Source organism: Vicugna pacos, chromosome 29 (genome assembly GCF_048564905.1).
Source record: "Vicugna pacos chromosome 29, VicPac4, whole genome shotgun sequence".
Lineage (NCBI taxonomy): Eukaryota > Metazoa > Chordata > Mammalia > Artiodactyla > Camelidae > Vicugna > Vicugna pacos.
The window spans coordinates 13,294,640-13,438,818 of NC_133015.1; the positions used below are offsets into that span (position 1 = coordinate 13,294,640).

The window sequence follows — 144,179 nt, forward strand, 5'->3', positions numbered from 1 at the left end:
GTGGTCTTCAGGCCACAAACCACATCTTTCTTTCTTGTTTCTCCAGCATCTAAGCCTAAAGGGTCTTCAGCAAATGTTAATTGAATGAATGTATCATTTAAAATAGAAGATTAATGTTTATCTGTGCATTCATTTCAATACTTTATTTCAATGTGTATGTTGAAATTTATTTTAAATGTTGTTAGATGTAAAAGAAAACTGGGGTATGTATCTTGATGTTTCCAACAGAAGTGAAGCGATGTTTAAGGAAAGCAGGTGATGATGTTCACCTTGACTCTCAATTTGGTCTTTACTAGAGATTCACTGGTTATCTTCCTTCGGTCTGTGCATGGAATCTCCTGATGAGAGTGAGACACAATTTGTTCAATGTTAAACCTAACTTGTATCGATTTCATAACTTACTGAGCAAGAACTTAATTTTCGCTTGTTTCATTTTCTTTAGCCACAATACAAACACAGGAAATTTATATCTGTAAGGATTTGCTCTTGGGCAGGCAATCTGTCTGGAAGTATTTGTTGAGCGTAGTCAGGATGAATCAGACTACCAAATCTCAATGTTTACAGATGAAGAAAACAATGACATGAGTAGAGCAATGGCGGGAGTAGGTGAGGCAACTTGATGATGCATGGAGATTATTAAATGTTAGAGCTGGTAACCAAAGAGGTTAGGGAATCTCTATTCCTAACAGTCCTTAAGAGTTATATAAGTTGACTTTGGGAAAGTCACTCTATCACTCTAAGCCTCAGCTTCCTCATTTGTAAAACAGGAAAAATAAAGGACCTACTTTCATAAATCATCATGAGAATTCAATGGGATAATAAATGCAAAGCACTTAAATGAGATAATAAGTATGCAATCTGGCTCATTGTGATCAGTAATAAATGTTAGCCATCAATACAGCAAACACTGTCCAGTAATTACACTAAGTATCTTGGTGACTCTGGAATAAAAAGGAAGCACAAGAATTATTTCCCTTTCATTAGAGTGACTCAATTAAAAAACTTACTCTATAGTCATTTCCTCAATGGTGTATCTTATTCCCAAGAACCACAATAAAGCACCTTTGATCTTAGAAGAGTCCAGAAGAGTCCAAGATTTAATGTTTCTCCACCTGAGAGGTTCATAATGCTCTGCCTTGTACTCTGCTCCTAATGCTTTCTCCTATTACTGAAATGATCATCAGCATCAAAAATCAACATTTTGTAATGCTGCTTGTAAAACTCAGATGACTGTGCTATACAGTACTTCATAGTTTAATGAGCATTTTCTCATACACTGTCTGATTTGTTTCTAACATAACCCCAGTGGGGCTGGTTTTACCATTTTCATTAAGTGCATAAGAGATCAGAAGTTCAGAGAAATTAAATGACTGACCCAAGGCTACAAAATTGCCAGATGGCATGTTGGGAATCAAACCTTGGTCTTACTCAAATTCCACGTCATTGCATGACCTTTTGATCCCCTAGCCTGGAAAGACTGGTTTAGCAGAGCACTTATGAACTCTTCTATGGGGACATGGTATTTCGGCTATGAGTTTGCTAATTTCCTACTGGGGCCATGGACCAACTCTTATAGTATTCTCTATATTGGTCTTTACTTTCTAATATGAAATTATCATATTTATTCCATCCCTGGTGAGTCCACTGAGAAACAAAATCAAAACAACCAAATGTGAAACACAGGTTACTTCCTTTTGTTTTTTCCTTTGTAATAATTCACCATAAGTTTAAAATAAATGCAGATCATTCTCCACTTAAGCTTTTGAGTTCCCCATAGAATATATGGTGGAAAATGTACACCATTTCCATTTTTAAGGGGATCAATGATTGTATAACCAAATATATTTAGCGGGTGAATTTCTACATCACTTTTTCTTAAATTGGAGTATAGCTGATTTACAATGTTGTGTTAGTTTCTGGTGTATAGCATACTGATTCAGTTATGCATATATGTATTTATATATTCTTTTACATATTCTTTTTCATTATAGGTTATTACAAGGTATTGAATGTAGTTCCCTGTGCTATACATTAGTATACTGTTGTTTATTTTGCATCACCTTAATTTCTTTGAGATTTTATTCCAGATAATGCAGTATTGCATTTTAATTTTGAGAGGTTATTTTCTTAGCAAAATCACAATCTTTTATTCTACCAATTCCAGTTTTGCTAATTTTCTACAAGCTATTCTGTACCCTTAGGAGAGTCTGTATTGCATATGAAATGTCTGTTATTAAAATCTTTACCTTTGATTACTAAATAATAGCTAAAGAACATTATCGTTTAATACAAGGGTTTGAAAAAATCTTTTTTTTTCCGCACAGCTTGAAATTTTGTTGTCATAAATTCCGCAAGTCATCACTTGCTTATAACATGATTTGCTATCATTTTGATATTGAACTTTAAAAAATATTATTGCCAATTGCAACAGTCAGCATGATATTTTAGTAATAATAGTCATGTGCATTATCATCGTCAAATTCTCAACAAATTTAGGCAGAGGTCAACATCTTCCATATGGAAACATATTAGGGTGGGAGCTCCAGTAGTTCTAAACTAGAGATAATTTTTTTTTCTTATGTTCAAAGCATAATCAGATTTATTTTAAACTTTGTTCGGTATCATTATGCTAAACATCTGTAGCTGAATTATTGAAACACTAGAGTAAGCTATACTATTATTTACCATAAAAATGTGGTCTTATTATTTTCAAAGTTATTAAAAATGTTTCCTATTAATCAGCAATAGATTTAAATCCTCATACTGCTCTTAGCAAGGTCACCAGTGAGACTCTAGTTTTCATATTAAAAGGATACTTTTTAGTCCTCACTTTCTTTATCGTTTTGCAGTTTCTGCAAAGTTAAATTTTTCTACCATCTTGAAGCTCTCTCATCTCATCACCTTCTGAGTGATAGAAGCTTTTTTTCCGCCCTCCTTTCTGAACACACCGAACACACCCTACTTTTTTCCTCCTGCTCTCTTTCCCAGAAAATCAGAAACCTTGAAGTCATTCTAGACTCTACTTTCACTCATCTCACCCTCAAATTGTCCTCCCACTTCCGTAGTGTCTGTGTCACAGAGTTCTGATAAATCCTAGCCCTCTCCTTATTGCCCCTCCGTGGTTCAGGGATTCCTCCTTTCTGGCTTTACAACGACTGTGCCATCCTTATTGATTTTCATGACCCTACTCTGGCCTGCTTGTTTCATCCCCTACAATGTTGCTAGAGAGATCTGAAAAAAAACATAGAGTTTAAGACCCTACAACATGGACAACCTCATTACAAGAGCATCTATGGTCCTTCATGCTCTCCTTTCCTTCTAACCCCTCGTGAGAACCCATGTTCTTGCAATTCCTTAATTTCACCATCCTCTCACTTCCGTGATTTGCACATGCTCTTCCTTCTATCTACCATGATCTTGCTCATGTGCATCTTCCTTCACCACCGCAATTTTCTCCCGGTTTGCTATTACTCATCAAATAAGAAAAGCTTTGCTTCCTTCAGAGAGCCCTCCCTGACCAACCTCCCACCCACAGCACCTCCAAAAGGACCATCAACAAACACGCTTCCTCTTCCTCTTAGGGACTACATCTCTCAGCCTCCCTTGCGGTTATTATGGTTATGTGACCTCAAATGGGCCTGGCTCAAAACAATGTACCTAGAGTTTCTTCTTGTTTTTCCTCTTCCGTGGCTTCATGCAAATAAACAAGGTAACATGGGAAGGTGCAAGATGAAGATGGCGAAGTCACTATGTAGCAACATCCCTGGTCTTTGAACCATGATTTTAAGAGACGTTTCTGGCTGTTTAGGAATACCTGTTTTGGACTTTGCGTGATCAAGGTACCAACTCTCATTCCCGCAGTTACCCTGTGCTGACACACTCTGTACACTCTGGTGCCAATGTCTACTTCTCTGTCTCGTTAAGCTCACAGCAATTTGGAAGATCCTAATATATCACCTATACCAGTGTATAATTATTGCTCAATAAATGTTTCTGAATTAGTAACTGAATGAGAGAATAAAAATGCACTGGGACAGAAAACAGAGGACACATAAGATGGGGCATCTCCAAACAAGCTGTCATATTTGATGTCCAAAGCTAGCCTAACTTAAAAAACATCACAGCTTTCACAAAGTATCTTGGTTAATTACTTTCTTTATAAATTTATTTTTCTTCAAATCATATCTATGGTAGACCCAGATATACATTTATGATATGAGGCATTTGTCATATTTCATTTTGGATAATTTTCTCTTGGACTTCTCTTCAATTTACTGGTGTGTAACAAATTTTAATACATAAATGACAATGCTGCAATCCTTTATTTACTTCTCTTGGTGACGCCTTTCATTCAATAGAAGGGTAATAATTAGCTTCCTGTAGAAGTTAGATAATTTCCCTAAGGCTACCACTTGTAACTATTTTGATTTGTGACATTACATTATAAGAGGCCATAGTAAGTGAGATAAACTTATCAGCAATAATTAAATTAGGTGACTCCTTTTCAGTAGCCAGTAATCAAGTTTCAAAGCTCAAATTATAAAAACTTAGTGTTAGCTCATCATTTATATAAGGGAGTCTAATAAAAAGGCATAATATTGACTCCTAGAATGAACCACCCCTTGTATAATTATATGGGACTATAAAAGTGGGTGCAATCTGTTGACTGTGTGAGAAAAGGGACATCTCTCTACTTGGATGTTTATGCCTGTGTAACATCAGAAACAGGATGTCAATTTCCATGAATAAAGGTAAGTATAGTTTTTATTCAATATCTTGTAACTTTCGTATCTTTAAAGGACAATGCATATATTTCAGATGTGAGATGAGCCAAGGTTTCTGATAGGAGGAATTAACAGAATAGTAATACCAAATATAAATCTGAAAGGCTAGTTTGGGGTTCAACTGTAAGGAATACAAGTTCTCATTTTATATTTGGTGTTATTTACTTTCAGTCTTGCCCAGTTCCTATCATGAACTGGATGAAATAAAAACCTTATTTTTACATATAAATTCCAGCCCTTTCTGCACAGTCATAAGAGACTGATTCTGGGGAACAGAAGACGCAACTAAATAGATACACCAAACACAAAATGAGCAGACAGGGATTACTCAACACGTGCACAGCAGTTGTTTGAGCTATGGTTGTCCAGAATTCACTGAGAGGCTCAAGACTTGGGAACCTAAAAAGTTTTTCTCTTCACAGTCTAGGATAAGTATATACCCCTGAAACCATAAAGCAAGAATATCTCTGTATACTAAAGACAGACTTTGAACTACAGATATTATTTGTCTCAGCTACTTAAGATAAATCAATAAAGTGTTTTAATTTATTAATTTAAAATATCCTTGTGCTCAAATAGCTCCATGTATAATAAAGTTATTAAGGGAAGTAACTGAAGCGCTTAAGAAGAGAAGAGCCTTCTTTTCTACACTTACTGAGTCTAAAATGATCTGGGTGTAAGTTAATTAAGAGTAATAGCAGGTGAAGTTGCACCACAGAGGCTTTTTATAATCAGCAGGTAGCTTCGATTGTATTTTCAAGTCACATAAAGTAATATTACTACTACAAGAGACCTGCAATTCTCTCTCATTCCCTGGCAGATATCATGGAAATGTATTTTAAATTTTGGCTGCTGCTTCAGGTTAAATAGTTAGAAATAAAAATTTATAACATAAAGATTAATTCTACCATCTGATTAAGTTATAGAATGTTTTAAAAAGTTGAATAGAAACCAAGTAAATTTATATGCCTTTCTTTTTCTAAAATTTGAAATCCTATTTGCCATGACACAACTGACTCTTAGCAAGGTTTTCTTTGTCTAGGGGGCCAACTTAATTAGCCTTTTTTAATAGCTCACATTTGAAATAACCTTATCAGATTTGCATTTTTATTAACTGTTCCAATAATCCCTCTAGACCACGGTTGCCAAGGGCCCTGGAACGGGGCTGGTCTGGGTAATCTATGTATATCCGCTGATCTGGGAAGCAGACAGGGAAGAATCTGCTTCAGGTTTCTCTGCACCAAAGCACAATGAGTTTCTCTGAATCCCCGGTAGAAAAGAGCATTTCGTAGGTGTCCACAGTAATATGTGTGTGTGTGTGTGTGTGTGTGTGTGTGTGTGTGTGTGTGTGTGTGTGTGTGTGTGTGTGTGTGTGTGTGTGTGTGTGTAATTTATCTATTTATCTGTTTTAAGCAGAAATTTCCATCAGGGACTCAGCTGCCACTAAACTAACAACTTAGCCTAGCGAGAAGCAGAATCTCGTGAAGGTTATTCTCCTCCCTTCCTCTCAGACCCAACCCTTTTCTAATGTAGCTTAATTATTTCAAGATACGCTATACGAAAAAAGTCTTCCTTTCCATACAAGTTGGCAGAAACAGGATAGATTTTTTTTAATTTCATAGGAAATAAGACAAAGCAACTGGATTAAGACAGTTGTCTGAGCACATGTCTACCTTCCCATCTGAAAGTCTATGAAATAACAAAAATAGTTTTTAATAGAGTTAAATCCAAACCAATGTAGGAAACAAAATCCAATGCGACCAACAGTTTAAAAATATTAAAGAATTCTGGAAAGATGGGAGGTGGACCAGACCAGATCTATAGAGATGTAAATAAAGGAAAACATAAGGTAAACATGGGCAAAAAATAATGTGATGGGAAGAATGATGGGGGAGCCAGTGCCCACAGGGATACAGAGGTGGTCTTTAAGCATCCCTCACAGTGGTTATGAACTGGGGAGACACAGTCAGAGTGAGGCTGGTTGGCACCTCTCTTCTCTCTGATTGGTAGTAAGTAGCAGGCAGCAATGGTGTTTGCCCATTGGCTAAAGCAGAGAGTAGGGACTGGACTCTTGAGGCAGGCAGTGCTCCAGGAGGACCGGAGCCACTGTACCCAGGAGGGAAACTGAGGCACACTGCACAGCCCTCCCAGCAGCATCCGGCCCCTCTTGTATAGTCACCAGGGACTGACTCGAGGGAACAGAAGATGCAAGTGAACAGAGATATCAAACAAACAAATGAGTAGACAGGGATTATTCAGTATGTAAAGGAAACTAACACTCTTATAAAGGGGGAAATGAGGTTAACAGGACAAGCACATCAGGACTTTAGAATGAAATAAAATTAAAATATGAGAGTGTATTATATTTCCCAGAGACTTAACCTTAGATTTTGGAATAAAAAATCTCTTAATGAAATTAAAATACTTGATAGATGGGCATAACTGAAGAACAAAATAGTGAACTGGAAGATCAAGCATAGACTTTTCTCATAATATGGTGTTAAAGAAAAAAAGTAAAAATATATATAAATATGATGGCAAGCTTAAGATGCAAGGAAATGGGTTAAGAAATTTTCATATGTACCCAGAAAAATCAAAGGGAAAGAAGGTATATAAACATCTATACATCCAGATGGAAATAGACGCTCAACATCAATTTCTCTTTTTTTAGCCAAAAGTACTTCAAATTCTCTCAGGGTGATGGAAAATATCCTTCCCTCCCCCCAAGTCCGTGCAATTTGGGCAAAGCTGTCCTCCTGTGGAGGGCATGTAACTCACATCTGGATAATCAGATCACAGTTCTCCTGCCCATGCTGACTGATTAAAAGACTGAATTCATTGTTCAACTAGAGCTAATGGTACATCATGAAATTTCATAGAGCTGGTAGAAAATGCAGTGATCATACCAATGGTCGTAAACTTGGAAGATTTCAGCCATGTGCTGCTGTAGGTGAGCCTTCAAAAAAGTAGAGTTTCATCTCTTTCTTGATGAAAAAAGAGATAGAAGGAAAGAGAGAACACTAAGTCCCAGATTAACCTGTCTTACACTAGTGCTACATTGTCACAGGACTTTTTGGTTCTTGAGCCAATCAATTCCACTATTGATTAAACCAGTTTTGGCTGCATCTTTCTATTGTTTGCCAGGAAAAGCTGCCTAACCTTGTAGAAATAAATGATGATACTAAATAAAATGGGAGAAAATTTCCCTGAGCCAAAGATAATCACTAGAAGTAACCACAGAGTACAGAACAAGATAAACAGTAGAAATCCCCTTTGGGTTGCATAATGGTAAAATTTCATAACACCCAGAATAAGATAAAAATCCTAAAAGATTCCAGAGAGAAAATAAAATCAATTACCAAGAAATGAATAAGATATACATTGATGTAAGACACTTTACCTGTAAAAATGGATGATGAAAGGGAATAATAAAGTCTTCATATTTCTAAGGGATAATGACTTTGAAAGAGTTTTGTATCTATTTAAACTATCATCTAATAGGAAACCAAAATAAGGACATTTTTGGGCCTGCAAGGACCTAGAAGTGTTACCACCAACTTCTCTTTAACAAATTCTTCTCTAGAAGAATTACTTATGTATGGAATCCAGAAAAATTCCTATAAATCTAAGAAAAAGAATGATAAAGATTGTGACAGACAGCAACAATACAATGTATAATTGTCTAAATATTTTTATAAAGTTTAATTTTTAAAAATCTGAAACTAAAATACTGAATATATTAATACAGATGAAAGGCACACTTAGGAATACAGAAATGTAAACATGCTAAGCTTATATTGTAAGTGGGAAGATATAGACAATCATTAATCTTTGATATCGACAAAAATCTTAAGTGAGGAACAACAGTAAGATATTTTGAGGACTTCCCATCATAAGAAAGAGAGGTCAGAAGGCAGTGTAATAACATTCAAAGGGCTTTAAAAAACAACAAAAGTATTTTTAATATTTTTTTCAAGCAGAATTGTCTTACAAGAAATTCTAAAGGAAGGCCTTTTGATTGAAAGGAAATGATACCAGACAATAACTCAAATCTACAAGAAGAAATGATGAGTACTGGATATGGTAAGTATTGTAACACTATATTTTGAAGAGTATAACATACACAGACATAGTATATATGCATAAATGTATTACATATGACAATAATAGTATAAAGGAGGGGGAGAAAGTAGGGGTGTATTGCAGCAAAGCTGTTATAGCTTACTGGAATTAAATAAGTACTAACCTGAAATAGACTGAACGAAGATGAACATTATAACCACTACATTAAGAAAATAACTTATTAAAAATGTACCAATGAATTAAAAATGGTTCGCTAAAAGAATTGTTGAACATAAAAGAAGTCAGGGATTGAGAAATAGAATGGCAGAAAAAGATATGAGATGTAGAAAATAAATATCAAAATGGCAGTACCATAGCAACAATTACATTAAATATCAATGACTAAACATTGTAATTAAAAGGCAGAGACCTGGGGAGGATATAGCTCAGTGGCAGAGTGTATGCTTAGCTAGCACGAGATCTTGGATTCAATCTCCAGTACTTCCATTAAAATAAATAAGTAAATAAAGAAATCTAATTACCCCCCCCAAAAAAGGCAGAGACTATCGAGTTGGATAAAAAAGCAAGATCTAACTCTATGTTGTGTATAAGAAATACTTTAAAGACACAAATAGGTTAAAAGTAAAAGAATGGAAAAAGTTCTACCATGTAAACAACAAACATAATTGATCTGGAGTAGCTATCTCAGACAAAATAGATTTTAACACAAGAAATATTACTTAAAACAATGACATACATTTCATAATAATAAGAGGGAAAGTATGACAGAATAGCAATAATTACAAATATGTGTACACCAAAGAACAGACATCCACTCAAAATGAAGTAAATCCTGAGCAAAACTGAGAGAATAAATCGACAACTTAGCAGTTATCATTGGAGATTTTAATACTCTTCTCTCAGCAACTGATAGAAGGCTAGATAGAAAATCATTAAGAATATAGAAGAGTTGAACACTATTAACCAACTGGACCTAATAAAATATACAGAACTTTACCACACAACAGTAGTATACACTTTCTTTTCAAGTGTACCTGAAACAATTTCCAGGAGAGACCACATGCCAGCCATAAAACAAGTTTCAGTAAGTTTACACTTGAATTTAGATTGATTGAAATCATACCAAGTATGTTCTCTGACCACAACCGATTGTCAACAACAAAGGAAAGGAATTTGGGGAAACCTCAAATATTAGAAGTTAAACACACACTTCTTACAAAAAATAACTTGTGAATTAAAGAACAAACCACAAATGTAAACAATGAAACAAAATCTATGGGATGCAGCTAACACAGTGTTTAGAAAGTATTCTGTAGCTTTAAATGCTTATATTAGTAGGAAAACAAGACCTAAAATCAATAACTTTCAGGTTACATATGAGGGAAGTAGAGAAAGAAGAGCAGATCAAACCCAAAGTGATTAGAAAGAAAAACCAAAGAGAAAAAAAAAATAGAGATTGTCAATAAAATTAAAAGTTGGTTCCTTGAAAAGATCCAGAAAATTGATGAACTTCTTCTAGAAAAGACAGATGACACAAGTGACTAAAATCAGGAAGGGGAGATATTATTACATACCTTCCCCAAAATTAAAAGGATTATAAGAGAATTTTATAAACAAATTTATGGTAATGAATAGACAACATAGATGGCCAAATTTCTCAAATCATTTGAAAGACACAAATCACTGAAGTTTACTCAAGTGAAAATATAAAATCAAAAAAAGATCTATAAAGGATAAGAAAAGTGAATTAGCAATTAAATACGTTCCCAAAAAGAAAACAAAAAATGCCCAGAAAGACCCAAAAGGCTGTGCTGGTGAATTTTATCAAACATGAGAGAAATAATGTCAATAATATACAAACTACTTAGAAGGGAGAAGGGCACATTTCTCAATTCCTTCAGTGAGGCCACTATTACACCAATACCAAAGCCATACATAGACATCACACAAACACAAAAAACTACAGACCCATATTCTTCATAAACATAACATTAAATTCTTTAACAAACTATTAGTAAATTGAATCCAGCAATATATAAAAGGTTGATTTAATATTAGAAAATCAATTAATATAAAATAATAGAATAAAGAGAAAAAGTACATAATCATCTCAACTAGTAGAGAAAGTATCAGACAAAATTGAACACTCACTTATAAAAAGATCTCAACAAAGTAGGTATAAAGTAGATGTTCCTCAACCTGATGATAAACAATCAAGAGAATACTATTATTAACATCATACTTAATGGTGAAAAAGAATGCTTTCCCCCTAAGATTGGGAACAAGACAAGGATGTCCATTCTCTGGATTTCTATTCAACAGTGTCCTGGAGCTTCTAACCAGTGCACTAAAATGGAAAAAGAAAAGCTGAAGACATATAGTTAGGAAAGAAAGAAGCAACTGTCTTCATAGCGTAAGACATGATCTTATATGTATACATTTCTAAGGAACCTATAAAAAAACTATTAAAGTTAATAAGCAAGATTAGCAAGGTTAGCTCTTGTGGGAACAAGAGCAATATAAAAAATCAACTGTATTTCTATATATTAGCAATAGACAATCTGAAAGTGAAATTAGGAAAACAATTCCATTCAAAATATCTTAAAAGTAATAAAATACCTAGGAATACAGTTTACAAGAAAGATGTGCGACCTGTACATTAAAAACTAAAAAATACTGCTGACAGAAATCAAGAAAGATCTGTATAAATGGAAAAAAAGTACCATATTTATGGATTAGAAGACTTACTATTAAGATGGCACTTCTCACCAAACTGATCTATAGACTCAATGCAATTCCTATCAAAATCCTAGCATGCTTTTCCATGGAAATTGACAAGTTGATCCTAAAATTTATAGAACAAGAGACTCAGAATAGCTAAAACAATTTAGAAAAAAAAAGAACAAATTTGGAGGACTTAAATGATCTGAGTTCAAAATTTATCATGAAGCTACAAAATCAAGATGGTATGGTATTGGCTTAAACTCAGATATATCTATCAATAAAACAGAATAAGGAGTCTAGAAACAAACCCATGTATTTCTGGTCAATTGAGTTTTGACAGTGGTTCCAAGGCAATTCAACGAAGAAAGTGTAGTTTTTTTCAACAAGTGGTAATAACTGGATAACCATATGAACTTAGAACCCTACCTCACACTATATGCAAAAATTAACTCAAAATAAATCTTTGTAAAAGCTAACACCATAAACCTTCTGGAAGAAAATATTGAAGAGAATCTTTTTAATCTTAGCAGGCAAACATTTTTATATATGACACACACAGCACAATCCCTAAAAATGAACAAATTAGATTTTTATAAAATTTTTTTAAAAATGGCTTTTCAATACACCATTAAGAAAAAAAGAGAAGCCACAGAGTCTAAGACAATATTTGCAAGTCACTTATCTGATAAGTCTTGTATCCAGAATAAAGAGCTCTTACAGCTCAATAATAAGACAAATAATTGAATTTAAAAAGAGGTAAATAATTTAATAAACATCTCATTAAAAAGACTTATGAATGGCTAATAAGGAATGGAAAGCTTGGACAATATCATTAGTCATTAGGGAAATGCTAATTAAAACCAGGATGAGATAACACTATAAATCCACTAGAATGCCTATAATCAAAAAGACTGCTGATACAAGTTTTGGTGAGAAAATGGAGAAACTGGAATTCTCATATGGTGCTGGTGGGCATGTAATATGGCACAGCCACTTTGGAAAACAGTTTGGCAGTTTCATACAAAGCTAAACACATGTGTAGCATATGACTCAGCAATTCACTACTAGGCATTTAACCAAGAGAAATGAAAATATATGTCCACAAAAAGATGTGTATGAAAAAGTTATAGCATTATTTATGATAGACAAAAATTAGAAATAATCCAAATGTCCATCAACTGGTAAATGAATGAAGAAAATAAGCTATAGTCATTCCTCGGTATCTGCAGAAGACTGGCTCCAGGATCCCCACAGATATCAAAATCCACAGATGCTCAAGTCCCTTACATAAAATGAGACAGTATTTTTACATAACCAACAAACATCCTCCAACATACTTTAAATCATCTCTAGATTATTTATAATAGCTAATATGAAGTAAATGCTATGTACATAGTTGTAAATATGATGTTAGTGTTACGTGAAGAGTTGCCAGTGCACAGCAAATTCAAGTTTTTCTTTTTGGAACTTTCTGGAATTGTTTTTTAAAAATTATTTTGATCTGGGGTTGGTTGAATCTGGGGATGCTGAGTGCACAGATATAGAATGCTGTGCATTCATATAACAGAATACTACTGAACAATAAAAAGGAAGGAACTACTGATTCACACTCCAACATGGATTATTCTCAAGTGTTATGCTAAGCAAGAAATCAGACACAAAAGACTGTATACTGTATGACTCCAAATATCTGAAATTTCTAGAAAAGACAAAATTATACAAAGAACAAATTAAAGGTTGCTTGGGGCTGAGGGTAGAAGAAGGGATTGACTGCATTTGGGCATAAGTAAAGTTTTTGAATTGATGGAAGTTTTCCAAAACTAGATTGTGGAGATAGTTGTAAAATTGTATAAATGTACTAAAAATCATCAAACCATACCCTTACCATGAGTGAATTTTATGATATGATTTTTAAAAGATGCAACACAATTTTTCTGCTCCTTAGTGGGTCTATTGGATCCCTTTTCATCATATTATTGAGTTACACACTTTTGGTAAAGTAACCAGTTCTGCCTTCCGTTATAGGTTCTACTACTAATATATTTGGAATTAATTATGTATTTTTCTCAGATGTACTTTATTTTCTTGTATATATGTTTTTTTAAATTGTAGTATAGTCAATTTACAATGCTGTGTCAATTTCTGGTGAACAGCATAATACTTCAGTCATACATAAACATATATTTGTTTTTATATTCTTTATCACTGTAAGTTACTACAAGATATTGAATATAGTTCCTTGTGCTATACAGTCTGAACTTATTTATCATAAGCCAGTGGTGGGAGGGGAATTCATGATGCTTTTAAAAAATGTTTTGTAATTATTTGTGAACAAATACTCAGAAACAATGTTTAAATGTAAGAAGATAACTAAAGATACGTTTTGATAATCCAGATTTCTTTGTAAAAAGTTACTGAGCTGATATATGTATATAACTATATTTATTTTCCCTGAGAATTTAAATAAAATCCTCTTTGTAATTATTTTTCATTGTTTTAAAGTCCTGTGTAATATCAAAAGGTAATTTGATAATAAAAATTACCTTTGGAAATTTCCACTAAAGATTATTTTCTCTAATGAGTATCCCTATTTTGAAATTAAAGTTGGTATAAAAATATTGCATTTTATTACCATCCATCGATAATTAAACTTCAAAGGGAATGAGATATTGATTGTAAATCACTAGATACCATCTTATTCCTGTCTACACTATGCATTTTAAAGTGAGTTGCAGTCATTTTTAAAAGGAAGTCCTGAGAAAAAGATGCTTTTGATGGGTAGGAAATAATTTAACTATTAATAAGGAACACTGATGGGAATTCCTGAGAGGTCACAGGAGGCTACTGCCTGAAAAGTGCCTGACATGGACAAGTCCAGACAAAGATAAAAGGAAAAATTAAATAATATTTCAATCTCTTTGCTTTCATAAGTAGAAAGTGTGTGTGTGTGGTGGGGGGATACCTCTAATACCAGCCGTCTCTATTTTTCAGTCTTAAAACACGAGAGGACAAATTAAAAAGAATACATGATTTGGGGGATGAAAATGGGGCACAGAAGCAAGAATGCAGAGGGTATCATTCTGGAGAGATGCTGGGCTGGCAGCCAAAGCCAGTGACTAATACTAAGGAGGAGAGTTGCCTTCCTGTGACCCTCCTGCCAGCACCCCCACTAATGCTGGAGATCCCTGGGCCCACATTCCCCGCTAAGGCCAGCACAGCCAACTGATGCTTACCACCATGACATGCCCTCTGCCCAGCTTCCAAAATGACCCCTGAAACAGACTCCTCTTTATTTTATTTTTTTTGTCTTAGTGACCCCTTCCATCTAAGAGGAGAAAAGCAATTGATTGATGAAATTGACAACTATAAATGAAAAGTCTTACTAGTCCTATGAGGCATTTCTTTTTTAAAATGAAGGCCTGATGTATGTAAAATGCCAAGCAGACAGCAGTGACTCAAGGTTATGCTCTTTTCCCTTCCTCTGATTTTTGTCTTTATTGGTTTTCCCAAATGCATTACATACTTCAGCCAAATAACAACAAGGTGTAAAACTGATCCCTGTTCTGTACTCCCTGAATACAGACGCTGATGGGAAAACTGTGCAGGTGTTGAAGTTGAATACTACGTCCCTTCACCAGTCTCTCAAAAGTCCACATTCACAGGTTGATGACCAGTGATAACTTCCTTAATAGTATCCTTCCAAAGAATTCCATTCAAAGGGTAGAACCGATGGCAGCCTGCCGTTAACTATTGGAAGATTTAGAGGGAAACTTCCCATAGTTCCACAATATCATCGTGCTACTTTACACGTCCTGAAGCCCAGTGTAGGGCAGGCAGTCCACAAACCTCTACTTAGTGCCTGCTCTCTGCAGGGTCCTGGACCCACGCAGCTCTTGTGGCGGATGCTGGGGACCACCAGGTGACTATGACAATGCAGGGTCTTAGAGCAGCACACAGAGTGTTCAAACAAAAGGCTGTCAAAGCTAAATTCTAGCCTGTGCAAAGAGTAATCAGCTTTGGAAGGAAGTTTTTTTTTGCTTTCTAACCTTGTGGGGGAATCTTAGTGGGAACAGCTTCAGAGGCTCCATCGTCTGGTAAATGTGGAACTAGCCTCTCTCGTGGAGAGATACGTATATCGTCCACTCCACAACTTACACCTATGTTGCTGATGAATAAACTCAATGCAGGCCCCTGAGGATAAGCTCTTCAAACAAAGCCAAGGGTAAACAAGTGGACACCAGCGGTTATGACTTTTGTTTGACCTAACAGTCATTTTATTAGCCATTCTGAAATGCCAGCCCCCTGAGGGGATTAGTATTGTAATGCACAGGAAATGAGACCAGAGGTTCAAAGGGATTTCATCTAATCACTCAACCAAGTGCTAGGATTTAATCATTCTCCCTTTTCTTTTGGAAAGAGAAGTTTTTCTAAAGAGCTTATTTCCAAACCAAAGAGCCTTCTACAATGATGCGGACATGGTAAACTGAGGCACGGTGGCTATTAGTTAGAAAAAATACATTTTTTAAGTAAAAATCTTGCCAGTGTACCCAGGTATTCTCTCCCTTTCCCTCGCCATCCTACCCACCCGTTCCCTTTCTCTCTGATTGTGGGGCAGGGTGGAGGCTCTTGGGATTTTTATTATAAAATATTCCAGATTCACTGGACCCACCCTGACCGGACCCCTCCTCAACTGACAGCACAACTCAGGTGACCTAGGGGACTCGAGCGTGCGCTGCTGCAAGTGCAGCCAGGACTGCCAAGCCGCGCTTTCGGCCCAAAGGGGCGAGCCGGGTTGTAGACGCGGCGCCACCGCCCCCTGGCCGTCCGTGGACACGATGTCCGCGTCCCCACCCCTCCCTGTGCCCCTCCTGTTTCCCGCGCTGCAAGTAGCCTGTTGGGGGAGAACTCCCGTCAGAAATCCTCCCGGGCTCACGCCAAGCAAGCTTTTCTTATCACGAGGACAGCCGGGCGCGGAAGAGCCCGGAGTTTTGGGGCGTAAACGCGGACTCCGACCCGGACCCCGGCGACACGCGCGACCCCACGGCGCCCCGCGCGCCCAGCGCCCGCTCACCGCTGCCCGCGCTCTCTCGCCCCAGGTGCCCGCGCCCGCGGGGAGCAGCTGCCACAGGTGGCGTCCGGGGTGTGGTCAATGAAGCGCAGCCTGAGGAAGATGCTGCGCCCGGGGGAGAAGAAGGAGCCCCAGGGCGTCGTCTACCAGGGAGTGGAGGACGACATGGACGACTCCAAGGACTCTTTTAAGGTACCCGGGCCATCGGTGGTCGGGACGGGCTCCGAAGTCCAGGCGGGGGGTCGGCTCTTCATAACTTTGCCCTCCTCGAGTCGAGGTTTCCTAGCGGGCAGCCCCGGGCTGGGAAGCCCGGGCTGCTTGCTTCCGGGTGTGTGTGTGGTCCAAGACCGGCCCCGCTCAGGATGCGGGGAGCTCGAGCGACCGCGTTATTAAGGTGCCCACCCGGTGCCTGCTTCGTCCCTTCTTTCTGCTTGCTTGCTGTCAACCAGTTCTCGCTCGTGATGGGCAGCTGCAGTCTGGGGACACATACCCCCAAACGACCCTTGGCGTTTGGCAGAATCAGGCAACTACCTAAAATCAGGCCAGTTTCGGAGCGTGCGCCTTTTCGCTTGACCTTTTCCCAGATGTTATTTAGAACCAAACAACGAGATGCTGTATCTAGTAGTCGGATAGCTATTCAAGAGGTGTTTGGGGGCTTCAGAAGCATACTTGTCTCTTGAGACGAACAGAGAAACCAGCACCTGCCAGGGAAGCGTTTCAGGGAATGGCTGGACAGGCGGATTCCTACAGAGGGTGAGGGAGTCAGGAGGGACTGTGGGGGAGGAAACCTCCGAGGCTGGGTAGGTGGTCTGCAGGAGGTCCTAAGGGCTAAGATGGGGCTTCTGTTTCTTCTGCGGTTCCGGGTCACTCTGACTGAAAGGCAGCACCAGCTCTCCCTGCCGCCTGATAGCGCAGTCTGAGGGCAGAGGTCGTCATATGCTCAGAAAACTTGCCACTGGATTTCCACGCATTGTCAATAGAAGGATCTCTTTCTAAACGTTAAAATAGAATTAAAAGTGTCTCTCTAATTCCCGCCACAAATCTCTTAAGGCGGTGGAACCACGTTAACATTTCCTTATGTGTTTTCCAGGAGGGAAAAAGTGCTTATACAAATACACACACGTTGATACATCTTTTTAGTTAACAAAGTATGACATTTGCACAGGGATTTACTCATGAATATATTTTAGAATACTTTTTAAATCAGCACCTGGAGATACACCTCACTCTTTTTAGCAGCTTTATAGTATTCCCTTGTATAAATGTGTCATGCTTTATTTAACCAGTCCTGCAACCTGGACACTTAGGTGGTGTTTATTTTGTTTTGTTTTGCTATTACACATGCGACTGAGTGTCTCTGAATGTAGATGTGGCTTCGTCTGTCTGTCCACTGGTGCCTTAGTGAGTATGTATGTATGTTAAAGTCTTAGCAGGATCAAGAGTAGAATTTGCCAAGTTGCCCTCTAAACAGGTCGCATAGATTGACACTGTTTTCAATCATGTGTGAGTCAGGCGTGAGTAGTAATCACATACAGCAACAAACCCGGCCTCCCAAGGCGAGTGTACCTGCACATCCAAATTAAACATTGACTTTTTTCTCCTCCTTAATATTAGTATATTAACCATGGTCTTTTGACTTAATAAAAAGAACTGAGGTCATAAGAGAACATCAAGCACTAGGATAGTGTCTTTGAATTAATATTAAGTGACAGGAAGAAATTTTTAAATTTCGAAAATCACGCCAGAACTACTTCCTTGTTTCCTGATGCGGTTTTTGTTTTCTAGAGATATTAGTGAGGGGTTTCTGCAGCACAAAGTCTCAAACTTATTTTTCTTCATATTTTTGTTTAATTGTTTCTATTTAGTTTTACTGCCTAAGTCAAGTGGAAGTGCTTATGTTACTTAAGGCTTTTAAAAGCTATGGTAGAGCTTGTAGATGGAAGGATTTATACATTTTATCTTATTACCGAATTCTAAGGGTTTCCTAGTTAAGAAGACATGGAGTATAATATTTTCTCCAGCACACACACACTGACTCAGGAATACGGACAGAATTGAAGGATAGCAGAAACCTTACGAGATGAGAAATGTGGAAGAAGAACCATCTAACCGATGCCTTTAACCTTTTCCAATGACTTTCTTTCAAGAGACTTAATACTTTAGCATTTGATCTTTCATTTGCTATAATTCCTCATAGTTATAATCTCTCTTTGTTATTTCTCTCATTGTATTTCTGTCTTTTTGCCCCATTGCTGCTTGTATGTATTTCACTAAGGCAACCTAAAACAGACGTATTTGATAGCTCCATTTTAAAGGGCTTAGTCAGAATTAGCTTCTTTAAACGTGATCTACCAAATATCAGAATACCTGATTTGATGCCATTTCTGGGGTCTCTGAACTGGTATGTGATCAATGATACCATCACAGCTAAACAATGTAAAAATGTTAGGAATAAAATGAGTCATTCATATTTATTGATAATACCTAAATATTCATTTTAAAATATAGGCAAGAATTCTAGAAGCAATTTTGGATAAAAATCTTGTCAATCAGTTGAAGTATAATTAAATATGACTATATTGATTTTGAAAATTCTTAATTTTCTGTATGGAAATGGATATTTAGAATTTTCAAGTAGTTGAATAGGGAACTAGGTTGTCAGTTAATATAGATATTAAGAGAGGATGCATTATTAATTTTAGGGAGACCAGAATATACTTTTGATCCAAAACATATATTAAAATTTAAATAATAATGAAAGGCAGGATAATGGAAGAAAGTTTATGACCTGAAGGCTTTTGTGAAGTTTTGGTTGCTATAGTAACATGAATAACCTTAAATAAAATGATTTTTAAAGATTTGTTTAATTTTTGGCAAGTTTATTCTATTTAGGCCATGAGGTTTTCAAGAAAAAGTTCTATTTGGGAAGGTTTCATATCTTGTAAGAATGAATCAAAATCAGAATGTCAATAGTCACCTCAGAATTTCACAAGGAAGAAACCTGATGTCATCCATGACAAATCAACTTCAGTGCAGTCATAATAAAGAATATAAAAAGCCTGAAGGAAAAGTGTTAGAGAAAAATAAGATATTCTAGAAAGTTCTTGCTCCTCCTGACATCAGTGGAAATGAACATCTGTTTGGAATTACACTTTTACAGGCCAATGACAGCTGTCAACTATGCCCAGAACTTACTGAGTCTGCTCTTCAAAGTCAGTTCTTATGCTTTAGTATCTTCCTGTATCACACAGTTCATTCTAGGGTGGTGATTTTGACCTCAGCTTCAGTTTCTGCTGTAGGCTGGTTTTTGACATTCATCAGTCAGCCAAAATCCGTATTCCATGCACCTGCTATTCAAAGTCTAACTCTGCCCCTTACTGTGTGCCTTTGGGCAAATGATGTAACCTCTGTGTCCTGATCTCTGGCACTAAGTGCACAATAATACTAGCCCTTCCTGCGTGCAGAGAACGATGAGGAAGTGAACCTGTCCTGCCCTGGCCTGGTGTAGGATCCCAGTAGGCAAAAGAGGAGGAATTGTTCATTCCCAGAGGAGAGTAGGCAGCTGTTCTAGATTACTGACCAAGTGAGTTACATGCTGATCCTTCAATATGGTTCTAGCTCCATTATCTAAGGACACAAGGGATGGGAACTGGCCATCAACTAGAAGGCCACAGTAATTTAGATTCCTGCACTTAATCCTTGCATGCATGAAAATCTTTTTATCTAACTAAAATCCCTCATGCTGTAGTTTCCGGACAGTTTTCATCTGGCAGAGAAAATTCCTCTATGTTTTCATTAGACTTCATTTTTCCCAGCTCACATCCCTTACTCTCACTTTAAAACTCTTTTCAAGGCTTTTATTTCTACAACCTGTACAGGTTTATGATCAGAAAATCCAGTCATTTATTTAATGTCCTTAACAATGTTTCAGCATCTGCTAGCACCTTCTATATGTCTAAACATTTTATGGTTTTCAAAAAAAATTTATTGTGAGCATGATAACTAGTTTTAGTTGATAATCTCTTAATGGGTAACTTATATTAGTAAGTTTTACATATGCTTATTTAAGGTAGCAATTTTTAAAATACACTTTTAGGTGGTTTTTGAGGAAAATGCATGTGGTTTACAAAACTTCATGAAGAAGCAAAACAGATTGAAAAAATACAATGATACGAATGCCTCCCCTTTGCATCACGCTGCGGAGGAAGGTGAAGTGGAGCTGATGGAGATGATCGTCAGTGACTCCTCTTGTGAAGGTAACAGAATGTTACGACACGTGCTCCCTAAATCCATTGTCCCATTCGGTTCACTAGGAAGTGGGATGAAGGGGTTCCGAAGGGTAGATTCATCCCAGATTATCAAGGGCATGAATCTCTCACTCAGGAGGGTGGCTTTCCGTGCAGGCCGTGCTCCTCAGTGCTTTCTACTGAGAAACTGCAGGGGATAATGCAGAGACCTGGGACAGCCCACTGCAAACACAGACTTTCTAATGACCTATTATAAAAATTCATATGCATTTTATGTATTATTCTATACTATTTCCGCTGAGGTCATTCTACACTTAAACTGCTTATCATTGAATAAAAATGAGACCCCCCAGAGGATGTAACACCCTCCCCAGCTGTGTATACCCAGCCTTGTTTGAGAAGCTCAACTGTAGTCAAATGAGGAAGGGGGGTGCCCCAGAGATTTAAGCAGTGAGGTGCTGTGACAAGACCTTTATTAGTTAAGATAATTCTGTCAATATTACGGCAGGTGGATTGGAAGTGGAATGTTAATTAAAAGGCTATTTTAGAATACAGAGAAATGAGAGTCCCCCAAGGTTTTGAGGTTGGAACAGGGAGACAGGGAGAGACTCAGGAGCTATTCTGCATGTAGAGTGAACAGTGCTTGACAAAGACTGAAGGTGAGGGGTGAGTGGCAAGGGGTTGAACTGACTTTGAGATTCCCAATTTGGAATGAGGTTAATGGTATAACTTCCCAGAAAAGAAAGCAAGTAAGAAAACACAAGAAAAGTGAGCGTGAGGGTAAAAGGCCCAGGAGACACTGACTTGGAAATATTCAGTAGACTCGTAGCCTAATATCTAGTGTCCAGTGGATGAGAAATTTAGAAGGAAAGGAGTCACACCACAGGGGCATTGTTGTATAGGAAGTAGCTCAAACTGTGGAAATGCATGAAAATCCTTTAGGAGACCAAAAAATTGCCAACAGAGTTAGCCAAGGGTAGATCACCAACGTTCAGGGTTGGAGGACAGAAGAAAAGCCAGAAAAAGGATGGTGAAGACAGTGATGAATAAGAGATGATGAACACAAGCCAAAGGAGAAGTAAGTCACTGAGAGAGAGGAGTTCAAAAGGTCGGGTGCCATGAAGAGATTGAATAGGAAGAAGATCACAATAACCTTGACGTTGGAAGGCCTCCACGACCTCTGTACAAATGATTTCCGAAAAGTGCTGGAGATAAAAGCCAAATTCAAGTTATTTAATTAGTGAATGGGAGTTTGTTAAGTTTAGGCCCAAGTTTAATTAGGCTGGGTGCTGAATGCAATGACAGATGGAGTGCTTTGTCTTGATCGGACAGAATGGTCAAGGGATGTGTGTGAGGATACGGGTGTGTGAGGCTATGAGTGTGTGTGTGCCTGTGTTGCTGAGAGTGAGGCACTTGGATGAATGAAAGGAGGTAGTAGAAGGATGCATTTTTAACGGGAGAGAAATGGGAAATGTGGGTGCAGCACAGTCCTAGGTGTTGTAGATGGTCCCTAAGTCCTATTTCTAAATGGGCATGTTTCCCCCTCTTCAGACATAAAAATGTACTGCCACGAATTAAATGGTTGTTAAAATTGATAGTCATATCTGTTTTAGAATAGGTATAAAAAACTGCAGTATCAAACAGCACATCTTCTGCTGAGCTCACAGGGTAAGTAGTATAGTATATTGTGCTGTAGAAACATGTGCAAACCATGGGTGGCATCAAGGGCCCGAGCTCCAAGTCCAGTCCTGTGGTTTATTAGTGGTGTGTCTTTTTTTTTTCATTAACATTTTTTTGAACCATTGCAATGGGCCAAACACTCCACTAAGATCTTTGAAGACATTATGGGACAGTCGTCTCCTAACATTGCACGGTATACGTATCTTTTTCCCTCCTTCCCTCTTCCCCTTCTTTCTTTAGTTTCTTCCTTCCTTCCACCAAATTTGAATATGAGAAAACTGAGGTTCAAAGAGGTACGTCAACTTACAGAACTCCTTACTATCCATGTAATGTTGGCAGGATTTTGAACCTCCTTAGGTCTCATCTTTCCTGATTTTTTTGAAAAATGGTCATGGTTCTCTGTAGGCTGTTGGAAGCTGAATGAAATGAGGGTTGTGCAGAGCTTAGTAGAGTGCCTGGCATACAGCTATTACTTTTATATTAGCTCTATGCTTTGTAGCAATCCCCAAATTCATACCACAGATAAAAACATGCAGCACTAGGAGGGTCAGTTTCTTAAGGATGCTTGTAGCTCAATATCTAACTCATTCGACAAAGTCAGTGCCATACTTATGTGCATCCCCAAGGGTGTCCATTAGATATTTCTTGAGAACTGAAGCTATATTTTATTTTTCATAGAGAAGGTGAAGCCAGCTGCAGGGGCACTGAGCTCTGAAGTGACTAGGCATGCAGTAGGAGTTGAATATGGTCCAAACAAAGTCTAACCCAGATTTTGGTGTCTTTTTCTAGAACTGAATGTTACGGATGATTATGGAAATACCCCTCTGCACTGGGCTGCAGAAAAGAACCAGGTTGAAAGTGTTAAGTTTCTCCTTCTCCAAGGAGCCAACCCAAACCTCCGGAACTACAACCTGATGGCTCCGCTGCACGTGGCTGCGCAGGGCCTGCACAACGAGGTGCTGAAGGTAAGGCTGCCGATGGCTCCCCAGGCACCAACCCTCGTAGCTCGAGCCAGGACCCATGTCCAGTGGTGTCCTCTGGGGCCAGGATGGCCAACCAAGCCACCAGGGCTTTTCAACATGTAATGATTTCAACGTGGGCTTTTCTTCTGATGGACTGATGACGATGGTGATGATGACGATGCCAATGAGAATAACAACAGTCTCATCTTGATCGACCAGTTCCTACGTACCAGTGTTTTTCTAAGAGCTTTCTATGTTTTCATTTTTCACATCCTCATTTTTAAAAAAATCTATAAAGTAAGACTGTTGTTATCCCCATTTCATAGCTGAGGAAACTGAGGCAGAGAGAAAATGGAGTAACCTGCCTAATTATCACATGAGAATTAGGTGATGGAAGCAAGAATTAGGAATGTTGTTCCCATCTTTATGTTTGCAAGTCCAGGCTTTACTGCTTTCACCTGACCGATTTCATGGTTCAGGGAAGAAAGTGATGAGTGCCTCAGTGGAGACAGAGAAAGTAATTATGATTTACTGTTTTTGTTAGTGTGGATGACACACCTTAGTGGATGGCATGTCTTGGCAGAAGACAGAATACTACTACTGGGAAATTTCTTATTTTTTTCCAAGGGAGTGAGTTTGGTCAAACAGAAGAAACTTTGGTAAATGCCTAAAGCATTTAGGCCATGGCTTTTAAACTACATCACAGAATCTCACAGACACACTAGAAAATACCCATCCTGACTTAAAGAGAAATGCAATTTACAAATGGCTCATGTTCCAGAAATTCATTTCTAAGGCAGGCGATTTGGAACTTATAGTAAGTTGTCCTGTAGAAACAATAGTGCAGGTAACTTGGCTATTGGAGAAGCACCTGTCTTAGCCAGTTTGGGCTACTATAACAGAGTACCGTGGACTGGGTAGCTTAAGCCACACACAGGTATTTCTCACACTTCTGGAGGCTGGGTTGTCCAAGGTCAAAGTACTGGCAGGTCTGGCAGGGCAGGGCTCCGCTCTCATGACCTAAGCTCCTCCTAAATGCCCCACGTCCCACTACCACCACGCTGGGAACTGGAATTTCAATATAGGAACTTTGAGGGACAAAAATATTCAGTTCATCATTCCACACCCAAACCTATTTTGTCTATAAATCACCAAAGAGATCTCAGGGATGTCCATGAGTTCCATGCTTTCTTTCGTCCAAACACTTTTCTCTCAGTGTCTAAGAAGAGGAGTCAGGGCAGCCCCCATTTGGAAGTTATTGGGAAATCCTCTGGCAATAGGCTGTCTGTTTTTCTCACTGTCTGCATTATTCATGAGCCAGGTGCTGCTTCTGTACCGTCTGGGCTGGGCCACCAGTGACTGCAGGGCCCCCCAGAGATGCCATCTGTTTCCCCAAAGAACTCTCAGGCTTCCTCCGAAGGCTCTTTTCAGAAACAAATGCCCATTGACTTCATTAATCTTTGCTCTGAAAGTGTGATTTGGGAATTCAAAGGCAGGTAACAGTTGAAAGGCTACTGTTAATTAGAAATCAGAAATCTTTAGACTAGTAAGCCAGAACAAGAAAGAAAAATACCACATGAGATCACTTACATGTGGAGTCTAAAAAAATGACACAAATGAACTTATTTACAAAACAGAAACAGACGCACAGACATAGAAAACCAACTTATGGTTACCAGAGGAGAAAGGACTGAGGGGTTGGAGGCATAAATTGCAAGTTTGGGATTTGTGGATACTAACTACAATATATAAAACAGATAAACAACAAGGTCCTACTGTATAGCACAGAGAACTATATTCAATACCTTGTAATAGTCTATAATGAAAAAGAAGGTGAAAAAGAATATATAGTGTATATAGTGTGTGTGTATATATATAAGAATATATATATATAATATCCATACATATATAACTGAATCACTATACTGTACACCAGAAATTAACGCAACATTGTAAACTGACTATATTTCAATAAAAAAAGGAAATCTTCAGACTAACAAATACAGAAAGGTAGGTATCACATAGAAATAGAAAGTTTAGAAATAAACCCATAACTATTTTATAAACTAGAAGGTGGATATAACAAAAATTTTCCTAAGTGACACCAGAACAAGATAAAATTAGGGTTACAAGAGAATTGAAATTAGTTGTCTCTCCTTTGCGTGGTCTTACCAGCCACAATTTCATCTAAAAATATTTTCGAGCCCCTCTGCTTCACCAGAGATGAAGAGAATAGAAGAGGAGGAGGGAACTTGGAGGAGGGTCGGTCTGTGCGCTGGCCAATAGCAGTCCCAGGGGCCTGCCTCTCCCAGTTACGCCCAGGGGTCAGGTGTAACCCACCAGCTCTTGCCAATTTCAAATGTTGCTCCATTGTCCAGCCTTTCCCCAGACCTTCCACCACTACCTTGTGTTTGCAAAGGAAAAAATAGCTAGCCCTATGTCAGCTCAAGTTCTTGCCCAGATACACCGTGTGCCCCGGGGCATGCTGGCTCTGGGGTTGGGGGCTGGCCTCACTTCTTAGTAGCCTGCAGGCCTGCAGGTGTTCTTGGGGCTTAACCTCAAAGTGTCCAGTGGTTTGACCCTCCCGTGAGGCTTCCGGGATTCTCATGACAGGGACCTCCGGAGGCCTCACCTGCGAGCCTCCAGACTTGCCTGGTCGTGACTGAATTTGAAATGGGCGCAGAGTTTTGTTGCTCTGTCTGGGCCCCTGCCTTATCCAATTTAACACAGCTTTAGGAAAGATTGTGCTTACGGCTGTGAGCAGTCATACCTAATAGATGCTCCAAATCTATGATGCAAGATTCTAAGAAGTCAGAGAGAGCAAACCCCTCCTTATAGACTTGGGTGAGTTACTTCGCACGTGAATCCAGAGTTTGTGAAGAACAGCACATGAACGTGCCTCACATCCATAGACTGAATCGTGTGTTCTCACTGTCCTTCGATAATCTCCCTGTTTGTACTTAGGACCTAAACTTTCAGTGTAATTTCCTTTTATGAGCAGAGCTAATTAGTGAACCTAATTTGCTGATTTACTGACACATTGGGGCACATTCTCTCAACAAGGGGCTCTGTGTGCCTTTCTTTTTAAGTCAAGATTTTTAGGAAACAGCTTGCTTAAGAAATTCGTTTTTAAACAATTTAATTGTAAGCACATGGTATAGTTTTATCATAGTCATGCTGCAAGAGGAAAGGCCTCTAGTAGGCCAATTCAAAGACTTCTCTTTTGCGAGACACACTTACATGAGCTAATTATTGTTAGATTTCATATAAAATGAAGACCGGTTAATGATCTATAGATTCTTGTCCAGTAGTCAGCAGGTGAGGAATAACAGGTCTTCAGTTAAATTCCCATCAGGGAAATTGCTTCATCATTTTACCAAGAAGGTGAATTTCTTACATCATAGAGAAGTTTTCTGTTCCAGACAAAGTCTAAATTGATTGAATTAAGCAATACCTGTGTTAATGTGAAACTCTCTTTCCTCTACTGGAGAGAATGGAGATTTCATTTCATTTAATTGATATTTCCCAGAATACCTGCAACCTAGGTAAAAGCAAAATGACTAGATGGAAAAAGGAAACCATTCTGTCCCCACTTCTCCTCCCTCCCTCTCTCCTTCCTTCACCTCCTTTCCTCCCCTGCCACCCACAGATTCCAGTTTAGTTTTTGGTAGATATTATTTAATATAGTTCACTTACTACAAGTGAGCAGTATTAAGTGAGCTATGTTAGCTAGTATCTATAATTCTTATTCTATTTCCAGTTCTACAGCTCCACGTTGCCTTAACTGATATGATAGAGAAATTGCCATTATTTCATCTATTTGAGAAATTTGTGTAGTGTGCACTGTGTGCAAGGTTTTATGCCAGATTCTGTGGGAGAAGTGATAGCAGAGGTGAATAAGGACGTGGTCCCTGGCATCTGAGAGCTTATAATCTAGTGGAAGGCAAAAACCCTGTTTGGAAACCGGCAAGTTAACTTTCCAACTATTATTCCCCTTTCCTGTAGATCTTGGTTGAACACAGCAGTACTGACATTAATTTGGAAGGAGAAAATGGAAACACAGCTTTGATAATCACATGCTTCAAAGATAACAGTGAAGCACTGCAGATTTTGGTTTGTATTTTAATCGTATTCTTTCTGTTTTCTGAATCTTTTAGTTAGTACAACCTGAATTTTTGTTACTTACAACACCTTTCAGTTTCTTTTCTCAGCAAAATATAAAATACAGAAAATATGTCAGAAAAAATAGCTCTGTGTGCTTTGGTATATGTATATATACACCCCTTAAATCTTAAATGAGTGTGAGATTGCTTATTGAAGACTAACAGGAAGGCATTACAGAAAATGTGAGAAGATTGAAATGAAAAGAAAATATAGACAGGAAAGATTAAGGTGAAGCCGGTGGTCAGGCTAGAATACAAAATACAAAGCATAATGGCCTGTATGTTAATAAAGGTGGATCATACTTTTGACTCTGAGCTTCTGAAGAGTCAAAGGCAAGAGGAATACAGTCATTTGCAGACTTATTGTTGGGCCCTAAAATAATAGCGAAGAGAAACACAGCCATCACCTGTTTCCAAGATGAGAAGAAATTGCTGCCTTGGGTTCTCTGAAAGGGAGCTCTGTGTGATATAATGACTAAGGTCCTCAGCCACAGCCCTAACAGAAGAGCCAGTCTTCTCTCTGGTCCAGTAAAACTCTGGAGCTGCCCATCAGAATGGCCGACTCCTGCTCCACATAATGCCCCTTTCGAGCATGGTACTAGAGTTCTAGTAAATAGCTTTCTTTTAAATATTCCTTAATCACTTGTATGTTATTCAGGCCAGGTTCTGTATTTTTGATTGTCTCTCTCCACCATCCCAGAGAGTAGAACAAAGAAATAAAAGAATTTCAGAATATCCACCTGGTATTTCAATTTACAAATATGTTCTAACATATTTTCCAGGGTTCTTTTAACAACTTTTTAGTAGAGAACTTGCCTTAGTCAAGATGCCTGAGTTTTATAGCGTAACATGAGTGCCGGTCTAATCATCTGTTAATTACACAAATGAAAGGGAAAGAATCTGGGAAATATTGTCACTTTATTTGTATAAGGAATTGAGAATGGGTGTAGGAGGAGTCACAATAATATTTTTAAAAATCTCTTTGATTCCATTGAAAAATGTGTTGACTTTAGTTTGCTGGGGGATCAAGCCGATGTTCTTGTGTCTATATTGTTACTTCATCATTATAAAATATAAAGGGTCTCTTTTTAGAATCTTAGCATAGTTCCCAGATTACTTGCAGAGATTCCATAGCATCTGAAGCTTTTCTATGTAGTTTTACATAGGCACAGAGTAGTGAAAAGGTCTGGGAGAGGCATACAAAATCTTGCCCATCCTTGTGATCTGGGGTTTAACTTGCATCATGACTTTTTTTGTTCTTTTCTTCAGTTAAATAAAGGAGCTAATCTCTGTAAATCAAATAAATGGGGATGCTTCCCTATTCACCAGGCTGCATTTTCTGGTGCCAAAAAATGCATGGAAATAATACTAAAGTTTGGTAAGTAGAGGCTTTTCTCCATTATGTATTATAAAAAAGTCTGTTCTGGTGGATGTTGTTAATCTGAGAAACATTTATTAGAATTTATACATGGTCTTTTATGTAAGTCTAAAAAGTCTTTTCTTTTTTAAAAAAAATCCTTTTATTTATATATAATATTTGTTATCTCAAATTTTATTTCTCCCAAAGGTGAAGAACACGGGTATAGCAGACTGTCTCACATTAACTTTGTGAACAATGGGAAAGCTAGCCCCCTCCACATGGCGGTCCAGAGTGGTGACCTAGGAATGATTAAAATGTGCCTGGACAACGGTGCACAATTGGACCTGGTGGAGGTAACTGTTCATGTTCTATTCTGATTCTTTTATTGTAGAATTGTAATGTAGTATTTGCCAAAAATGCTTCACAGCTCTTTTACAGTTAATTTAGATGGAAATAGATAATACTCCCCGCTGTTCGTGAAGAAGCAGAACGAGAGACTCCCAAATCTTAATTTGTCTAAAGAATTTTGAGAGCTCCCCCCAAAAATTGCAAACACAAATACAGATACAGTAAAGATAATGACACTGACAGCAGTAGAAATACCGTCAGAGCTGTCAAGAGCTGTCAGATTGCAAAGAAGTCAAATTGCTAGCTATGATTTGTACATTGATGCTTTTCAGGAGATGAAACTGATTACTATTCATCATCTCAAATTCCATTTTCCATGATTTTGTTGGCCTGGGAAGGAAAAACAACTGAATTTGGGCTTTATCCTTACGTTGGGACTTACACGTTGACTGATTCTGACATCACAACTCTTTACAGAAGGGCAAGTGCACAGCCCTCCATTTTGCTGCCACCCAGGGGGCCACTGAGATTGTTAAACTGATGATATCTTCGTATTCTGGGAGCAGTGATATTGTCAATGCAGTGGACGGAAATCAGGAGTCGCTGCTTCACAAGTAAGTTTCCTGCTGATCATTCTGTGTACAGACTTGTAGTCTTCGTGAGTTGAATTATACCCTGACAGAAAAAGTCAGCACTTGTGGTAGCTGAGATTCTACAGTTCAAAAGAAAAGAGCAGATGTAATAAAGACTCTGTGGCTCAACTGGAATCTCTATGTTCTTCTGGAATCAAAGTGGAGCATTAAATACATTTTCATTGGATAAAATCTCCAGTGGAATATTCTGGATCAATTCTTAGTCCAGTGGTTTTAGGCTCAGGATTCATTTCCTGTATGCTCAGGAGGTCAACATACACGACTTTCCGAGCCCTTTCTAATCTGTTCCAGTTCCTCATGTGTATCGTGTCCTCATTTTCAGTGAAAAGAATGGAGCAGATACATATGGATGGTTCTTCTCCCACCCTAGTTTCCTTTCCACTTAGGCCCTCAGTTACACATAAACATTGTCAAAACATACACGTAGTTTTAGGGAATGATAGCCAAGCTCCAAAGAAGATAAATATTTCTATTGAGTTTAATATAAATACACTTTAGAGAAAACCATCTGAAACTATAGTCTTACAAGCTGCAAGGACAGGAAACAGGCAGTGTAGACTGAGAGTTCATTCCTTGAATTCGAGGACTCAGTGTTCCCTATGTGAGTGAAGAGGTGGCTGAGATAAGCCTTCTCTGCCTCTGTCTGTCTGTCTGTCTGCCTTTCACACACACCCCCCACCCCAGCACACAGAGTGAGAGAGAAAAAGAGAGAGATGGAAGCCTGGAATGGCAGGAGAGAGCTGAGATATTCATGTAAAAATAAGTATATTAAGATGATGGATTATGGAAAACAAATTGACATTTATGAATCAAAGACTGGTGATATGAAAAAGGTCCAGTTAGAAAACTTAGAAATGCAAAAAAAAAAGAAAGAAAACAAAAAACTCAATTGGTAGATTAACCTCTAGACCAGAGAGTCTCAAACTACTGCACATTAGAACTATGTGCGGAGTTTATAAACCCCCAGTGTCCATTCATATCCCAGGTTGCATCAGAATTCCTGATGGGTCTCAGGAATTTTTTTTTAAGTTCTTAACATGATTCCAAAGTTTGGCCAATTTAGAAACCTAGTGATCTGGGTATAGTTAAAATGTGTTTATTTAGAATACAGCTTTAATATGTAAATATGCATTAGAGGGGATTATTTTAGGGAGACAGACCCATCAACTTGACTCACAAGTATCCTGAGCCTGGGGACTAGCCAGACACAGGCAATTTGGATTGGCTGAAGATTTCTCAGACAAGTTCAGTCCAATTCTGATGAATCTACTACTGATCTATGATCCTGGAACGTCCTTCTAGTAGCCAGTGAAATTCGGAGTTTATTTTGAACTTCAAAGGAAAGTTTACTCTTTGGGCCAGAATTCTTTTTGTTGCTGAGATAATCTTGAATAGGGACAAAGAAATAAAATTTGCAATAGGAAACACAAACTTTAAAATCATTACTATTAGCATTTGTCATGGTGGTCCTATAATAAAGATTAAACATTTCATTTTTATTTGCTTTATTAATGAACATTATCCTTATGACTGGTTGACATGGTATCCACTGACTTCAACTCTCTCCATCATTTTTTTTTTTTTGCTTCATAAAACTTTAGGAAAGCTAACACTACCTTGTTAACTTGGCCAAAGAGGGGGGCATTTGGAACCCTGCAGATAAATGTTGGGTGAACCTTATAGCAACTTTTGTTTTCCCTCATGGTCGCAGTGGTAACAGCCAGTTCTTTTGTCTTTCATTTTAAGCTCTTAGGACATACTTTACTGTTCACTTCAGAACATCTTCATGATTTTACATAGAGAAAATAGGTTTATGAAATGATGAGGAAAAAAATCTTATGATGCATTTGGCCTTTCTCTATTACTCTTACTTTGAAAAATGACCCTAATCAGAATCAGTTACAGATTTTGAAAGGTTATTAATTCTCTAGCATTTTATCATGTTATTAAATGATCCTTTAAATTCACTTTCTGAATACAGTAGCTTTATTTTATGTATTTATATCAATAGTTCCCTAATATGCTTGTAATTCTCTTTTTGCAGAGCCTCATTATTTGATCACCATGAACTAGCAGACTACTTAATTTCAGTGGTAACTATTCCATTGATAGGTTTATTTTTTAATTAGTATTTATAGTTGAAAATCATACATTACCTACTAGGAATATTCAAAAATAAACCAAATTTTAATTTCTTGATTATCAGTAAAAAGGTTTACAAAAGATGATTCATATACTTGCAAAAATTCTTGAAATTTCTATTTCTTTAATTTTGTGTCTCTGAGATGGTGGACGTTCACTAAAGTTGCTGTGCTGATCATTACATGATGTATGTAAGCTGAATCATTGCTGTACGCCTTAAACATATACAGTGCTGAATTTCAATTATATCTCAATAAAACCAGAAGAAAAAAAGATGACAAGATGATTGATACATTTGCAAATAGAATATACTGTGTTTGAATACATAATGGCCAAGCCTCATTTCCAGGAAGCTAGAAGTACCAATGTGTACTTTTGATACCCATATCAGTGTTTTTAGTGTGGAGACTTGGCAAGTCCACGGCAAGGAAAGCTCTTCTGTGATTGGGTCCTAGGAGAGTGTTGGGCGTGGTGACTCTGCTGACCCTTCTACAGCACAGGTGGCTTTCAGCTGGAGGCGGGACAGGCAGCACATGAAACCTTCACCTTCCATGGTAAACTTCTACCCCAGCTGCCTCAGTGCCAGCTTTTAAATAATAAAAAAAGTGAGGAATTAAAAATGCTGTCCAAGGTTTGTTACGAGTGAAAGCACAGGATCTTTTTCACCCTTTGAAGTGGAATCAGCTGGCTTCTGAGTTCAATTGTAGTTAGCCCTTTATACAGATGAATCTATGATGTATTTATTTAAGCCCCACCATACCAACAATGAATCTAGCCCTGTTTGTAGTATTTAACATGTGTTTGTTGTCAATAGCAACTATTGAAATTGTGATATTTACACAGAAGAATCCTGGGAAGGCTCATTCTATACCATAGTTTTGCCATGCACGGTTTCCTGCTAATACAGCCATCTCTTTACCTGGCAAGAGGACCAGAACAGGACCTCACTGACCACCATTGTGCTTTCAAAGGGGCTATGGCTGCGTTGGTCATCTGGGTTCAGTGGGTCCCAGGAGAACAGGGTCATATCTACGATCAGAATTTAAGCTACTTACATTACCCTGTCCAAAAGGCAGAATTCTTTCCATGAACTTTTAAAAAGCTTTTGTTTCTTGTCATAGCAAATATTAAAACCATCGCATGGAATGGTAAATATTGACTTATTCATTTATATATATGTGATTTTTAAATACTAATTCTCTTCGATATTTGGCTAGAATTTTACTTTAGGATGTGAATGATTTCAGTTCAACCATTTCAGTTCATCTATTTCAGATGAAGTAGTGTTTTTAAAAAGTGAACAATTTCTTTTTTTATTGAGTTATAATTGACATATAATTGACATTATATTAGTTTCAGGTTACAACATACAGATTAGATATTTATATACCCTGCAAGATGATCACCACAGTAATCCAGCTACTGTCTGTCACCATACAAAGTTACAGCAATTTTTTTCCCCTTGTGATGTGAGCTTCCAGGGTTCACTCTCTTGGCAGTAAAAGTGAACAATTTCTTGTGAATGTTTTTGAAATCACATACGTAATAAACTTAGGAGGTACTGGGGATTGAATCCAGGACCTTGTGCCTGCTAAGCACGAGCTCTACCCCTTAGCTATTACCCACTCCCTATTATGGCCATTTAAAAATCTCTTCTTAAAATGGGAACCAAAGTAGCGTTATAGGTCAAAGCATTTTATTTTTATGACGTAGGCAGTAAGATAGATCTGTTGCTGGCTGTCAGTCAAAAGATTAACATTTGAGAAGAATTTTTGTGGTTGAAGTTAGAAAAGAGTGCCCTGATTTCCGATCTTACAACATATGAATCATAGGGAAGTTTCAAAGTAGTCATACACTTAAGTGCTAGCCATATTTTGGACACTCTGTCTCGATGAATTAACATTACTTACAGATTGCAATGTAAGCTCATTTGTCATTTCACAAGCTCTCTAGTGAATGACGTGTTTTATTTTAGGGAGCAGATATTGATAGCACCGATTCCGAAGGACGCTCTCCGCTTATATTAGCAACTGCTTCCGCATCCTGGAATACTGTAAATTTGCTCCTCTCTAAAGGTACTAAGAGGGACCGAGCCAAGCCTTTAGAACTACTACTCAATATGGTTAAACATTTAATATCCATTTATTACGTGCCAGGCTTTGAGCCAGGGGCTATGAATACAAAGATAAATGGAATACCTCCCGTATCTAGAATAATTTGCAGTCCAGCAGTACTTGAAAGGATAATTTAAGAACAATAATAGAAAACATTTGTAAGGGAATGATTATATTCTAGGCATTTTGCTGAACATTTTGTTTACATTCTCTCAGTGAATCCATCCTATGTGATACTGTAACTGTCCTCACCTTAGAGAATAACCTGATATGACAACAAAGAAGAAAGGTACCCTCCCCTCTTCTCTCTTGATCTCCAGTCTCTCTATATTTATATTTTATGTTTTAAAAGGTAAGACCTCATATATTAATTAATGTAATGAATCATATATTCTCTACCCCCTTACACACACATGCACACTGTTTGAGGTAAAGATATTTGAAAATGTGTTTATTTTAGTTTTCTTACCTAAATAAAGTTTTTTTTTAACTTAAAGGTTGGCAAAGTTTTAGGTCAAAAATCTTCTATTTTCTTAAATTGAAAATCCACCAGAGGCCTTGCTTCAAATAAATGAGCAGAAGTTATATTTATATTGTGCTTTTTAGGTGCCCGGGTAGACATAAAAGATCATCTTGGACGTAATTTTTTGCATTTGACTGTACAACAACCTTACGGATTAAAGAATTTGCGACCTGAGTTTATGCAGGTAATACACAAGTATGGATTTCCATAAACTGAATTGGGTTCAGCAGAGAGTAAAGTGGTCTTGTTTATTATGATTTTTATTATTCTGAAGGCTGATACTGGAATTTAAAAGTTATTTCTAAATAAAGACGCCATGTTTGATGCCATTTATTTACAACATAGTAAAGATGATTATGATGATGATAATAAATTACTTTGGGATTGAGTTTTCAAAGTTACGGAGAGTTTCCATATATCCTCAACATATTTTTAAAATAAATAAATGTATTTATAATAAATAGATTTTAATATAGTCAGTTTCTTAAAGAATCAGAATGTATATTTGAATATTTTTAAAAAAATGTTTATGGACTTTTTAAAATAGTTTTTTTGAATCTTTCTCCACCACTTAATATTCTTTTTATTGAAGGGTAGTCAGTTACAATTTCCTAAATGGACATTTATTGAACGCGTGTTACGTGAAGGGCTATATACTATAGAATGAGATAAGATATTTTTGGCAATCATGTGTCTTCTCTTTTATATGACAAAGCAAACTGTTCAAGATTTTCTTTTTTCCTTTTCTGAGTTTTTTTTTGGTATTTATATCTATTTATTTTTAGAGGAGGTACTGGAGGTTGAATCCAGGACCTTGTGCATGCTAAGCATGTGCTCTACCACTTGAGCTATACCTTCCCCTGTTTATGGATTTATTTAAGCTGCTCATTTGCCATGCATTTTTTATTTAATATACATATAAAGATAAAGATAGAGTGTCCCTAATTTTAACATCTCGTCCCTTTTGCCTAACAGAGCACATTAGCATTAAGCTGTTAAGTGTTATTTGGTGGGGTGAGGGAGGTGGTTCATAGTCAAATACATTTGAAAAATGTTGGGTTATAAATGTTAAATACATTTATTTTCCTTAGAATTTCTCAGAGCCTCTGGTAATGTACATTACAGAGAGACAGAGCATGCGCCATCATCCACATTTATTTTACTCAAGTACCCTTTAGGTTATTTATATTTTTGCCCTCACTGGATCCATATTGGCCCTTGTTGGAAAATACTATCCTACAGAATAGTTTGAAAAATACTGTATTAGCATCATACCAGAATTATACTTTGAATATTAATTTTTCCCATAGATGCAACATATTAAACAGCTGGTAATGGATGAAGACAACGATGGGTGTACTCCCCTACATTATGCATGTAGACAGGGGGTCCCTGTCTCTGTAAATAACCTGCTTGACTTCAATGTGTCCATTCACTCCAAAAGCAAAGATAAGAAATCACCCCTGCATTTTGCAGCCAGGTAAGGGTCAGTTTAAATGACACATGAGCGTGTCTTCTCTCTAATATTTGCTTTGAAAGTATGAAACGGACTTTTTTTTCAAGTTATGGGCGCATTAACACCTGTCAGAGGCTCCTGCAAGACATGAGCGACAGGAGGCTTTTGAATGAAGGTGACCTTCATGGGATGACTCCTCTCCACCTGGCTGCAAAAAATGGGCATGACAAAGTAGTTCAACTTCTTCTGAAAAAAGGTGCATTATTTCTCAGGTGAGACTATAGGACTGGAATTTTTATATATTCTTTTTAATTGGTTAGTCATTTTCAGGCTGTTTTTCTATTTTATTTTTAATTATGATATCTAACTTTCTCACTAAGTACTTTTACTCATCTTACTTATATGACTTCTCCAATATGGAAAGGGAAGTCAGTATTAGTTCCCATTGACAGATGAAAACATTGAGGTTTATAGAGCTGAAGGCCTTGTTCAAAGTCACAGAATAACTGGCTTTGTACAGAGTAGTTTCCAGAACCTCCAAAGTAACAGCTCCTCATATTGTCCTTCGTCACGCTACGATCTGTTTATGCAGATACAAAACAGCACATGCGCACGCGCGCACACACACACACATACACACACACACACACTACAAATCAAAGACTCTACTTTTCATTCAATCTGATGAATAATGGACAGAAAGGCTCCCTTTATGCTATAACATGAGACTTAAAAATTTCCTGAATTTCATTATACTTAAAGGAAATCTAACACAAGGAGCAAAACCAAAGAAAAATGATTAAGCCTAATAAAAGGTGGCATCATTAAACAACACCTCTGTAAAAAGAGAAGGAAAATCCAGAAAAGTTTTATAGAGGTGTGATGAGCTAATTTCTGATCGTACCAAGGTGGTAGCAAAATTGCTCATTTAGGCTAATGTTCAAAGCCACATTTCTTTATCGGGGTGCCAATCCCAGCAAAGCAGTGATGCAGCCAAGAAATGAATGCTCTCCTTAAATCCTTCCTGCCTCCAAGGGGACACCAGACAGCAGACCTGCAGAGGGGACCCCGGGAGAACCCAGGCCCGAAAGTTGTTGCTTAATTACAGCATAATGGAAATAGTGAGATGGCTCTTGCACCCTAAAACAGGTGCTCACTAGCCCTGAAATTAAATTGTGTCAAGATCTCATGCTTTTTTTCTATTTCTGATTTGGAAAAAAGGCAAGTCTTCACTGTATTTACATCCTGAATTTCTGTGAGAATGGACAAACATTTCTTAAAGGGATTAAATAAGCATCTTTGGGAGCACAAGAAAAAGATCTCTTCAGACCTGAACTCTTAGAAAAATAAGTGGCCCTAAGTTAAATATCTTATAGCCATGTTCTGGAAGATGATATTATTATCATTATCATTATTATTAGCCATAACTAGTGGCCACAAAGATGAATACCACCATCATGGAAATTTTTTGATACAATATTCAATTAAAGGATAATTTTAAGATAGTGTGTATAAGTACATTACAGCCTTGAAAAAATTTTGCATGACATAGATATGCTAATTCTAGTTTCATCCACCCCGATTATTTGATAACGTGTTTATACACTTTCATTTACTTTTATTTATTTTCCTTCCAATTTTTGGAGATATAATTGATGCTGTGTAAGTTTAAAGTGCCCAGCTTTAGTTATTTGACTTTTATGCATCATGAAAAGATTACCACAGTAAGTTTTGCAAAGATCCATAGTCTCACACAGATACAAAAAAAGAGGAAAAAGAAACATTTTTTTCTTTGTGTTGAGAACTCAGGATTTACTCTGTTAAGAACTTCCATTTATAACATACAGCGGTATTCATTATACTTATCATGTCACACACTACATCCCTAGGATTTATTTATCTTATAACTGGGAGTTTGTACCTTTTGACTACCTTCATCCAATTAGGCTTAAAATTAGCTCATTTGTTAGAAATATGTAATTAATATTTAGTTGCTAGAACTGAGATATCTCAGATATGCTATTTTTACCCTTAGTCATCAGACCCACCTTTCAAATGGGTGGCATCCTTTCCCACCTTTCATCTGTAAGGTGAACACAAAGGTTTTTCTTGACTCTTGAACAGTGACCACAATGGCTGGACTGCTTTGCATCACGCTTCCTTGGGCGGGTACACTCAGACCATGAAGGTCATTCTTGACACTAATATGAAGTGCGCGGATCGGCCAGATGAAGAAGGGGTATGTAACATGTTCCTCACACCTACCTAAAATCTTGGCACAGAGGAAACTTCCAAAATTGCAGGAAGCCTTCTTAGCTACCCCCTTCCTGTCCTTGCTCTATTCGTGGTCTTTCATTGGGTTCTCACTATGTAGGCCCTTAGTGAGTAAAAGGGGAACAGAATAAGGAGACAATACGAAGGGCTGGGTGCATGTTGAGGACACCTGTTCAGCCTCACAGAGGCCTGCCCACAGGCCCATGTGGATTGAAGATACAATTTTCATTATTCCCTGGTGAACCGAGGGCAATGAAGGTAGCAGGGGTAAGTTTTCCCTGAAACTAAGTGGATTTGATTTGAAAGACTGCCCTTTATTCCACTGTGACATCCTTCCTCCTGTTTTGGAAAGCAAGTATTGAAATATACAGTCTTTCACGGAATGATGGAGACACAGGACTATCATCGCTTTTTAGTATGTGTTTATGTGGCAAAACTAAAGATTGGCAACTTTACAGTGATTTCTGATTTAAAAAAATTTTTACAAGCCTGTGAAAATCTAGTATCTGGAAACCAATTCGATAATGGACGATTAATCTCCAGAAGTATTTTCTTCTGTGTTTGTTCCAACATCCTCACCCTAAAAGCTTGTCTTCTGTCCCTGTGGAAACATCCCACTGACTGCAAAAAAGAAGCAAAGCCATCCACTTGGAATTCACATTTGCACACACACACACAGGCCTCCCAACCCCACCCTACACACACACACACATATGCAAACACACGCAATATTTGTATTAGAAACTCATTATTTTGAAGCTTGATTCTGAACACCAGTTTTCAATTTTAAGTACTTACTATTAAATAGCTTTGTCGGTAATTTCTTTTAAGCAGTTCAACAGTGAGACAAAGCAGTAAAATAGCCACAGGATGAGCAGCCATTGTCACCAGATTGTCTGTGGTTCTGTTTTCTCTGAAAGAACACTGCGCTCCACTTTGCGGCAAGAGAGGGCCACGCCAAGGCCGTCGCACTGCTCCTGAGCTACAATGCCGACATCGTCCTCAACAAGCAGCTGGCCTCCTTTCTGCACGTTGCAATTCACAATAAGAGAAAGGAGGTGGTTCTCACGACCATCAAGAACAAACGGTACCCTGCCTTCCCGTCCACCAGCCTCTGGCATCAGGGCTTATTCACAACCTGAGAGGAAGCAGTTTTCTCTGTCTGACTTATTTCACTTAGCATAATACCCTCTATGTCCACCCACATTGTTGCAAATTTCACTCTTTTTATGGCTGAATAGTATTCCACCATATATATATATATATATATGTATATGTATATATATATACCACAACTTCTTTATCCGCTCATCTGTTGACTAATACTTAAGTCACTTCCATATCTTGGCAACTGTAAATAATGTAAATGTAAATAATGCTGATGTGAACATTGGGGTGCATGTATCTTTTTGAGTTAGTGTTGTTTTCTTTGGATATATACCCAGGAGTGGAATTGCTGGGTCGTATGATAGTTCTGTTTTTAGTTTTTTGAGGACCTTCCATACTGTTTTTCACCGTGACTACCAATTTCTCACCAACAGTGTTCTCTTTTCTCCACACCCTCACCAACATTTGCTATTTGTGTTCTTTTTAATGATAGCCATTCTAACAGGTATGAGTTGATACTCTCATCATAGCTTTGATTTGCATTTCTCTGATAATTAGCAATGTTGAGTATCTCTTCATGTACCTGTGGACCATCTGCACATCTTTGGAAAAATGTCTATTCAGGTTTTCTGCCCATTTTTTAATCATGTTGGGTTTGCTTTTTTGTTTGTTTCTTTCATTTATTTTTTGATGTTGAGTTGTATGAGCTGTTTATATATTTTGGATATTAACTCCTTATTGGTCATATCATTGGCAAATATTTTCTTCCATTCAAGAGGTTATCTTTTTGTTTTGTCAACAGTTTCCTTTGCTGTGCAAATGCTTTTAAGTTTAATTAGGTCCCATTGGTTTATTTTTGCCTTTATTTCCTTTGCTTTAGGAGACAGATCCAAATAAAATCAATCAACATTTTAAAATGTTAGTTGTTTACATAAAATTTTCAGTGAACTTTTTGGGTTACAATAGACATGCTGCTTAACCTCCCTGATCTTCAGTTTCCATTTATAAATCATGGGTGCATAAACCACCTTCCTAGCACTCCCATGAGGCTCACAGACTTGGCACTATGGTCGTTGTCTGACAAACTCTGCCCTGCCCCACCTGAACTTGCCTGATGCTCTCCTGCTGATGGAGACCCCAAAACTGGATGTTGGTGAAAATATTCTCTGAGGTAAATCTGTGTTGTTACCAGTGCCACCAAAAGGAATTTTCTTTAACACATGATCTTTTGTGGTTGTGGCTGTGGGGTTTTAAATCCTAAAGAGTTTTAATGATGAAGTTGGAGGATAGTTTGTCCCATGTGTTGAATATAAACTATTTTGTATAATCACAGATAGATAAGCACCAGGGCCCAGGGTCACCCAGTAGTGGACACAGAGGTGAACAATCTCATATTCAAGGCAGACCAAGCCTGTGCTTTGGAGCACAGACAGTCTCCAGATTTCCCTGCTGATTATTCCTTTGAAACACTAGTCAAGGCAAGTGTGCAACTGAAGTTTTCTGTTGATTATACAGATTTCCTGGATGGGTTAACAGAAAATTTGGGTAGTTTTTAGAGCTAGACTCTTATTGCAAAGATAGGCTCTTGGAGATAAATGATCTCTTTCTACTTTCTGTTGTAGATTTATTTCACCCTTGGTATCATGAGCATCTTCTTACGCCGTCCAACTGGATGGCAATAAAGAAAGGGGCAAATCTGCCGTGTTCTGACAGAGCCCATATTTATGAATGTACTTGATACATGTTATTTTGTAGTTTAGTTAGTTTAATGCAGTACATGGTGTATACCTGGATTAAATGTAAAGTATTGTGTGCCCAGTACCTTGCTGCTGTTGTAGGTACATGAAGGTGGGTACCTCTATCTCGCATGGCCAGCTCTGAAAGTACGTAACATGTCATGACTTCAGGAGGAAAACAAGGCAAAGCTCTGCCTTCCTGAGAAGGCATTTAGATAAGAGATAGAACAGTGATTATAACAGCCATCCTGGAATTTGCCACATGTCTAATTTCCATTAATGGACAAGGACTCTACTGGACTGATCTTGGTTCACATATTGATTCCACTGGAACTAATTCAGTTTCTCCTAAAGATATAATCTTGAGTTTCAGCTGGTATGTTTGTTGTTGCACAGAGCAGAAGTATTAAGAATTGTTGCTGCATTATTATTATTATTATATATAATAGTAATAATAACAATATTATTATTATTATTATTATTATTATTATTATTATTATTATTATTATTTCTTTGCAGATGGGAAGAATGTTTTATGGTTTTTAGTCATTATTCTCCAAGCAATAAATGTCCAGTCTTGGAAATGGTAGAATACCTCCCTGAATGCATGAAGGTAAGTTCTCAAAGCAAAACTCCTTCTGGGTATATGCTTGGCATATAATAAAAATGTAAGGATTTACTGCTGTAATTACAACCTAAATCATAGTAATTTCCATCTTAAAAGTGAAGTTAAGTTTCTAGTTTTATATAGGTTCTAAGGGAATTTAGCCAACCAATGTTTGAGAAGGACCTACTGGGACTAAAAAAATCCTATTAGTTGTTATGTGCAATGTAGGAAAATATGTTAGATTTTGTGTTTAAACAATCCACATCTAGAGCAGAGACCACTAGTGCTGGCTGCTGGCTGATTAATGCCTCTAGATGTAGTTTTTTGGGGCATGCATGTTATTGTTTCAAGTTTGCTTTAGTTGCTAATATTTAAAACCAGGATGCTTTCCTTATCCAGTATCTGGCTTTATATGGAAATCAGAAGGTCTAGTGACTGGGCTACCTCCTCACAAGGCAGGAATCACTGGGCTGAGTAGCAGGGGCTTCCTTTACCAGGGGCAGGTGCACTCCATTTGACACACCCCACCTCTTCCTTTTGGATACTCAGTTCTCATATCGAGCGTTGGTTGCCATGTATTCTCATTCTTGTGCAGTTGTTTTCCTCGTAGTTCTCTGCACATGCCTCTACCCAACCCATAGATTTTTCTGCATGTGCCTCTACCCAACCCGTGAAGATTAAAGGCAGCACAGAGAGAGCCCACATTTCAAGAACAGTAGGAAAGATTTCTTAGGCTGGCACAGTTCACTCACTTCCAGTACGTGCCTGGCCTCTGTGGGCCTTTGCACGTGTGACTCTGTGCTGGATTAAACATAACACCTGGCAGGCTGGACACCAGCTCCAAGTCAAATATGCATGAACTGTGGGGCTCGTGAGTGTTGCAGGATGCGGATAAAAGACCTCCTGGGAAAGTTGGGATTGGGACAGAGGTAGAATAATCAAGAAAAAAAAATGACTTCAAATGCCATTTGAAGAGAAAAGCATATTCAAATACTGGAAGAGGCAGTGAGACAGGGGATAGAGGGCCAGATCTGGAGCCAGGTGGCCCCAGGGTTTAGTCCTGGCTCTGCCTCTTGTTCTGCTGCTTTCGGTGGGTCATTTCACGTCTCTGAGCGTCATTATTTATTTTCTAAATCTCTAAAACAGTGATGCTGATATTGATCTTTTGAAGTGATGAAGTGATTACAAAATTTAGAGGTAAAATGTAAAAACTGTTCAGGATGGTATAGATCCTACTCTTTTTACACTGCTTATGTGGTTATTAGCACTACTACTAACACTACTTTTATTTATTTAGTAAGCACTTAGTGTGTGCTAAGTGCTTCTTGGGCACTTTTCTGAAGGATGTCTAATGGAAATTGGAGCCAGTCCAGTTCCTAGATTAGCATTTTAGATGCATAAAGCTCATCCAAGGGCACATAAATATTCAGGATTGAAAATGACCTCAGATTTTCTCACTCAGTAATTCCAGTTGTTGGAATCTGTCCTAATGAATAAACCAGAGGTACAGACAGCTTTACATGTAATGATGTTTCCTGCAGCTTTATTAATCATAGTGAAAAATGTATGGTAGAAATGTTCACATATGGAAAACATAGAAAAGAAATTATACCCAAATACTAATCATGAGCACAGTTTGTGGGATTACAGTTGGTTTTTTCTTTTTTTCTATGTTACTATGTGCTTTCTAGTTAGTTTTCTGTAATGACTTGGTCTTCTTTTAGTGTTGTGAGTATGTTTCTAAGTAGAGGAAATTAAAAGTCTTTCAGTTCAGCCTCACACCACACATTTGAATAACTTACACCATCCCTCCTCCACTCCCCCCTCCCCAGGCAGCCCAACCTCACTTTGCCTGAGCTGCTTATGACAAAGCTCTCGGACTGTCACAGCCAGACCTGCCTCTCTGCTTCTGCCTTGCACAGCACTGCTGACTAGTCTTGCCTTTATTTTTCATGATGCCTTTTATGATCCCCAGTACTGCCTCCTGGTCACCAGCAGAGACTTCCTTGAAATTTTTAAGTCCCTCTGTTCTGGTGCTTGAGACCAGCCAGGATGGACAGCCCTCCCAGTAAGGCCCAGTTCCCTGTTTCTCATCTTCAGGGTGCTCTCCAACCCTCTACCCTTGTCCTGCAGATGGGGTCAACCAGATGCCCCAGGAACTCCAAGGGACATATTGATGCAGTCATCTGGGCCCTGTGTCCACATCCAATTCCAGGAGGGCAGTCTGACTGAGCAATCTTTCTTAGGATCGTGAATTTGAGCCACCAGAAAGGTCCCAACACACAGATTTGGGGTGACTCAAATCATTTCCCTGTAGACAGAGACCACACAAAAATGTTTGTCCCCACAGCCTAGGGACAGGTCTAATGCTTAATTCTTAAACTGTTTTCTCCCTTTTCGAGCATCTAGAGGACCTTAACTGTTTCTCGTTATCACACCTCTGGCCACTATCCTGTCCATACCACTCTGGATGGATACTTGGCCCGCGTTGCTCTGTAAGTGAGGTACGGAAGCAAATATGGTACTCCAAGCTCAAGTGACTCAGGAGATGAGACCTAGACCACGGGAAGACCCCAGTGCTCAGCCGAAAGGTCTCGATCAGGAACGATAAGTTATCACTAGAAGATGCTGAGCAAAGGAAACCTTAATCATCTAATATATTTTCTAGAAGCCCAGGAAGACATCAAGTCTTAGGCAAAACCAACGGATTATTTCTTACCCACATTTTTGTAAATGTAATTTCATTCTCAAGTGCATGATATTTTTCTGAATCACTTGGTATTTCTAAGGAATGCAGTGGTACTTGTAACACTTCGTATTTTAGACTTTGTTCCTGAATGACTTAAATTATAGTTTATCTTTGAGGTGCAAGAAGCAAAGGAAGGGGAAGGGAATATCTCAGGTGGCAGTTTAGAAATGGAATCAAACCTCATCTCATATCTAGTCTCCTGCCCAGTAGCTTAGCTGGTTTTCCTCTCTCAAAGGTACTTTTAGATTTCTGCATGATACCTTCCACAGAAGACAAGTCCTCCCACGACTACCACGTAAGTTTATTTTATTGTAAAAACTTAGTTTATTATAATTATTTAAGAAATATTAAAAATAATGTTATTAAAGTTCTACAATCTCAGAAGATGGTAACTGTCTTCATTTTCAGATTATTTTCTACTTGTGAGGAAATTTTTCCTTAGATCCTCAGTTTTCTCCCAGTATTTTAATTGTTCCTAATAGCATTACTTTGGAGTGTTTCTAGTCTTTATATTATCTTGGGTCATATTGCCTGAAGAATGAAATTCTTAAAGATCTAAGTGGTCTTTTGAGAATTCATTTTTTCCCCACAACTGTAAGTTATAAAGCAATCAAATAACAGCCTTCTAGGACATTTATTTTTTGAAACTAATACAGAATAACTTAATTTACTTTTCTTCCAATGAAATGACCCGACTTTATTTGAAACATTTGATTTTCAGCAGAATTACAAGCTTGCATATTTGATTTGTGAAGAACTACTTTTGGGGCTTACACTAGACTGTAATTTTTTTTTTAATTTTATCTCCTACAGATTGAGTATAATTTCAGATATCTTCAATGTCCGTTAGAATTCACCAAAAAGGTAACACCTATACAGGACGTTACGTACGAACCTCTGAAAACCCTCAATGTAAGTTGAGTGTTTTCCTCATCCAAGTAGTCTCTCTGTGGGTTCTGTCATGTTTTGGTACAATTGTTCCAGGAAGGAGCTTGGAAAGAATTCCAGATTTACAGTTTGATGTCTGTGTCTGCCATGTAGCCTACCTCTTTATTTTTTAATAAAGAAAGCAGTCATTTTCTACAATTGCTATCATTTGGTCCCTTAAAGTCCCACACTTTTGATCACTTTAATCCTAATTAATAGTCATTGCAAAACTTGCCCAACCCAGAATCCCATATACCATGGACAACACAGGCTAATCATCAGTGTGTGCTCCCACCTCCACCCCCTAAATTAAGTATCCATGTTGTAGAGTTTCCAACAGTCTAAACCACAGGAAAATGCAGGGGGTGACATGGTACAGTCATAACTTCTAAGTTCCAGCAAGCACTGAGCTCCACATTAAACTCTGACCTTTCAGAAGCTCTTAGATCCTTCTGGAAGCATGAACTCAATCTGAAAACAGGCCTTGAACGCACAGCTTGGACCCAAATTTCCCAAGAGACTTGCACCAAACCAGCTCTTTAAGAATGCTTTTACATTTCTAGCAGATGAGGCAGTGAAAGCCATGGAAATGACCAACTTTAGTCTAAACTGAGGGCCTCAAACTCAAAAAACTGCAGAAGAAATAGGTACCAGACAAGTGGGCTCTAAGAGGACAGCAGCTACACATTTCAACAAAGCTTTGCCATGTGGAACAGCAGCCCAGGCCTGTGTAAATATTGGCAATACATAAAATCACGTGCATGCAAAAGAAAACATACTTGAAGGTTGGATTTGCAAGCTGTGGTCTATGATCTAGATCTGCTCTGTCTAATATGATACCTGAGCCACAGGTGACCTCTTACATCAAAATTAATTAAAATTAAATAAAGTTAAAAATCCATTTCTTTTATTTGCAAGAGCCACATTTCAAGCACTCAGGAGCCTATGTGGTTTGTGGCTCTCATATTGAATAGCACAGATAGAGGACATTTCCATCACTGGAGAAAATTCCATCGGACAGCACTGGTCTAGACCAATTAAGAATTTTCATTCACCTTAAATGAATTCATTTCCCTACATGGAAGCCTTTGGTACAGACCATAGGACCAACCATCACGTAAAGTGAAATCTAAAGTGCTTGGAGTATGAAAGAAGTTAGGTGGATTTTATGCCCATAGGCTGGCAATGGCAATAGACTCTCACGTCTGCTGTATGCAAAGCATCCTAGCTCTGCTGGAGAATGTTAGGTTTTTCAGTTGTTATTACAGTTCAGATTCAATAGCTAAGTGACCTAAGAGTAACTACGCTACAGTTACACTAAGAGAATTTTTGTGTAAGTATGTGGGGTTTTCGTCATTGTAATTTACAGAATAGGTCATACTTCCATCAGAAAGAGTTCACGATCTCTACCGCCAGAATGAAAACAGGAAGAAATAAAATCTTTGTAGCTTTTAAAAAGAAATCGACTCTATATGCTATAGACTAATAATCTATGATTTGATGTGACATAATATATGAAACGGGCTCGCTTGAATAAATACATCACACTCACTGAGTGCCCTATCAGCACGCGACTGAACAGCGCCTTCACAACATCTGTCTTAATATAGCAAACCTGGCCTTAGTTTTAAGAGAGCAGAGTGGGGTTCTTCTGGAGCGATGGCTAGTCTGGTCTAAGAAATTATTGTGCACAGAAGTCTGAAAGCCTCTCTGGATCTGTCAGGGTTTAGATTCAAGCAAGACAGAAATCAGTCCCTTCAGGCAGTTCCCCAAAAAGTTAGAGGACATTGGACATGTGTTCCACTCTCTCCCTCCTCAGAGAAGCCAGGAGTTGGAAGTTTTCTCTTGATCTCACTGCTCTGTGCTGGGGGACAAGTTACAGCAAGTAAATGCCATGAATTTTCTTACTGTCTTTGATGTGGTTCTTCTTGGCTACAGGCTCACCCGGGGTGCAAGCACCTCTTAACTGGCTTCTAGACTTCTCACAAAGGCAGCTGGTCCTTGTATTGCTGTCATGTTGACGCCTTCTGTCTCTATGGGGCGAAGGAAGATCTGGGGCCTCCTAGTCCACTTCTTGTTGACTTCACTTCCTCTATGTATTTCTTGAAAAATTAAAAATGAATTTTGAAATAGATAATGGTACTTTCCAATAACTCATGAAAATTTACAATCTGTAGGCTAATTTAACTCCGAATTGTGTGTATTCTGCTATTTAAACTCCTTCTAGAAAGATGAGCCTGAGATTCTTTAAGGAAAGAACAAGGGTGTAGTTATTGTTTATTTGTCTTTAATGTCCTTTTGAGTTATAACTTCGTATAAGATTTAAAAAGCTTATGCTATCTCAACTAGTGAGAAATTGAAAGAGATGAACAATCAAATATCTGCATCTGTATAATGGTTATCTCTATCTTATGTTTTAATAAATACATATTCTTGATATAATTTTTGATTTTTCAAATTTTCTAAAGTAAACAGGTGTTGCTTTTATAGTATCAAAATAAAGTTATAAGCTCTGATGGGTCCAAACAAAAAGCTTAGTTTATACTCAGTAGTTTAATGAGGTTGTACTTTTATTTAGCTTTTCTTATTTCTCAGGTAATGGTTCAACATAACCGCACAGAGCTGCTCAACCATCCTGTGTGTAAAGAATATTTACTTATGAAATGGTGGGTATTAAGAAGTACTTCTTTTTAATGATGCTCTCATTAAATTTATTTTAAAATCTTTAAATAATTATGCTTTAATGGTATTTTAGTATTTAATATTTTATTAATTAATGTTTTAGACTTTGAAGAAGAAACTTGTCAAAGGCAAAATTTGGTATTAAAAATGTTGCTATTATTTATCTTTGGCATTAAATGAAATATTTGGTGGGTGGGGAAATTGTTATATAAAACACGAGGAGTTTAGTGGACAGGGAAGTGACAAGTGTGTTCCTGGGAGGAACATTCAACTTGGAGTCAGAAGCTATGAGCTAAAGTCTCTTACATTAATTGGTGAGAGATTTTAAGTAAGTTATGATTTCCTGGGAAGCTGCCATTCCTTTTCTGGAAAAGAAAAAGGTGAATACCAAGATTTTCTTGATTTTAAAGTTTAGTGAATTTAACAGACAGATTTCTGAGAGAGGTTATAACTATTGTTTCTGCAGGTACCTTGAGTAAATGTTTCTCATTAAAATTACTTAATTATGCTTTGCTTATTTTTCATAGGTTGGCTTACGGGTTTAGAGCCCACGTTATGAACCTAGGATCTTACTGCCTTGGGCTCTTGCCTATGACCTTTCTAGTTGTCAATATAAGACCAGGTATGGCTTTCAATTCAACCGGCATCATCAATGAAACTAGCGATCATTCAGAAATATTAGACACCAAGGTATTTTCAATTGGTTTTTATATTTCATCTTTTTAAAATAAAGGATTATCAAAGTGCTTTTTTCCCTTAAGAATATTAACTTCATAATAAAATTGAAATATTGAGACTTTGATTATTATTATAAATAGCCTATAGAAATCATGTATGGTACCAATTTCTCCTAAAGTCTTTTGTGGAATGAAGGGGAATATTAATATATAAGTCAATAAATGAGTTTGTAAACAAATTTAAAATTTTTCTTTGTTGCAAATATTTAATAACCGAGTGAATTTCTGCATCAATTTTGGTGATTTTTTAAAAATATATTTTAAAAGTTGAAGTATAGTTGAATTGACATGTAGGAGAAGCTAGCTTGAATGCTGAAGGATAAAACTTTAAAACAGGTTGACAAGAAAGTAGATTTCTGGCTGCCAGAGTTGTGGGGAAAGGGCTCAGTGGGGAGAGGCTTCCATTTGGGGGTGAGGAAAAAGTTACAGAACTAGACAGTAGTGATGGCTGCGTAACATTGTGAATATGCTTAATGCCACAGAATTAAAGATTTTAAAATGTAAATGCACGTGTAAAATGTGAAATTTTTTAAATGGTAAATTTTATGTTATATGTATTTTACCACAGTAAAAAAAAAAATTACATAGGTCTACAGATTCTTATTCCTTTAGAATTCAATTGGCAGTTTTTGAACCTCTCTTAATAAGGACATTATGAAATGAGTATGTGTCATGTTGACATCACAGTCATTTTCTGTGTAAAGCCAAAATGAACAGTACTTGCAGTGAAGAAGAAAAACAATAGAAATATTTAATAGTGGAGATTACAATGAAGACTAAACATCGTTCTATTTTATATCCCTCATAACTGACTTTCACTTTTATGTTTCAGAATTCATATACTATAAAAGTTTGCATGATTTTGGTTTTACTATCAAGTATATTTGGATATTGCAAAGAAGTGGCTCAAATTTTTCAGCAGGTACACGATACATTTTGTGTATCTAAAGTTGCAACGATTTTAATACGCAGGACATAAATTAATTGCCTGACTTACCTGAAGCAAAGATGCTCCAGTTCTACTAGTCCATGTGGGTCTGCCTAGCTACAGATGAACTTATTACTTTGCTGTGTTTTCTCTGATATTGGTTTAATATTTTGGTAACACAATTGTTAGGTTTTAAATTTGATAATTTTGAATGTAACTGTTGATAAAGACCATAGTTGGCCCAAGACTCTATTTCAAATGGGTCTTTCTTTGAATTCCTTTCCTAACAGGAATGTTTTTTTTTTATTGGATAAAATTTCCCATTATAATAAAGGTGGGAAACTTTTTACAGCACAATTTTTCTTTATACTCTGTGTTTTTAAATGCATGAAGCAAGTTCAGATCAGACCCCAGAATTATTTAAATTATCTGCAGGTACTTGTTTTGGTTGATAAATGGCATCAATCCTTTACTTCTCAGTGTGGAGGTTTAAAGTCTTTTTTATTATTCACTTTTTGGTATATTTTCTGTGAATATTATTTTTGATAAGTTATATACCTTTTACACAACACCTCGCTTACTTTCTTACATGATTTGAACACAAGGATATTTAGAGAATGTTGATGATATGACAGTGTTTTGCACTTGTTTCATATTAGACATTGCAAGTACTTATACATCTATATATACTGTTAGTAAATTGTCACAATTCTGGGAGTTCAACTACATTGTTCTATTGTACCTTAAATGGTTTAAGGCATAGTATTTAATCTCTCTTGTCATTATTTTTATTTTTTAAGGATGAGAGTTACAGATTATAGTCTATGTTGAACTATAAAGTTATATATTATTTCTCTATTGGACTTAGTCTCACCATTTTCTTACTGAGATTTAAGTGGTTTACTCTACAGGAAAGTTGATGTCCAAAACATGAAATATTTAAGACTAGGAAATGACACCAAATCATCATGGTAATTAAGGTCTTAGGACAGGTTCCCAAATCTCCATAGATACAGCTTTAGTTCATTTATATCCTGAGAAGTTCACCTGCATGTCCTTATATAGGCAGAGGGGAATTACTGAACCAATTTTGCAGCCCCCCAGGAGTTAAGATGGAGTGAACTCTGGAGAAAGCCTAGAAACTTGTAGAATTTCTTTAGGCATCAGACACCCAAAGTGCCAGGTACACAGAAGAGGCTGGGGCATCCTAACACTGATCTGTGCCCAAGGCTCTGAGTTAAGTCCAGGATGACAGGAGCTGGCTCCTTCGTCCTAAACCTCTCTCCAGCTGCAATGCCAGACAACTATTGTTACTGGCTGCATCTATATAAAACCGTCTATAAGATACCAGGTCTCTGTCTTTACATGTGGTAATTCTTCATTCTTTTCAACCCAGAAAAGGAATTACTTTTTGGATAATAAGAATGCACTTGAATGGGTTATCTACACAACAAGCATCATTTTTGTGTCACCCCTGTTCATTGATATACCAGCCTATGTGCAGTGGCAATGTGGAGCCATCGCCGTACACTTCTACTGGATCAACTTCTTATTCTATCTTCAGAGGTAAAACCAGCTTGAATGGCTTCTACATCCTTTAGGCAGGTTTAATATCAAAACAATAATTCATAAAAGTACCATAAATTTATAAGTGGCTTATTTCTTTGCCAATTGTTTTAGACTGGAGATATCTTTTATAGTCTATTAAGGAAAAGGGGAGGGAGGTTTGGGGTTCAAAGTGTAGCCCAGGGTTTCTCAACCTTGGCACTGTGGAAATTTGGGGTCAGAGAATTGTGTGTTGTTGGAGGCTGTCCTGTGCAGTGTAGAATGTTCAGCAGCATCCCTGACCTCTGCCCATGAGATACCAGTGGTGACAACAAAAAATGTGTCCACTGATATTGCCAAATATCCTCTGGACCACAAAATCACCCTGGGTCAAGGGCCACTTGTCTAGACAAATCTAGATTAAGTGTTGAGAGTAAGTGGGAAAGAAAGCACAGGCTACTCTTGTTTTACCAAGTAGTTTGGTAAGCATGTACTTCAGAATAAAGGCCTCAAAATGAAGTGACAGTGACGGAAAGAAAAATGACACAAGAGAAAAAGTAAGTCCGAAGAATCTAATCCTAGAGGGGGTAAAAAGGACTAAGCTCCACTACCTCCCGCAATCGCTAACTCGAGTGAAATGTTATTTTGCATAATCTTTACAATTGTAAGGGCTAAATATTATTCCTTGTGGTGTACAAAAGAAGCTGAGGCCCTGAGTTGATTGACTGGCTAAAGATCTCACCTTGTAACTCAAGATGTAGGCAACTTACCGAGGTCTTCCCATCTCCCAGGGCCATCTTCTCCCCCAATGCAGTCTGCAATGCTGCATCATGAGCACTACGCTGCAGCGATGCGCCCAGCCCCTAGGAAAGGACCTGGGATGGTGGGAAGTGCGGTGGCTTGGAGGGCAAGAGGCTTCAAGATGGGTTCAGGCACTGCCACTCCCTTGGCTCTGTGAGCTTAGTGAGTTAATAGGCATCTCTGGGAACTTAGTTTCTGAGAAATCTGAAGTTCATTTTCAGCTTTAAAATCATGTCATTTCCTCCATTTAACAAGTTGTCTTTGCCAAAGGAAAAGCACAGGTTTGTGGCAGTGACACACCTACTATCTACCTAAACATTTCACAGTGTCCGTGGCTGGGGGGCAAAGGAGAAACCTCAGAAAGCACTGGGGAGGGCCATGTAAATCAGAGACTGTGCCCTGGAACAGATGCCTTCGGAGACATGAGCTCATCAAATCCATCCTCCCCTGATGCATCACACAACCTCACTTGACACCCTTCATCAAGCCTTTGGTAGCATTAGCTTTGACATTGGGAAGCTAGGATTTTCCCTCTCCTATTTCAGCTGAAGTAATGTCTAATGGTCAAGTTGTAAAACCATTAAAGATAACCTCCATATAAAGGAAAAAAAAAAAGAAACAGCAATTTGACAACCAGCTTGAAAATAGTCTTGACTACTCATGAATTCTCATGCCTCTTTCGGAATGTGACTGAGAAAGTAATTGTCTCACATTTATTACCTTGTGCGTGATAAATACCAACACCGAGTGAAAGACAATTTGAAGAGAAAAGTGAATAAATATTTTAATTTTTAAAATATTCCTAGATTTGAAAAATGTGGCATTTTTATCGTGATGTTGGAGGTAATCATGAAAACTCTGTTGAAATCTACAGTCGTGTTTGCCTTCCTTTTTGTGGCTTTTGGACTCAGCTTTTATGTCCTCTTGAGTGTACAGGTGAGGCATTTGCATGAGTAGTTGATTTTGTTGCTATGAATACTGGGAAAATATAGTTACACAGAAATCTTAATGGTATAGACAATTCATAATAACATAACTATTTGAATATTTTATCTGATATAATAGCATCTACATGATTTCTATTACAGAAAAAAGTCTAGTCTTACTCAAGGGCTTTTTCCACTGTTTATGTCTAGTGCCTGATGATTTGTTACATGTGCAGAAAAGTTCTTTTTGATAACTTTACCAGTTTGTTAGCAGTTCGTACTACTGTATTTCAGTACCTATAGTCTTTTGTCTTAAAAAATATATTTTAAAAAGGATTTTTATCATTTCCCTCTCCAGGAAACATTTCTTTATTATACACATTTTGCATTTCACCTTCACCTGACTGTTTTTTCTCAGGATGCTTTCAGCTCTCCGCTGCTTTCTGTAATGCAGACCTTCAGCATGATGCTAGGAGATATCAGCTATCGTGATGCCTTCCTAGAACCGTTTTTGAGAAATAAACTGGCATATCCAATTCTGTCCTTTGCACAACTTATTTTTTTCACCATTTTTGTCCCAATTGTCCTCATGAATTTACTTGTAAGTAATTTATTCTTGTATTTTCTGTGTGTTGATCACTTGGGGCATTAATACCAATAAGGATTTGTAGCCTCCTTAGTGAAGGGGAAAGGAGACTACCATAAAATTCACTCATTCATTTAACATTTATTTGGTGCCTGGGGGGAGGGGAGGGCAGGCAGTGAGAGGTCAGGGGAGGCAAAATGCATTCACTTGGCAAATACTTATCCAGAGTCTACTAAATGCCGGACACTGATGCAGGTCCTGAGGAAACAGTGGTGAACAAAACAGTCCAACATCCAGTCCTGACATGATTATAAACGAGTCATGAAGCTGAGTAGTAAACAAAGAAGTATGTAGCATGATGTCATAATGATAATGGTGTGTGCTGCTTTGGGGTTGGGGTGGGGGTCAAAGGTTAGGCAGACATGGAGTGAAGGATTAAGACCTCATCTCTGCCCTCAAATTTCTCACTGACCCTCCAGAAATTCAAGTGGGGAAGAGTGGCTCATGCAGAGGGCATCTGCCACATTCAGCTGCCACCTCTAAGCCAGTCAAGAGGCAGGATGCCCTTGCAGACACAAGCGTTCCCTTCCCCAGAGAGCCTGCTCTAGCCGTGAGCATCCTGGCGGATGCAGGCAGAAGTACATCCCAACTCCAGGTCTGTGCAGAGCCTTCGCCAGCACCGTAGTGCAGGGTCTCCCTTAGTTACTTGGTTGTGCAGACACGCATTCAGTACACATTTTCCCACGTCTGACTGTGTAGTAGAGATCTTGCTGGGCAGTGTTTCTCAAAAGAAAAAAATAAATAATACAGACTACTTAATGTTTTGATTCACATATTTGATGTAACTTCAGAATTTTCTTTCTGTGGCCTAGAAAAACAAAGGATGGCACTAAGAATAATAAAGAATGAGATAAAGTCCACATCCTTCTCAGAATTGTGTATGCTCAGGGAGATAATTATCTAGAGGAGAATTTGGCCTGGTAGAAGTACAGGTTGGGGCCAGACTCAAGCTCACAAATCCAGCACCCAAGGTGCACCTCCACCTCCATATCCCAGAGGGAAATCAAAGCCAACAGAGCCAAGATTGACAGTGTTTTCCCTTCAAATTCTGCTACTGCTTCTCAGTAGCATCTCTAGTCACCTGCCTCAGATCACTGGAAGATGTTGCAGATCACCACCCCTCTTCCTCATTTCTTCCAAGAACTGTTTGCCTCTCACAGCCACTTCCGCAGTCCTGCACCCTCATGGCATTTCCTCAACACTGCTGCCGGGGACCCAAGAGTCTCTCTATCTCGTCTCACTTCCCTGTCCAATCCCTCCCGCAGGTTGTCACCACAGTGATGTTTTGATAATGAAAAGCTGGGCCCATCAATGGCTCTTTCAAAAAAAATTTTTATGACTCTTCAAAGGCTTCAATCCAGTCTAAACCCATCATCATAACACACAAGCGTTCTCATGATCTGGCTCCTACCCAGATCTTACCCAACTCCCCACCATTAGCAGGATTTACCCAGATGTGTGCATTCATCGAGGGTGCCAGGCCTTCCTTCCTGCGTCCTGGGCTCTGCACAGGCTGATCTTTTTTATGGAAAGCCCTCCTATCTTGGGTTAACTCTTTATAAACTTTCAATGCTCAGCTCCAGAATCATCTCTCCTGGGAACACTTTCTTAAGCAGCTCCTCTCACCCCCTCACCCTAGCCTGAATCAGGTGCCCCTTCCTTGTGTTTTCATAGTTTTGAGGATGCAAATCACAGAAAGATAATAGAACCTTTCCTAGGTTGTCGTGAGGATGAAATGAGCTAAAACGAAGCACCTAAAATAGCGCTTGGCACCTGATAAGCATCTAATAAACGTTAACTATGGTTAAACATTAATAACTGACACATCCTGTAACTCACAAGCTCAGATATCTCTAGAGCCCAGGCAAGCAGTTTAAGTGTGTAAAGCAGCAGTTATGAGGCAGTAGGTTTTCATGGGGGCTGATATAAACCAGAGAGAATGCCCATCTCATGTTTTGCAAATTAAAAAAAATTTTTAAATATTTTTTATTGATTTATAATCATTTTACAATGTTGTGTCAAATTCCAGTGTTCAGCACAATTTTTCAGTCATTCATGGACAGATACACACTCATTGTCATATTTTTTCTCTGTGATTTATCGTAACATTTTGTGTATATTTCCCTGTGCTATACAGTGTAATCTTGTTTATTATCTATTCTACAATTTTGAAATCCCAGTCTATCCCTTCCCACCCTCTACCCACCCTGGTAACCACAAGTCTGTATTCTCTGTCCATGAGTCTATTTCTGTCCTGTATTTATGCTTTGTTTTTGTTTGTTTGTTTTTGTTTTTTAGATACCACATATGAGCGATCTCATATGGTATTTTTCTTTCTCTTTCTGGCTTACTTCACTTAGAATGACATTCTCTAGGAGCATCCATGTTACTGCAAATGGCATTATGTTGTTGGTTTTTATGGCTGAGTAGTATTCCATTGTATAAATATACCACATCTTCTTCATCCAGTCACCTGTTGATGGACATTTAGGCTGTTTCCATGTTTTGGCTATTGTAAATAGTGCTGCTATGAACACTGGGGTGCAGGTATCATCCTGAAGTAGATTTCCTTCTGGATACAAGTCCAGGAGTGGGATTCCTGGGTCATATGGTAAGTCTATTCCTAGTCTTTTGAGGAATCTCCACACTGTTTTCCACAGTGGCTGCACCAAACTGCATTCCCACCAGCAGTGTAGGAGGGTTCCCCTTTCTCCACAGCCTCTCCAGCATTTGTCATTTTTGGATTTTTGAATGACGGCCATTCTGACTGGTGTGAGGTGATAACTCATTGTAGTTTTGATTTGCATTTCTCTGATGATTAGTGATATTGAGCATTTTTTCATGTGCTTTTTGATCATTTGTATGTCTTCCTTGGAGAGTTGCTTGTTTAGGTCTTCTGCCCATTTTTGGATTGGGTTGTTTATTTTTTTCTTATTGAGTCGTATGAGCTGCTTATATATTCTGGAGATCAAGCCTTTGTTGGTTTCACTTGCAAAAATTTTCTCCCATTCCGTAGGTTTTCTTCTTGTTTTACTTCTGGTTTCCTTTGCTGTGCAGAAGCTTGTAAGTTTCATTAGGTCCCATTTGTTTATTCTTGCTTTTATTTCTTCTAGGAGGAAATTTTTGAAATGTATGTCAGATAATATTTTGCCTATGTTTTCCTCTAGGAGGTTTATTGTATCTTGTCTTATGTTTAAGTCTTTAATCCATTTTGAGTTGATTTTTGTATATGGTGTAAGGGAGTGTTCTAGCTTGTTTTACATGCTGCTGTCCAGTTTTCCCAACACCATTTTCTGAAGACACTGTCTTTATTCCATTGTATATTCTTGCCTCCTTTGTCGAAGATGAGTTGACCAAAAGTTTGTGGGTTCATTTCTGGGCTCTCTATTCTGTTCCATTGGTCTGGTTTGGTACCAATACCATGCTGTCTTGATGACTGTAGCTCTACAGTATTGTTTATCTATTCTACAATTTTGAAATCCCAAATTAAAAATTAAAAAAAAATTATACTGCCAAATAAAACCTACTTGCTGACTCTGGTTCTCAGTGCTAGTGTGCACACCTGAGAAGATACTCTCACTGTTCATTCATTCAGCAGCTATTCTGTGTACCTACCATGTGTCCCACACACTGTTCTAAGTACTGGGGCATCCAGAGCCCTTGTCCAGTGGCGTTTACTTGACTTTGAGCTCCTTGAGAGCAGAGACTGGCTTTTTCTCTCTGGCTGCAGCGTGCACGAGGCTGGGTCAGCATAGACAGGTACTAAGTATCTCACAAATAGTGAGAGAGTGAGTGAATATAAGCTGCTTTAATTTGGATTCAGCAGAATGGAGTTGAAAGCCCCCTCACCTAATTCTACTGAGCCATGAATTCCTACATGGAGTTCCTCCCAGAGCCTCACCCATCCTTAAAGTGCACCTTTCCCTCCCAAACATATGAAAGACACAGATTCCTTCCATTCCCTCAGTTTAATGTTTTACCTCTTCCATGCTGTGAGGTCACCTTAGGTGCTCAGCTCCTGGAGATTGCAGCCACACTGCATGACTGCACCAATCACATCTGGTATCACATCACCCCTGTCCTCTCCAAAAAGATCGTATTTTTATTTTAAGATGAAGTGCTCACTAATTTGTGTATCTTAACTTCTCATGAAAACACTTCCAATCACTGGACCCACTGTTGTGACCAGCACCGTGACAAAGGTACATAGGCTTTGGGCTTTTCTGTAAGGTGTGTAAGCATAGCGTTTTGAGGTTACGGCCAGTAAATTTCATGCCCGCCTCCAAACTGTAGCCAGGGAGACCGCAGGTGCATTTTGGGTGAGCCTTTACACTGGTGGTGATTCACTGCTGTGTTGGTCCTCAGATTGGTTTGGCAGTTGGTGACATCGCTGAGGTCCAGAAGCACGCACTGTTGAAGAGGACTGCTATGCAGGTAAGTATTACAGTTAGTTAAAACTTCCTGAAATTAGCACCATGCTGAGTGCTCATGTATAAGAGCAGATTTCTGAGAACGCAGCTACCTAATGCAGGCACTGTCTTGGTCCTGAGGAAGCACTGCACTGGGCTGGTCGTGCACTTTCTCAGGTGTACCTAGTCTGGTCAGAGAATTAAAAATCATGAAAAAGATTTTCTGCAACAATCTCAGCAGAGAAATTGGGAAACTGCAGGAACCTCTTTTTCTGTCAACATGTGGCCATCTGGGTGGTTAGCTGTCTAGAGTCTGTCTCCTCCCAGCAAACTGTTCAAAGGAGCACTTGCTATACTGAGCACAGAATTACAAAGTTCCCACAGAGACCTAGTGAAGTGTTAACTGCATCTAAGAGATGTTGTTCCCTAGAAATCGTCTTCTAGACAATTTGATGTAAAATTTGCTAGAGTCAAAGGTTTCTGGGTAAGTCCTTGGCTATTGCATCTTGTGAGGTAGTTCCCTGTTACACAAAAGGCTATTCCCATGCTCTTGTTTGCACTGCATTTGAATTTTAAATTGGTATGGGAATATTTGATGCTTCAGAAATATCTGATGGTGAGTTGGCCAGTTCAAGAGGAAGAAAAATTCCTGCTAAGATACAACTTTCTCCTCACTCTTCTTTCCACTTTTCTTTGTCATACTACTCTCTTCTGTTATTTATCCAGCTATACATTAGCATGTATTGATTCCAAAAATTTGCTCCAGTACATGGTATGTACACAGCACAGTACAACTTAGCATGAGAACCCAGAGGGATTAAAGGGGTGTGATCTTTGACTTTAATAATAAGCAAAATAAGCCTAATTGGCACACTAACTAAACATTCGGAGTGTCAGATATCAAGGTCAACTTAGAACCATTATCCTTAAACTCTGTTCTCTGTGACTAAGCTGTATACCATACAGAGAGCTTGGAATATTAAAGAACAAAAAATATGCATTAAGTGGTTAAAATATCAGGTACAGAAAGTAAATGTAAAGATAATTAAGGAAATGCTATGCAGATGAGTTGGGATGTGACCTGCCCTTGAAAGATGGTGGAATTTAGAAGGGCAGCAATGCTGGTCCAGAGAGAAGGGACCCAACAGGAGTCAAGGATTGAAGGCAGAACACAGGAACTGGATCAGGAGGTGTGACGGGGCTCCCAGTGCTGAAGGATGGCTCCTTCCAGGGGGATAAGGCTGCTCCAGATGAGAGAGGGCTTTGTTCAAAAACAGCAAACAAAGAAAAACCTTAGCTTTGAAAGAAAAGACAGTAAATGATGAAGTTCTTCAAGTTATCTGGTGAGTGGAACGTTATTAACAGCCTTTCCAAAGAATGGCAACAAAGGGAAAGTGGCCTTTAAGATGACATGTTATTATCTTGGTTTACTGGGGAAAAGACTGGAGGAAGGAAGAGCTAATGCCCAGGTATTACCATAACAAAGATGGAGTGCAGGACTCCAGGGAGGCGGACAACGAGGAGAGCAGAAGGGATGTTTAATCTCTTGGCTGACAGGTCAGCAGTATTTCATAACTAATGACTCTTGAAAATACCAGGAGGAACAAATACGAAGAACAGTACACAACGCAAGGGCACCAGACAACCTGTCTGGGGGAAGCCTGCTAAACTACAGTGTGAGTGCAGTTCATTTGAAAAGCACAATCCTGTATTAGATCTGATCAAAACAGCACAAAGGTCTCCAAGAGAAGCAGGCAAAGCAAGTACCCCCGTGTTACCTGTCCCTTGTTTTGGATCAAGGACAATATCAACTAGAAAACCAGGAAGCCATTCTTCTATTTCCTCTGGCTCGTTTCTCAAGCAACCCTCCATCCACGTACAACTCGCTAAATCACACTTACAAATGAAGTCTGTCAGTGGCGTGATACCATGTACACATGAACACCGTGCGGAGTAAGCAAAGCATTTCTCTATTGATTCTTGTAAAAGGGTTTATATACGACATGCACGATGCATCACATACCATCTAATTTATAACAATGTTAATAATCTTAAGCTATTAAGGTTCCTAGGATCCTGGAGTAAGCACAAGATGTTACAAGATCAAGGATAGATTGTTTTAAAGTTCGTCAAGAAACTCAATTAAGTAGGCCATCAGTTATCCAGCCTGCCGTGCCTGTCTTAGGTTGTCCTCCTCTGAGGATCTTACCCGTCACTGGCTACCCAGCCGTCCACTCTGGACACTTTAGGCCACGTCTCATCCAGCCGGCCGTGCCTGTCTTAGGTTGTCCTCCTCTGAGGATCTTACCCGTCTTTGGCTATCCAGCCGTCCACTCTGGACACTTTAGGCCACGTCTCATCCAGCCGGCCGTGCCTGTCTTAGGTTGTCCTCCTCTGAGGATCTTACCCGTCTTTGGCTATCCAGCCGTCCACACTGGACTCCTTAGGCCACGTCTCATCCAGCCGGCCGTGCCTGTCTTAGGTTGTCCTCCTCTGAGGATCTTACCCGTCTTTGGTTATCCAGCCGTCCACTCTGGACACTTTAGGCCACGTCTCATCCAGCCGGCCGTGCCTGTCTTAGGTTGTCCTCCTCTGAGGATCTTACCCGTCTTTGGCTATCCAGCCGTCCACTCTGGACACTTTAGGCCACGTCTCATCCAGCCAGCCGTGCCTGTCTTAGGTTGTCCTCCTCTGAGGATCTTACCCGTCACTGGCTACCCAGCCGTCCATACTGGACTCATTTCGTAGGCCATCTCTGATCCAGCCGGCCGTGCCTGTCTTAGGTTGTCCTCCTCTGAGGATCTTACCCGTCTTTGGCTACCCAGCCGTCCACACTGGACACACTAGTGTAGGCCACATCTCATCCAGCCGGCCGTGCCTGTCTTAGGTTGTCCTCCTCTGAGGATCTTACCCGTCTTTGGCTATCCAGCCGTCCACACTGGACTCTTTAGGCCACGTCTCATCCAGCCGGCCGTGCCTGTCTTAGGTTGTCCTCCTCTGAGGATCGTACCCGTCTTTGGCTATCCAGCCGTCCACACTGGACTCTTTAGGCCACGTCTCATCCAGCCGGCTGTGCCTGTCTTAGGTTGTCCTCCTCTGAGGATCCTACCCGTCTTTGGCTATCCAGCCGTCCACTCTGGACACTTTAGGCCACGTCTCATCCAGTCGGCTGTGCCTGTCTTAGGTTGTCCTCCTCTGAGGATCTTACCCGTCTTTGGCTATCCAGCCGTCCACTCTGGACACTTTAGGCCACGTCTCATCCAGCCGGCTGTGCCTGTCTTAGGTTGTCCTCCTCTGAGGATCTTACCCGTCTTTGGCTATCCAGACGTCCACACTGGACTCTTTAGGCCACGTCTCATCCAGCCGGCTGTGCCTGTCTTAGGTTGTCCTCCTCTGAGGATCGTACCCGTCTTTGGCTATCCAGCCGTCCACTCTGGACACTTTAGGCCACGTCTCATCCAGCCGGCTGTGCCTGTCTTAGGTTGTCCTCCTCTGAGGATCTTACCCGTCTTTGGCTATCCAGCCGTCCACTCTGGACACTTTAGGCCACGTCTCATCCAGCCGGCCGTGCCTGTCTTAGGTTGTCCTCCTCTGAGGATCTTACCCGTCTTTGGCTATCCAGCCGTCCACTCTGGACACTTTAGGCCACGTCTCATCCAGCCGGCCGTGCCTGTCTTAGGTTGTCCTCCTCTGAGGATCTTACCCGTCTTTGGCTATCCAGCCGTCCACACTGGACTCCTTAGGCCACGTCTCATCCAGCCGGCCGTGCCTGTCTTAGGTTGTCCTCCTCTGAGGATCGTACCCGTCTTTGGCTATCCAGCCGTCCACACTGGACTCCTTAGGCCACGTCTCATCCAGCCGGCCGTGCCTGTCTTAGGTTGTCCTCCTCTGAGGATCTTACCCGTCTTTGGCTATCCAGCCGTCCACACTGGACTCCTTAGGCCACGTCTCATCCAGCCGGCCGTGCCTGTCTTAGGTTGTCCTCCTCTGAGGATCTTACCCGTCTTTGGCTATCCAGCCGTCCACACTGGACTCCTTAGGCCACGTCTCATCCAGCCGGCCGTGCCTGTCTTAGGTTGTCCTCCTCTGAGGATCGTACCCGTCTTTGGCTATCCAGCCGTCCACACTGGACTCTTTAGGCCACGTCTCATCCAGCCGGCCGTGCCTGTCTTAGGTTGTCCTCCTCTGAGGATCCTACCCGTCTTTGGCTATCCAGCCGTCCACTCTGGACACTTTAGGCCACGTCTCATCCAGTCGGCTGTGCCTGTCTTAGGTTGTCCTCCTCTGAGGATCTTACCCGTTTTTGGCTATCCAGCCGTCCACTCTGGACACTTTAGGCCACGTCTCATCCAGCCGGCCGTGCCTGTCTTAGGTTGTCCTCCTCTGAGGATCTTACCCGCCTTTGGCTATCCAGCCGTCCACTCTGGACACTTTAGGCCACGTGTCATCCAGCCGGCTGTGCCTGTCTTAGGTTGTCCTCCTCTGAGGATCTTACCCGTCTTTGGCTATCCAGCCGTCCACTCTGGACACTTTAGGCCACGTCTCATCCAGCCGGCTGTGCCTGTCTTAGGTTGTCCTCTACTGAGTATATTACCCATTATTGCTTATACAGGCGTCCATACTGGATACATTAAATAGGCCATCTCTTATCCAGCCGGCTATGTGACACTCCTCACAGCTTGTTTATCAGTTCAGCCCATGGCTTATTCTCTAGAGCCTTCAGGCGGGGGCCTACAAAGTCTGAGCCCACATCATAACAAGGGGCATAAGAGATGGGCAGGAGTGCATTGCACACAAAATCATCTCAAACACATGTGGGGCCAGAATGGTACCTGGGACAGTATGTGCTGGGAGATGTTTTCACTCAGTGAAGTATCAGTCCTCAAAGGCAAGAGTTATGCGTATCTTGAGGGGCTTGGAGCTGTTTAGTTTTTAACACTGATATCCCCACTTTCCAGGACAGTCTGGCACCTGTAGACACTGCATAAACATTAGCCTACATGCTGCAAATTACAAAAGGAAACCCATGGAGTGCACCTTACCCCTTAACACAGAAAACCCACCAGTTAGAGGAGCTGAAGATGCTCCCTTAGCCCAGAAGATCCATACTGGGTGGGTCCCATTGGATCCACCAAAATTGGTCTTGGGGCTCTGCCTGCCATCCTCCCCAGGACCATATTTGCGAAAGGAAGTCTGGCAGCTCCTATGTAGAGAAGGAATAAAGTTAAGAAACTCCATGTGCTTTATCTGTTGGCAAACACTAGGCTTGAATAAATCTTTCTCAATCAATTTGGAGTAAGTCAATATGACCTCTAAAAAATGCGTAGTATGGCAAGGGAAGGGAAAATTACCCTCAAGATTCAGGGGAAAAGGAGAACCCTGAAAATTACGTATTACATTACTCAAAACATCTAGTTGGAATTATTAATAAGATTGAAGAAAACATAGCTTTTCTTGAAACAAACTAATATATAGTATGTTAAGTGGCGATAAGTGCTATAAAAAAACCAGGCAAGCAAGATCAAGATAGGGAATGTGTTATGTGGGAGAGGGAGCTCCAGTTTCAAACAGTGTGGTCAAGGAAGTTCTTACCACAAACCATTTATGAACGTCAACCACTTGGATGACCATATATTAAAAAAGCATATGGTCTTAGATTAGAAAGCAAAAATTCACTTATATGGTAATGATATTAAACATAGCTAAACAGGCACAAAGGGCTATTAAAAAAAAGAATCAGAGATAAATTTGGCAAATGCAAACAAAAAAAGTTGAACTGCAAGAATTAAACTAAATATAAAGTCAAGGTAAAAACATCACACAAGACGATTTTATCTCTGAAAACAGAAATTACACTCAAGGCGGGTCATGGATAAGCATTTTTGCACTTACTAGCACAGCATGAAAGGTTTATGAAGTCCTCTTAGGTGTGCTAGTTCTAATTCTTCCCCTGCTTGCTTTTGTATTTGTCCATTTAAGCCCTCCTGCCTTTGTCCTGTCACAAGTGTGCATTGTTCCAGCCACACCTCCCAGGCGCACACATTCTGTAGTGTAACGCCCCAGGAATACGGATTAAGTCTTTTCTTCTTTACATGCCCTGTGTTGGTCACAGTCCCTTAGCAGTAAACATATGCTGACTTGAGCTGAATTTCTCCTTTAACCAGCTGGCCCCTGACAGCAGATGGCTGCCCCTGTAATGGGGGGAGATGTAGGGGCTGGAGACTGTGAGCTCGGGGTGAAGGAAACCGGGCCAGCCCAGCTTGTGCACAAACCAGGACACAGGAGTCAGTTTTCAGTGTGCTGTGCTAACGACAAAGGATTCCAGGTGCTCATTAATGATATCTTTCAATTAACCCAAAATGCACTCTAGGTGGAACTTCATACCAGCTTAGAGAAGAAGCTGCCACTCTGGTTCCTACACAAAGTCGATCAGAAATCTATCGTCGTGTACCCCAACAGACCCAGATATGGTGGAGGGCTCTTAGTAAGTACATGTGACAAATATCAATGTAAATACTGCAATAGTGCTAGACATTCACTCATCGTGTTATCTGTAAAGGCGCCTGTTCATGGGCAATGAGGAGGGAGACGTTTGCTCACGTCTTCCGGGTGGCTGGTCCGCAGCCTCTGTCTTAAGGATGCACCACACCCCTGTGAGAGCAGTTGGGTGGGTGGGCCAGCCATATCCTCTAAGTACTTTTTCTTACAGTGCAGGTGCACCTCATTTGTTTTTCCTAGTCACATGTCACATATATGTGCAGATATGGGTGTGCATATATAGAACACACAAGTACATTTACACAGGTACACACACACACACACACACACACACACACACACAGGGGAAGTGTGTATTATAGAAAACATACAAACTGGCAGAGACTAAGCAAGGCCATCACGATATAATGGAAAAGGGACTATCCTAAGAGTCCAAAGTACTGGATGCTAGTCTGCCCACGCCTGGGCTCCGCCTGCATCTACGAATATTCTTTCTGAGTTCTTCATAAGTTAAGTTTCCATTGTGTAGTCATAAATGATGAAGTCAATCTAAGTAGCAGCCTAGGCTTTATTCTACTCTACCCTACCTCCCTGCCTGACTTCACTCGTCTGGAATCTCACACATTTCGTGGGCGCAGTCACTGCGGAAATGCAGAAGGTTCAGCAGCTGATGCTCTGGCCTAGAGCTCGTTGAGTTCCAAGCCCCTCTATCCAACTGCCTGAGTGACATCTTCCCTAGTTTATCTTAAAGTCACTTCAAATTCTGCATGTTCAAAAAAGACTCATGCTCCCCACTCCTCCTGTCTCTCACCTCCTGACACCCCTGCAGGGAGAGTGAAGAAGCCCCAACCTTCTCCAGGCTTTCTTATTTCAGTGAATGTCCACACCATTCATGTGCCTGTGCAGGACGTCATCCTTGCCATCTCCTTTCCCTGTTCTCACCCAATCAGTCCCACATGTGGTCCATTTGGTTCCTGGGTGGCCTGTGTGAGTGGCCATCTTCTCTCATTGGGACTCCTAGAATTACTTCATTGCTAGCCACTTCACACCTGCCCTTGGCCCTCTCCAGTGCACCAGAGGTTTCAAAGACACTAAATTTAAAAATACATATTAAAATAGCACTTTAGAAATTTCCCCATGTGAAATTCAGTTGTGTTGGATAATGGTGCATAGCTGTTTTAGAGAAATAACAACAAATCCTGCACAGAATGCCACCACTTATGAGTGACATTTTTCATGAGAAAATATACATGGTTCACTTGCATATTTTCCTAAACAATCCTCCACTCCAATTCACTCCTTCTTCTGCATTATTTATCCATCTTGTACTTTCATCTATGCCAACAACTATGACTTCGTTTTATAGCTCTTTAGATATGTTTATTTCTTTCAAGGAACTGTGAGCCCCTTGAGGGCCATGGCTATGTCTTTGAATATTTGTGCTGGTTTGCCTGCCTCAGTAGCTAAATAATGGCACATGTTCAAGAAACAGTTCCTGACTATATCCAGTAACTTGTAAAAAATTATAATGAAAAAGAATCTGACATATATACACACACATATATAACTGAATCACTTTGCTGTACACCAGAAACTAACACAACATTGAAAATCAACTATACTTCAATTAAAAAGAATAAAGAAGGAAAGAAATACTTCCTGAATAGAGTTCTACTTGCATAACCATTAATCTTTTACCCCACAGCGTGGTGTATTTCATTATATCTTCTGCACCCAAGAAGCAAGACAAGAAATACCAAATGTTGATACATCTTTGGAAACCGAAATAGTAAAGCAAAAATACCGGTATGTATTTTCCCTTTTATCTGTATTTGAGAAACTTAAAACTCTTAAATAATGATGGATAGTATAAGTTTATGTTGTATATTCATGTTTATCTCATATAGGGTTAGGGTTAGGAAGTCATGCTTTAATTGACTGGTGTTGCTGGTATATTGAGAATCATGAGACTTTTTTTTAGACCAAACAACTGATTTGCTGCTGTTGACAAATCCATTTGCCCATCAGTATTCTAAACTACATTCATGAGCTGTCTGAATTCATACATCAAAGCTCTGGAAGCTCTGAGGGTCTCTGGAGAAGCTATGTAGCGAACAGCGGTCACATGAGGGCTCTAGGCTTACGTTACTTATGTTCAAAGACCTACTCAACTGTTAACTAATTGCATGACCCTGGGCAAGCTGTTTGAACTTTTTGTGCACTAGCGTTTTAATCTTTAAAATGGGAACAAAAATTAACTAGCCATGAACCAGCAGTGTAAAAATCACTTCGGAAAAATCACTTGAACTTTCAAAATAAGTATTCTTTAGAAGGATTATTACTACTGTGAGGCTGAACCCTGAGCACAGTTAATCCGATACAGAACACTTTGAGGACATAAGCTTTTCTGCACTCAAGGGCTGAAAGAATTATTGCAAAGGAACTCATGAAACGTATGTCCTTCTAGGCTGAAGGATCTCAGTTCTCTTCTGGAAAAACAGCACGAACTTATTAAACTCATCATTCAGAAGATGGAGATCATCTCTGAGACAGAAGATGAAGATTACCATAGTTCTTTTCAAGACAGGTTTAAGAAACAGCAGTTAGAACAGAGGAATAGCAAGTGGAATTCTGTACTGAGAGCAGTAAAGGCGAAAACACAGTGCCCTTAGCATGGGTTACCCACGCCTGCAACGGGGCACCCGCTGGGGGGGCGTGGCCTGACTTACTGCGTCTAAGTTTCAATTTGGAAAGAGGGAGGAAAAAGCAGACATACAATTCTGATTTCACTACATATAAAATCATGGTCCCTGCATTCTGTATAAAACATAGGCTCACTCTCTCTTCTTATTTTCTGCCAGTCACTATGTACACGGAATATCCTTGCTGATTGAAGTTCAGGTTGGACTTTACCTCTCATTATCTGAATGGGCAGAAAACTAATTTACTAAAAGACACAGTTTTAATGATAAGGAGTAATACATGTAACTATTAAGCTAGAATACAAACGTCAGTACTGGATCCCTGCTTAACATTTATACGGTAGGTAAATGCATTACACAATAAAGTACTGTACTAGGTCCTACCACTTGGTATACTTGTGTGTGTTGGAAGAACCTGTGAGTGGAACCCTGTGTGCTCTGTTCCGACCAGAATAAATCCCCCTGCTGTTCCCACTGCTCCTAGCAGACCTGATGTCACTTTAAATTTATAACCCTTATGTATGACTTTTACTATGTAGAGTGTATGCTGTTTCTGTTTTTTGCTTGCCAGTGATCATAATAAATGTAAAATCTGTACTCGCCCCAGGGATTATTGTGTAAGCCTTTTATTGCATTAGGTTTTTGAGATTTGCAGTGACATCTCCATCACATATGGATGTCCAGTACAAAGTCTGAATCAATCAAACGCCTCATCATGGATCTCTTCAAGGTCCTTCTCTTGTTTTATTTTCCCTTTCACCCTGGCCCTCATGTTTATTCCCTCACTACCCCCAGAAACACCCTCTCTAATGAATGTCTTCGGCCACGTAGGTCTCCTTGCATTTTGTCGACCGTGTTGTTTTGGGTGCGTTCTTATTTACACTGGTGTGTTGCTACTCAGTGGCTCTTGTTCGCTCGTTCTCTTTCTTACTTCTTCCCACTGGACATTATGTCTACAAGATACAACTGAGGTGCCATCTGCCTTTTTCGTACAGGACTTCTGGGCTCCCCAACACTGGATTCATCTCTGCTCCAGAGATGGACACACCGGTGGCCCCTCTCCTGCTATCACAGACATCCTCAAACAAACATACTCATACTCACATAAAGAGGCAGAATGCTGAAGGACAGTATGTAATGCGAAAAAAAAGGCATTTTGACCTTTGTGGTCCAACAGAACAGACAGCTTAGAAGCTATGCTGTATGTGCCTTAATCTTTGGTATGAAGAGAAGGATCTTTGGCCTTTGTTTTCCTTTAAATACAGAGGCTGGAAATTCACAATACAGGAGCAATAGCCAGGGGTGTCCTGATCATGGGAACAAATGGTCCTTTCACAGTCCTCATAGTCCTCCAACTTTGGACCCTGTGTCCTAGAGAAGTTAAATGATTTCCCTCTAACTGGTGGAAGAGACACTGAAACACCATTTTTCTGCCTTTTTTCACTCCTTCAATCTGTCTTTTGTTCAATGGTTTGTAACTATGACTAGCATGGGCCATAGAGTGTGTGCTCTGCAATAAGACAACTTGAACCTTAATGCTGACTCTGACTCCTCTCGGTTGAGTGGGTGGATGTTTCCACATCTCTTAAAATGGCGACAGGAACGTATTTTCCTGTGGTGGCGCAGGGCTGGGCAATATTGTGCATGCAGAGTACCTACTTCAGTAGATGTACTACTGCAGTGAGTTTAAGAAAAATACAAATGAACTTACTTACAAAACAGAAACAGACTTGCAGACACAGAAAACAAATTTATGGTTACCCAAGGGGGAAAGGAGGGGAAGGGGTAAATTAGGAGCTTGGGATCAGTAGATACAAACTACTATACATACAACAGATAAACAATAAGGACCTACTCTATGGCACAGGGAACTAATTCCAGTATCTTATAATAACCTATAATAGAAAAGCATCTGAAAAAGAATAAATATATAAAACTGAATCACTTTGAAGTTAACACAACATTGTGAATCAATTACAATTAAAAAAAGAAAAATCACTGTTGTTGTGTGTTTTTAAGCCATTGCAGACATTTTGATATGAGTAGATGAAATAAGAATAAAAAGAAAAAGGCTTATGAAGTATTTACTCTGTGTCAGGCACTGCTCCAAATGCTGTGTATCATCTCACTTGACCCTCAAAGCAACCATATGTGGTGGGTACTGTTACTACCAACATCCTTGTTTTATGAAAGAAATCATGACACTTCCAGATGGAGTAACTTGTTTAGGGTCACACTGCTGAGATGTGAACTCACCAGTCTCCTCCTGATTCTGTGTTCCTATCATGAAGCTATACTGTCTCTGAAATAAAAATCAGACAAAAGATCATTTTTCCTCTGGGACTTTACCTTGAAAGATTGCCGGGTGGGTGTTTGTGATGTAACATTCAAAGGCAAGCGCACTTAAAGGTTGGGAGACAGGGGACACCAGAAGCTCAATGAAAATAAGCGCTTTGGCCATGCAGTCAGGCTGCCTGAGGCATTTCCAAGTCCAGCTGCTTCTTAGTTGTGTGATCCTGAACGAGAGATGTGCCTAAACTCTCCATTAAAGGGGGATATTAAAAGCACATACCTTAGAGAGTTGTGCTGAGGATGAAATAAGTTAATGTAGGTAAAATGCTTGGAAAAGTGAATTGGCAATATCTCAGTATAAACACTAGTCACTATGGAAGAGCAAATCATTTACAAAGATCTGGAAGAATAATCATTTATTTAAAGCATTTTTCCCTTTATATACAAACTGAGAAATTTAAGAACTATATATGGACTATCTTAAAAAATTCAGCCATATTCCAGATTTTTTCCCAGTTTCCTAAATTTCCCAAATATAATTTAATTCATGCACGTGATATGACTTCACTATCTTACCAGATCATGAGTGACATTCTGTAAGTTGTAAAAGCTCAAATGGGTAAATTGCTTCTTTCATATGACTAAAATAGATACCTAGATAGTCCTTTCACTAGTCTGAAAGCTATTTCAAGTGATGGTGATTTATAATAAGATGGTGAAACTAAAACATACCACCTGAAGACTAAATATAAATATCAGTAAATATTAGAATTTTCCAGGCTCTTTTTCTATCTTCTAAATGTGTTTAGGCTGCAGATTTTAAAGGCTGATTTTTTTAAGGGTGATGAGATTTGAAGGCAGTCTGGAGATTACTTGCATCCTCCCAAAACAAATAATCATTGTCTAAAAATGAAGAGACTCTTTCAACCCTGACAAAATACAGTTGACCTTTGGAGCAATGCAGGTTTGAACTGCAAGGGTCCACTGCTATATGGATTTTTTCAATAGTAAATATTATAGTAGTGCACCATCTAAGACTGGTAGAATTGAGAATGCAGAGTTACAGATGTGGAGGAACCACTGCCTGGGGAGGGCAGACTATAAGCTATACCAGGATTTTGGACTGTGGACAGTGTCCCTAATGCCACCCCCTCCCACACTGTACAAAGGTCAACTGAACACCTAAGAGATGTTTAACTTAAAAAAAAAAACCTAGTTTATAAGTGGACTCTAAAAAATAATACAACTAAACAGATACAGATTCACAGATACAGAGAACAAACTAGTGGTTACCAGTGGGGAGAGGGAAGGGGTAAAGGCAAGACAGCAGTATGGGATTAAGAGATACAAACTAACATGAATAAAATAAATCAGCAACAAAGATAAATTGTACAGCACAGGGAAATATAGCCATTGTTTTGTAGTCACTTTAAGTGGAGTATAACCTATAAAAATATTGAATCACTATGTTGTACACCTGAAACTAACATAATATTGTAAATCAGCTGTACCTCAATTAAAAAAAAATTAGCCAGTATATGCAGCACGTGTGGGCCAGGGCTGAGAGAGGGGCCGGTAATCTCAGGTATCAAGCCACCAACCCTGCAACCCTGCACCTTCTTGACTGCAAGATCCAGAGCACCATTACGGGGACATTGCAAGAATCAGGAGCTGGGAAACCTCTAGATGACCTTGTGGAAATGGTGCCTTAAAAGTAATCAGAGTCAGTTGACAGAGGACCTCCCTCTGATTCTAAGGATTGTCACAGTTCTGCTCACTCTGTGGCTTTATGATGGGCCAAACTTCATTCTGTTACAATAGAACTCTTTATAATAGAACCCTCTAGTCTGAAGTCTCTGCCAAGTCTTTGATACTGACATGCCTTCAGGCAAAGCAGTTTCTTTTGCCTGAAGCTTCTTCCCTTCCCAGAAGGGAAGCTGCGGGCTAACCTTTGCAATTTCTAACTGTAGACTTCCCCAAAAAAGGGATTCGAGCACTTCCACAGGTACTGAGCATGCAAAAGCACACTTAGGCTATCAGAGCTGCAACCCAACTAAGGTCAACAATTAAACCAGTGCTCTCTAGAGGTGTACTTGATGCTTAACAGGAACAGAGGATGTCACTGGAGATCTCCATTTCCTGCAGGAGGATCCTTTGTCTTAGGAAAATCTACAGTGATTCTGCACCTTTTTAACTGAAATTTATTGGTAACTTGCAAGGGCAAAGGTAGATGGTGGTAGTAATGTAAGGAGACCTCAGTTGCAGTTGCAACGCTACAGTATTTAGGCTTCTAATAAATAGAAATGCAGAACAACCAGGTGTATAAAATGGTACTTTTATGTGAATCAAAAGTACTTAGCAGCTTAAAGAAAATATAATCCTCTCTCTAGAACCAAATATGAAAAAAAAATGAGTATTGAGGAAGAAAACTCTCAGAAGAGAAAGTTACCAGTGGTAACATCAGGTGTTCAGTTGTTTTTAAAAATTGATGGAGAAAGGAAGGAGGAGAAGGGTGGCTATGGCTTATGGACAGAAAGGACAGTATGTCAGTACCAGCAAAACCTGAAGGGAAGGTCTCACTTGCACCTTCTAAACAAGCTGGCAACAATCTGATTTTGAAGCAATACCGAAGCTCAGGAATCTGTGAGAATCACAACCAACTCTTCTATAGCCCCAGAGAAATGGTTGCTTTCAAAATTCAAATACCTCACCAAGACCTGCTGCAGATGTGGTCCAAGGGCAAGGCACGATCCTCAGTTTAATCTCTACTTAAGGACTTTGACAAAAAGAAGAAAGTATGGGGGGAAAATCAGGTGGCTTAAAGGCAACTGTTTTCCTGTCTACAAATTGACTCAGTAAAGGCAAAAATTGCACACATCAGCCGAGAACCACTGCTGTGCAGACACAGAGCACTGATTCTGAAGAAGCTGACGCTGTATGAGGAAAGAGAGTCGTGGAAACAAAGCAAGAACTCGGGATGAAGAATACAGACATCTCTACTTTCAGAAAAGACCCAAAATCTTTTACAACCAGATAAATCTGCAAGTCCCAAGTTTACTGTGATGCTAGGTGATGTCCCCAGCCATTGAGATACAGGTTAGGTCCTGTGAAGGAAAAAAACCAGTAAGCCAAACTGCGGTCTTCAGCAAGGGACTCAAAGTCTCTTCCACCCCAGCAGAATTGAGTGGCAGGCAGCATGATGGCCTGAAGGGTCTTGCCTTTCAAATGCAGAGTGTGCTACAGAAACCAGGGGAGTCCTGAGAACTGCAATACTGAACTGCCTGTAAAAATGGGTGCAATTTCCACCACACGTCGTTACTCTGAAAACTCACTCCTTGAAAAGAACTGGACCCAAGCTGGTAGATGACACTGTTAATAAATGGCAGATCATGGATTTTGGAAGTTTCCATAAACTGATGAATGACAGTCCACAGAACTTTGAAACATGGAATACGTTAGTTTCTTAGTATGACTGCACTGTCTATGTGACAGGTCTAATTTTCCAAAATGTTAAGTTTTTAAAGCAGTTTCAATTTAAGTAGTTTTTAAGGCAGTATATATTTTAACTCTAAAGAAAAGCAAGGTGGGAAAAAAACTGAATTCTGTGAAAATTTTGTGAAATTTTGTGAAAATTTGTGAAAATTTGACGTATGTCTCATACTGCCATTTTAAGTCCTAGCATTTATAATAAGAAACATCAAAAGACGGTGCCTTCCTTGTTATGAATATAATACCCAGGGCTTCCCTGATGTTCTTTCCGGGTGGAGGTTCAGTGAGAGAAATACCTGTGAAAAGCTGAATTGCTGCTTCTAGTTTTCCCCAAGATTGGTACCAAAACCCACTTTAAAAACAAAATAAAATAGGGCAAAAAAAAAAAAAGTTCTGAGTTGTTTAAAAGAGTCATTCTGTTCTATTTTTAGTTATTAAGGTTGTTTATAATTTGAAAAGCATGAAACTAGAGTAAAAACATGGAGAAGGCCTTTCATGATGGGCAACAGCTGTGCTGCTTGAATAAAACGTTTCCTAAGATTCAGATCCTGACCTGCTGGGAAAGGACAAGCGGGAAAAAGTGGGGAAGAAGTCAGTGTGGGTGTTTTGATTAAACCACTCAGAATGGCAACTGCAAAAATAAGTACAATTTAAAATGCTTTCATTTATTGTTAACATTTTCTTTTAAATAAATACTTAAAGAAACCATCATCATAGAAAATATCACATGTATATATATAGTTTTATATATATATATACATATATATATATACACAGTATCAGAAAACAGTAACTGGCTGCAGAATTTAAGTTCACATGGCTATATACAAATATCTCCATATTTTGAAAAATGACATTCTAGGAACTGTTTATAAGTGAATATACTGAGTTATTACTGAAGATAACTTTTGAAATGTAAAATCAGGTTTAAATAGTACATTTCAAATGACACAGATCAAATGGGTAAATGGCAAACCATGACTATGCATTTGGGCTCTTGTGTTATTATACAGAATTTTATGTGTCTAACGTAAAAATATTATTAAGATGAAAGTATCAGATGCTTCTGAATTAAACAAAGAGTGTATCGCTGATAAAAAAAATTAATCTTTGTCATTTAGTAGCTATCATAACCTTCTAAGAAGAAGATTTAAGTCAACACAAACAAAAATACACTTCTAGCTTAACTTTACCATGTAAATATTCTGCAGAGTCAGTCCCAGACAGGGTCTTCAACTCTGCACTGCTAATGACACTTGTGACCCACAGAATTCCCAGCTGGATTTAGCCTGTCTGCACTGCACTTTTAAAATGGGTTAGAAAGAGGCAAACTCTCTGTTCTTCTGGTGCCGTGTGTATATATTTTGGCTATTTCAGGATATAAGGTAATGGAAAAAAAGCACCTTTTGTTTCATTTTTCACCATAATGAGGAGTACATTTGACATGTGCGACAATTCCACCAGATAAGACAGGAACAATAAAACACAGGGCTGAAATACCAAGAGAAGAATGTTTCCTAAGGTCCTACTGGGCACTGGATAGTTGTTTTATGATGTTTTAAAACTCATTTTTAATTGACCATGCCAGAGTTCAAATTTGGAACAAGAGACACCTATGAATTCTCACTAATTAACAAACGTTCCGAGAGATCAGGAACACCATAGCATGGATGTATATGACACAAGATACATATGTTTATGGGAAAATGGCTAACCCTTTTGTAAATTTCCACTGTGTACATTTCAAAGACCCAGCCAGCACTATGTAACCTAGATTATATTTTCTGTATTAATCACTGACAGCTCAGGCAACTATAAAAAAAAGTCAAATGGTTTGCATTTCACAGTTATGAACTGGGTTGTGAACTGGGGATAGTAAACATACTACATAAACATACTACATCACTCATTGTTCTAGCAAGGAGTCAATTCTATTCAAATCAAAGTTAAAGATACTATTTCACACCTGACATTTGAAACTAAAGTATAGGTTAGATTATTTCTTTCAAAAATTAAGTAACCACAAACATAATTTAAACAGAATATCTATGAACACACTAAAATAAAGAGGAAAATAAACAAAACAAACAACATAAGAAAAGCTTTTAAAAAAGGGAGAACATCAAGACCCATGAAAATCCCAAATCATTAACAACATAAATAAAATAAAACCTATCAATTCTGATAACAGATATAAAAGGCAAGATACTCTCCATTTGGGTTAAGAAATGTAATTAGTAGAGAATAATCTAAACCAGTATTACAGAAAGATGAGCAAAAGTAAATGTAAAATGTAAACAAGAGTGACGAGATCAATTTAGCACAAAGAACTCAAGGGAAAAACTATAAAATTAGACAAAAATACTGCTTTACACTGATAAGGGTTTTGATCTATAAGGAATTCGTGAGTTATTAACCTTTTTCTTTCAAATAAGTTATCAAAATGTGTCAAGCTATAACTGGTAGTAATGAATCATTGGGAGAAATATTGTGGGAGAATCTTATCGCACCTCCATTAGCCTAATCCCAGCTCTACGTTTATGAATTGTGTGACCCACAAAGGTTATTAAAACATAGTTGCCAAGGAACCAGTAGAGAAGAGCCTGCTAGGCCAGGGCAGCCAACAGAAAGTAGCAGCTGCTGGGGTAGCACAGGTGCCAAAATTAGGTTCCCAGACGAGAGCAGGACCTAGTCTGAGAGACTAGGGACTTCACTGGATTTCAGTATCCTCACCTATGCAACGGGGATAAATCTTGACCTGTTGATGTCAAAGAAAAAGATGAAATAGGTGTGAAAGCTCTTTGAAGTGTCTGAGAAAGTTTCATATATTCATTCACATAACAGATATTTATGAGTGCCTACTCTGCCCTAGGCCTGCACTAGGTGTGGGGGCAACAGCAGTGAGAAACACAGATATAGTTCCTTCTTTCATGGAGCCCAAAATCAGTTTCAAGTGAATTAGGGATTAAGATCCATATTCTATAAATGTATGCACCGATTCCTCCAAGGTAATCAGCTACTAAAGGAATCCCATTGACTGCTGAACTAATGGATGACTTTGCAGAAAGGATTTACTCCAGATATGAGAAGTTGAATTAAAATCGAATCTCAAGTGGTTACAGTCAAAACAGCCTTACAAATATGTCAGAAGAAAGGAGAACAGCTTAAGGAAGCCATAAAAGAGGGTTTGGATGAAAATCTCCATCTTCAGGAATGCATAAATCTGCTTTATCAGGAAGTGGAAATAGAGAAGAAAGGAGTGAATGAACTAAGTGAACAGAACAAGGGATTTTCCTGCTCCAACACGTCTTCTGTTATCAATATAAAATGTCTTCACCAAATGCTGAGTTTGTTTTCCTGTCCCTACATACTAGCTGCAGAAGTTAATTCAACCTTCCGATAAACTTACTTCCGAAGATCCAAGAACACAGCAATAGTTTTTATCTCTTATAAAATGGGACTTTAGATTGTCTATACTTTGGTTTTACTACTATTTAGGGATTATGCAAATTATTCAAAATGAAGCTTGATAGAATTATCATTCTTAAGATAGTGTTTTATAAATATAGATGATTTAAATTTAAACATTATGAGTGAATTATTTTATTTTTATTCTATTTCTAAATCATCAAAGTTTAAATTTTGTTGATTTTTTTGTTTAACAAGTTGAGCAGAACAACTATAGTAGGAATTTTATATGAGCAATTGGAGATATTTGAAATAAAGGCCATTTGTATTTATGCTTAGAGATGGACTTACTACAGTAACAAGACAAACATGAAAGCAACTTGATGTTTACCTAAATAATGTTTGGTCGATTTTTAGAAAATATTTCAGAGCCTTTGGAACTCAAGTATTTAATATAAAGTTAAGAAGCTTCCCTTGATTTGGAGTTTTATTAAAGTGAAAGTTTAAACTCACTTACAAAAATGGAGAAGCACTTTTCTTAGTCATCTCTCCAATTTATTTGTGAGATATAGGCTTTCTCATTCTGCAACAAATGTTCTGCCCAACAATTAGTGCATCTATTTTGGTCTGGAGGAAAAATCAATGGAAAGAGGGCTAAAACCAGTGATGGAGGGCCAGGGGAGATGAACAGAAAATCACCCGAGCCTATGAGCCACAGTATGTGCCTGGGTGGGAACAGGAGAGAAACACAGAATTTTCAGGACACAGACGTCACAGCACAAGATTAGATCTTCAAGAGAGATGGTTTGCAAGCTTCATTTTAATCTGAATACATAGCACTGGAAAGGAATTTAGGAAAAACAATATGGAAAAAAATTTATTCATCTGGTTAACACTAGATGGCAGTGAATGATAGTACTTATCAGGAAATAGGACTTGCGTGTCAATAATAATGGTATTATGAATATATTTGGACTGCCTTGAGTCTTGACATAGAACAGCAAAAAATCACCTGATCACTCTTGCCTGTTTCCTTGTCTTAGCTATAATCCAAAGAAAATGTAAAAGGCATTATTTTTTCCCTTCTCCAAGGGCAACTATAGTTTTGTCTCAATCTTCTATATTACACTCAGTTGCTCTATTCTTCATTTTGGTCCTGCCTTGTGTTGCAATCTTTTACATTCATATGCCTTAATGTAAAAGGTTTTTTCCTTTTTTTTTTTTCACACAAAGAACTTATATATAAAGAGAGCTCTTTGGAAACAGAGGGCACACAGTTCATCCTTTTATTTATTTATCTGATTGCTGTCATCCATTCCTTGTCAGATGCTTTAAACACTTTGCACTTGGGCTTTTAATACATACTGAATCTTTTAAATATGTATTTTATTAATTTTGTTTTGCCATATGTGAAGCAAGCCTGTGGCATTTGTCTTGTTCCCTGTAAGTGTACAATATTCCTAAAAGAAGAGATTGTGTTATATTTTTATAGTGTCAGGAAGCAGAATCTTGGCATCTTGGATTGTCAGAGCTGAAAGGGACCTTAACAGTCACTTGGTCCAACTCCATCTTTTTTGGGAAGTAACTAAGGTCCAGAGAAGTTCAGTAACTTGCTAAAATAAAGGTCAGTAAGCGGCCCTCTAGTGAGGACCCTGGAAACAGAATCAAGGTATCTCGGCCTGTAGGGTTTCTTCACTAGTACTTTTAAGTTCCCAGGCCGGAGGTACTATAGGAAATAAGTAGGTTTTCTCCAGGCTGGGGTCCCAGGCTGGGGGGAAATGTCCTGTCTATGGCCACTTCCTCTCAGCCAGCTTCCGTGGCTCTGAAGCCCAGCTGACACTGCCGTCCTGCGCAGGCTCTGCACACAGCAGTTGGGAGCAGGACAGGCAGACAGCTGGAACACGAAGGATAGTTTCCTTTTAAGCCACTTAAGTAACACCCCCTTCATCCCCAAAGGATAAGTGCGGGTCCCTGAAGGTCGCTGCCTTTTAGAGGAAAGAGATGTCACCAATCCTAAACTGAAAGGGGGAGAGAAGTTTGGTACTTCATCTGCGACGCTGAGCGCACCCCAGCCTATCACCACCCACCTCCAGGGACGGCTAGTGGCCGCGCAGGTGGTCCTGCAGGTGGTCTCGCAGGTGGCCTGGGAAACAGCGCTGGGGACTAGCATTCTGCGCCCACCCCATCGGCCCCGCCTCCCTGCACCCGAGCCGAGCGCCACCTCCCGGTCCCCGAGTGGCAGTGCCCCAGCCCTCCTTTCGGAGCGGTATGCACTGCCGCGCCGGCCCATCCCCGCCGCCCCCACCCCCGATGGCGCAGGCCGGAATGCCCCCCCAATTGTCATCGGGGTAGGGCCTCCAGTTCGGACTCCCCTGACTCGCCAAGGCTCTCCTAACAGCGGGGAGTTTCCTCATGACACTAACCAGGAGGGCGGGTGGGTGGCATGGGGGCAACTCCTGGCGAGTGGGCCGGGCTGCGGGAGGCAGGAGCCCTTGAACCCAGGGGACCTGAGTTGGTAGGCCCTGCTCTGCTTCCTTCCAGCCCCAGTTCATCTCGGGCTTAGGAGAATATACACTTGCTCTTTGAAACTGTGGAGCCGCGCCGGTCTACTGCTCCAAGAAAACAAAAACAAAACCAAAACCCACCAAACTTTCCTAAGCTTAAGAAATCTGGACGATTTAAGGAACTGGGGCCTTTGTGGGAACTTTTTAAAATCTCAGATCATCCACCAATAAGCATCAGCTAGTAAGTATTTGTAAGGCATCTGCTGGGTGTCAGAACTGCACCTGGCATGGGAGTTACCATGGTGAATAAGACAGATGGAGTTTCTTTTCTCATAGAGCTTAAAATTTAGAAGAAAAGATGGACGTGGGGAAAAACGTAGTTCCATGATCAAATGCTTACATTGGAGATGACTTACAGAGGGGTGCTGGAGCCTGCTGGTACTGGCTCCCCATAGGAAATTGTCACATCTTCAGGAATTTTGTCAGCATGTGTTAAACACAGCCATGCCTGAATCAGCTAAGGTGAAGTACTTAGATCACTGAATCAGCAAATGTCACAAACCAGGCCTTCCCCGGAGCCACCACTGTTAACCATTTACCTGTGCACAACTGGAGGTAAGTGTTACATCTTTTGTGGAGGAGTTCTACCTGCTGCTGAACAGGATTCTATGAGTATATCCAACTACCAGCTCTGCAGGAGAGCTGGGAAGAGAGCCAAGGCATCTGACGGGTAGTGTAGCCTCCAGTGGGTGCTTCCTTCTCTCCGACAGTAATCTGAAGCAGGAAGGATTATTTTCTAGACCATCTGTGCCAATCAGGTGGCCAGGTAGTGGTCCTTCTATCATCAGGATTTTGCCTGATCTACATACCTCCTGTTCTATTCGTAACCTCACATTTTCCTTCAATTGACTTGCTTTATCTACATAAATAAATATTACTTTAAAGAAAACTTTAAACACTACCATTAATAAAAATCAGTATCATCTGTATATATATGTATATATAATATAAATATATAATACAAATATAATATCATATATATATAATATAAAAATAAATGCAATGAAAATAAAACACGCTATTAAATTTGAGCCCTGAGCTTGAGGTCTGCTCAAAGATCAAACATCAGTAAGTGTAGAAGATACACTAGTGCCATCTGGCAACATTCCTGGAGATCATCAGAATAACTGAAATTGAATTTAAAAGGAAATAACTTCATCAGTGTGTGATTTGACATTTATGTCTTAACTGTCTCTACCACTTGAAATTATCTTGTTATCCTGAGAGCATCGTCATCATCCTGACACTGGGTACTCCGTATGCAGCAGGCACTGTTCTAAGTAACTACTGGTTTTCTATGGTAACTGGATGTTAAAGGAGCTTTCCTTTGTCCAGCCTCTGCCAGCTGTGTTGCCATTCTTCTTTGGTCTTTTTCTACTGATTATGCTTCAGCTGATTTTAGTTCCACGGAGACTGAAGGCAAACATAATTCACTACTGTGATAATTTATCTTCTAATGAGCACACAATGAATCCTTCTAATTGACTGACAGACATGACTTTAAAACGTATCTTCATCCTATTACTGTTATAAATACAACAAAAACTATTTCTCCAGAAATAAAAATAAAATTAAACTTTCTTGGCTGGCTGATTCATTCATTTGACAGGTTATTCAGTTAAGACCTATCACATGGAGCAGCACATGGAACAGAGGATGAGCTTCAGGGCCAGCCAGGCCCTGAAAACATGTCTACCCCAGCAGGTGGGCACAGTGAATGACAGCATCAGTTCTCTGAAAGAGTTCGCTCAAGAGCAGAAGGAGGGCCAGAAGCTGAAGTTCATGACTGAGAGACTAGTCTTCCAAAAGGGAAGATTAAATAAAAGGTACAGCATGGTGATTATAGTTCATAACACTGTACCATATACCTGAACAGTTTGAAAGACTAAATTTTATGTGTCTGTACGTATCCTTGGGCAGTTTTATTTTTAATTTCATTTTAATTTTTGAATGGCTAATCCATTCACATGGTTCAAAACCCAAAACACACAAAAATGCACATAGTGAACGGCTCTCTCTCCATCTCCTTCCCTCACCTGCCAATCTAAGAGAGGAGATCTTAAATGCTCTCACTACAAAAAAAAAAAGAAAGAAATAGGATCTATGTGATAGGATAGAGGTAGTAGCTAATACTATAGTGGTAAAATCACTTTGCATTTTATAACTGTTTCAAATCAACACACTGTATACCTTAAACTCATGTTATGTGTCAATTATATCTCAATAAAGCTAGAAAAAAAAAAAAGAAGACCATTTTCTTCTTGACCAGTATCTGATAGGCAAAATCTGCTAGTGACTCATTGGGCTGGAGGAGTTTATTCCTCATCTACACTCAGAGGCCCTGCCTTGTCTTCTCGTGCAGGCCAAGCTGGGGCAAGGGGTAGGGGCTGGTCTGAAGACAAAGCAGGCCTAGCCTTCCTCAGAGCCAGAAAGAAGAAACTGGCAATGAGGATGATAATAAACAGAGAGCCCAAAGCAGCCCCAGACCAGACCCAGTGTTCACAGGGACCCCAAAAACCACCAATAAATGAACAGACTACAATAATGCTGATTTCATCCACTAAAAAAAAAATGTTATTTTATCCAGTTCAAGAACTCTTCACGTGTTTTCCTGACAGGGAGCCATCAATCACCAGCACAGCCAAAGTCTTAAACAGGCCGTGTTTTCACTTTATATTTGCTTCCTCTAACCCCTGCCCCAGCTAGTCTTCTTGGTTAGCACACAATTTTCCCTTTTTAATTTTATAAATTGAAAGATGATTAGTGTGGATTCCATTATTTCATTCTTTCCCTTCTCTTTATATACAAGCTCATTTCCTCCAACATTTTTAAATAAAATATTCTACCTTGGTTGATCAGTCCACTCCTTGGTTGTCATCCTGTGGCTACAGTCTCACTTATTAATGTGTTCTTTAAAAGGCTTGGATGCAGCAGGAGCTTATGGCTGTTCCCTCACTGCATCTAGAGAGGAGAGTGGTCAGTGATGTGTCTTATCACTGCAGGATAGAAGACGAAGACATTCATGAAAATACAAGAAGCTAGAACTTAATACCCAGAAAAGTCAACTGTGTCCAGCACAAGAGTCCAAGAGAGGGTGGAGTTGGCACAATTGGTTAACAGGAGCCAATGTTTTCCTTCTTTAGGGCATTTCAGCTTCCTATTGAATGTCTGTTCCATTTTACAATTGGAAATTTAAGTGCCGAATGTTTACTGTTTTCATCTAGTTTGAAGACCTCAAAGATGGGCATATGCCTGTTACAGTCTGAAGAACTTGGTAAATTACAGGCTGAAAAGCAATTTTAAGTCTGACAAACTCACTCAGGATTTACTTCTCTTTGCCCATTGGCAAAAAACCTTCCAGTCACTTTGAGGTAATGAAAAGTTCAATCTGAAAACGAAAGGTTCTCACCTAATTTAGCATATTTCCCCTGTCCTAGCCTGGCTTGCTTTAGGAGCCTGCAGTGTGGAGAGGCTGTGTCATATTTGTCCTCTCCTCTCTCTCCTCATCAGTCCTTCCTCCCACATTCAGTATGCTGCCTTTTGTCCTACAGCGAGGGGAAAAGGAGGAGTCTTAATGGAATAGTGCAGCTCTGATCTAACATTGGTACCCTCCAGCAAACATCCAGCGTGAACTCTTTCATGAGATGCTAGTGTGAGTTTTTGAGAGTCTTCTGCTGGGGACCTCTAACTGCAGCTCCCTGGTGTGTGTTCTCTCCCTCTGCTAGTTACTTCTGCCTTCCCACCCCTCATCTTTATATCCCATGTCATATATCCAGCCTTTTTGGTTTAGGTGCTTCATTGCTGGCTGGAAGCCCTCTAGGGAAGGGTCCTTTATAAGATGGGGAGTGGCTGACTCCCTTCTCTAGGGTCTGCATTTGGCTTATAGGAAGTACATACCTTCATCCACTTGACAAAGATGCAGCTTGCTCCCTACTCTGCCCTCTGTGACTTTAGGAGTAGAGGATTAAAGCAGTAGTACTCAATGTGGGGCAGAGAACAGGGGACAGGGACATTTTGGTTGTCACAATTAGGGTGGGGGGAATGCTACATGCATCTACTGAGTATGATGCCAAATATCCTACAATGTATAGGACAGCTTCCACAACAAAGAATTAGACCCAAAATTCAATAGCCCAAGGTTGACATATACTGGAGCAGAAGAGCAATATTCAGGACAATGTAAAAGTCTGTAATACCCTACAAGAGTTAAAACTGAATCAGAACAGAAACAGAAACTGAGAAGGGTCATCACTTAACTGTTCTCTAGAATTTCCAGAAGATCTGACCTATTTATCTGCTGTCACTGGGCAGGGACTCATGTGTAGGTCTAGTTATAAGATTATAAGATACTCTCAAAATGTGTTCCAGCTCCCCACGTGGATGTCCCTCGATGCTAAATCAATTTCTCATTAAAGACTTTTGCTAATTCTTAAACTACCTCCTTACTTTGCATTTCTGTAAGTCCACTCAGCACCACATCTGAAAATAGGAAGATTAGTCAGCATTGCATCTGAAAATAGGAAGATTAGTCAGAAACCAAAAATGAGCAATTCTTAGGTACTTGCTTTGAAGGCAAAGGGCTGAATCAGTAATCACCGTTGCAAGGCATTATGGCAAGAGGGCACAAAGGCCCTTGTAGGTAGTCAGCAATGCAGGGGCCCCCAACTGGCAAGTAAGGATGAAGACACTAAGGACAGGCAAAGCTCAGCCTCATTGGACAAGCTGATCACTCTTCGGCTGGGGAGACCAACATTTCTTTCAATTTAAGTAAACTTAGGTACGGTGGAATGAATCGCATTTCATAAAGTTGGGGCTGCACAGAATTGTTCTATTTATTTTATAAAGTGGATCTGTGTCAATTTCATGTTTATTTCAGATGTTACCAGGTAGTCAACAGTGAACAGCAGAAGACAGTAGATTTGGCAGTGCCATAAGGTAGCAGTTGCCAGATGTGATATACGAGAAAAAGGTGTTACATTATAGTGGAAAGAAATCACAATGTGTGCAGCTACTATCATAGGGTTTTGGAAGAAATACGTAAATAGAGCTATGCAGCATAAACATAATGAGGAAATGGGCAGGTCTAAACCCTGTAGAGGTTAGAGTAAACACAGCTTGTTTAAAAAACAGAGATGGTCCTTGTAAGTCCAGCTCTGGTGGGTGCACACGGCTTATATCTAATTCCAGGCTGTGGGAACAAGACCCTTCTTTACCTTAAATAAACAGGAAGTTACAACCAAAGAATGCAGTGTAAGTCAGAGTAACTCGATCTGTATCACTCTGTGCACTGGATTGCAGTGCTCCTGGATTTATATATAAACACTTCAGAGCTTTAAATGGAAAAAGGCTAGATCTGTTTATCTCTGTATTGTGTACTTGGGAATTAAGAGAAAATTAAGGAAAAAACCTACTGTTACAGTAAAGGTCCTGACTGTAATGTTTATAATATAAAATTCCTTTCCTTAGAAAATGTGGGGAAGTATGTTGCGAGAACTTTTAAAATAGCAAATGGAACAGAATGTTCCCTTCCACAGATGGAAAACTAAGTGCACCCTGTCCTTCCCCACCACCTATGGCTTGGTAATGTCATGTCAAGCAAGCCAATGTGAACTGAAGGGAAGGACCTTCTCTAAGGCTCTCCATATCTGGATTTTTTTTAAAAAAATTGAAGTATACTTGATATACTTGTTGTGTAAGTTCCTGGTGTACAGCATAATGATTCAGTTATACTATATATGTATGTTGTTTTTCATAACAGTTTATTACAAGATACTGAATATAGTTCCCTGTGCTATACAGTAGCCTATTTTATATACTGTCGTTTGTATCCGCTAATCCCAAACTCCTAATTTAGCCCTCTCCCCACCTTTCCCCTTTGATCATCATAGATTTGTTTTCTATGTCTGTGAGTCTATTTTCTAAATCAGTTCATTTGTATAATTTTTCTTAGATTCCACATATATGTGATATGATATTTGTCTTTGTCTGATTTACTTCATTTAGTATGATAATCTCTAGGTCCATCCATGTCTGGATTTTATCAGAGATTCACTTTTGTTTCTTATTAAGAATTTGCCTTGATTCAGAAATGGGCTTCTCAAATGCTGGCCCCGCCCCTCTGTTCTAAGCCTTTGTTTGGGAAGCTGTAGAACTCCTCATTGGAGAGTACCTGGGGCACTGTCCTTTGGGGGACCCTGTAACTTAGATGCAAAAACTAGAAGTGACCCCAAAGAGATCCTGAGATTGGCTCAGGGCTGAGCAGACAGGAAGTGACCAGGACCCTGTCTGCTGACTGTAGGTCAGGGTTACGTCTGGTTACGTCTGTTCTTCCCGAAAATGCCTATGGTCCCAAATGTCTGTACAGCTGTGCACACAGATCTGCATGAGTCTGAAGGGTTCTCTCCAGTCCATCGAACAAGTGAAACCCATTTGCATCTAGCATTTAAACTTAGCATGTATAAGCTAAGTGATACTCAGCAGTATACTTAGCATATATATAGCATTAAATTTAGTAGGTATAATTTTATAGACTGAGGTGAACAAACCTAAGGATATTTGATCTAAAGGAAAGAATGAAAGATAGTCCAAATCTATTTATTTTTCTGGAAGCCTCAGAGAGCTGGCCCAAGTTCCCCAAGTGTACCCTTCAGTGCAGCCTAATCTCGTTTTAGCATTTAGCATTTGAGTACTTTGTACAAAGAAAGTATGTTCCTTGTTATAGAAGCACAAACAGCACTGACTAACCAGAGTATAACTGCAAACCCCCTACAGCCATCCTTGTTTGCCTTTAGCTCTTCCACTTACTATCAGTGTAACTTCAGGCCATTATTTACCTCATAGGTGACTCGGTTACTTCTTCTGTGACAGGAATAAAAATAGCACCTTCCTTGCTGGAATGCCAGCTCCCCGCCTTATAGATCCCCCCCTTATAGATCCAACAGTTGGGGGTGTGGCCCAGGAACTTGTAGTTTTTGAAAGCTCCTCACATAAATTTGATGAACAGCTAGACATAGGAACCACTGGTTACGATAATTCCAAGAAAATAAAACTACTATCTCAGGAAAATAAAAGACATTTATATTTGATGTTAACCCAAATCTGGGAGAATACTAGTCTAGTTCAAGAAAGATTTAATTTAGCATGTATAATTTTATAGACTGAGATTAAGAGGGGGGGGGGAAAGCAGCAAACTCTTTGGTTGCTGGCAGGATTTTCTCAGCTAGTTTGTATAAAGTACTTAGAATAGTCCTGGGAACACAGTAAATACTCAATAGAAGTTGGCAATTATTCTTAGTATTGAGTAGAAATTGTATTGGTTTGTTTAGGAAAATGGTAAGTGATCTTTAAAGTGGCGAGTACTCAGCTCTTTATGTGAGCAAAATGTCTTTTAGAGTTACATATAAATATTAATGCACATTAAAACTTCACCTAGTATGTTAACTTCTTACATTCTCCCATTGAGCAATTTTGTATAATTCTCTTCTTGCTCTCACTTTACATTTTCTGTTTTAAAACTGATACTGATTATCCTTTTACCCTTCAGAAAAACAAATACCAAAAACCATCTAGAAAAGGCATATGTTCTCCTTCAAAGAAGCTGGAACCAGAAAAACCCTTTAGTCCATCATCAGGACAAATGTTAGAAAAATAAATTAAACACACATATCTGCAATAAAATTCTAAAAATTTTTCCTGCCTTGCATGTGTTTATAGTATAAGATGTATCTGAAGCAGGCATGATGGTTTGGAGGTATAAGATGTTTGGATTTGATTGCTTCATTTCTCTAACTGAATTTTAGGAGAGTCCTTATCCTTCCTTCACAAGCCTTCTATACCTTGCAGGCATCAGCCCACCTCTTCCCTGTTCTTAGTTGGGACAGGGTGACAATTCTTAGCAGATATAAAATGACTGAGTAACTTTTAGGAACGTCAATCAACCATGTGCTGGGTCATGAATGCGAGACCACTTTGTGACCCTGCTCAGTTATTTTAACCCTCTCTTCTCCCCAAGGCATCCCTTAGCCAGAGCACCAGCCACTACTAAAACGTGATTATAAATCATCGCTATTTGCCCAGTGACCCTTCTTATAACACACACACACACACACACAAGCTGTGAGCTCTGAGGGCTCAGGCCTAGCACAGACAGCGTCTCTGCTGTTGATGAATCTTTATGGAGGCCTTATCTTATATTTTGAACAGCAAAGCTCGGGCTCTGTTTTACTGAAGCTGTTTATGTATCTCATCAGAGTAGATCAGGAAATGTGGTTGACAGCATGAGAAACATAATATTTGCTGGCCAGCATTAAGGCAACCTTTCAGCTTGAAGGCATGATCAATGGAGTGTGCCTGAGGCTCTGTTTAGATTAAGGGAAAGAACGCACTGGTGGCCACATTCATCCAAGCAAATCATTTGCCTTCCCTCGGGCTGCAGTGGAAAGCTTTCCAATAAAGCGATGACAGGATTAAACACAACCAGCTCCTCACACGCCCCTCATGTGGTTCTTGGCCTCAGGCTGGGAGGAACCTGGGCTCTAGTTGGACTAGGATGATGGCTTTGCAAGAAAGGGCAGCCCACACTCTACCCTGCTTCTACCTAGCTGTGTGGCCTATAGCAAGTTGCTGGTTCTCTCTGAGATTTGCTTTCATCATTTGTAAAATGAAGATGTAGTTGTCAGCATTCTCCAGAGAACTCTCTATATATCCAGATCTACATATACATACAACATAATATTCACACACATACATATAACATAATATATCTAGATATACATATATATATATATATTATTTATCCATTTACTTTTGGGGGATTTATTTTAAGGAACTGGTGCATATGATTTTGAGGGCTGGCAAGTGTGAAAAATACAGGGCAGGCCTGGGGGCTGAAGACCCAGGGAAGGGCTGAGGCTGCAGCTTGAGTCTAAAAGCAGTCTGGAGGCAGCATTCCCGCTTCCTCAGGGGAGTTCAGTCTTATTTACTTCAGGCCTTCAACTGATTAGATGAGTTTGCTCACATCATAGAAGGTCAACTGCTTTACTCAAAATTTACTGATTTAAATGCTAGTCTCATCTAAAACACACCTTCCCAGTGACATCTAGACTGATGCTTAGCCCCAAATTGGGTACCATGGGTACCGTGGCCAAGCCAGTGGGCACATAAAATTAAACATCACAAGGGATGATAATAATGCTTTGCTCAGAGTGGTTTGGGGAAAATTAAGCGTTGATGCTTAAAAAACACTTTGCACGGGACTTGATAACTGACTCTGTCCCAAGATTTTAGGGCAGATTTGACTCAATTTAAGACTTAGTTTGAAAACATTAAAACATGTGAGTTAACATTAGGTGGAGTTCAGCACACAATCATGTCCCAGCATCTGCTTCAAATCTTTTCTCAGCGACACTGCTGAGCTCCCAGCAACATGCTTCAGAGTCCTTAGAAACTGAGGAGTGACACATTTGTAGAAAAGGCATGTTTATAGGCTCATCGAGTTTTCAAAAACTTACCTTCTGCTCTAAAAAAACAACAAAGAACTTTTGTGGGTCCAGTCAACTTTTCGTGGGTGTTTCCAGACCCTGTGGCCCCAATAATGTGGAAGGTAGAGGAGTGAGTTAAGGGCTTTTTTAACTCTGTCTTACCAAGTGCTTGCCCCAGAGTTGGAAAGGGTGCTTAAGAATGTGGCTCCCATGTACATCTTTCTCTTTGCGGTATGAAATATGGCCTCAAAGAAAACTTCATTGTTTCCATTTCAAGGTCCTTTTGAGAGCAGAGAAACTGGGCAGTTACTGGTGGAATGCCACCTTTCCAAGATTTATGAGGAGTTGTGGAGGGCTCCGTAAACTCGGAAGGTAGTTTTTGTATCCTGCACCACTCAAGACTGATTTAATTTCATGTCAGTCCTGGAACAGCAACCAGGATATGAACTGCAAGTTTATAAATTGCTCCTTGGAGCAGCTTACCATGCGGTGGGGGGGAGTCAACCAGAGTGGAGAAGCAGGGGAAGCTGGCAGACTGAGAATCGGAACAGCAAATGAGCAGATACGTTTCACCAAAACTAAAGTTCTCATCTGGCCCCCATTCCACCCCCCAACCCCTTCTTTCCCTTGAGTTTGTCTCCTGTCTAAAATACTCATTCTTTTTTTCCAGAAGGATGTCAGATGGGATAGCAAAGGAGAAACTGGATTAGGCTACCACAGTGTGCAGGGTCTTCTGGATTTTCAAAGACCATTTCATCAAAATTCTGCTCATGAGCCACTCAGAATAAACAAAATAAAGCCTAATTTACATCTCCTCTCACAACAGAATCCCTGATGGGAATGTTAAAACAAACTGATGTCACTAAGAAAACAAAGCTAATACCCAGAAGCACTGCATTCTTACAGGAGCTCAGAACGTGGTTTGGATTCATAGCATCAACTAAGTCAAGCCTTAAAATGAGCACGCAATTCACAATGTTATTGGAAGGAAAACATGTCGCATATTGGGATAACTCTCCTAACAGTCTATCAGCTCCACTGCAGTGGGGCGCTGTCCACGAGGGTGGTGGCAGCCTGTATTCCCTTTTGTCACTTGGAATTACTCTGGACCAACAATTTGTGGATAATGTGAGGACAGACTTACCTTGATGACAGGGTGGTCACAGCAGTCTCAGAGGTACTTCCATGCCTCCAAATGTATATATGCAGTTAATTCTAAAAAAATCAAAAGAATACATTTTTTATAGCAGACATGTACACCAAAAATTGACACAACATTATAAACTGACTATACTTCAACTGAAAAAAAAATGCAGCCTGTCAGCACCCAGGCTAGTTAAGAAATCATCCCTGCTCTCAGGCAGCTTGATCTAGTAGGTGGGGAGGATGTAGGTAAAATTATACCACAATATGCTGAGTGCTGTGAGACAGATGCTGTTGGAGTACAGAAAAGCCAGTCAAGGAAGGCTTCACAAAGATGGTGGCATTTGAGATGACTACTGATTGGTGAGTTACTTTCTTTGTTTATTTTTTTATTTTAGGCTAAGCAGAATAAAAGTAGAGCCAGGAAAAGAAAGCCATGGAGGTGTGAAAGGGCCAGACATGTTCCAGGAAAGGTGAGAATTTAGTGTGCCTGAAGCAAAAGACCTGTGAGTGACTGAGCAGACGAGGGAGAGAGAGTGCAGGAGCAGCCTACTAACAGCCTCGTGGTGGAGATGTGGTGCTCAGAGACTTCAGGAAGCAGCCATACGGGAGAAAAAGGACAGATTTTGTGAGGTATTTGTGAGTATGGAGGCTGTAAGTGAGAGAAAAGCTGAGGATACACAAATTTCTAGCTAGGAAGTCTAGGCGGGAGGTCACTCTGTTGAACAAAGTCATCACTAAAGTAATGGAAAAGATAATGGCAGATACCAGTTGCTGGGGCAACTTGAATGGGAGATAGATTGAGGGGCGGCGGGTGGGAGGGTGGCAAGTTTTCCTTAAGGTCGTTTAAAATCTCTTTTCAAATTAATGACAACTGTGCCAATTCAAGAAGTCGCTCCAACAACATAGAAAAGAATTTGTGTTAAACTCCATAAGCTGAGTTAATTTTGAAAGAGAATCTTGATAATAGTTACACACTATTTTTCATATTCAATTATATAATTTGCATTTAAGTTAAAAAAAAGTTTCGATCTTTGACCCAAAGAAAGCTCATCTTCAATTATTTTTAAAATATGCAATTTCATTTTAGTCTGATGAAGAATTATTTTATTTGACAAGGATCTAAGAAAAGACCAATCTGTTCAATATTAAAATAGCACAGAACATTCATCTAAGAATTTCTTTATAGGAGGTACTATAATTTTGGCGGTGAATACTTTTCCTTTATCAGATCGGATGGATCATATATGCAATAAATTACTTCTTTCAAAGTGAAATTCCATTTATATCAAGTTACACTCATTCTATATGTGCATATGCCTACCTGTCAAAACACCCAGCCACTTCCATAGCCAATAACTGATATATCATTAGCTTCATAAATCTTATTGTCGCTAATTTTACAAGGCAACAGGAATATTTCATACAAAGTGATTTTCATTTGGCTTTTTTTTGTTATTTTTTTTAAGCAACTCATTTTAAAAGTGAGGAGAAAAGTAATAGTACTACAGAGAACCACAAATGAACCAAAGCTAACTTAATGAGGTTGATATGAACTAACTTAAGTTAAATGCATTTATTTGTGTGAACTATGCTGCAGATAATCCCACTGATGGGTAATATTTAGACAAATACACTAGTTGTGAAAATAACCAAATGAAAATATTTGCATACACTGACATTTTGAAAATCAACCTGAATATTATCAAAATTAGGAAATTCCTTATAATATAGTGAGATAAAGAAATCTCTACTGTAAATTAAATTTTAAGTTTAAGATGTTTATAATTGTACTGTATTTTACATAGTCACTGATAAAATTAATGCTGTTAAGGAGGTTCCTAGAAATCAAGGATAGAAATAATATTTAATTATAACCTGCTAAGTTACAGTCAGAACATTTGGACATTTGAAAATAGATTTGAAAATCTGTCCTCAATCTTCAGGTATGCACTGGCCTTACCTATGCATAATATATTGAAAGGGAAAGTATAACACTGGTAAAATTCCAGCATAACAAATGAAGTAGGTTGGAAACTCAGTTTTGACTTTTTAGGAAGTCAATATGTCTAAAAAAAGTTAAATTTCATTAGTTTAGGTTTTTCTTAAGTGATCTTGTAAATGAAATGGAAGAAGAATAGATTGCCCAGTGTAGAATGCAAATAAAGTGGAAACGTCTCATTACCCATCAGGTATTTTGGAATTTTACTTATAGAATTTAGGGTTAAGTATATAAAATAAAACAGAACAAATTATTCCAGAAAAATATATTTGGAAAGGATCTGAATCATTTTGATTTGAAGCCTTCCAGAAAAAGAGCTTTCATAGTTTTTTGTTAACAGCTTAGAGCTTAACGCTACAATCATGGTTCTTGGATTTATTGAACAATTTCTGATAATATACTTGCATAAAAATGTTATTTTTAAAGTTAAGAGGTTAATCTTGTAAATATATTAATGTGTTAGTAAAGGATAACAATTTATTATCCTAATTCAATTTTGTAAATGTTAATAACAAATCACTAATCAAATATTTTTAAAATGTCACTTTTTATATAATAATAATAAATTATGTTGTTTATTGTATAAAAAGTTAAAAGCTTGTATCAGGTACTATTCACTGCCAGATACAAACTAAAAATGAGATTTTATTGTTACAGTGATATGTAAATTATGAGTGTGTGTGTGTAGACAAGTTTTAAAATTTCTATGAATATTTACTGAGCTTTCCTTATATGCCTATTGAGATAGAGGGAAAGAAAAACTACCTTTAATGGAGCTTCATTTATATCCCATACTCTGTGGTAAGACTTTACATCTATTTTCCCATTTAAAGATGAGAAAAGATATGAGGTGGCTATATTTACTCTTTCAATTACATAGCAGTTAAGTGGCGATACTATCTTTAAAAATAAGATCTGCTAAAAAAAATAAGATCTGCTAAACATTTAAAGAAGAATTAATGCTAATCTTTCTCAAACTCTTCCAAGAAACTGAAGAGGAAAGGACATTTCAAACCCATTTCATGAGGCCAACATTCCCCTTCTACCAAAGCCAGAGTAAAGCACCACAAGAAAACTACAGGCCAACATCCCTGATGAATACAGGTACAAAAAATCGTTAAGAAAATGCTAGCAAACAGAATTTAACAGGACATTAAAAGGATTACACAACATGACCAAGTGGGATTTATCCGTAGGATGCAAGGATGGTTCAACACAAAAATCAATTAATCAGATATACCATATTAACAAAATAAAAGATAAAAATCACATGATCATCTCAATACATTCAGAAAAAGTATTTATCAAAATTCAAAACACTTTAATGATAAAAACTAGGAATAGAAAGAAGAACTTAACAAAATAAAGGTATTTATGAAAAGCCCACAGCTAACCTCATACTCAATGATAAAAAACTGAAAGCTTTCCTCTAAAACCTGGAACACAGAAAAGATGCCCAGTTTTGCCATTTCTATTTGAGATAGTACTGAAAGTCCTAACGAGAGCAATTAGGCAAGGGGGAAAAAAAAAAAGTGGGCATCCAAATTGGAAAGGAAAAACTAAAACTGGCCTGCTCTTACATATAAGGAATCCTAAAGACTTCATGAAAAACTATTATAACTAACAAACAAATTCAATAAAGTCTTAGGATACAAAATTAACATGCAAAAATCAGTTGCATTTCTACACACTAACAACAAATTATTTGAAAAAGAAATGAGGAAAGCAATCTCATTCATAATAACACCAAAAAGAATAAAATATTTTGGAATAAACTTTACTGAACAGGTGAAAGACTGAAATTGAAAATTATAAAACATTAATGGCGGAAATTAAAGAAGATACAAACAAATGGAAAGAAAGCCATGGTCACAGATTGGAAGACTTAATATTGTTGAATTGTCATATTATCCAAAGTAATCTACAACCTCAATGCAATCCAATTCAAAATCCCAATGCATTTTTTACAGAACTAGAAAAAACAATTCTAAAATCCATATGGAACCACAAAAGAATATGAATAGTCAAATCAATCATGAAAAAGAAGAACAAAGCTGGAGGCACCATACTTACTGATTTCAGAGTTTTTTTACAAAGCTACAGTTAATTAAACTAGTACAACACTGGCATAAAGACAGACATAGAACAACAGAATAGAATGAAGAGCCCAGAAATATACATGTATATATTCAGACAATTGATTTTCAACAAGTGTGCTAAGAATACAATGAGGAAAGGATACTCTCTTCAACAAATGATGTTAGGAAAACTGATATCCACATGCAAAAGAATGAAATCGGACCCTCATCTTACATCATACGCAAAAATCAACTCAGAATGAATTACAGATTTAAATGTAAGACTTGAAACTTTAAAACTTACAGAAGAAAACTTAGAGGGAAAGTTTCCTGACATGGGTTTTGGCCAATGTTTTCTAGGATTTGACACCAAAAGCACAGACAACCAGAGCGAAAACAGGTATGTGGGACTACATCCAACTAAAAAGCTTCTGCACAGCAAAGGAAATAACCAACAGACTAAAAAGGCAACCTACAAAATGGGAGAAAGTATTTGCAAAACACATATATGATAAGGGATTAATTCCTAAAGTATATAAGAAAACACACACACACAAATAACCATAAGGTTAGCTTGACTGTGATGCACATAAATTGCTTTTTTGTTTTCTTAATTTAAATTATTTTAAGCATTCAGAAAAGTATATAAAATAATGGACCTTGTTTAATTACCATCCCTCATTAGCAAATATTAACATTTAATTATATTGGCTTTACATTCTTTTGAGAAATTGAACATAAAAAATATAGTTAAATCCCCACCTAGTTCACACTGTTCCCTTCTCTCAGTACCTAGGGGCACTACTGGCTTGTGGTTGATGTCAGTCCTTTCCCTTGTATGTTGTTATAATTTCATTACCTATATTTACAAAATTGTTGTCACAATTGTGACTTTATTTGCCTCATCTTTATAGTTTAGAGATTCATCACTCTTTATAAATGTAGTGTTTTTGTCATCTATTTAGCTGTTCTATTGTATTCTACCGTATGAATATTATCCTCTTTTGAGAGACATTAAAGTTGTTCTCAAAACTAATTTACTTTTCGAGTTGAATTCCTAAAGCCATTTGGAGTTTATTTTTGTGTATAGTGTGAATTTGGAACCTAACTTATTTTTTCCACATCACAACCAATTTCCTACCCAATTTTTATCTTAATAGGCTGTGATTTTTTTCCTTAATTTATAATGCAATATTTCAACTGTTAATGTGCTAACTTACTTTAATAGAGTGTTTAATATTAACTCGTTCTTGCATTCCTATGCTAAACAACCGTTGGTTCTGATATATTTTTCTAGCATACTGGTAGTTTTGATATGCAAATATTTTAATTGGAATTTCTTCTATATTCAAAACTATCATTTTAATTATGATTTTTTTATTGACTCATTAATTACTCAGAAGGATTTTAATAGTCCAAAAGTATTTGGAGGATATCTTTTGAGTAATCATTGCTAATTTAATTGCACTGTACTCAGAGTATAGTTTCTCTCCATGCACAAAAGTTCTTTGATATTTGTTAAGATTCACTTTGTGCTTAGTATGTGAAATATTTTTGTTAATGGTGCATTTGCCCCAACACAACATTCTATGAAAAGATCTGTATGGATATGTATATATTTGCACAAGTGTAAACAATGTATATGCATATTTTTAGATCCCAAGCCTTGGGTATCACCCCTATCCCCAGGCTCTATAATATAAATTGCTGAAAAACAAATTCCAAAAATATACTACTTTTGTCTACATGTTCAGGTCCCAATGTTGAGAGTGCAGTGCATTCAGAAAATGGCACAACTTACAACTATACTTTAATATAAACAAACAAAAAACCATACATATGTGTGTGTGTGTGTGTGTGTGCGTGTGCATGCGCGCACACGCGTGTGTGTCTGGTGTAGTGGTCAAGGTCATGCAGACCACCCTGGGTTTAATCCCTGACTTTGCCATTTACTCTACCATCTTAGAAAAGACTCATAACTTCCTTGAAACTCAGTTTTACCAGGTATTGATATCGATGTGTGAATCCTCGTTACATTTGTTCCAATGGGAAAAGCAAGCAGAAGAAATGGGTCTCTGTGTGGAGGACTGATAGACTGAGTGCATCCCCCTTGTGTGCAGGTACTCCCAGGTACTTCACATACATCATCTCATTTGAACCCCCATGACCATTTCATGAGGTGGTGTGCCTGTTGGGATGTCCATTTTATAGATGAAGAAAGAGTCATTCTCAATGTTATGTAATATTTAAATAGCAGAACCAAGATTTAAACTGAGGTCTGTCTGAAACTCAAATTCATGCTTTTAACCACTACTTAACACTGCTCCCCAGGGCTCCAGAAACAGTGAGGGGAAGCCATGGAAACACTAAATAACTAAGGAATGGGGAGATTCCTGAGTAGGGAGGGAAGGCTGAAGTTCAGTTGGTCTTGATGGCTGGATAATTGTTCCAGCCACCTAGTTCACTGAAGAACTACAATTCCAGGCACTCTTGAGAATAAATAAAATCAGTAATAAAAAAATCCTTACCAAAAAGTAATGAAATTATCTAAAGTGATCTGCTCTCTTTCTAAGAAACAATCAGAGAGGGCTGTGTCACTTAAAAATGCAATCTAATCTCTTTTGAGGCTAATTATTATTTCCTAATGACCAGCCATTCCTTCTGAGACTAGACCATTGCTTACATGCAAAATACTTGGAATCAGACTTGGAATGATTTGCTACACTTGAAACAGGTGAAACTATTCATAGTATGAATCTATTCAATATTTAGAATCCCTCTCCCAGGTCAGCTTTCTATTAGAGAACAAGGATGAACATCCAAGAGCTGAAAACAGGGTTTCCATCATTATTGTGCCAATATCACATACTCTCACAAGAAAAGAATATATTTTTAACACCTTCAACTTTTATTCACCAAGAAAAATACTAGATTTATTTATTAGGTGAACATATTAAAGACCCACAAGTTCTAAAATATCTTCCATTTTACAGGGATGTTTTGGATGTCTTATTGTCATCTGGGCTTTCCACTTCTGCTGCTACCAGTTACTGGAAAGGTGTGACACGTAGTGCAAACAATGACCTGAAATATTCAGCTACAAGGAAAAAACTGAGAAGTCTGGATACCTACAATCTATAAATAAAAGAAACAAAACTTTGTAACAAGAAAGAAAATACAGAAACCATATTTGAAAAAGTACTCATTCACCAGAACAAATGAATAAAATTCCTAATAAACCTGCTGTCTTGGCCAGTGTTAAAGGGAAAACCACAGGCCCGAAACGGTGTCACTTGTGCTAAAGCCCATGATGCCAAACCTAGACTTAATAACTGACTCACAGTTTTGACCTTCCCCAGAAAGGCGATCTTAATTGACCAGTCTGGAACTTTATGGTCAAGCACCAGTAGGTACTCTGTCAGGTGGGGCCTCTCCATCGCCCTGAGGAAGAACAGGCATCCGCTTGAAAGATCCATGCAGTTCCCTTCCCCCTAAAAAGATGTCGTGGCCTAAAAATAATCCTCTCCTTTCTTTTGCTAATGGCTCCCTTGCCCACCATTCTTCCTATAAAAGCCTTCCATTTTGTACAACCCCTGGGCATATCCTTCCAGTTGCTGGATGGGATGCTGTCTGATTCACAAATCACTGAGTAAAGACATTTAGATCTTTATATTTATTTGGTTGAGTTTTGTTTTGTTTTATATGTATTTGGTGGCAGTGGTGAGATTGAAGTGAGTTTCCAACTGCATTTGGGGACAGCCAGAAACATAGCTATAGTGCCCAGAGAATCCCTGGAGTTCAGTTTTTCTCGCCATCTCCTAGGGCCATTGCTCAGTTCCTCTCGGCTGAGCTCCACTCCTTTTGTGTTCGAACTCGGAGTCTCTGGCTTTCCTTTGCAGGGCAGGGAGGTCAGCTTGAGCTAGCAGAGGGATTCTGTCATGGAGCCCAACTGAGCTGGCAGACAGATCAACTCAAAGCCAAGCCCCTAACCTTTTCAGACCACAATTCCCAGGATGCAGCAATATCTTTTGGTTATTGCCAATGGCGGAAAACCCCAGCCCTTGGTTCTGTTCCCAGATTCCATGTTAGGAACTCCTGACATTTCAGTCTGCAATTCCCCAAATGTTTGGATTCCGTCCCCAGATTCCTCGCTGGGAACTGTTAAAGTCCAGGATGGAGTAACATCTCTAGGTTACTGCTGACATATTCAGGTGCACATGTTTGTCTTGTTTTATGCAGAAGCTTGTTTTATGTCCTGAGAGCCTGACTTTATGGCTTCAGGTTGGGCTCCAAAATACGATCGAACAGAAATGTGAGTTGTACTTCATTTACAACTAGACATGGCTGGATAGAAATGTGGGTTAAACTCTTTTTGAGGCCAAGAACCTACCAGACTGTTACTAGCCCTCAGGCGAATTACAATGGTCCTCGGGTAAATGTTTCAAACAGATAAGATCATATAAGAAGTGCATTTTAAAGCAAGAGCTATGCAAAAGCCTGCAAATTCCAAAGTAGCTTCATTGAAAGATTCATTGCAAAAAGCTGATACAAAATTAGACACGTAAGAAGTACCTAGAACAAAACTACTAGTGACATGCCACGCACACTTCTTCCCTCTCTCACCGCAGCCCTCACGCACATCCCCCTAACTCTCTCTTTCTGAACTGCCTTTCCACCCTGAGGAGACTATGAGACAGTCACCACTGAAGACAAAATGATCCGAGGCACAGAGGAACCCCCTCACATAGAGTAAAAGAAATTCCCAAACCTAGGGAGCAACCCCAAAAGTTTTTGAAGAATTGAGTTATTTTGGGGGCCTATGACCCCAGGCTCCCAGATCTTCCTCAGCTTGTACACATGTTGCTAGGACCTGGGAAAGCCCAAAACTGGATGCAGGAAGCAAGAGGGTGTAGTGGGACACATCGAGGTGGCCAGTCAGTGACATGGTGATGCTTGGGTTGGTAAAAGAATTTATCAGACATAACGTATGGGAGTAGAAAGGAGTTCATTAGGGTGCACTGCCATACACAACAGCAGGCCACACAGACAAGAGGTGCCCGTGTGATCCCCAAGGGCTGGTTGTTGAGGTGTTTTATAAGGTCGGGTCACAAGGTGCCTTATGGCTTGTGCACAAGTCTCTGATTGGCTGTAGGTGAGGTAAGAGGTTTAGGATCTATGAAGGGCGGTGGGGTCTCTGACCCTGATAAGGTGGGCATCACCTGGGGCTGTCAGTTTGCTAGGGGAAACTGCCCAGCAAAGAATATCAGGCATCTGGGAGCCCAGGAATGGGGTCGTCAGGCTCTGAAGGACATCAGTTGGCCCAGCAGAGGGCAAACCCCCAAGGGTAATATTCCAGATCCCCAACCAGAAAGAGCTCACAAAGTAGCAGCTGGTCTTTTACAAGCCATCACAAACCAGGAGAAGATAACATGGGAGGCCTGCAGCCTGACTGAAGTCCTGACGACAGCTGAGCACTCTTAAAGGATCCAGAAACCTGCCAGGCTAATAGCTTTACAGCTACAACAGCTCCAGGGCCAGAGACCCAAAATAACGCCTAGGCCGCCCTCAGTACACCCTCCTAGACGTCCATTACCAAAACCTTGGCCCAGAAATCTATGTCGCAGTTATAATCAACTGGAACGCTGGAAAAGAGATTATCCTCAAAGGCCCTAGGCAGATTCTTCAACATGAAGTTAACTGTCCCCGTATGGGCCCCTTCCAAAGTTCACAGGACTCTGAGGGATTTCCTGGTTAAAAGCTATGTTATTCCCTTAAACAGCCACAGGGAAACTAAAATTAAAATTAAGGGGGTCATTCAATGTTGCCAAAAATATTTATTGTTCATTCTGGTTAAAACCTGACAAGATATTTCAAAGGACTTAATCACTGTATGATCAGAAAAGTGGCCAAACTGGAAGCTGACATTCAGAGCCTGATAGATATTTTCTAGGCCTTTTCCCCTCAGTTAAATGTACCCAGAAGGAAAGAAACACTCCAATAATAAGTGGATGGGAGTGTCATTCCTCTAATACCATTTAAGTGACAACCTAATTCTTTGAGGTATTAAAAACAGTTGTTCTTACTTTACAAATCTAGTCTTTCCAGGACCAGAGGTGTGGCTTCAGAAACAAGTCAAAGTCTAAAAATCTTTTTCGCCAGATCCCAAACCTCTCCTGTTTATCTCAAAAGGCTTGTCCTTGTGCCTTTGAGATATAAACGTGAACTCCTATCTAGGTAATCTCACTGACATACCAACTTCAGGGGGATAATTATTATCAGAAGGAAGATAGAAAGTGGGGAAAATGTCATTTGGAATTTAGGGAATTAAACTGTCTTCTAAGGTCATCTGCTTGCATCTATGTGTGTCTATATATAATGCAGAATTAAGGTATTTTTGTACCTCTGGATGGTACTGACAAAATTAATTTGTAGACGAGCTCTCTGTAGTTGGTTTGAAGACAAGCTTGTAAGGACTGGGCATTCCGAAGTTCTCAAAAATAAAACAGAAACTATGGAAAACAAATGTTTTCCAAGTTCACATGACCTAAGATAATAGTTAGTAAATAAAAGCTAGTTTAAATTTGTTGGTTTAATTAAAACAGACCCATCTTTAGAGTTACCAGCATTAAATATAATACTTTTATTCCACCTAGACTTACAAATTTTTAGCACGAAAAATAAGTTGGTATGATAAAATTTTCATAAGTAATCTAAATACAATTATTAAGAGGTAGTATATTAAATAAATAAGAGCAGTATCAAAAAAATTAGGTGAATTTTTACAATAAGTTTCTCAAATGTTTTTGGTAACCTGAAACCTTAAAGATTTGCTAAGATTAAGTTAAATGAAAAAAAATTTATTGACTATGTGGATCATTCCCAAATAAGAAAAAAAGTACTCAAGTTTAATTATTGAATATAGGTTTCTCCATTATTGGCTTCTTATTACAGAGAAACTGAAGATAAATTTGGATCTATTACTAAACATGTTTATCGCCACACTGAGAAATTGTCTATGAAAAAGATACGTTTCTAGAAATTATGAAAAGTATTTACAAAGCTACAAAATGCAAATATAAAAGACAGGTTATACTTGTTTACCTCTTAGTTTTCACTAGAAATTAAAGTTTCTAAAGGTTAAGAATTCTAATTAACATATACAATTAAAACTACTGGAAATAAGAGAAACAACTCTGTGTGATGTGGTTTTTAGTTAAAAGGTATAAATAAAGATGCATTTTTTATTAAGGAAAATGAGTAATTTTGTCTAAAATAGAACTTTCTGGTTATGAAGGACAAACTAAAGGTTTACAAAAGGCTGAAGAGAGAAAGAATTTTACCTTGTGTAATCAAGCTGGCTAAAACTGAATTGTTATTATGAGGGTTTTTAAAAACTAAATTTTAATATCAACAATGTGCTTACGTAAAACTAGAACTAAATTTTCTTTCATTTACCAGATAAGAAAACTAAGTATTGTTTCATATTGTTCTGTGATCCTATTTAGTCAAGTGTCCAAACCTTTTGGACATTTTTGACAAACTTCCCAAAATTAAATTATAAAAATGAAGTCTTTTTGACCTGGGAGAAACTTTGAGATTTTTCCAGAGGGCCCTTGGCATATTCCAAAAGATTTGTTAAACTAATTAGGCTTATTTGATACGTTACATTACATGGGAAGCACTGTCAAATAAGAAGTAACATTAAGCCTTCTTTATGTTGTTTCTGTATAGGTGGATGTTATCAGTGTTCCAGAAATTGTGTAAAATTCCTGGAAGCTTGATATGTCCTGGCATAAAATGTCTATTACCAAAATGGAGGTTCACACTAAAAAGGGCTGAACCTGAGAATCAGAGAAATACCCCGGCTGACTTTCATTCAAGGGCAGCAGCAACAGAATGTATAGATTGTGGCCCATGTGGATGAAATCCATTCTGCTCCTGCAAAAAACAACCCCTCATTGCCAGACTTTTGCCATCTTGATGTCCCTGTAACATGATGTCTGCTCCCCAAAGATATTTACATGCATAAACAAGGGCTACTGGAAAAGCCAAGATGGCTTCTTGGATCTTCCTGGCTATTTGGTGAATCCCATTTTTTTCTTTCTTTCTTTCTCTTTTTCTTTTTCCCTTTCTTTCTCTTTCTTTCCTTCTTCCTTTCTTTCTCTTTCCTTCTCTCTCTCTTCCTTTCTTCCTTCCTTCCTCCTTCCCTCTTTTTCTTTCTTTCCTCTCTCCCTCCCTCCCTTTCTCCTCCTTTTACTCATCATATTCCACTTAAGAAAACCTAGCTTTGTCCCTAGAGCAAGGCCTCAGACCTCCTCCCTCTGGACACTTTGAACACCTGCGGCTGGACTTTATTCAACTGCCACTTAGTGTGAACTATCAATATGCTCCTATAATTGCATGTATGTTTTCCAGATGAGTGAAGCATTCCCTTGCTGCCAGGCTGATGCCCTGACAGTAGCAAAGAAATTGTTAGAGACCGTGTTTCTCATATGGGGTATATACCTTCCACAATCTCCAGGGAAAGGGCACCCACTTCACTGGGCAAACCATACGAGCCTTGACAAAACCTTACACACTTCCCGCAATTATCCCTGTACCTGTCACCCTCAATTATTAGGCAAAGTTGAGAGAACTAATGGGAAACTAGATTCAAACAGAACAAGAATTAGTAACATGAGACTAAATGAACTAATGAGGATGATTATAATTTTTATGAGTTTGTGTTTAAATTATTGCTGGTTCTTAGAATTTTTTCAGATTTAAAGAAATCTTTTCTCTTAAGCTATCGACAGTTTGATAAGATACACTTCGTAAACGATGAAACATTTACTTTTTCTCCCTATCTTATCCTTTCAGAATTCAGAAACTCTAAGTATTCTTATTTTCATGCTGATTGTCAAAATAAATAGTTTTACTGTGATTATCTTTGGTTAAAAAAAAGGGTAATTGTAGAGAGAAAAATTATATTTGCACTTTTGTAGAAATTATATTCTAGTCTTGTTAATTATCTTTGAGGTCTTGTATGACCACTAAATGGGACTGTATCCTGAATTCTTCTAGTTTCCTCAAATATGACTCCAACTAACATTTTCAAATTATTCTACCCTATGGGTTTGGAATAATTCAGAACAAAGACTGCCCTTAAATCTCCTTGCAAGGGACTTACTACCCAGATGTCAATCAAATATCAGGGATTTGAGTCTTGGGTACACATCTCACAGCTCATGAAGGCTCCAACCCACACCTGGTCCTGTACAAATGCTGGAGGCTTCCTAATCAAACTGACAAAGAAGAGAAGCAGCGGGACATCAATGCAGACTGCTTCCACCCAAGATGATGGATCAGGACTTCATACTTTAACTAACCCTTTCTTTTCTTTCCTTTACTCTGGCCTTGACCTGGAAAGATAACACAATCATCTGTCTCTCTCAGGCCACTGTCAAGGGCAGGGTTGGAGGGGACAGAGGTTACCTTTGGAATTTAGGATGACTCTATTTCAGGCTAGAAGAAAATCTATAATTGAACACAGCAATTCCTGTGAATAAATGCATTCCCTGAGTAGGAACAGATGCAAATGGGATTAAGATCAGAAACCTTTCCTTAATTCTTAAAGATATTGCATATTCCATTGCTAAGGCATTAGTTGCCCAGCAAAGATCCTCAGATTCTCTGCCCAAGGTTGTTCTTGAGAATAAGACCTTAATTATCTTTTAGATGAACACCTGTGTGATGAAACCTTTGCCTATTCCTCCCTCCTCAGAAGAAGATGTCCTGGCCTAAAACTAATCCTTTCTTTCGTCTTGCTAATTGCAACACCCTTTTTCCTATAAAACCTTTCCGTGTTACACAGTACCTTGAGGCACCCTTCCATTTGCTAGATGGGATGCTGGCCGATTCATGAATTGTTGAACAAAGCCAATTAGATCTTCAAATTTTACTCTGCTGAATTTTGTTGGGGTTTTTTTTCGTTTTATTTTAACAGAATACCTGACTTCATCTAAACATAATTACCTTCCAAAAGCCCCACTTCCAAATGCCATCACAGTGGAGGTCAGGGCTTCAGTTATGAATTTTGTGGGGACACAAACATCAGTCTATAACTCCTGCCAACCATTAACTCCATAGGTCCTAACCCTCAAACAACAAGCAAGACTGCTTTCTGATTTCAACAAACTGTCTGATTATTGGTTGCTGCACATTCAATTGCACTAAGTTTTCTCTTAATTCTTGTTTTCTTATCTAACTTGTAAGTTTAATCCTTCTTAATTAACTGTCCATTTTTGCCTTATTGCGGTCTCCCCACCCATGAGAGATGTCATTTATTTCAACCACTTACTACCTCTAGAACGCAAAATTAAGAACCATTCTCTTTTAACAAATGAAAACTCATTACTAGGCTGTTCTCATACTTCCTCTGTGTACAGAAATGTAACACAAAAATTCATTTTAAGGCAAATTACAACACATTTAACTAAACTTGGATTTCTCAAGCCCATCAAAGGGTGGAACTGCCTTCTCAAGGTTTCAAGGGCTGTTCATGGGAAGTCCTCAACTTCTTCTTGGTGAGGAAGTGCTCCCAAGTGATCCACTGCCTTGTCATCCCTCACAGAGTAGTGGAGGACGCTGTGGACGTGTGACAAGGCCCGGGGCAGCGGGTGCAGAGCTGCAGCTGCCAACTGAAAAGTCTCTTGGGTCGCGCTTGGGGATTGCTGTTTGTTTGTTGGGGTTCCAGCTATAGTTTGAATATCTGTGTCCCCCTCAGGTTCATATGTTGAAATCCTAACCCCCAGTGTGATGGTATTAGGAGATGGGGCCACTGCGAGGTGATTAAGTCATAAGGGGGGGCCTTCATGAGTGGGATTAGTGTCCTTATAAAAGAAACCCCAGAAAGATCCCTCTCACCTCTTCCACTTTGTAAGGTTACAGCAAGAAGGTCTTCTGTAAGGAAGTGAGCTCAGATCAGACACAGAATCTGCTGGCGCCATGATCTTGGACTTGCAGCTTCCAGAACCATGAGAAACAAATGTCTGTTGTTTATAAGCCACCCATTCTAAAGTGTTTGTTGCAGCAACCCGAAAGGACTAAGGTAGCATCTGATCAACATGTGAGGCTTTCATACATTTTCAAGATCCCAAGAGAAAAATCCACAGCATTTATCCACAGGGTAATTAAGCAGACAAGGAGAATGAAAAAGCATGTATGCAGGGGAAACCTAGAGGACATTCAACCCTGATCTCTTCAGTAATTTTGAATTTTTTCACTCTTTCTTATGCATTAACAGTCTCATACTCTTTAAGGACACATCTGTTTTTCATGCGATGCTTCAATTCACATGTACAAAAAGACATTTGTGTATACAGATGAGATAAGGGCAAGGAAATCTCCAGCATCCACATGTACACAGGTGTCAATGTTTTAATGGAGAGTCACTGAAGAGCACACTTAAAATGTCACATTTCATAAAACTTTCCCCCACCCAAAGACATAAAAACTTGGCTGGATTTATTTGTAAAACTGAAATTACTCTCAAAGAGACTTAGCTCACCTTCCCATGGCAACCAAAACGAATTTGGAATTTAAAGGCTAGAAAACTGCAGCTCGCCTTGTTAAAACTATCATATGAATGCTGAAGAAGGCTTTGAAAAACCCGGACATTCTCATAAACATTAGTTTTGCAGAAGTTGCCCCCCAATTCAGTTTGGTACCAAATCCTTCTGAATGTGGGCTCAGAGCAGGCTGAGTCTTTAGTGCAGCTATGAGCAATACCTCTTTCTAACCAAGTGGGAGAAGCTGCCAGAAGTCTCATTGTGGGATAGTTCACATTCAATGTTTGCTACAAATTAGGAAGTAGAGAGAGGGTGAGGGATCTTCTCCAGAGGATCTGGTCCTCCCAGCCCCTCACTCACAGGACAATCACATCATCCTTGTCACATCTCATTTGGAAAAACTCTTCCTAGAGACAGTGAGTTCATGATCGCCTATAAAACAAAATCATTGTGCAGTAAATTCCACCAATGCCCTTCATATGTCAGCGGGGCTGCTCGGACGCCATTAACACAATCAAATCCATCCCCACACCTCAGGTCGCTGCTTGGGTTTCCCTGCTAATGCATTCCTGCAGTGTCTGCCTTTCATGTTCTGACTTTGCTCAGAATAAAAACGACTGGGTGTCCCCCTCTGTAGATTCTGAAATGAAAAAGAATCAATTAGACCAGCCATATTTCCATCAGGGGGGCTACTGCTGTTCCCCAAACAGCTTAAGCTGTCTTCTCATAGTTTATGATGTCAGCAGGCTCTCCCGACTGAAATACAGCCTTGAAATCTCACTCCACCCCCTCTCTGGCTCTCTGTCTGCAGTATATATTATTCTTGTAGTTTTCAGAGACAGCTGTGTGAATTAATGAACTGATGTGAGAATCAGAGTTGGCCTGGAGCCCCATTTAAAAGTCATGTCGATGACCTCATAAAAACAGCAAAGAATGCTTACAGCTTGCTTGTAAAATAAATCCATTTCTTAATAACTTGGAATGCCCACATAATTCAGCACATATTTTAACCCCAAATGATTATTTCATAAGAGAATGAAAATTTCCCATGAAAAAGACATTTAGCCAACCCAGGCAACTATAAACTTTAATTGATATTTCACAGTATGTACTAGTTTGGCCTCCAGGGAGTGTAGAATATCATTCTTGCACCTGCATTTTAACTCCAGAGTTATAGTATTTCAACCATTAAACATTTTTCATTAAAGCACTTCATATAGAATTAGTCTAATCTGATTTTTAACAAAAGTATTCTATATTTAGTTTTTCACACTGTATTAGTCCAAACCATCAGAACTAGAAAGGGTGTGCTTTTGTTCACTGGCAGGAGCAAAAGGGTGGTCTGTCTGCACCCTCTCGCTTCAAAGATGGCCCTTTCTGTGACTGCTGGCCTTTGAAACAAACACGGCATTTCTAAACCGAGTCACTCCCCGGGCAAACAGTGGGCCCGAGAGAAACCGAGACACGGGGTCGGGGAGCTCGAGTGGTCTACGGGATCCTCTCCCCTCCCTGTGAACAATCATAAAGCCCCACAGAGTGGCTCTTAGGAAGCAGGGAAGGATGCGGAATATTTTTGCTCGGCCAGAGTGGAGAAACATACAAACATTTGCATCTTACGGTTTGAGTTTTATAGCTGTTATCTTGCTGGCAATCTGGGGTGAACAGCTGCAGGACTTCAGGACGTGTGGCTTGAACAACAAGGAAAGGGGCCTTTCTAAATGCTGCGAATCAGGATGGGAGAGGAGCTGACGTGAAATCGGAGGCCAAGCAACATTTCAGGAGAATTCGCTGCCCCAGAGAGCTTTTTCTCCCTGAAAGGCTAAACTCAATTCTCTCTCACTCAGAACATTAATTTCTCTGGCTTGAGAACTCCTGAAGTAAATACAAGTAGCTCTTTTTAAACAGTGGTTATACTTTTTTTTTTCAAATGAACAAGTCCATGAATACTTTTCTGACTTAGTTTCTCCAGGTTTGCTTAATATTATTTCTCTTACCAGTGTTTCAGTGTGACGTGCAGTCAAACTGAACGTGATTCATGACAGTTTATAGGTAACTCTGCCAAACAGACGTGCTGTGCTAGACTTTAGCCAAAACAATCCCCGTGTGCTAAACAAACGTCGGCCACAACTACTTGCTCATATTATAAAAGGAAACTTGGAGTGATGAAAATATTTTCATTAGGTATGCTGGAATATTAAATCTTCTAACGCAGTTCTGATAGAATGTACAGTGGTTGACTTCACACAACATAAAACCCCCAGGACCCTCTCCTTGGTCTAGTGAGTGTAAGGTGTTGGTTAAAGCATACACACATCCAATATTTGACCTACAAACATGGCTCATGCCTACTCTCCGGTCTCACAGTTCCAAGGCCTCCATAAGTGTCACCACAAGAGGGGACCAACCAAGAAGGTGAGTGAGGCCATGCAGAGTGAAAGCTAAAAGGAGGGGCCCATCCCAGAGGTCCTAGGTTAACAGAAGCAGGGAGCAAAAAGCCATCAAATTGGGACTCCTCTTGCCCACCCAGTAGGGAACCAATCTTATCTTACTTTGAAGAAACAGTCTGCATGCTGCTGTCAGCAGAACATCTGTACATCATTGTTGTGAACCTGTGAACCATTGTAACTGGTTTTGTAAAGTCACTTCCCACCTGTCCCTTCTCTGGCTGGTGCAGCAGGTAAAAACAGGGGTGGCCCTTGGATTCCCGGATGGGGTGTGGCTGTGACGGCCCCTAACTTGCCTCAGAGGGGCACAAAGTTATAAAGGAAATGTCAGAACTCTGACCTTGGATGGGAAAGAGGTGGTCCAAGCCAGAGATTCCTCATCTGTCACATGGATTAAGAAAGCTTTGTACTGCAATAAGATCTCAATGAGAAAAAGCAGGTAACACACCTGGAGCAGAGCAGACGCTCCAGGAGTATTTTATCAACTCCCACTTTCATTACTGGCTCTAGCAATAGGAATAAAAGCTAAGTGCAGGCCAGTACCTCAAGCCAGGTGGCTGGTTGGGCAGATGAGAGGCAGTGTGGGCGAGCTACATTCCTACGAGGCACGTACTTCCAACAGGCTGCTGTGAGGTGTGAAGGAAGTGCTTCTTGCTTCCAGGAATTAAGGACTACAACCCACTGATGAGAACCCAGGGAACTTAGTGCCTCCTACTCTAGGTTTAAAGATTTTAGGAGAATTTGGACAAACATGCTCCTCTCCCCCCATCACACACAGACACACACAGACACACACACACAAGAGGAGGACTCAGACAGCGAGACCTTATGAGGAACACAGTGTGTGTGCAGCCTCCACTGTCTCTCCCTAAATTGACCCAGCCACCTGGCCCCTCTGCCTACAAGACTGAAGGATGACTGACTGGAGGTTGTCTCTTGTCTGAAAGTAACCAGTCCACAGAACCAGCACGGTCCCCTCTGGGGTGTGGAGAAAGGGGTGGGGACGAGATGGCGTGGGAGGGGAGTGAAGGCAAAGAAAGAGTCCTATCCGTCCTTCTCTCCTCCCTCCCCACCCCAAAGCTCGTGTCTATGAGCTGAGGAAGCTGGTTTCGTAAGCAGTCTTAGCAGGCTGTGAGTTTACACGGTAAATGGCTTCAGTTTTCTAGTATCTGCTCTCAACTGTGCTCTGCCAAACTCTCCAAAACTTTCCTTGGTAATACTAGCCTGAGTCCCTCTTTTTGAATCACTTCAATTTTAAGTTTTCTTTTAATTCTTAAAGTGTACTCCTGTTTTGTTTTGTTTCTTAAACTCGAACCTCATACTCATTTCAAGCTTTTCTTGTTCCCAGACTAGCACAGGCGGGAGGCTCCGGGAGCAGAGTTGGGATGGGAGTCCTCCCTCTCCTCCACACCTGCTCCTTTGAGGCCAAGTGGGGAGGAGGTAAGAGGAGCCCGGATTATGTCCACCTGCTTGAAGACCCCTGATGAGAATGCTCTCTTTTTCTGTTCTTTGTCTCAGCTTCTCTGTGTAGCCCTGAGCAGCCCCTCATTCCATCTGTGAATCAGGTGTCTAACTACCAACTAGCTCAGGGCATGGAGGTACACAGCTGGTTCCTCAGCACTGCCAACGGCCCAGGGCCAGTGCTAACACCCCAGCTCTCAGAGAGCAGCAGTCCTCAGAACCCACAGGGGTAAATGGGCTTAGTTCTGAGTCCTCCACCTTGACCAAAACACCACCCACTTTGGCATGAGGCAAGTGGCCGGTGACTGGATTGGCTGCCCTCACCTGGCTGACTGAGGCAGTCACACATCCTCTGCTGAGGCACTGGGGACTCCATAAACCAGAGGATGGATGGCACGCAAGAGCAGCACCTTTGAGGAAAAAACATAGTGAAGCAGTGCTGCACTAAATTGAGTTGTTCCAGAGGCATCGTCCTTAAAAAGAACCCTCTAGAATTGCTGCCCTGTGTTGTTTCACTGTTGTAATGAAGAAGGCTACTGAGGGAGGGAAGAACGGATGAACAGAGAGAATGAAAGAAGGGGGTGTGGACTGGAGCAAGAAAATTGAAAAATAATACAGTGACTTCTTTGACAAGGAATATATATTATTGATCAATTTCCTCACTAATGACTAGAAGGAAAAGCAAAGGAAAAAAAATCCCAGTAAAAGTTCATAAATGAGTCGAGTTGACCCAGAGTCCTTGCGGTTTCTATACATCTGGGCTACAGGTTTGAAAGTTTGAGATCTCATGGATGTAAAAGAGCGGGAAGAGTGCCCTGAGAATGAGCACTACTCCAGGCGTTCTGCAGTGAGGAGACATCTGTTCCATCCTTGGGTCTCTCTTTCCTACCCCACAGTTACACTGGACTCTACTTGTCTGAATCACACATTCAGCTTTTTCCTTGTAGTAACAGTGAGTTTGACAGCTATCATGACAATAATGCTGTGTAACAATCCACCACGAACGTCGCAGCCGCAGATAAAGACGTGCGGGGAGGCGGGGTCAGAGGGGCTCCACGCGCATTTCATCCTCCTCCTGGGATAAAGGCCAGTCTTCCCAAGAAGATGGCAGAGGTGCAAGAGGGCAAACAGAACCACTGTTCAGGCCTTTGCTCATGGCATGATTGCTAACATCCCCTTGACCAAAGCAAGTCTCAGGGTGAACCCAAATATAAGGTGAGGTGGCAAAAATACTCCTTTTTATTAGGAGAGCTACAAAATCACCTGGCAAAGTAGAAGAACATAGAGACAGGTGAATAATTAAGGACATTCATACAATCTGGCAAAAATAGCAGCTGAGATTTTGAAAAAGACCTGTGAGGGTAAACAGGACATTAAAATGTATCCCCTATTTCAGCAGCCACAGGTAACTACGATTGATAATGATGTCATCATTCCAGTATTTTTTCCAGGGATATTAAAAAAATTTTTTTCAAACTTGAGCCAAAACTAAAACTACAGTTATGAAGGTAAAAATGTCATCAAAGTATATCAGAAGTGTTTTTCTATATTGATAAATATTCTTAGACACTTTGTTTTCACTATCCATATAGTACAGCATAGAGGTAGGCTGTATTTTATTTAATCATTCCATTGTTGTTGGACATTTAGTTTGTGGATACTATTTTCTTAATTAGTATGGTAAAATAAAAATAAAAATAATAAAAATGACACTTCCTGAGTCCTAGAAGCATGTGGGAACATGCTGAATAGGCAGGTTGTAGAGCAGATAGGGAATGAAAATTTGGGTTTGAAAGAGACACTGTCATCCACCTTCCTGGATGTACTCTCAGGAAATCTGTGTCTTCTTCAGGCATCAGTCAGGATTTAGCTTTTAGTAAGCTGTATTTTGGCTATAAAGCAACAACAAAAAATCCTGATGTTGAATAAGAAAAAACACACTGTAACACATAATGCCAATAGATATCAACCTAATTTTCTAGCATTTTGCTTTACATGTGTTGCTCTCCTAAGCAACAGAAAAGTACCAAAGGCCACCAATTTTGATGCCTGGATGATGCTTCCAAGTGGTTTTCTAATGGCCGTCCCAGGCAATCAGGGGAAATTTTATGCTAGTAACAGTTGGCCAGTTATTTTAAATGGTTGAGGAGTTTATCTTTATCAAAAATAGTTACAGACTTAAAAACCCATAAAAATCCCTCTTTTTAAAAACTGAGATGTAATTGACATATAACATTCTATTAATTTCAAGTGTACAGCATAATGATTTGATGTACGTATATACTGTGACATGATCACCACAGTAGGTAACATCCAAGATTCCTCTATTGTTAGCAGAATGTGGTCTTTCAAAATTTGAATCCATTCGGGAGCGGGGGAGTTTAGGGCAAATATCAGTCATTTACAACTTAATATGATTATCAGGTCAATTCGTAACACAGCCAATACTGAAAAGGGGAAAGTACATAAAAACCTAAGAATTTACTGAAAGGAGATGAAGGTATTGCTTGAAACTAACTACTGACAAATATTCTTCATTTTCATTTGATAATAACACTGAGGCTGCTAGAAGAGTGAGCACGTGGGAGCCAGTCCCTGTATCTGGTGCTTCAATGGGTTCTGCTTTTTATTCTTACGGATTATGTGCACGCAGTTACTCACTCTGGTCACTAGATGGTGCTTCTGTGCACAACAGTACTTGGCTTTGCGACCTGTGTTCCTTCCCTCCCAAGAAGTGATTTATTAGAAATTCAAGATACACCACCATCTCAACTAATTAGCCTTTCATTAACAAACATTTTGACTTTAATTAATTATGAAAAAATGATAAAATAATTTTGTATCAAAAATGTCAAAATAATCGGGAAAAAAATCAAATATGTGATCTACCCAGACTTTCTCTGTAATAGTACAGTATGGAAGCTTTCAAATAAAAAAATCATTTGATTCAATTTCTGCTACTCTAAACCAACAGTGCCATTTGTCTGGAAGGGTCTTGGCTGAAATTAATTAACGTATCGAAAGTTGAGTTCTTCATATATAAATAAAGAGTTGTGGGTTACAACCTCACAACGTAACTTCCTAGCTGAAAATTTGATGAATTTACTTTTCCTCTTTGCACCCAAGTTTTTGGGTCCAATTCTTTAAGAAATTCTAGGCTAGTGTTAAACATCCCCTGAGAATTTTGCTGCTCTCACAAGTTCCCCCTCTCTGCCCCTGGTTGGTTTCAAGAACACCAAAAACTAGTGCTTTAATTGGAAACTGAAACCACTGTCAGGCAGTCTGCCGGAGTGGGAAGCACAGTCACTTCCTAGCAGGGCTGATACTCAACTGTAACACTGTCATGAGCTTTCTTCATATGGACGCTTTCCAAGAATATAGAAACTAGATGATCTTAGCGACAAAAATGATACTCCAAACACCTTGAAGCTCGGCAAAGTTTTCAGTCATTCACTAAATCATTAACCCCAGCCCATCAGTCTTCTCCTGTCTCAGATGTATCGTTAACCTCTCCCCTCCTATTATATTTTCCTGTTTCAGATTAACAATAGCAAGTTTTTCTTCTCACAAAAAACAATCACCACCTCCCTTAAACTCATGTCCATGTGTACTAATCCATGTGTTTCTTCCCTTTTGTGGTCAAACTTCTGAAAACAGCTGGAATTCGCTGTCTTCATCTACCACTCATTCTCTCCATCAACAGCCCTAGGACTTCCCATCACTGCGCTGAGTCCATGTCAAGGTCACCAATAGCCTGCTAAATCACAAATTAATTCAACTCTTTGCAGTTCTCATCTTGACCTTGTTGACAATTCTTGAACTTTCACATCCCTTGATTTTATAGTCATCAGACTTTGTTGGTACCACACTTCTCAGGACCCCGCTTACAAAGACACACACACATACACACACACACACACACACTTTTTCACTTAAAAGGAAAGAATTATTTTTTCAAGGATAGAACAATATGAAGTATAATCTAATTAACACTGGCCCACAACTCAGAACTAACACCTTTTAACATTGTTTGGTATTTGCTATCAGACACACTTTTCCCCCAATTACACCCTTGGGAAAAGTATATAAGTAATAGTAATCCTATAGCACCCTTTTAAAACAAAAAGGGAATTTCAGATAAAGCTAAAGCTTCTTTTATTCACTACCCTTATTCAGGCCTGTTTCCTTCCCTGACCCTTTCTCAAGCATTATGAGATAGGTGTGCAGCCATCCAGTGCCTTTTAAAATTGTTACTTAAACACGTATGTCATCTGTTATTTGTCTCTGCAGGTATTTCCTATATTTACATAAACGATACCACGCTCAGTTTTTTCCTTGTCTTGTTTTTGGGAGAAACGGTCAACACTATGATTTTAAGGTCAGTCTACACTGCTACGTAAAATCACATTCATACCATTTAATTATGTTAATACATTTATTCCTGTGACTCTATGTCATTTGATACATTCAATCCCTTAAAAATGAGCATTTAGGTTGTTTTGGATTCTTTGTTACTGCAAAGAAGGCTGTAATGATCTCTTTTCCTGTGTCTCTCACCCACACGTGAGGAATTTTCTCAGCTACATCTACCTGGAAGTGGGACTCATTCCTGGGTCTTCTCAAGTCTTGTTTCAATTAGATGAATGCCTCAGTCCACTTCTAAAGTTATCTTTTTCTTAAAAAAAAAGCTAACAATGTGACTTCCTAGCTTAAAATCTTCCACGGGCCCCTACTTCACTACAAAATAAGCTGCACAGTCCTTAGGGACTAATATAAGGTCCTTCACTATCTGGCTTCTGCCTCCCTCTCCAGGTTCATCTCCCACCCCCTTACCCCATCCTCTAGTCCTACAGAACTACTTTCAGCATTTCAGAATTTCAGGACGACTTTTCTGAGTGGGACACCCTGGTCTCTCCTTGCTCTGCATTTGCACATGTTATGCCCTGTGTTTAGAATACCTGCCCCTTGTAATCTTTGTCTGCTGACTGTTTGTCATCCTTCAAGGTCAACCTAGATGCCATCCCCTTTGGCTAGCCAACAGCCCACTGTTTCTCTCTTTTTAAGATGATTTAAACATTCAAAACAAAGCTTGCATCTTCTAAAAATTAACCGCTAAGAGTACTGTCAACACTATCTTCCCCCGTCCATACCTCAGGGCAAAGAATCTGCGAAGTTTTCTGCTCATAACAGGTAGCAGATCCTGCGTGAATGCCCTGGAGTAAACCCTACTGTCATCTCTTTTTCGCTGAGAACACTGAGACTGGAAGCAAACTGTGTACAACTGCTATTTGAGGCAAATTTAAAGAAGGGGAGATGCGCTCCACTATTTCAAGAGAACAGTTTACATTCTTCTTTGTGAAGTGGCTGCACTCGGTTCTACCCTCGCTCTCTCTTTTCTCACATCTGCAAGAATGATTTTTCTAGACACAACTCAAACCCTCCTTCTCTAAGTGGGGCTGCAGTGACCGTTACAACATGTGCACCTTGTTTTACACAATCTCCATGAACAAAGGACCCAGAACACTCACTTGGGCTAAAAGGATTTCACAGCTTACGGACCTCGCCGTGTCTTACTCATGAACACGTTTCCTCCTGCAGATGTGAGCTGCGCCAACAGTCAGAACTGATCGATTCCTCCACAGATAAGCGCATTTCACACATAATCCAGAAAAATTATCATTTGAAATATGGGAATAGGAGTGGAGTCTTGATCCTCTGTGAAGGTAATCAAGCCCCCTGCCCCATAAGGATTGCATTTCCAAAGTCTACAGTGAGGGGGTTCTGACCGTGGTGGGGAAAAGGAAAAACGTTTGGTTAAGAATCACATGGAGAGAAATGTACACGTTATAGAAGTTTTAGCTTCCCTTCTTCTTATCTATCACTACTCTCAATAAGAAACTTTCCTGAGTGCCTGCAGATGCTGGGCACTGTCTTAGGCACAACGGATCCAGAAATCAGGGGCTGGGAGCAGGACAGGGAGCTCACAGTCCATGAGAGGAGACAACTAATCAACAGATAATTAAATCAAGTGTGATAGACACTGACGTGCAAATGCTGTAAAACTAGAAAGCGTAATAAAGAGGTTCCTAACTGAGACTTGAGGGTCTGAGGCACAAGCAGGAAAGGAGGAAAATGTGCCACTGAATGTACAAGGTGATGCAGGGGACAACGAGCAGTTGGATAAATTAGATTTGTCCCCAGTAGCAGCCACGTGTGTCAGACCTTGTGACAGAAACAGTGACCTGGGGTGGGGCGGGGTGGGATGTGAATAGTGCCCACCTGTCCACACGTTCTCTGAGGGGCTTGTCTTCTCGGCCAGGGGGCACGGTGCTACGCAAAATGCTCTCCTGGTGACGGCCGCCACACATGCCCATCTGGGGCCAGAATGCAGAGCAGAACCATCAGTGGAACAGGAGTTCCTCTGGGGCTGGCTGGCCTGTCTGCTCAGGCCATGGTTTCCTTCGTGATTCTTTAAGGCTCAGCAGTCGCTGTCATCCACCACCTTGGGTGTAACCTTCCAAAGGCACAAGCACACTCGGGTACCAGCTGACCCGGGGACTTCTGGGGCTAGATCTGCTAGTTGGCAGAGTCAGGGCTCCTAAACATGCAGGTGCCCTTCCCCGGGTGGCTCCTGCTGGCTCTTCCAGCCTCATCTCCTCCCACTCCCCGCAGCTCACCCTGCACCCAGCCCGATTCGCACACCTCCTGGAGCGCCACGCAAACGTGCAGTCTGTTCCCTATGCCTGTAATGGCTTTCCTTCCCTCTTGTAACTGGAGAAAATCTCTATGTCCTTCAAACTCCAGCTGACTTACCCAGCCATCTTTAAGCAGAAAGGATCACCTCTTCTCTGTGTGTTCCAAACTCTGAACACAGCACGTCGTCACACTGCTCAGTATCACTCGCTTTACATGTTGAATCCCACTCCATGCTGAAAGCTTCCTCCCGGCCCCAAACCCAGTATCTTCTCCAGTTCCTTGTCTTTGCAATCAGCACCTCCACCGGCCTGACGTGATGTAAAACATTCCCCTTTACCTGCTCTCCAGTGCCTTCCCAAACCTAATTACTTGTATCTCCTAAACGCCTCTTAAAATTTCTCTGTATTTGCCTTGTTACTGGCCTAGATTATTATTTGCTTTCCTATAAGGTCGCTTTCACTTTTTAACTCAGCTAATTACCTCTGGCCTCATCCCCCACGTCTCTGAGGACGCAGTATAGCCCAGTGGTTAAACACACAGCCTCTCCCACCTCCTGACCTGAGTTCAAATTTCAGCTTTGTTACTTACTGTTTACACAACTTGGTAAAAGAAGAAAGGCTCGCACTTATCTCTAGGGCTGCTGTAAAAATGAAATGCAGAGACGCATATAAAGTGCCTGGAGTAGATCCTGGCACAAAGTAAGGACTCCCGAAGCATCAACAGTTATCATCATTACTCTTCCAGCGTCAGGGACACCTTTAGAATTATTTTTAAGTCATCTGATAACATCCCTCCCCGGGAAGAAATGTTTATGAGACTTTCCGTGGTCTTTGGAATTTAGTGGGGTTTGTAAGACTCTCCATGATCAGCTCCCACCCCCCTTCCAGCCTGCTCTCTTCTACTTCCACAAACACCCTGTGCTTTAGAGAAGGATCCCCCTCCTGCCCTAGCCTTTCAGCACTCCCCTTAGCCTCCTTTTCTGGTCAGTTGTTTCACTAGCAGGCATTCCCCCTTCACCCATCTGGCCATTTCCAACTTATTCTTCAAAATCAGTTCACAGGCTACATTCACTACCTGAGGAGCCCAAGAAAACAAACAAACAAACAAAAAACAAAGTAGTTTTCAAACATGCTAATAAATACTTTGTATTTATAAATACAGATAGCATTTTACGTAGGTTATAGTGTACCATAGTTACTTAGGGCTTTTTCCCCACTGGTGCAATGCCCTGTCCAGGGTTCTTCTGAACTGACCACCCAATAGCTGTATGACCCCTGCATTCCCCAACTAAAAGTGTATTTCGGCTTTGAGTATTTAGAATAAGATCTTTGTTGAATGATAGCTGTCCAGAGCTGTCCACTAAGATTATTTGTATTTCAAAAGCATTTGATAATTTCAGTAGACTTGGATCAAGCAAGGATTAAAGACATTTGGGGCTGTGAGACATTCAATGATTAATCTTAACACACATTTAAGACCACTTCTATCCTATCCCTGGGAATATACGAGCAAAATAGAGAAAAAGTCTCTGTCCTTAAGTTGCCAAGGCTGACAAGGAGACAGGTACGTTAATCAATAGGTTTAAAGGAATGATAAATGCTTCAGTAGACTGCAGGGTAATTTGGAAAAAGAGACAGGGAAGAATTTAGTTCTGTCTAGAAGCAAAGGTGAAGCCAAGGTAGACTGAGGAAAGACACGTGCGATGGCTCATGTGCATCTGTTGAAGGAAGGCCTCAAGCATAGAGCACAGGTGTGAGGCATGGAAACCATGGGCCTCAAAGCACAGGAAAAGGATGAAAGTGTTCTCACATTCCCTTCAGAGTTCACCTCATTCCCTGGCTGTGAACAGGAGGAAGGAGGTTATCAGAGAACTCAGTAATACAGCACAATATGATATAACATAATATTATAATGTGATAGTTAGTATGTACACGTAGTACATGCCAGCACTGCTCTAAGAACTTCACACGGATTGACTGAATTAATCTTCACACCAACAACTGATCTAAAGAGAGGCTAAGTCATCAGGGTCACCCAGAGAGAGGCAGGGCTGAGATGCGAGCCTGGGCACCGGCTCCCAGCTGCTGCTCCTCAAGGCGAGGTCTCAGGACGTTAATGGCAGCTCTCCACTGAGTCGTAGGAGATGCCTGAATCACGTAAGATGCTGATGGTCATTTAGATCCGTGCTGTCTCAATCATGGGTGGTGGTTGAGGAAACAAGGATTTTACACACCCAATGAAGATAAAATTTCCCTAAAGTTCTCACACAAAGTCCCAGGGCCATGACTGCCCTTGAAGGGTTTTTGTCCTTTTTGGAATAAGATACACGGAAGCAATTATATCTGGTGTTTGGGACAACTACCTGGGTCAGGGGTGTGTTTTGTTGAACACACAAGCACCCACAGTGTAACAGGTGCTGGGGACACCCCGGTAAGTGAGATGGCCCAGCCCCCTAGGTGCTTTCGAGGCAGTGGGGGCAGTGGGGCAGTCCTGTGGCCCTCACACACTGACTCAGGGCAATGGAAATTCCTAAAGGCTCATATAACAGCAAAAATGGGGGTGGGGGGATTAAATCAGAAATAAGAGTCTACCAAAACTGGCCTGAAGGATTTTCTTCTACTACAAATACACATGAGCCTGCACACACAGACAGCCCCCATCTGCAGGCACAAAAATCATTTTGCCTAAAATCCATTTTAACCTGAGAAAAGGGCCACACCTGGGTAGATTGAGAAGTCAGCTTATCAGGGGGTGAAGGTATAGCTCAAAGTAGAGCACATGCTTACGAAGCACAAGGTCCTAGGTTCAATCCCCAGTACATCCTCTAAAAAAAAAAGTAAATAAATAAATAAAGCTAATTATCTCCCCCAACCCCCCCCAAAAAAAACTAAAAAAAATAAAATTTAAAAAAAGTCAGACTATCTAGTGACAAATACAAATAAGATTTTTCTTTTTACAGAAATAAAACAGTGAAATTTTAAAGCCCACTAAGATGGGGTGTAGGGTACAGCTCAGTGGTAGAGGGCAGGCTTATCACAGGCTCAATCCCCAGTATCTCCATTAAATACATACATAAACAAACAAACAAATCTAATTACTAAGCCCCCCCCATTCAAATTAAAGCCCACTAATATAGACTCAAAATCAAAACTTCTTAGAGCCACTATTTTTCCTACAAGGCACTGTTCAGAATCCCCTGCCAGCTGGCTGGGGTGTGTGTGTGAAAAACCGTAATATTTCGGGAGTTGTCCCTGCACCAGACATTTTTCTCAGCATTGCGGGCTGCTCACCCCACGCTGCCCGGGCACCTGCAGGATCAGTCAGTTTGCTCAAGCAGCTTCCCAAGCAAATGACGTAGCTTCCCTTCTGTTGTTCCCAAAGACCAACATCTGTCAGAGATCAGCATATGCATCCGCGTATTAAAGCGCTCAGTGTTCTAAGGCCCTGCACTTAATTTTCCCTTGGGTAAACAGAGCCAATAATGGATAAATACTGAAGGATCAAATATCCTTAAACTATTGGAAAGAGCTGTGAGTGCAGACTTTCATCCACATCAGAAGTGAGAAAAAAAGACAGCAAAAAAAATACAACAGAGGCTCTCCAAAGCGTGGGTGAGGAGCCTGGAGGGAGTTTGTGCCGCTGACCACGTAGCGTGTGGGGAAGCATCTTGGTAAATGGTGGTGGGGACAGGGCATTTAGGAGCTTTCTGGCTAAGTGTATTTAAACGTTAAATGTGGCAAAAAAAAAAAAAAAGAGAGAGAGATCTTTGTTCTCTTCAGAAAAGAACAGCAGAGGGCCTTGTGGTTGCCATCCTCCAGGTTGAGATGACCCCCCACTCTGTAACCATACACTGAAAAGATGTCTACAAATGTCCTACTAATTGCATTTCGAGACAAGTCCCCGTAGGAAGATGAACTCTGAACGTGCTGACAGTCTCGGCCGTTGAGTCCACGGTTGGTTTTGTAATGGATGTGCCAGCTCCGCAGGGAGAACACACAGCTCAAGTGTTTCTCCTTCTGAGGAGGAACATTTCAGCCTCTCAGGAATTCCTGTCTAATCCAGGGACATGATGCATTTCATAATTCCTATAGAATCTTTTAAGAAAAACACTCTAACCTTTGAGGTAACTTTGCCTCAAAAGATTATCCTATTCAAACTTGATCACCATTTGCAGCCACACTCTTATTTTCTGATTTCCTTAAAAAAAAAAGCATTCAACATTTTGGATTAGAGAGTCCCTTTTTGTTACTTAAAAAAATTAGAAATGTTGTTACTTAAAAAAAAAAAAGCGTATAAATCAATCTTGCCATGGACCAAAACTCTTCAGAGCCACGTATCTACCTTACCCAAACCACGAGAGTCTACTTTTGAATTATCCATATTTAGAAAGCTCAGAAGATGTTCACTTTTTTAGATAAAATAAAAAAGAGATTAAATATATGGCTGATGGCCCTGGTGGTAAACTGCCAAAGGAAAGCAGAAAGAGAAGTTCCAAGTGACATGCTCCTTGGAAACCAGCTGTTGAAACCCCCAGGAGAGCCACACTGACATCCTCTCTGGATCTTCCTCTGCCTCCAAAACTTCCACCATGTATAGGCAGTCCCCCAACTGCACCCTGTGTCCTTTGCAGAAGGAGCTGAGGCCTCTGCTCTTATTCAGCCTTGCCAGAAAAGCACCTGGGTAAGCCTTAAAGTGGGAAAGGCTTAAGTAAGAGAAGCAAGACAGCCATCAAAGGATGTGGCTCAACACAGACTTGAGTTCCCAGCCACCTCCTCTCTAAGAGTGAGCTGTCAGCACAATCCAAAAGAGAATGGGAAACTCGGAGAGCAGCACCTAAGAATGACATCATATTTATTTTCCAATGGGTTAAAGAATATTTAAACCTTGAGAAGTCAGTGAGGGAATAACAACACATAAATCCTATAAATAATAAATGAGCTGGATATATAATCAATTGCATTGAAACCACATTAACAAAATTACCAATAACTGAGAAGGCAGAGACAGCAAAAAATAAATAAAATCACTGTCACTTGTAAAAGCTCTTCATTCTTATTATTGCTTGTGTTTCTGCAAGGGGGTCCTTTCCATTGACGTAGTAAAGAAAAACAAACAGACAAGCATGTGTGTTTCAGAGGCAACAGTCACACGACTGCCATGTTTAAGCCCACTTGGTGAAATGTCTTCTTTGGCTCCACGGATATTTTGATTTTCTTCCTAGAAAATTTATTTCTGTGCTTCCACCTTCTTCAGAACCAGAGAACTTCTAGTCTATTTTTGTACATATTTTCTCATGTGATATTCACAATCAATCTACAAGTTGAGTATCATTATTTTAGAATGAGCAAAGGAAAGGCTTATTAGCAAGGCTACAGAAAATGCCTTTGGACAGTGAGTAAAGAGTTAGACTTCTAACCCAAAGGTAGCTGAACCCTAAACCTAGTTTCTTAACACATTCTGGTTTCTCTTCTAAAGAAATGGACTGCTGCCTTCTCACCACCAAGGATCTCTTTTTAATTTTTTATTTTTCTCATTGGACCCAAGTTTTGATAGAATTTTGAGCAGCAAACAAATTATAGAGTTTAAGTAACAACTAATTCTCCACTTGCAGTCATAGGAAACATTTATTAAAATAAGAGCATCTGACCAACATGGGATAATACTGAGCTGATATAATTTCAATCAAAGAACTTTCAAAAAGATATTCTTATTAGTCGTCTATTTGACTTCTTGTGTTTAAATGTTTATATCATTGGGCTTTTTGAAATATTAAAAAGAGCCATCCTGTGGGCCTCTGGGACTGTGGGGGGCTCTGGTCTCTAATCCACTTTGGAAGACACCAGAATCTGTGTGTTTTTAAGTAACAGAAGTGGGAGATGCGATTGTGCTGTTCGTGAGAAAGCATTACCTTGAGTCAGAAATCCTTTCATATACCAACCTAAATCCCTCTTGCTCCGGTGTAAACCCATTTCCTCTGTGGTCTCAGGAGAGATGGGAACAGCTGCTGGTCGTCTTTTAATTCTCCCTTTGTGACCCAGCGCTGGTCTGGCTTTATTGCCCATGCACTACGCTGTTAGCCACATTGGACAAATCCCTGACAAACTAGACGTTTGTTATCCCAATTCTCATTCCTCAACATATTTTCCAGGTTCTCTTTTTGTTATGCAAGGAGAGATTTAGATTCTGGGGATCCGGACACAAAAGCTCCAGGCCTGAGAAGTATCTCACAGGACTGCCTGTGTTCTTCATGCAGCACCAGGCTGGAGGAGAATGAAAATCTGATATCATGATAGCTGAGACTAATATCTGTTGCTGCTATTCCAACTGCCTTTAGTACTTCTGGAAATTCTTGCCTCGGGTCACAGTCCTGTTACCAGCTGGGGTCAAAATACACCAGATGAAGGATTCATATTTCCATCTAATTCATTATACTGATGGCTTTTAAGAAGCATCTGGACTTGGGCATATTAGGGGGATTCATAGAGAATTCACTTGGAATAGTGACAAAACCGTTTTCCGTTGATCATTCAGATCCTGCCCAGTCATTAAATGACATTTTCAGATCTCATCAATTCCATTTTAAATTTCCCTAAATAAAAACATATAAAATTAACATTTAATCCCACTCTTAAGAAAACTAGGGGCCTGATCCACTTCCCTACGTCCCAAATAACCCCAAATCCATGTTTTCCAGACAAAATCTCTCATTGTGCTGCTTTGGATCTCCAAGTTGGAAGCACCAAATAATGGCCGTAACAATACTGAGCATAAATGTCAATCTTTTATGCAGCTACTTAATGGAATCAACTTCTTAGCGCTATTTGCTGTCTCACGAAGGAGAGGAGAATAGAACAGAACAAAGCAAGTACTCCCCAAATGCCTAGATTCTCATTTCTAGGAAAAAAGGAAATAAATCACCCAGAGATAACATCAGTGGCTTTATCTTCCGTCAGCCCAGCCTTTCATAAAGTCAAGTTTTCAATCAGAGCTCTTTGGCTTCAAGGGCAACCGGTAAGTTAGTTGTTCTTTAAAAAATTTTTGTAACAAAGTCGCCCTTCCTCTGCAAACTTAAATTTTTTATGACATTTTTCAAATCTTTTTTTTTTTGATTTATTATTTCCCATTGGCTTCTGAGCCTCTGCAAGAAGCTTTCTGTAGTCATTCTCTTTCAATTCTTAGAATGTTGACTGGAAAAGAACTACTGAAAATAGAAGCTAAAAGCTGGCCTTCCTATTGAAAAATGTCTTCCTAAGAACCAGGATTCAGAATGAACATCCAGTGAATTCAACTTGCTGAATTTTCTAAACCACCTACAAACTTCCACAAACATTTTAAGGGGACGAATCACAAGTGTATTTACATTCCTAATTCCACCTAATCACAAAAGTAAAGTTTATGTTGTCAGTGTTTTCATTGAAAATTAACAACCTCACTGCTGCTGCCAAGTAAAATAAAACAAGGATAACTACCTGGTGCATATATGATGCTACAGTGAGGTAAGTCTCTGGGACCGGGACACTTGAAATAGGAAATTTTTCTCCTTTCATGGTTGTAGTGGATCGAATGGTGCCTCCCCAAAAGATATTCCCACATAAACATCCACAGGGCCTGTGTCCCCAAAAGATATTCCCACATAAACATCCACAGGGCCTGTGAGTGTTAACTTATTACAAATAAGAGTCTTTTCAGAGGTAATTAAGAGGACTATCTGGGTAGGCGCTAAATCTAATGGCAAGAATCCTTAAAAGAAACACACAAAAGAAAACACATGGACAGAAGAGAAGGAGGCCGTGCGAAGACAGATGTGGAGACTAGAGTGATGCAGCGCTGAGCCAGACACACAGAGGAGAAAGGGATGTGACCACAGAGGCAGCGGTAGGAATGATGCAGTCATAAGCCAAGAAGCACTTGGAGCTACCAGAAGTTGGCAGGAAGAGACAAGAAACTGAACCTCCCCAGAGCCTTTGGAGGAAACTCATCCCCGCTGACACTTGACTTTGGACTTCTGGCCTCCAAAACTGTGAAAGAATAAATTTCTGTTGTTTTAAGTCACCAAGATTGTAGTAATTTGTTACAGCAGCCACAGGATACTAATAAAATGATTTAAGAAAAACTGATCATCCTAATAACCAAATTGAACTATGCAGCCAAATCGACACAAATCTACGGTCTATAAATCAATAATGAGAATGGCCAAAAATAAATGATTCAACTGCAGTTTAGTCATTCATAAAACAAGTATTCACTCAACTCCTATGTGCCAGGCTTCAGGGATAAAATTGTGAGTGAAAACAGACACAGTCCTTGCCCTCCTGGGTTTTACATGCCAGTGGGGAGATGCAGGCACCGAGTAAACAGTCACATAGTCAGGCTGGAGCGTGTTTCAAAGGACCATTGTTGGCTCCATCATCACTGTGGTACTTACCACCTCTTTGGTAAGCTGGGTGACTGCATACCCATTGCTACAATCTGTGCACCACTTCAACTGGTATCTCTACCACTGTTTATATCACTCTGTAGAAACCGCTCTCTTGTCTAGAGACAACATAATGTTATGAAGCGAGCACGAGCTTTGATGTGGGCTCACACCCAAGCCCTAGCACTGAAGTCTTGTGATCCTAGGCATAGCTCTTAACTTCACGGACTCTGCTTTCTTCGCTGTGATTTGTTTTGGGGGGTCGTACGAATCCAGGAGTATCCATATACAAAGTGCACCAGACGGCTGCCAACACTTTGTAGTAACATAGTGAATGGTACTGCTTATCTCATGTGCCACATCAGTGCTACTGACCAGGTGGACGTCCCCTTCCCTCAGGGCTCCAGGGAACCCTCCCTTTTGCCTCCCCAACGCTTTTCCGTCTCTGCAGCCTGCCCAGTGTTTCTCAGCCACGTTTAGGGAAATCTTTTCTTCTCCCCACACTTCCATCTTCCAGTTCTCCAGGACCACAGTCTCAGGCTCACTTTTTCTTTTCTATACATTCTCCCAGACCATCTGAACAATTCTTTGGTTTCAAATATGCTATATATGTGATGGTTTATACATATACACATACATATATACACTTATAGATACACACATACACATATATGCTCATATATATTATACATAATATATATGAGCCACACAAATATAATAGTGTATATCTATAACATTAATGAGAATGTGTGTGTACAGATAGGCAAGTATATACCTCCCACATCTCTATCCTGAATGCAAATCTCTATATATCTATTTGTCGCCTAGATATTTCCACTGGGACATCCAACTAGCAGTTCAAACTCAACATGTCCAAAAGCTAAACTCTTGGCTTTCTCCAAAACCTGTTCCTCCTTTTTTTTTTTTTTTTTTGCCTACTTGAGGGAATGTGTCACCTTGAGCCTTCCATCTAGTCACCCAAGCGAGAAGCCTGAGGACCATTCTATCCTGTCTGTCTTCACATCACATCCAGTCACCAAGTCCTATTCTTTCTACTTCTATGTCTTTCTGAAATGCATCTTATCTCCCTCTCCCTGCCTCTGTCTTTGTTCAAACTCCCATTATTTTCTCACATGGATTCCTGTAATAGCCTCCTAAGGCACCTCCTTGCTCCCAGCCTCTTCCTTTAATCCTCATTTAAATCTATCACCCCTCCAGTCTGTCTCCAATACAGCCACCAGAGTCATCCTTCATAAATGCAAAAATCATCACACAATTCACACTCATCCCCAGGTGAAATTCTCCTGGGGTTACTTATAACCTTCACCACAAAAGCTAGAGCTTTTATCAAAGCATACAAGGCACTTGTCACCCTCTCTTTCTCACCTCTCCCTGCTCCTCTGAGCCCATACTCTTCAGCTCTTCTGAACAAATTTCATCTCCCAGATATGCCCTGCTTTCCAAGGCCTCCATGTCTCTACTGGCGCCCTGCCTCTTGTGCAGAATTCCCCTTCTCCTTCCCCTCCTCTCCCTCATCAATTCTCCTCTCCCACCAAGGTTCACATCCCCACTTTTTGCCTGACCTTCTCTGATCAGTCTCTATATTCTCTCTGTCCCTCCTTTGGTCAAGACTGAATTAGAGAAAAATTGTGCTGTACACCAGAGACGGACACAACATTGTAAACTGACTATAACTAAATAAAAAAAAGTTAAAAAAAAAAAGGAGACTGAATTAGATACCACCCCCCTTTTGTAGTCCACAGACCCAGGTATTATCATTCTTTTCTGTCTTTCCTACCAGATAGAAAATACCACAAGGTCAACAACTGGTTAGCTACCAGCCTAGCAGCCAGAGGAGCAGGTGAGGCAGCTCCTGAGGGGCACCTGTTGCCTCTGGGGAGTGGGCTCCCCAGTTCCTTCCAGCCCTGGGAGGGCTAGCTTGTTCCAGGGAAGGGTGGGCCACTGCCACAAACTCTGCAATTTCAGAGTGGTTCAGTAGAGCCAGAATCCTCAGGGGCAATCACCTAGATGTCCCCAACTCATGTTTCGGGGTAGCAGATTCTCCTAACCAAAGCTACCCTTAACACAGCAGACTTGCTTAGCCAAGCATTCATGGAGCTCTGTGACTCCATCAGATCATCATTCTGCTGTTCAGCTGCCTCTGCTCTTCAAGTACAGGAAAGAAGGACTTTTCTGTGTGCCTAAAACTGTGTGTTAATGGTCCTTAATTTCTCATCCTCCTTCTGTGGGGCATCTATACAGGTACCCAACTCTACTGCCTTCGTAGATTTTCTCCTAGATACCAGAGCATCACATCTGTAAACCTTCTATTTCATCTGGACATTTTCCCAGCTCTCCATCTGTGAAATCTGAAACAAGGGACTATTTGGACCCTCCATACCACTCATGATGGCATTCTCTTCACCTGCCATGTGGTGACAGACCCAAATCTCCATATGATCCTTGTTTTTTGGGGACCACTCTCAGGATTACTTGTTATTAGTTTAGGACCTGTGAGAAGCAGATTAGATGTACGAGAGATTTATTGAGGGAAACATCTGCAAGGGAAAGAGCTGGAGGAGTGGCGAGAATCTTTGGACAACAGTGCAGATGTGGCCTCTGTGAAGGACGGAGGGAAGAGAGGAGGGTTGGGTGGGGAGAGTCACATACTGCAGAGCAGTTCTGAAGAGGTTCAGCTAGGCCAACAGGGAGTCCGTGGGCCAAAGTCGCCCATCTGGCAGGAATGGATGTTTTTATCTGTGCCATAGTCAATCACTGGCTAGGAGTAGCTCATAGGAAGCATGGCCCTGGTGGGAACACAGTGGTAGGTTCAGAGCTTAGCACCTGGAGCCATCCAGCAAGCACTTCCCTTAGAAGAGAAGTGACTGGCATATTTGCATGGCCACCACACTCAACCAGTTGTCAAATGACTGGCTTTGTTATAAAACATAGACAGGCCATCCTCATTTTACACTGTTTCAAAATGCATGGATTTCAGTTATCATGATTCAGCTAAGTAACAACAGTCCTAAAACAATATGGCTTAAATTTCAGTTACCACGTTATATTAACTGTGTGTAAATTGCATAAAGTACAAACTTGGCTACTAGCTCTTTAGTTCACAGATCACTACATACGTAATAGATGCACACCTGATCAATGTCCAATCACATCACTTCTTTCAAAGTCTGTTGGTGATTGGTCACTGTGTGTCAGTTATAAAGTTCATGCACAGAAAGCAAAGCAAGCATTTGTATCATCTCCTTGTCTCCTAGTGACAGTCCTGTATGACATTTCATAAATGAATAATCAGAAGAGGTAAATGGCTAAAGAATATGAAAGTGAAACAAACAAACAAACAAACAAAAACCAAGAGGTGACAATGCTAGAAGTGAAATTTGAATTGAATGTAAAGGGAGTTAGAGAAGAAATAGCTGATCATGGGAAGGTTGATCCTGCCCATGTTCGAGACTCTGGACATGCAACCAGAAGAAAACAGTGAAGATGGAGTTACTGACATTAATGAGGAAAGTTGTGATGAAAAAGATAAAGATATCACAGACGGACTGATGCTATTCAAAATCTCCATATTAAATAAGCTCCTAGAGATATTTCACAACACTGGAAGTGCAAAGGTGCTAGAAGCTGACCCAAACTTAGAAAGGAGCATGACGGTTCACTGAAGCACAGGGAAAATGCTCACTCATATTGTAAATTATATGATGAGAAGGCAAGCATTCTGCAAACCACTCTTGATAAGTTTTTTGCAAAGGTATAACTTTAATCTGTAATGTTTCCAAGACTTTAAATTACAGTATACTAAAGAAATATTAGTTTTACTATATTTTATTTTACTATTTATTTATAACTTACAGTAAGAGAGTTTTTAATGTTTGACAAAAAATTTTAAAGGTCACAGAACAATCATAACTTCTTCCTATTGATTATTAACACTGCTTTGCATAGTTTCAGCTCACACAGTCATTTTAATAGTTCTGGACAAAGTAGAGATTATTTATTATCTATCATTGACTTGACCGAGCTGGCTCTTTCTTGCTAATTATGCAGCAGTCACAAATGATTTAAATAATAAGCCAATACAAAATAGGTAATAATAATTAAACATAGAAAATTAATATGATTTTCATTAGTCTAATCACATGCTATTTAGCCAAATATCAAATTACAGCATATGAAAAATTTCCTAATGTTTTTAAATGTTAGAAAATCAACAATCATTATCTAGCTATTGTGGAATTCTGAAGGTTCAATAAGAATGTTGAGGGCATACCTAGTATTTCCCCAGCTACTAAGTGTAAAGATACTTTTTCAGTGAGTGAATGAGATCGGGCAGCATATAAAAAGAGGCCTTCCTCAGAGTACAAGTTAGAAACTCTTCCACGTCTTCTTGTCACTGTCAAGATGGTGAATACACAGCTAGCTTCTTCCTCAAAATCAAACTTGCAGAAACTACAGAAACTAAAGAGAAGCTTGGGTTCCAGGACTAGAAATAACCGAAACAGCCACAAGAAAAGACCATGGTAACCTCTTGTTAAAACTGCACGTTGTCTTAAATTGATGTGGGTGGGAGCCTGCAACTGCAGCCTGGGGCAGAAGGGAGCTGCAAGTAGTAGAGCAGATAAACAACAAGGTCCCACCGTATAGCATGGGGAACTATATTCAATAGCCTGAAATAACCTAGAAAAAAAAAGAATACAAAAAATAATATAGATGTATAACTGAATCACTATGCTGTACACCAGACACTAACACAACATTATAAATCAACTATACTTCAATTTAAAAAAAAGGATAAACTGGAGGAAATCACTTCATTTTCTCTCTCATCACCCTGTTTTGTCTTTGTATAATCATTGCCATCAATTCCCTAGAAATAGGCAGAACAGCCAAAGCACCAGGACTGGGGTCCTTTGATACCAGGGCAGTTCAAAAGTTTTGTGTGTAAACAGTTAATAAAAGTGGTGGTGGGTGCTGATTGAGGAGCTGCCCTTGGACACTCGATTATCCAACCCCTTTCCATCCAGACTGGCATGGCTGGTGGAACATCATCTAAGGAGACTGTCTTTTCCTAGTTCTCATCTTCCTGAGTGTGCAGTGGTGAAACCCTACCCCAGAGACGTGCTTGGTGCAGTGCCAGAAGCAGGAATGATCAACGGTGGATTTGAGGCATCTGGGCCTCTCCTCCTTGAGACTCGTCCTGTCCCTTCAATTTAAACTCACCAGAATGGGTACAGTTTAGGGCATGGACTTCAGTTGCTTCCCCATTTATGTTTTCTGAGTACCTGACACCTCCAGGGAATATCACAAAGCCCAATAAATACACACATACACACATACATACATACACACATACACACATACATACACATATACACACATACATACACACATACATACATGGTAATCTGGGTTCCCACAAGAACTTTCAGGATCTTTCCTTTTCTTTGGGGTTTTTCACAGAAATTCCCAGCTCCTAATGGTTAAATATAATATTCCAAATAAGCGATAGTCCTGCCATTTTTATATTAAATTAATAGCACGTGAAAAACAATTTTATAAAAATCAACAACAAAAATGTATGTGATGCTTAAGAATTTGGTCATGTGTGAAACTCTTGAGGACATTTTTACTCTTTTCATAGAGAACAAAGAAGGGAAAAGAAAAGCATGAAAAGAACATTTAGAAAGAAAGTCCTAAGAAGAGAATAAGAAAAGGAAGAAAGTGAGGGATGGAAGGTGGCCTACGAAGAGGATGAATACCTTCGAGGTGGAAGAAGCCATTAGACAGAACTAAAACAGAATGAAGAACATGCTAGGTTAGGAATAGTATGCAATTCTTAAACACTGCTTTTTAAACAAATACTAAAAGAAACCCTAACTAGCACAAAATCCTGAAAAGACCCAAGTTTATTCATTTGTTCTTCTTACCTTCCTTCCCTCTCTCCTTTCTTCCTTTCTTCTTATCTCTCTGACTCTCTCTCGCTCCCTCCCTATTTGGACACAGGTTTATCAGGGGTATTCACAGCTTCCTATGGGGGAGATCTAGCCTTAAAGTCTAGTTTAAAACTGCACTGGCCTCTGTCTGCTGCAAATCCACAAATAGGGAGTTCATTGTATCTTTAGTTTTCATTTGAGATTTTGGCTTCCTGAAACCGAGCCTATGGTGCAACTTACAGGTTACCAAACCAGGAAAATGGAAGGTCTTAGTTTCACTGGTTATCATTAAAAGCAAAGCAAAGACTGGTATTACACATGGATAATTTTTGAAAGGCAGTCAGTAAGCTAATTTTGGGATAACTACATACAAGTGTGAACCAGGACCCGCCGTGATTTCCTTCTCAAATAAATACCTGCTGAGACCCATAAATCACCCACATGTTAGTTTGACGAGTATGTGTGTTTTTACCAAAGGCTGACAGCAGTAGCAGAAACAGCTCAACCAGCTTCTGAAATGAACAATTAAACCAAGTGTTTATCTTCTTAATGTATCATAGACTGTATGTTGAACCCAAATAGCACCAGAATTTATGAGCTTTATTAGATCCAGTTCTATTTCCAAATTGAGGCGCCTCTATAACTTTAACTATATAGGTGCCATACCATAACTATGACATCTTCCTGGTGCATTGAAAGAATTGATTTTTTATAATGCTTAAAAACCAGGAACTATGAGACAAAAAGTTATTTAATGCTATTTTAAAATACATTTATATAAGTTATTTCTACCATCTTCAATTAACCCATCCAAAAGAGCACTTGGGTAATAGCTATCCACTCTTCTGGAGTTATCTGAACCCTTTAAAAGTGATGTGAGAGTTGCCTCCTTAGCGCAGTAGGCAGTGCGTCAGTCTCATAAAAGTGATGTGAGAGAAAATTCCTTCCCAATTTATCAAAATTATCTGTTAATGCTAGTTAGTCGTGACTGTCTGTATAGACCATATCCTGGGCTGTCCTGTTTGGTTAAGGAAAGCAAATGATTTCTAACATTGCCTCGAGAGTGACTTAAAATTCCAGGTACAACCACTCTCTTTTTGGAAAAGAAGAGGTATATTTTTTGCCCACCTGCCCCTCTTTCCCAAAGCAAGCTAATGGAGGGGTCGGCACATCCGGGATGTGTGTTTAGGGGTTTAGTAACCTAAGGCAAGGCAGGAGGTACGCCTCGAGTTTACTTCTCCGAAGAGCAGGCCATTTGGGTCCCTCTAGAACACAGTCACCCTGAACATAAGAGACCAATCTCTTGTCCTGATAGTGAGCAGGGAGTTCAGTTCCCTGTGAGTTCTGCCCCATCCACCAGCGCAGCCACATAAATCAGGGCCCCAGAAAGGTGGGGGGAAACTGGGGAAAAACTCGGTCGACCTTCCTCACAGGATGCTACAGTGTAAGTAAAATGAATACATTCAGGAGTTGGTTCTTCTTGCTAGATACTATCTGTTCCACGACAAGGAGCTAGTCCCAGAATGTGCTGCACAACACTTTCAAGTGAAAAATACTACTGCCCTTTGAAAGAAAATCAGGAAAACACATCCTCACAGCTAGAGGGTACTGACGCTCCCAGGTTACTGTTCGAGCCACGGCGTTTCCTCCCCACGTGCGTCAGGATGTGGGCAGTCTAATAGCGTTAGCTGTATACTCAGTGATTCTGAAAACGGTCTTTACACTTCCTCACGGGGGCCCATGCGAGGCCATGTCCTCCTCTAAGTACAGAGGACACAATTCTGTGTCTCATTAATTAAACTCTTCTGATCTAACTGAGAAGACAGAGGTGAAATTCATTGCGCCCCCACCCGCAGCTGTGCCGTGGTTCCCTTGCAGAGCTGTTTTCATTCTGCTGTTACAGGCCTTAGACTCTTTCAGCCTGCCTTCCCTGACTCCCTCGCTACACTGGAGTCACAGGATGTCTTGCCCTTATGACAGTTTATTACTTGTTTCCCATTTTCCCAAATCGTTAAAATTGTGTTATTTTCTTCATCGCTCGCCAAAGCACTCGGGCCTGAAGCATTCCCATGTACGTGGCATGTAAGAGAACCCCACTCAGTCGCCCTTGGAACCTGTTACGGTGCACTCTGGTGAAGTTTTAGGCTCTCAGCTGCCAGCACTGCCCCATGATTTGAAAAGAAAGTCTACAACACAAAGACTTCAATACGAGTTTTTACATTATTAAATTAAAAGAAAGAATACATCAAGGCATTTCTCACCAGGGCAACAGGAAGTAACAGAAGCACAGGAAGAACACAAGTCTCCTCCAGCTTTGGAAAGCCGTGGGGAAAGTGCGATGGGAGAAGCCGAACTGATCTGGGGCAAGTCCCTCTTCCAAGCACAGTTGCAGTTCCTCTCATTGGAACACGGGGGAAAGACAAATGTTTTGTACACTTTAAATTGCAAATTGAACATTTTTTCATTTAAAAATATCAGCCTAATGCTTTAACTGCTCAAATTTTTAAAGTGAATATGAGAACTGTCTCATTTAATTCTTTTAACATAGCGAGACAATCTAAAAAAGACTTCGGAATTTAAGCAGCTCAAATTCTCATTAACAAAAGATAAACAGGCAGAAGAATTTAGGGTTCTTAGCTTTTATAGTGGAAACCAGGCACCTGCCATGGTCTGTGCACAGTGGTGGAGACTGAGCTAATTTAATGGAACCAGTGAACAGGTTACATGTGTGTGGTGTGAAGGGGATGGGTTTTCGGATAAAGCTGCTCAGAGTGGAAATCAGTATGAGGAACACCTGGCCCAACTCCCAGCCACGCATTAGTTAGAAACTGGAGAAAGAACCACTTTTGGAACCACTAATGAGCCCCAGGTGAAAACGCTGTTCGCTTTTTTTTTTTTTTTTTGAATTTCCAGTGTTTTGATTGATGAGCAGATTGTTTAGGATTCCTAATTTTCCATTACATTAAAACATAGCCTTTGTTTTTCCTCCCCACTAAAACATTTTTGTCTCTGTCTCCCACATACGCCTATCATTAGCTAGAGAAAGGGTCCGCTTCCATTTTGGAATCACTTGGTGAGATGGACATACTTAGGGTAGTTCGAGTCTGCAGAGTGTTATGATCCAAAAAATTAAAATTGGAAACATGTGGGGGTTTAAAGTGGCTAATTAATGAGTACAAAGTCTCGCATTTTCTTACATTTGCAGCATTGTTACACTAGACAAGATTTAGAATATTCCAATATTTTAAAAGAAATTGCCTGTAATGTAAAGGAAATCACATTTGTAATTAAAATGTGTAAATGCAGTTACTCTCAGATTTCAGGTGCTGAGAACCACTGGCTCTAAAGACAAAGAACCAAAGGGAAATGAATCGTTGTACGGCATCATTCGTTCAGCAAACATTTCCCGTGCCTACTGTGTTACGAGCTACTCAGAAATAAAAGTACACGTAGGAATTAAGTCACATTTCATGTTTTTATTAAGCCTAAGCTTTTGCAGATAAATGGCAACCATTTTAGATTTGTTTTTAGTTCGGCCATTATTTATTCAAAAATTATTTACTGTACACCCAAAATTGGGCAACATCACAATGAATAAGGCAAATATGGTCATTGCATTCATGGAATTCATAGTCTAATGATGTTGATAAACATGGAACAAAGAAAACAAAAGGCGGAAATTACTATAATTATGACTGAGTAAGCAATAAAGGAAATTCTAGGGTACAGTGAAGCAGTGTATGGAATAGAGGGACCTAATATTGACCAGAAAATCAAAGAGGATCTCCTTGAGGAAGTAACATTAAGTTAAAACTGGAAAGATAAACAGAAATTAGCCACGTGACAAGAGAGGCAAAAAGAACCTGACACAAAGCAGACAAGGTCCTGGGAGGAAGCAAACTCCAGGATTAGAGGGAAAAAAGCAGGTATCTCTGTAATGGTTTGCATTTCCCTACCTACGTAACTAAACTGCTGAATGTGTGACAAACTTTTCTGGCTTATTCAAGTTATCATTTTAATCACCAGTGACTAATTATACTCTTTTAAGAAATGGTTTTTTTAGGAGCTGTAGAGATGTGGAGAGTTGCTGTCCCTGAAATAAATGGTCCCATATACTTGTGCTTGAGGCCCTGTATTTGATGTATGTTTTCCCTGTAATCTCTTGGGTTGTTTTTTTGGTTTTTTTTTGCCATCAACCATCATTTCCGACTTCTGATGGTGTTTTTAGTAGTACTGTTCCTATTGTCAATTTTTATCTTATAAGCTACTCTGGTCTAGAAAACTAGAGAATATAAATGATCTTGTGATTATGTCTAAAAGAAAAATTAATGTTAGAACAAATAACCAGGCTCTGAGTAAGAGCATGGGCCATACACAAAATATCAAATCCTTAAGTCATGAACTCTATGACATCTATCCTGATGTTTTAGAGACCCCTTCTATGTCCACATCTGTGTGGGTTCTTAAGAAGTCACGCTAGTCCTGGCAAGTCTAAGCTTCTCATTAAAGGAACGCTGATTGACATGTTCTGTGTCTGTAAGCTGAGTCCCAGAACTTCATTCAGTCTGCACCTCATACTCCCCAATTCTTTTCAACCTCTTGGCTACTGAACCCAATGCACTTACCATTACAGCAGGAGGAATAGTATTAAAGACAGCCTGGGCCAGGAAGGTAAAGGAATCCTGGAGGAGAGATACCCTCCTAAAGGGTAAGCTTCACTCCAGTCAATTGTTGCCAAGGTAGCAGGTGGCTCAGTGTGACCACCAGTAAACCACCAGTATGTTCTGTTTTTCTAAGAAGGCTGGAAATCTGATTTTTCACATGAAACTCTCTCATTTAGAAGCACTGCCAATTAAAACAAATTATTTTTTAAATTTGGAAGGCGAACAAAATTTATCTCTGAGCTGGAATGCCTTCATTTTGAAATCTCTGCTTCATTTATAATCTCTGCCATGCTCCTTTCTGTTTCCCTCCAAGCAGTGGTGTGCTGGTACATGCTGGACAATCAGCTCTCTGTGGTATAAATCCCTGGACAATTTCAAGCTATCAAGTGACATCACTGAACTCAGAGCTGGTAAGGGACACACGGTAGTAGCATATCACACAGATACATGTCAGTGACTCCAAGAGCTTAAAGAAGGGTGAAATAATTGGGAAGCAAGGAGTTTTGAGTGTTTGTTACCATTGTTTTTAATATAATTTATTTAATTGGAAGTTTAAAATAATTTAATTTTTCATAATGGCTGTGTGTAACAGTTGGCTTGTAAAACTCCGGAGCTTAGCAGCTCTCCTGAGCATCTACACATCATCTCCTGCACACAAGTGCTACCAAAACATGCTCTAGTTCACCATCACTGGCCACCTCTGGCCTCAGACCTCTCCTTCCAGTGAGTTAACTGTGGGCAGGCAGCTCTCCTGTTAGTCCTCTCTATGACTAGCCCTGGGGGGTCTCACTTCGGCATCATTCAGTTAATAGTGAAAATGACTGATCTCTAGAAAGGAAGATTTTACTAAAGTTAACATGTAATATTGCAAACTCCTATAAACCATTTTTATGCATACATTTGGGTGGGTATTCACAGTGGTGTGCTAAAGACACGCAAAACCACAGGCTAACTGCAGGACTTCTGCCTGGAGTCTTGGTGTTACTAAGTAGTTGTTTGTTATTTTTTTTTAAGTCAAAGTTTTGGTCACATATAGATGAAAGCAAATTAGGAGAAACTTGTTTTTTCACATCTGCCCACCTGGAGGGTTTAGGGAATGGAGGCATGAAACTGAGTGAGACAAATCAGGAGAGCTTTCATTGCCATGCAAGTTTGTGACTTAAAACTGATAATTCTGAGCATAAGGCTAGTGAAGCCAAGACCCATAGCCGATCTTTGATGTACACAGAAAAACATACATAGATAATAATACACCAAGTTCATAATACAGTGAAGATTAAGTGAATTAGTATTTGTAAGGCTGTTAGAATGGTACTTGGTGGGGAAAACAAAAACCCAACCCCTTAAAAGGGTCGGTCTGGTAAAGGCTACAAAGGTGGGAAGGAAGGGGAAGGAAACAGGAGTCAGAGTCTCCCTGAGGAGGCAAAGGTCAGAGATTAGTGACATTCATAAGTCTGTCTGCAGATACCAGGTTGCTCATACTATTAGCGCTCCACAGTGCACACTGCACAGGACTGCAGGAGGGACCAAGGAACCCACCCACAGTGCTGTAGCTGAGTTACAGGGCACGCTGCGCATGCTCACAAGTGGTACCAGGGAGGCTGCTATGTCACAGTGCTGTAGCTGTGACGAACGGCTGATCTGCTGAACTGATGGGATGGAATGTGAGGACAAAAGTCTGAGGAGATTTACTAAAAAAATAAAATTAACTTCTTTATGAATCAGTAGTTTAATTTTGTTTCTTTCTGATTTTACACAAAACTGGCTTTTTCCACACCAGTTCAACTTACTGCTACAAGTGCACTTATAGGACTATTTATAAACATCTGAGTTTGGGATTTCAGGGCTATTTTTAGTTGATCTATTTAGATGTATAATTTTAAAATTATATTTTCATTTGATGACACAGACTGATGTTTAAAAAGAATAAAGTGTTAACTTCAAAAAACACAAGATAACAGGGGGAATTTAAAATGACACCCAATTACCTTTCTGACTTTTATGGTGTTGTTTCTAATACTCAATATAACTGTCTTGTGACAGTGAGGGAAATTATAACATTATCATAAACACAATTAGTACATCAGAACCAGGCATAGGTGCTCTTACAAACATTGAGTGTACACAGAATTCTGAAATATGGATTTTATTCTGTAGATATGCAATGAACCTAAGCCACGGTATTTCTTTTGCAGGAATAAAACCCTGTGAAATAAAACCCTGTGAAATGATACCGTAATGCATTCCCTGCCATTTAAAAAATTGTCACAACATTTTGAAAGAATAATCAGAAGCATTATACTAAATACAGTAGAATTTTTAGCTAGGATCGGAACATGACAATGAAAAGCATAATTAAAATTAAAGCAAATTAGAATAAGGAAATGAGGATGCCACAATGGCATAACTGGACAATACTTCTCCCATTGTAAACAATAATTCTTTTTTAATGGGCAAAATTTATGAGACAAATGATTTTAAGATTTGGTAATAGCACAAGATTGTCATTCCTGAAAGAAAATAAATGAAGGAAGCTCTATGGTCACTCAAGCATTCAACCTCACATACTTTTTGATCCACTGTATTGGGAGGGGAACTCACAAGTGGTACAGATGGGTCTCACTGAAATTATGAGACAAAGATTAGAATGCATGAGCCTGAATCAACTGGTATTTGAGTATCAGAGTTTGAAGAAAAGGAGGTGTCTTATGCTTCACAGAAAAAGTTCTAGGATTCTCCATATCATTCATCTAGCATCACTGGCTGACTACCAGCATACACATGTGTAGGGTGAAATTCCATGAAACTACATAAAGAACAAGAAGCCACAAGCTGAACAATTCCCAAAGCTCACATGGGCTAAAGATGTTCAAATTTCTTACTCGGTAGAGTGAGGAATCCTTGTTGAACATTCAAAACATTTACTATAGACCCCAGAAGGGCCATGTCCCAGAGTAAAGGCTACTCTAAACTCTCCCTACTAAAGATTAAAAACAAGCCTCAGAGGATCAAGTGGATGTATGCAACTTAACTGCCTGCCAAAAAAAAGCCCATCACTCTCTGAGGAAAGAACAAAATCCAGCATGCAACAATGCAGTACCTATAATGTCTATATTCTGCTTAAAGGCCTCTAGACATTCTAAGGGGCAGAAAAATATGACCCATAATCAAAGTTAAAATCACCCAATGGAAACAGACATGAAATAAATTATATATTTGCAAGAGGGACTTAAAAATAGCTACTATAAATATGCTCAAGGATTTAAAATAAAACATGAATTTCATAATGATTAAAGTTAAATATATGAAAACCAAATGGAACATCTAGAGATAATATATACGAAATACAAAATAAAATTGGATAGGAGAAGAGTTTATTCAACTCTACAAAGAAAAAATCAGAGAGCTTGAAGATAAGTAATCAAAATTTTTCAAAAGCACAGAGGATCAAAAAAGACTAAAAAGTTTAACAAAACCTCAGAGGTGTGGGGACTATCCGATGGTCTATCGTATTTTTAATTAGAGTCTTAGAGGAAAGAGATGAGAAGAGAGTCAGAAAAATAACATTTAGAGAAACAACAAATAAAAAATTCCAAATTTGATGAAAAATATAAACCTACAAAGTCAAGAAAGTCAATGCTTCCAAAGAAAAGCACACCAAGGCAGTTCATAATCAAATTTCTGAAAACCAGTGTGAAAAGTATAAGAGAATAGTTATAGAAAATTATAAAAGCAGATATATAACAAAGAAACATTACATAGAGATATAAAGACAAGACTGCTGACTCTTCATGCAAAAAACTCCAAACCCCCGCCTCCAAAATGCAAGTAAGAAGACAAGAAAATCAGACCTTTAAAGTATTGAAAAAATCCACCTTAGACAAAGAGTGCTGGAAAAAACTTCACTCCTATACTAACAACCAAAAAAGCTGAATAATCTCTAAAATCATAACTTTTCTTGGACTCGTCAGAACTGAAGACACAGAGAAACCAACTCCTCGGACATCTAAGAAAAGGCAAGTGCCTCCACGCACAGGCGTCCCTGGGGGCAGAGCACAGGAAGAAGGCAGGGCGAAAGGAGGTGGTAACATTTCGGCTGAAATATATGACATATTACTAAAGGTCAAGTGGGGCGAGAGTGAAAGTTTACATGTTCTGAGAATTACAGATATGGGAGCTTGTACCCACTCACAGACCCTTCCCTGATCTCACTGGGGCACAAAAATTGCTGAAATAGGACAGGTAACCCAAGAAAAACAACCTTGTGTGAAGGCCTGGAAAAGGAAAGCAGTTGCTAGTGTGGAAGGGCAGGAAGTCCTACCAAGGTTCTCCTTCCAATGGGACCAAAAGCCTGACGTCATTAAGGGAAGAGCAGAAAATTTGTCATTTCCTAGGGCCAAGGCCAGCACTAGGATGAGGTAAGTGATGCACATAGGTGCAAAATACAAGGAGGCACCCACTCCCAGGTTTGTGCAATGCCAACCCTGTGCCTGTACAAACCTCTGAGTGAGGATCACCTGAATTAGTGTGTCAGTGCTTCCAAAGTAAGGTAACTCCAAAGAATGTCCTTCACCCAGGCCCCAGCCATTCACAGGCACTCATGAAAACCTATTGCATATAGGGAAGAGAAAGGGGAAAAAAAAAAAAAAAAAAACTACTTCCCCTGGGAAAGGAGTAGAAATCTGGCAGGAACTCATAACACAAGTGAGTCCCTACCACTGGGGAGGAACAGGATCACTGAGAAAGTCCTAACCCTGAGACCCAGAGCCACAGGGCCTGCTTAAGAATGAGGCCAAGCCAGGATGAAGATAACATGTACTAATCTCCCATCACCAAGCTAGCCAGCCTTGAATAACAATCAACATCAGTCTACCAATGAGAGGCAGACAAGAGCTTGAGGAGAGATCTCCGAACTACATGCTCACAGTACAGTCTAAAGCTAAGAGTGGAACAGGAAAATTGAGAAAAACCCATCAGAAACCCAGTCCTCGCCCTGACCACAAAGTAATGCTGGAAATACTTGAAGCCAGCGGTGTAATAAGAGTAACCATAACAACACGCAAATTGAGCTCAGCTCCTAGGAAGAATTTAAACCCTCACAGTAAAGACCTAGCAAAAGAAGGGCGGTGTTCATTACTAGGCACAAATAAATACACCTGAGTTTCAGGAAATTATTAGATGATGCACAATAAGAAAGAAAAAAGACAGCCCGACTGTCAAGAGACCAACCAACCAACAGAACCAGGCTCAGGTAGCGCAGATGTTAAATCTATGAAACAAAAAGGTTTAAATTTCTGTGATTCACAATGAGATACAAGAACACAACTATTAAAATGGCTAAAAATTTTTTAAACTAATAATACCTAAAATGCTTAGCAACTGAAATTTCTACATACTGCTGGTTGGTATGCAAGATGATACAGCCACTTTGGAAACCAGTTTGACAGTCTCTTGTAAAGTCAAACACTTATTTACCACATGCCCTGGCAATCACACCCCTATGCATTATCCAGATGAATGAAAAAGTTATGTTCACACAAAAGTCTGTACACAATGTTTACAGTGGCTTTATTCATAACTGCTGAAAACTGGAAACCCTAGGTGTTCTTCAAATGATGAACACATAAACAAAATATATACCTTATACACTAGAATATGACTCAACAGTAAAAATGAATGAAATACTGAATCACATAATAAGATGGATGAAACTTAAATGTGTTTTCTAAGCAAAATAAGGCAGATCCCAAGTGCTATATATTGCATTATTCCATTTATATAACATTAAAAAGGGAAAATTATCAGGAGGAAAAACAGATTGGTGGTTACTGGGGGTCCATACTGATATAAACACAGCAAACAAATACATAAATGAAGGAGAAGGAATAATTCATCCTTGCAGAATAATTCCAATCATTAAATGTAGACAGAATGAAGGAAATAGAAAATGGCCATCAGAACACAATAGCAGCAATTGCTACAGGCAAATTCTATCAGCAAATGTTAAAATCAGTGGACAAAAGTTTAAAGAGAAACAGGATATCTCACAGCCTCAAGGTATCTCCCCCCAAATATTTATTAATTATAAATGGGGAAATAATAATTTTACATTGGAGAACGCTGACAGCCACCACCTAACCCAAGTCACCAAAACTGACACCATCTTTAATAAGATATATTGATATTATGAGCCCCCGATATAATGCCCTGAGAAAAGCCCATCATCTCTGTGACGCATTTCCCCAAAATCAATGACCTTAATCTATTCATGAGAAAAACACCACAGAAAACAAATTAAGGGACATTCTACAAAAACCTGAGCACTACTGTTGACACTACTCTTGACACTCCTGTATGTTAAGGAGGATAAAAATAGAGGAAAGATTGAGAAACTGTCCTAGGTCAGAGAAGATTAAAGAGACATGACAACTAAATGCATTGTGGGCCCTGTTTGGGATTCTGAGAAAGAGTAAGAACACTAGTGGAATAACTGGTGAAATCTGAGTAAAATCTGTCGTTAGGTTAACAGTACTGTGCCGTTAATTTCTTAGTTTTGATAACCATACCGTGGTTAGGTGAGATGTTAACATTAGGAGAAGCTGAGTGAAGCATCTACAGGAACACTTTACTATCTTTTAAACTTTTCCTTAAGTCTAAAATTACTTCAAGAGAAAAAGTTAAAAATAACTCTGATTAATGTTAAAAGTTCTTGAAAAAAGGATAAGCAACATCCATAAAGAAACAGGCGATTTCAGCAGATAGAGGGGAACTAAAAGACAGAACCAAACGGAAATGGTACCAGATATAAAGATTGTCTTTGAGGGGCTCACTACTAGACTTGCACAGCTGAAGTAAAATTCAGTGATCTTGAAGACAGAGCAACAGAAATTACCCAAATGGAAACACACAAAAAACAGTGAAAAACAAAGCATAAGAGGGCTTCCAAGAGGGCTCTGAAAGAAGGCCAAATGGTCTAATATACTGTAAGTGGAACTCCAGAAGGAAAAGAGGGAATAAGGTAGAAGAAATATTTATTTTATTTAATTTTATTTATTTTTAAACAACTTTATTGTAGTATAATTTCTCTATGGTAAACTATACATATTTCAGATGTACAATTGGATGAATTTTGATAGATATAAACACCTATGAAACCATCACCACAATCAAGATATCTAAGATTTCCATCACTCACCAAGAGGTGTAAATTTTGAACTTCCAATTTATTCCTTCCCACCCCTTTTACTCCCTGGCAACCATAAGTGTGTTCTCTATGTCTGTGAGTCTGTTTCTGTTTTGTAAATAACTTCATTTGTATCTTTTTTTTTATTCCACATATAAGCGAGATCATATGGTATTTTTCTTTCTCTTTCTGGCTTACTTCACTTACATGAAACATAAAATTTATTATTTTAACCATTTTAAGTGTGCAATTCAGTAGCATTAACTATATTCACCATGCTATGTAACCATCACCACTCTCTAGTTCTAAAACTTTTCCATCACTACAAAGAGAAACTCTAACCATTAAGCAATAACCCCCCCATCCTCCCTTCCCCTGATGACCTCTAATCTATGAATTTTCTTACTCTAGGTAATCCATATAAGTGGAATCATTCAATTTTTGTGTATGGCTTATTTCACTTAGCACATTTCTGAGATTCATCCATGTTGTAGCATGTAGCAGAACTTCATTCCTTTTTATAGCTGAATAATATTTCACTTTTTGCATATACAGTTGACCCTTGAACAACACAGGAGTTGGCAGCACCCACCCTCCATGCCTCAAAAATCCGCCTATAACTTATAGTCGGTCAACTTACATAACTTGTAACTCATAACCTTCCTCATGTATCCAGCTCCTCCATATCCATGGTTCCACACCTGTGGATTCAACCAACCTCAGATCATGTAGTACATTGCTGTGTTTACTACTGAAAAAAAATCCACTAATATGTGGACCCTCACAGTTCAAACCTTTGTTTTTCAAGGGTCAACAGCATTACATTTTATCATCTGTTGACGGACACTTGAATTGCTTCCACTTTTTGTCTATCACTAGTCATGTAGCAAGGATGCTGTATTATGCTGCATTAGTAATGCTGCAATATGCATATACATATCTGTTTCAGTTCCTGTTTTCAAATATATATATATATATATACTTGTAAAGTTTTTAAAGGTCAAAGTTTAAAAAAAGAAAAGGTTCAAATACATAAAAGAAGTGGCAAATAACCCAATAGTGAACTAGGAAAAAGAAAAAAGTATACACTTATTTTCACAAAAGAATAAAAATAAATGACAAATAAATATGGCAAAAGGGTTTAGCATTACTAGTAATCAGAGAAATTAAAAACAAGAAAATAAGAAAACACATACATATGGACTTGATTTCTTCTACTTGGAAGACTCATTATGTCACCTACAAACACACATTTCAGACCGGCTGCATCTTTTTCCTTATTTTCCTCTGTTCTCTGTGAGGACCTAAAAGCAATGACACTCTAGGAGCAATGGGCACATCCAACACAAAGATCTTGGTTTCTAAATCCCATTCTCTACCAAAAGGAACCAGAACTTCTTGGGAAAATGTTGATTCTAGGGCTGGGGAAAGGAAAGTACAAGATGAGCCTAGCACATCTTGTGCAAAAAATAAGTAAGGAAGTGCTCAAAGAATGATGGGACACGTAGCAGGCCATAGGAGACAACTTAAGGGGCTCCCCATGGTCAAATCTGTGACAATTTGAGCATCAAAATGAATAATAAAAGTAATGGGCTATTACTGACTTGAACAACAAGAAATAATCAGTGAGTCTATACTGGTGTACGTGCGTGCATGCATGCGTGCATGTGTGTGTGTGAAAGAAGAAGGAAGAGAAGGAATAAGAAGGAAAGCACTTCCTCAAGTGACAGATAACTCCCTACATGTGTTTATATGCTAATTAACAAAATTGTCTGT

General features: G+C 39.5%; 2 protein-coding genes across 2 annotated transcripts; both read left to right on the forward strand.

Annotated features, from left to right (window-relative positions):
• Positions 1-16,740: 16,740 nt before the first annotated feature.
• TRPA1 (transient receptor potential cation channel subfamily A member 1) lies at positions 16,741-67,706 on the forward strand. The gene is made up of 27 exons (XM_006202432.3): positions 16,741-16,851; positions 20,756-20,915; positions 23,376-23,551; positions 27,554-27,661; positions 28,981-29,089; positions 29,279-29,424; positions 29,897-30,033; positions 32,117-32,165; positions 34,190-34,289; positions 34,935-35,035; positions 36,162-36,331; positions 36,415-36,579; positions 38,432-38,546; positions 39,502-39,668; positions 41,944-42,037; positions 45,016-45,075; positions 45,594-45,692; positions 48,303-48,373; positions 48,917-49,079; positions 49,959-50,048; positions 51,451-51,620; positions 53,207-53,336; positions 53,745-53,927; positions 58,338-58,406; positions 64,752-64,865; positions 66,585-66,685; positions 67,347-67,706. Exons 1-27 carry the CDS (start codon positions 16,741-16,743, stop codon positions 67,549-67,551), a joined length of 3,363 nt encoding a protein of 1,120 aa, XP_006202494.2. The 3' UTR covers positions 67,552-67,706.
• On the forward strand, positions 58,964-63,286 carry LOC140690153 (uncharacterized). Its single transcript, XM_072951651.1, has 5 exons — positions 58,964-58,997; positions 60,567-61,061; positions 61,269-61,664; positions 61,764-62,060; positions 62,556-63,286. Exons 1-5 carry the CDS (start codon positions 58,964-58,966, stop codon positions 63,017-63,019), a joined length of 1,686 nt encoding a protein of 561 aa, XP_072807752.1. The 3' UTR covers positions 63,020-63,286.
• Positions 67,707-144,179: the final 76,473 nt, after the last annotated feature.

Excerpts from the sequence above, each read along its gene's own strand:
- LOC140690153 (XM_072951651.1), top strand. The coding sequence starts at position 58,964 with ATGGGAATATTTGATGCTTCAGAAATATCTGATG. Across the intron at positions 61,062-61,268 it reads GCCAGCCGTGCCTGTCTTAG|GTTGTCCTCCTCTGAGGATC; the intron begins GTTGTCCTCCTC and ends TGCCTGTCTTAG. Across the intron at positions 62,061-62,555 it reads GCCGGCCGTGCCTGTCTTAG|GTTGTCCTCCTCTGAGGATC; the intron begins GTTGTCCTCCTC and ends TGCCTGTCTTAG.
- TRPA1 (XM_006202432.3), top strand. The coding sequence starts at position 16,741 with ATGAAGCGCAGCCTGAGGAAGATGCTGCGCCCGGGGGAGAAGAAGGAG. Across the intron at positions 29,090-29,278 it reads GGAAATAATACTAAAGTTTG|GTGAAGAACACGGGTATAGC; the intron begins GTAAGTAGAGGC and ends TTTCTCCCAAAG. Across the intron at positions 36,332-36,414 it reads CCCCTGCATTTTGCAGCCAG|TTATGGGCGCATTAACACCT; the intron begins GTAAGGGTCAGT and ends TTTTTTTTCAAG.